The 135,669-nt window shown below is 46.4% G+C and overlaps 19 protein-coding genes, 6 non-coding genes and 1 pseudogene across 30 annotated transcripts; 12 read left to right on the top strand and 14 right to left on the bottom strand.

Moving 5' to 3' along the window:
- Positions 1-18,310: 18,310 nt before the first annotated feature.
- Positions 18,311-19,777, bottom strand: LOC122616388 (zinc finger and BTB domain-containing protein 17). Its single transcript, XM_043791828.1, has one exon. It carries the CDS (start codon positions 19,775-19,777, stop codon positions 18,311-18,313), a length of 1,467 nt encoding a protein of 488 aa, XP_043647763.1.
- Positions 19,778-25,721: 5,944 nt separating this feature from the next.
- Positions 25,722-26,689, bottom strand: LOC122617424. Its single transcript, XM_043793275.1, has one exon. The coding sequence runs from the start codon at positions 26,653-26,655 to the stop codon at positions 25,939-25,941; it is 717 nt and encodes a 238-aa protein (XP_043649210.1). The 5' UTR covers positions 26,656-26,689; the 3' UTR covers positions 25,722-25,938.
- Positions 26,690-30,962: 4,273 nt separating this feature from the next.
- Positions 30,963-32,133, bottom strand: LOC122617538 (glycoprotein-N-acetylgalactosamine 3-beta-galactosyltransferase 1). Of its 2 annotated transcripts, none has more exons than XM_043793435.1 (3): positions 31,682-32,133; positions 31,256-31,625; positions 30,963-31,199 (listed from the first exon to the last, which is right to left on the bottom strand). In XM_043793435.1, the coding sequence occupies exons 1-3, from the start codon at positions 32,125-32,127 to the stop codon at positions 30,996-30,998; spliced, it is 1,020 nt and encodes a 339-aa protein (XP_043649370.1). In that variant the 5' UTR covers positions 32,128-32,133; the 3' UTR covers positions 30,963-30,995. The 2 variants fall into 2 exon arrangements, with proteins under 2 accessions (XP_043649370.1, XP_043649369.1); XM_043793434.1 differs by having other exon boundaries at positions 31,061-31,194; positions 31,682-32,116.
- A 148-nt stretch (positions 32,134-32,281) lies between these two features.
- LOC122617931 (glycoprotein-N-acetylgalactosamine 3-beta-galactosyltransferase 1) lies at positions 32,282-33,741 on the bottom strand. Its single transcript, XM_043793993.1, has 3 exons — positions 33,118-33,741; positions 32,696-33,062; positions 32,282-32,636 (listed from the first exon to the last, which is right to left on the bottom strand). The coding sequence occupies exons 1-3, from the start codon at positions 33,555-33,557 to the stop codon at positions 32,415-32,417; spliced, it is 1,029 nt and encodes a 342-aa protein (XP_043649928.1). The 5' UTR covers positions 33,558-33,741; the 3' UTR covers positions 32,282-32,414.
- Positions 33,742-34,487: 746 nt separating this feature from the next.
- On the bottom strand, positions 34,488-58,134 carry LOC122617929 (trithorax group protein osa). Of its 3 annotated transcripts, none has more exons than XM_043793988.1 (10): positions 57,773-58,134; positions 56,133-56,694; positions 55,125-56,018; positions 54,792-55,059; positions 39,846-41,778; positions 39,195-39,450; positions 39,051-39,134; positions 38,825-38,992; positions 38,124-38,352; positions 34,488-38,065 (listed from the first exon to the last, which is right to left on the bottom strand). In XM_043793988.1, exons 2-10 carry the CDS (start codon positions 56,580-56,582, stop codon positions 37,725-37,727), a joined length of 4,623 nt encoding a protein of 1,540 aa, XP_043649923.1. In that variant the 5' UTR covers positions 56,583-56,694; positions 57,773-58,134; the 3' UTR covers positions 34,488-37,724. The 3 variants fall into 3 exon arrangements, with proteins under 3 accessions (XP_043649923.1, XP_043649926.1, XP_043649925.1); XM_043793991.1 differs by having other exon boundaries at positions 54,792-55,056; XM_043793990.1 differs by lacking the exon at positions 57,773-58,134 and adding an exon at positions 56,983-57,104.
- LOC122617930 (monocarboxylate transporter 4) lies at positions 48,154-52,179 on the top strand. Its single transcript, XM_043793992.1, has one exon. It carries the CDS (start codon positions 49,193-49,195, stop codon positions 51,641-51,643), a length of 2,451 nt encoding a protein of 816 aa, XP_043649927.1. The 5' UTR covers positions 48,154-49,192; the 3' UTR covers positions 51,644-52,179.
- A 202-nt stretch (positions 58,135-58,336) lies between the features above and the next one.
- Positions 58,337-63,436, bottom strand: LOC122617352 (dendritic arbor reduction protein 1). The gene is made up of 6 exons (XM_043793190.1): positions 63,327-63,436; positions 61,555-62,100; positions 61,287-61,476; positions 60,443-61,102; positions 60,177-60,380; positions 58,337-60,050 (listed from the first exon to the last, which is right to left on the bottom strand). The coding sequence occupies exons 2-6, from the start codon at positions 62,045-62,047 to the stop codon at positions 59,381-59,383; spliced, it is 2,217 nt and encodes a 738-aa protein (XP_043649125.1). The 5' UTR covers positions 62,048-62,100; positions 63,327-63,436; the 3' UTR covers positions 58,337-59,380.
- A 1,086-nt stretch (positions 63,437-64,522) lies between these two features.
- LOC122617355 lies at positions 64,523-68,960 on the top strand. The gene is made up of 7 exons (XM_043793192.1): positions 64,523-65,451; positions 66,862-67,318; positions 67,372-67,486; positions 67,620-67,857; positions 67,927-68,104; positions 68,167-68,303; positions 68,367-68,960. Exons 1-7 carry the CDS (start codon positions 65,124-65,126, stop codon positions 68,489-68,491), a joined length of 1,578 nt encoding a protein of 525 aa, XP_043649127.1. The 5' UTR covers positions 64,523-65,123; the 3' UTR covers positions 68,492-68,960.
- A 154-nt stretch (positions 68,961-69,114) lies between these two features.
- LOC122617310 (enoyl-CoA delta isomerase 2) lies at positions 69,115-70,330 on the bottom strand. Its single transcript, XM_043793133.1, has 3 exons — positions 69,975-70,330; positions 69,797-69,916; positions 69,115-69,738 (listed from the first exon to the last, which is right to left on the bottom strand). Exons 1-3 carry the CDS (start codon positions 70,245-70,247, stop codon positions 69,343-69,345), a joined length of 789 nt encoding a protein of 262 aa, XP_043649068.1. The 5' UTR covers positions 70,248-70,330; the 3' UTR covers positions 69,115-69,342.
- A 266-nt stretch (positions 70,331-70,596) lies between these two features.
- LOC122616175 (centrosomal protein cep290) lies at positions 70,597-77,484 on the bottom strand. The gene is made up of 14 exons (XM_043791526.1): positions 77,042-77,484; positions 76,818-76,991; positions 76,349-76,756; positions 75,704-76,290; positions 75,412-75,650; positions 74,425-75,359; positions 74,234-74,366; positions 74,019-74,172; positions 73,255-73,959; positions 72,543-73,199; positions 72,359-72,491; positions 71,313-72,301; positions 70,921-71,251; positions 70,597-70,861 (listed from the first exon to the last, which is right to left on the bottom strand). The coding sequence occupies exons 1-14, from the start codon at positions 77,375-77,377 to the stop codon at positions 70,670-70,672; spliced, it is 5,973 nt and encodes a 1,990-aa protein (XP_043647461.1). The 5' UTR covers positions 77,378-77,484; the 3' UTR covers positions 70,597-70,669.
- Positions 77,485-78,420: 936 nt separating this feature from the next.
- On the bottom strand, positions 78,421-79,210 carry LOC122616386 (gustatory receptor for sugar taste 61a). Its single transcript, XM_043791826.1, has 4 exons — positions 79,142-79,210; positions 78,930-79,084; positions 78,558-78,810; positions 78,421-78,501 (listed from the first exon to the last, which is right to left on the bottom strand). The coding sequence occupies exons 1-4, from the start codon at positions 79,208-79,210 to the stop codon at positions 78,421-78,423; spliced, it is 558 nt and encodes a 185-aa protein (XP_043647761.1).
- Positions 79,190-80,361, bottom strand: LOC122617492 (gustatory receptor for sugar taste 61a). The gene is made up of 5 exons (XM_043793374.1): positions 80,045-80,361; positions 79,787-79,978; positions 79,538-79,728; positions 79,315-79,481; positions 79,190-79,264 (listed from the first exon to the last, which is right to left on the bottom strand). Exons 1-5 carry the CDS (start codon positions 80,238-80,240, stop codon positions 79,258-79,260), a joined length of 753 nt encoding a protein of 250 aa, XP_043649309.1. The 5' UTR covers positions 80,241-80,361; the 3' UTR covers positions 79,190-79,257.
- Positions 80,362-80,597: 236 nt separating this feature from the next.
- Positions 80,598-82,057, top strand: LOC122616147 (bifunctional peptidase and arginyl-hydroxylase JMJD5). The gene is made up of 2 exons (XM_043791478.1): positions 80,598-80,913; positions 80,965-82,057. The coding sequence occupies exons 1-2, from the start codon at positions 80,641-80,643 to the stop codon at positions 81,895-81,897; spliced, it is 1,206 nt and encodes a 401-aa protein (XP_043647413.1). The 5' UTR covers positions 80,598-80,640; the 3' UTR covers positions 81,898-82,057.
- A 194-nt stretch (positions 82,058-82,251) lies between these two features.
- On the bottom strand, positions 82,252-84,210 carry LOC122616144 (B-cell receptor-associated protein 31). Its single transcript, XM_043791475.1, has 3 exons — positions 84,076-84,210; positions 83,407-83,972; positions 82,252-82,750 (listed from the first exon to the last, which is right to left on the bottom strand). Exons 2-3 carry the CDS (start codon positions 83,908-83,910, stop codon positions 82,568-82,570), a joined length of 687 nt encoding a protein of 228 aa, XP_043647410.1. The 5' UTR covers positions 83,911-83,972; positions 84,076-84,210; the 3' UTR covers positions 82,252-82,567.
- Positions 84,211-84,514: 304 nt separating this feature from the next.
- LOC122616145 (protein DPCD) lies at positions 84,515-85,337 on the top strand. The gene has a single exon (XM_043791476.1). It carries the CDS (start codon positions 84,665-84,667, stop codon positions 85,331-85,333), a length of 669 nt encoding a protein of 222 aa, XP_043647411.1. The 5' UTR covers positions 84,515-84,664; the 3' UTR covers positions 85,334-85,337.
- A 247-nt stretch (positions 85,338-85,584) lies between these two features.
- On the bottom strand, positions 85,585-86,484 carry LOC122616146. The gene is made up of 2 exons (XM_043791477.1): positions 86,275-86,484; positions 85,585-86,210 (listed from the first exon to the last, which is right to left on the bottom strand). Exons 1-2 carry the CDS (start codon positions 86,296-86,298, stop codon positions 85,596-85,598), a joined length of 639 nt encoding a protein of 212 aa, XP_043647412.1. The 5' UTR covers positions 86,299-86,484; the 3' UTR covers positions 85,585-85,595.
- Positions 86,485-86,611: 127 nt separating this feature from the next.
- On the bottom strand, positions 86,612-88,101 carry LOC122616143 (UPF0415 protein C7orf25 homolog). Its single transcript, XM_043791473.1, has 4 exons — positions 87,845-88,101; positions 87,464-87,790; positions 86,852-87,403; positions 86,612-86,793 (listed from the first exon to the last, which is right to left on the bottom strand). The coding sequence occupies exons 1-4, from the start codon at positions 88,001-88,003 to the stop codon at positions 86,716-86,718; spliced, it is 1,116 nt and encodes a 371-aa protein (XP_043647408.1). The 5' UTR covers positions 88,004-88,101; the 3' UTR covers positions 86,612-86,715.
- Positions 88,102-88,917: 816 nt separating this feature from the next.
- On the top strand, positions 88,918-96,096 carry LOC122617224 (splicing factor 3B subunit 3). Of its 3 annotated transcripts, XM_043792977.1 has the most exons (14): positions 88,918-89,056; positions 89,338-89,598; positions 89,894-90,259; positions 90,517-90,991; positions 91,055-91,389; positions 91,971-92,278; positions 92,464-94,438; positions 94,626-94,678; positions 94,862-94,914; positions 95,098-95,150; positions 95,343-95,390; positions 95,588-95,636; positions 95,815-95,867; positions 95,928-96,096. In XM_043792977.1, exons 2-7 carry the CDS (start codon positions 89,373-89,375, stop codon positions 94,435-94,437), a joined length of 3,684 nt encoding a protein of 1,227 aa, XP_043648912.1. In that variant the 5' UTR covers positions 88,918-89,056; positions 89,338-89,372; the 3' UTR covers position 94,438; positions 94,626-94,678; positions 94,862-94,914; positions 95,098-95,150; positions 95,343-95,390; positions 95,588-95,636; positions 95,815-95,867; positions 95,928-96,096. The 3 variants fall into 3 exon arrangements, with proteins under 3 accessions (XP_043648912.1, XP_043648913.1, XP_043648914.1); XM_043792978.1 differs by lacking the exon at positions 94,862-94,914; XM_043792979.1 differs by lacking the exons at positions 92,464-94,438; positions 94,626-94,678; positions 94,862-94,914; ... (3 more) ...; positions 95,815-95,867; positions 95,928-96,096 and adding an exon at positions 91,574-91,680 and having other exon boundaries at positions 91,971-92,110.
- Positions 94,476-94,558, top strand: LOC122618666. The gene has a single exon (XR_006326037.1). It is a non-coding gene; the product is annotated as a small nucleolar RNA Me28S-Gm3113 (small nucleolar RNA).
- On the top strand, positions 94,710-94,792 carry LOC122618668. Its single transcript, XR_006326039.1, has one exon. It is a non-coding gene; the product is annotated as a small nucleolar RNA Me28S-Gm3113 (small nucleolar RNA).
- Positions 94,946-95,028, top strand: LOC122618667. The gene has a single exon (XR_006326038.1). It is a non-coding gene; the product is annotated as a small nucleolar RNA Me28S-Gm3113 (small nucleolar RNA).
- Positions 95,189-95,273, top strand: LOC122618665. Its single transcript, XR_006326036.1, has one exon. It is a non-coding gene; the product is annotated as a small nucleolar RNA Me28S-Gm3113 (small nucleolar RNA).
- Positions 95,429-95,502, top strand: LOC122618680. Its single transcript, XR_006326050.1, has one exon. It is a non-coding gene; the product is annotated as a small nucleolar RNA Me28S-Cm788 (small nucleolar RNA).
- Positions 95,672-95,746, top strand: LOC122618681. Its single transcript, XR_006326051.1, has one exon. It is a non-coding gene; the product is annotated as a small nucleolar RNA Me28S-Cm788 (small nucleolar RNA).
- A 23,781-nt stretch (positions 96,097-119,877) lies between the features above and the next one.
- LOC122617676 (calmodulin-2/4) lies at positions 119,878-120,541 on the top strand. Its single transcript, XM_043793620.1, has one exon. It carries the CDS (start codon positions 119,998-120,000, stop codon positions 120,451-120,453), a length of 456 nt encoding a protein of 151 aa, XP_043649555.1. The 5' UTR covers positions 119,878-119,997; the 3' UTR covers positions 120,454-120,541.
- Positions 120,542-126,293: 5,752 nt separating this feature from the next.
- LOC122618208 lies at positions 126,294-126,802 on the bottom strand (annotated as a pseudogene).
- Between the last annotated feature and the right edge of the window lie 8,867 nt (positions 126,803-135,669).

Genomic DNA, 135,669 nt, shown 5'->3' with positions numbered 1-135,669 from the left:
CTCCCCCTGTTCTCAGGCTTCCCATTTCTCCATCTTTTCCCGAGAAAAGCTGTCAGAGTTGCTCCCAGGTTGTCAGTCAAGTGGCATCGTCGGCGTCCTCGTCGTCGTCTGCTCGTTAGCACACACCTCATGGGCCTGGGCCACCGCAAGGATTCCAGGACCTCCTCCGCCCACCACCCACCGCCCACTTTCTCAGCCGCCCGCTTGGTATTCACCCCCACCCCGCACTCCCCTCGAGTCTGCAGCTGTCTGTCATTTCTATAACTACTTTTGCTACTTCTAGTTAACCGCGTCTTCTTCGCACAAACTCTCACATACACACATTTATACATAGGCAAATGTTGTCAGGCACCGAAAAAAATATATATTTAATTCTAAAATATGCTATGGGAATCCAAAAATATTCAATCTACGCCATTCGATGGAAAAATCAAGAAAAGTAAGCTCATCAGTCAAAAGAAGTACGAAAGTCACACATACATATACATATCAACTGTAAAGTAAGCTTCCCACTAGTATTTCTTTTCAGTGTACAGCTTGCACTCTCCCTCCCCCTCCACTCCTCCCCTCCCCACACCCACGTAAACTACACTCTTGCACAATTACATACAATTTTGAGTGCGTTCGTGCCTGGCTCCTTTTGCCAGCTGTCTAACTGTTGTATTCATAACTACTTTATGCCACGCCCCCTCCCACTCACACACACACACATCGACACACACTCACGGAAAGAAGAGTAGAAGAAGCAGATTTTGAGGGGGAGATGCTGGGCTGTACTGGCTGCCTTTATTAAAGTTTTATCGCATTACAAATTTCCGCCACCCCTCGCCGCCCCGCTTTTCCTGGGAAAAACACCATTTTTCGTGGGCCGAAAACGCAGTTACCGAAAATGTGGGCGGGGTGGCAAAGGAGGGCGCAAAAGGGGGCGGGGCAGAGACAATGATGTCGTTTCATGTACACCTGTTCCGAGAGTCGTTTCATTGTTGTTGCTGCTGCATATTTGAATACACTTTTGCGTTTGGTCGCTTAACTTTAAATCCCTTCTCGTTGAAAGTTTGCCACTCGGACAAGCAAATGACAGTTTTGTCAATAAGTTTTCAGCCAGCTCCCATATCCCTTTATCCCCTTATCCCCATATCGCCACCCAGCCACACCCACACACACGAGCTCACTTAAAATGCAGCCTAATGCAGCAAAAGTTTTTATTGTTTTACCCGAAAAGCAAAACAAAAGAAAAGAAACGAAAAAAAATACGAGAGGCAGCAGACAGAGGGAGAAATAATAATGAAAAAGTCTTGCACATATGAATATAATATTTGTCTGAAAGGGCTTTTGGCTTTGTGAAGTTTGCAATTCATAAAATATGAAGAGTAGACAGAGTAGAAGGCGGGCAAATGCAGTTTGTATGCGCCCAGCATTCATTAAATTTAGTTTTCAGATCCCCTTTGGAACCCCGAAAACTTTTTGCACTTGCCTCGCATTTAAGTAGCAAATTTTGTGCTTTTTCAAATATTTGTGCAACGCTTCAGTCCAGTCTGTCAATCGGACTGTTTGTCCGTCTGTCAGTCTGTCAATCTGCCAGTTTGTCAGTCTGTCAGTTGGCCAGTTTGCCAGTCACTCATTCGGCCATTCAGGTGCTCCTCGGCCCTCCGATAAGGACGCAAGCGAACTTGTTAGTTGGCAGCTATCTTGCTGACCACCGCCACCGCCCTTTTTTGGCCCACTCTACAACAATTTCAATTTGAAGAGCCCTCGCCGAACAATTTCACAAAAATTTCTCTGCCTGCCAAAGATACGCAAAAATGGCAGAAAATGCTCGGCGTACACACGGAGAAATGCCGATCGCTATCAGTTTGAGTGGCACTGATTGAAAAGTATGCGAAACATAAATTGAGGAAGTGAATCCATCAGCAAAACCACAATTGATGTTGGTATATTACCACAAATATCTAGCTTCTATATACTCTGAATCCTGCGAAGTTCTAAACTGTGCCACCAAAAAAGGACATCCATCAAATGTAGCATTTATTTTCTGTGTGTGCACCTCTGTTTTTCTATATTTCTCATTTATTCTGATGCAAGCTGAATATATGGCCCACTCAGTGGCCCTCTTTGCGTTTTACCTTTTTCGTGTGGCGCGTACAAAAAGCGCAACATTTATGCAATTAAAGCCAAATTAGCAATGAATGCAAGTCGAGTGCTTTGGCTCTACAAAAGTTGCCATCAAACTTTTGGCCTTTTGTAAAGTTTTCGCCTTTCAGCTTGCAGGCAGGCGGGCGGCTGCCCTTTTTGCAGTTTTTCAGCTGGGCTGCTGTTTTGTGCATAGTTTTGCAGCTACAGCTTCCAATTAATTTAATGCCAGGCCGTCTAATGAGCGTTTAAGCTTCGGCTTCAGCGCCCCATTAAGCGCAGCCAAAGTTGTGGCCATGAGTGAAAATCGTGTCACCCGGATTCGGGATTCGGGATTCTGGCAGCAGGATTCAGAAGAACTGAGGACGCAGGACTCTAGACTCCAGACTGCAGACTACAGACCACAGACTCCGGACAATGGGCCACCTGGCCAACAATGCAGTCCGGCTAATAAGCTGCTAAGACCCTTGACTTGGCCACTTGGCCCCCATGGCTACATAATCAGCTGCTGCGATTAAAGCACTTGTCCCATTGTTGATTATTACAATATTAGCCCAGCTTTTGTTGCCGCACAAGCGTTCTGCCAACTTGACTCGTCGCCCCCCATTGTTTGCCCCACATCAAAGGCGCTCTCCCTCCGCCTTTGTGCTGCACTCTGGAGGTCTGGTGGACTGAAGGACCTCAGATCCATCTACGATCCGGATTCAGATGCGGATGCGGATACGGATACGGATCGTTCATCAATAATCACATGCCCGAGGACTCAAAGTGAGGCCACAAAAATGCGGCGCACGCCCCTGCTTCGTCCTCGTGCTTTGCGAAACTAATTTATGCCAGACTAATGACACTTTACAAACGGGCTAAGAGGGGGGTGGCCAAAAGGGGAAATTGGCAAGGCAAAGTTTTCGGTTCGCTTTTGGAGCTTTTGGGCTGTCAGGCCGCGGAATGCGGAATGCGGAACTCGAGCGGGAAATGATAAATACGCTTAGACCTAATTAACTGGCGACTTTAATTAATTTTTAATGAAAAAGTTAATGAGCCGCGAACATATTAAAGCAACTAACGCGACCTGCGCGTTGCTAATTCAACTTGGCAGATTTCAGGCACTTTTAAAACTTTTTCTTACTTTTATAGGTATTTATTAGTTTACATTTACTTCAATAAACTGAACCCTTTGCTTGTTTTTGAAAGCCAAACCAATTAACTTTGACTTTTCATCTTCGCGTTCCGTTACTCGCATCACAAGCAATTACGACGAAACATTTGTGGACCGAACACCTTTTATTTTGGCCACGAGTGCCGCGAGTATGAAGGATATGCAATATGAAATTTTGACAAAGGATATTTCAGCTCGAAGACTTTTCCATCTTTCCGCTCGGCTAAGCTAAACAATCTCCGCTTTATTACACATACATGCATCGTCGAGCGTCTGACATTCAATCAGGGTGAGTCCTGATCCCAGTGTTCCCTATATCCTGCCATCCCTGCCATCCCACTGCTCCTGCCACGCCCACCAGCGACAGGGGCTTTAATTGGATTTTCGTTACTGCGGCCGCAGAACAAAAAGAAGAAATGGCTGGAAAAAATCGGGTGGGAAAACGCGAATAAAAGAAGCCGCGAAAGGAGAATTGCAATTTTCGACAGGCGTCTGTCGCTTTGGTTTCGATTCGCATTTTGCTGCCCTTCCTCGACATTTCCCATTTTCCGTGCCATCCCCAGCAGAACCGAGAACTGAGAATTGAGAACTGAGAGCTGAGCTGCTATTGCTCGGTAACAAAGTTTACATTTCACACATTCATCACTCCTGGCAGCTGCAACTAATAGTGTGCAATGCTGGCTCAAATGGGCGGCCCCATTTAAGAAGCCGAATCTGAAAAGGGGGCGATGTGCCATGGCATAGTACTATAGTATACTATATGGTATATGGCAAAGCCTGCCCGCTTTTATTGCACTTTTTGCCAGCGGACGCTGCCAACTTGGGGACCCGGGCACTTGCCAAAAACGGATTAGTGTCTTACCAATCAATGTTCGCACTTAAAGCCTTAACGGCGGGCTTGCCAGTTATCCTCTGCCCGTGGCACTTTTAAAATAAAATGGCCGAGTGAAACTGCAGATTTATGGAGACTGTGAAGTGGATATGCGCCATAAAACGCTTCAATTTAATTTATACACATAATAGTTCATTTAGTGTTTTACATACACAAGTTCAAGTGCGTGTGAAAGAAATACTTCAAATACTTCTGATAATTTCAAGACACCTCGTCACCTGCAATTGCCCACTTTTCCTCTTTCCCAGTGGAATCAACACACTCCATCCGACACTTTGTTGCCTCCTCGCAATTGGATGGTTGAAGACCTAGAGTACTCCTCCTTCCCGCACTGGTGCCCATGCCCATCTGGGTGCTCGATTGCGTCCTCGATACGTGCCTTCAATCTCCTCGAATCGCCGGTCATTGATCATCGGCGGCGAGACGATGGATACTGATTTATGGAGCTGGCATCGAGATTGAGTTTCTCATCGCCGCCTTGGGAGCAGACTCATAACTCATAGCTCATCTTAATTTTAATTTGCAAGTGATGGAGTGGCTGCCACTGCAGTCAACTCATCCGCCCCGTTGAACTTGTAGTAGTTTGTAGTGGTTCCCGCTTCCCATCTAAGCGGCAGCTTCATTATCTTAATCCACTCCTTTTTTCGAGGAGCCACAAAAGTTTGCCCAGGCCAAACAGAGGTTGGGAATTTGCGCCCAATTGCACTTTGGGTCCAGTTTAATCTGCGGAATTGCCAGCAATTTCCGCAAATTGCTTACATTACGTAAATGAAGAGGCGAATGCAGCCGTATCCATTGTCCTGCCAGGCTCCTCCTGTCTCCTTGTTCCGCCTTTCTATCGCCGCGTGTCATCAAGGCGCTAGAATATTACGTATACGCAGCGCTGTCCCATGCAAAACTTATTGCAGAGGCGGGGAAATCAGGGGTGGTAGTTGGGCGGCATGAATACCCTGGCAAATTGCAGTACAATTAATTTATGACACTCTAGCATGATAATGCCGCCAGAGTCACGTTTTGTCTCGCTGCCAGTGTGCGAAATTTTAATTAAAATAAAATATTAAATCAATGCCAAATTACGGTTGCACTGTTTAGTTTCAGCGCGTCCAGACTGGTCGTGGCACTGGTTGTGGTCGTGATTCTGGTCCTGGGAATTGGGAACAGGGACACATAATTCATTTGGCAGCGAGAAGAAAGAAGAAAGGGCCGGCGACAAAGTCGCTTAATTACCAAACGCCGTCGCTGTCGACGTCGCATTAACCCATTAATTAAGGTGACGTCAAAGGCAGCACAGCGCAGCGCAGCGCCAAAAGGCGATAAAGGCAAGTGAAATGCGAATGGAGAAAGGAGAAAGCCAAAAGCCGAAGGAGGCAGCCACACACTGAAGCCTTCGAGCAGAAGAAAGCAGAGAGGCGATGCTTTCTCCGCTGCCAGTCGCATATTTATGGCCATTTCTCCACAGGCTGCAGCTGGAAACGCAGCATATGGGGCGCAATAAGCCATTCAATGCGATACGATCTTCAAATCAAGCAAAGGCATTAAGAACTCAGTGGAAACTTAATCTAAATGCCGGAATCATGGGCCAACTGAAATGTATTTTGTATAATTTATAAATGCATATACCTATTTATTCATGATGTAGGGTAAAAATAAGGAACTGCAGTGGCATATCCTTGCATATGCTGCTACCAAATGTGTCACTCTATTTGCGCACATTTCTTGCCATACTTTTTCGCACTTTCAACTCTCTGATTTAGTGCATATTAAATAGTAACCATTTTGGAACTCCAATGGAAACTGCATCGGGGAGTGCAATCAGAGCCCACTTAGTGGACCACATCTGTGCGCCGTTTTACTTCCCGTCCGCTGCATTATTAACTGCTTTGTTAGTTGGCTGCCATTAAGGCCAAAAATTGGATGTCAGCGGACAAAGTTTTCTGACCACTTAATGGGCTCCCACGCCCCCTTTCACCGCCCCCTCTCACCACCCCTCTCACCGCCCCCTCTCACCGCCCCCTCTCACCGCCCCCTCTCACCGCCCCACGTCGATGAGCAGTCAGCGCTCAATGCCAAATAATTCAAAATTAGTTTTAGCCTTGCGCTTTCAAAATTAAATCGGCTAAAAAATCAATGCAGCGGAGGACAGTGGCAATCGCATTTTTCAGTTCACTTCAGTTGAGTTTGGTTTAGGTTCCGATTTCGCCAGTTGCCCAGTTTGCCAGTTGCCCAGTTTGCCAGTTGGCCAGTTGTCGTTTTTGCCGTTTTGTGCATTTTGACCAGTTGGTCGCGTTCTCATGGCGTTTGGCGTGTGTCAGGCCAAACTGGCAGTTCAATAATGAATAATAACCGGCCGAGTTAAAAACTTCTGCCCCTCGTTTTCGGCTCTCTGTTTTTAGTTTTCAGTTTGCAGTTCTCGGTTCGCCAGTGGCCCGCTGTGCTGTCACAACAACAAACAACAGCGAATGGCAAAAAAACTTTGGCAATATATTTGCAACGCATTACGTGGCATGTCAAGCATTTTATCGCGCGTATTTTTCAATTTTGCTGCAAAGTGCAGACGTGGGGGTGGGGGGTGCAGCCGTAGGGGGTCTGCCAATGACAACGCCAGGATGCAGGATGCAGGACGCAGGACTCGGGATGCCGAGGATGCAGAGGGTGCAGCGAAGGAAGCAGGATGCAGGCAATATGCTAGCTGCAAAAATTAAAAGGGGGCAAAAAGCAAAGCAGTATAAACACTGGATAGTTGACGCCGCTTTCTGTGACACCTCCTTCACCTCGCACGTCTGCTCATTTCATATTTTGCACCCACATTTCTCAGCTGTACACAGAGAGAAATGACGCCCAACTTCAATAGAAGAAGAATACCTTAGTCTAAATATATTTTAGTTCGAAAATAGCCAATATTTGATTCATATTTCATGCCAGGAATACAGTTATTGGTGCAATTACTTGACCCACTGGTTTTACGCACATACGAGTAGAGGCACACTCAGTCGCAATTTTTCCCAGTGCACCCGTTTTTTCTAATGCCCTGGTGCCTGGTCATATATTTCTTGGTCGACGCAAAGATAAGAGGACAGCCAGCAAGTCGAGTGCTCCTTCGTGGCAAACGAATGCAACCTTGCCGAAAAAAACAAAATATGGAAAAAATTCATAGGGAGAGCGGGGAGGGGATATAGGGGAGATCTGGGGCCAGGAACACCCATTGAAACACATTTCCGATGGACGCCTCATATCCGGTGGTGTGTGAGCGTTGAGCACAAACAGGAAACACATTATAGCAGCTGGTAGACAGACTTATGTGTGGCACTGTTTGAGAAATTGTTACACACGCTGCTTGCTGTCAGTGACACAGTTGTTGTTGTTGCTGCTGCTGCTGCTGTAGTTGTTGTTGCCAGGATTGAGGATCCCGGATTGTTGCTTGTTTTGCTGGCTCTGCCGCCTGTTGTTATTGCACCATTTTTTACTAGAATTTTGTACATTTTTGGGTAAATAAGTAAACAGTGAGCAATGTGAGTTATGCCAAAAGAACCGCACCAACACAGACACACCAACAGACACAGACACGGGGCAGATAAACGAGGCAGCGCATGTGTGTGGGGGGGGTATGTGTTGCATAATGGCCGCCAGGACTCATCTATCAAAATGCGCGACTGGCGAAGTGCAAAAAGTGTTGCATACTTTGCAGCGCAACGAGCTTGAGTCTGAAAAACGGTTGTGTTCTGTCCTTTCGAACCCAGAGCCCAAAAAATATGGGAGCTACCTCCCCCTATAAAAACCTTTTGACAATTCGAGATGATGGCGGAGAAAAACAGCGACAACCGCAAAAAGTGTCGACTGCCCACTGAGGAATTGGTAATTCGCAAGGATAACACGACCAGCAGGATTCGGACAGCAGTTAGACACTAGACACAAATCGAACTGGGTCGACTGGGCTTAATTACTCTAATGCCATTAGATAGGCATACTAGCTGGCAGCAATATTCATAATTTTATGAGCTAAGGACACACATAACAGTTTGCTTAAATCTGCGAAATTGAAGACATTATTGGGCAATTCAGATGCAATATGTATGCTTCTAAAATTCCGCATTTTACTGAAAATTACTGGCCACTTATTAATACCAATCAATTTGTTGATGTTTCGGAATCAATGGCTATCAATTCCGAGCGAAAATATTTACTGTTTATGGGTAACTTCTTTGCAAACACAAAATACCCTTGCCATCCAAACGAACGAACGAAGTGGGCATACAATTTCAGGCTGAAGAATGCTAAATTTAGCACAGGCTGGCAAAGAAAATGGCCCCCGGTAAATTGCTCATTTATTTGCAGCTGTCAATATCAATAACAAATGGTTGTTCTGCCTCGAACAAGCACACATGGAAATGGAAGTGGTAGTGGTAGTGGATGTGGTAGTGGCAGTGGATGTGGGCGGGGAAAAAACCGAGAAAAACCGACACATTCACACGGGTTGGCTTACTAATTTCGTTCCCGGAAAATGGGCCACTATCCAGTATTCAGTATGCAGTATCCACTACCAAGTCTGCCGCACTTGACGGGAGCAGTAATAAAATAAATGAGCCGCCATTCTTTTAAATTGAGTTTAATAAACGTCACACTCCATCGACAAGAGCACTAAGGACACTAAGGACCCCGAAACACAATCTGCAACCCAAAAACACGCTTGACTGGACTGACCCATTGGTCATTGGCGAAAGGAGGCTGCCCAAATGAACTATGAAAACGCTGGGACAACATGCATATTTTTTTTGCTGGCCTCTTCTATTCTATTTTTTGGCACAAAGGCCGCACACCCGAGCACATACTTATTTATTATTCCCCCAGCATTTGACCAACAACTAACCCCGGACACAAAAAATAACACGAAACTTACTTTTGGGCCAAGCGGAGGACGAGCCGCATTCAAATGCCGTCTAATTTAGTTGCCTGCTGCATTGTGCGGTCCGTCCTGCCGCCACCTATGGCCACTATGTACGAGTATATATGGCTATAACCATATCTACATATCCATATCTGGCCAAAAGTACCAAAAGTAGCAAAAGCAGCCCAGCTTTATGACCTCTGAGTTGTGCAACAGCATCGCGCGGCTCGCTTACATGAGATTGTAATTACGATAAGCGAGCCGAACAGCAGCTCGGAGATGTTCTTGCCCATAAACAGCCAAATGAGCCAAATAAATGTTATTTATAAAATCCAGGCAACTGCAGAGGGAGCAGCGGCCATAGTCTGCATACCTGATACCCATCACTGGCAGCAAAATAAGTGCATTTTTGTTTCTGTAAACATATTTCACAGCCATATACCCAAAGTGATTCCCAACCAGATGGCCCAGAAGTTGGAATACCTCATAGCCTTTGCATTAGAGGGTACACAACATTTGATAAGTTCACGCGAAAGGCTGAGCTCGCCAATCGCTTGAGCTTTGTTCGCAAGCCAATTGCGATTTATGTTTATATTTATACTCCCTTCCACATAAAACTCATGCGATATCAAATCATGCTCGCATATAGGTAACTAAAAATGCCACACACACACACATGCAGACGGATGGCGACCATTCAGGCATTCGACTTTTGGTTTTGGCTTACAGCCTTTGTGCCACGGCGTTATGTAAACATTCAGGGCATCGGATCGCTTGCCAGCAATGAGCAGGCATGCCATGCATAGATATATGTATCTATATATCTATCTATCCATATAAGGGGAGGGGGCAGGGGGCGTGGCCGGCGCCGCTTGCCGCGCTTAAGCGATTGAGATATATTTATTAAGCGCTCATTCGCAGAAACTCGGTAAGGAAGGCTTGTTTATGGCCAAAAGCAAATCTCAGCAGCTTTTTAGGGGGCGGAAAGCATACAAACCTCTAGGTAAGAAAAGTTCAAAACACATAAATAAAGAGACAAATTGAACGGATCCTGGAAGCAAACATGCAATATTTATGAATGGTCAAGGCGAACGGGAAGTGCAGGAGTCACATTCAAAACAAAAGTGAGTAAAGTTAACTTAAGTTATATGCAAGCAATAGGTTTAAACATAAAAGCTAGCAAATAAATACGAAACCGAGACCCCTTGACTAGCGCTCGTTGATTGCAGTTGACCTCGCTGATCAGGACACTGGGTCCTTTGATTGGTGGCTAATTAAAACGACAAATCAAAGGACTGGGCCGAGAGCAAATGTTGACGCAGCACAGTCACAATGGAGAGCCCTGTTGGCGGGGGCGCTGTTTTGGGGCCGCTCAAAGCGGCATTAATAGAGCGTGAATTTTAGCGCAAACACACACACACACGCAGCGCAAACACACCCACAAGCACACACACTGGGGGGCGTTGTGTGTGCGCATTTATAGCCCGCAATGTTTTGCCAATCAAAACCCCAAAGTCATTTCATTATTGGCTTTGCGTAATCGTCGTCAAAGCGTCCCCGACCAAAAGTCAATAGCGGCGTAAAGGAGACCCGATCCGCGAAGGATATTCCAGGACCTGGCTATATCCGAGGGCGTGGAGCCGCCTGCAGCGTTTTTCGATGGAACTTCGGAACGCCGGGACGTGCATGCAGTCAAGCGAATGGAAGGCAAATATTTTTACTTTGACACGGCGACCCAGGGATTGGGAATTGCCGCTCCACCTCGTCCTCGTCCACGTCCTCGTCCTGCAACCCGCATCGCCGCCACTCGTCTTTATTGTCAAAAAGTGTAAATGACACAGTTCGTTAAACGCGACATCGAGACGCTAGATACAAAGATACAGAGATACAGAGATACATCTCGAAATAGGCTGCGACAGATGGCAGAAGCGAGTTCTCGGCACAGATCCCAGGATTATGCATGCTGGGGCGTGGCTCAAAGCGGCGGCCAAAAAGGATTGCAGGCAAACATTAATGGAGGGCACAGGCCCATTTGCCCCGGCGATTTTCGTGAAGAATGTATGACAAATATTTTATGCGCCCATCATAAAGGAACCGCAAAAGGGTTTCCAAAATGGGGCTCCAAGAGCGGATAACTGCAGAAGATGGCGAGTATCTCGCAGATAGCCAGATACAAATCGCAGGACCCAAACGAACACACAGCCAAATGGAGGAGAGGGCTGGGCAAAGGCAAGGGCATAAAAGTCCACAACGAAGGCACTAAATAACAACAAAAGGGAGGCCTGCACCGAGAGAAAATATGAAATACTTTGCCATTAGTGAATATAAAATAAGATTAATGATGTAAATCAAAATATTTTAAATAAATAAATCAGTAGAAATGTAAGTGCATTTAACAGTAATGACTGACTTATGCATTGTATTACTATTATAATTTTTCGCGGTGCAAGTGAAGCTTTGATGTTTCTGGGAAACCCCCGAAAAGGAGAGTGCGAAAGGTAAGAAAAAAGGATGGCAAAGGATAGCGAACAACAGAGGCGAAAGGTGCAAATAATGCCAGGCCCCAAAAAGTGTGCTACACATGTTGACATTGCCCGTGCGTGCGTGTGTTTGAGTGTGCGTTGGCCGCCTCTTTCGCTGCCTGTGTGTGTGCGTGTGAGTGTGTTTGCGATTTGCTTTATGTGTGTGTTGACGTGAGAATTTGCACGTTCTTGTTATGCACGCGTGTAAATGTTTCGCTGGATCCAGATTCAGTTTCCGATGCTGATTCCATTTTCGAAACCGAAAGAAAGAATTGAAAAACTAAACAAACTTTGCCTGCGCGCAAATGTTTTATTTGTCTGCCGCACACAAACAAACAGCCACACACACACACACATGCGAAGATGTCAGGACGGTAGCCCCATATGCACTGCGATTCCTGTTCCAAATTCGTTTCGATGGCAAAGGGTTTTCCACGGTTTTCCCCCGGCCTTTTTTTCTGTGTGCACACAAACTTTGCGGCCTCCTTTAGTTGTTATAATATAACGAAAAAATATATGTATAAACAGGACGAAGTGAGTGTGTGTTTGAGGTCGAGTTGATTGCTTAAGCAAACGCAGTGGGGCAGGCAAAAGAAATTGTTCTTGGCCAAGTTGATGCGCTGAAGTTTGCTGGCTGGCTGAGAAAATTGCTCGCTGGCTTTTCTTTTACATCGGGTCAATTTCGGACGCCCAGTGATTTTTGCTTATTTTTATTAATAGACTTTTTTGTGAAACGCCAAACCATATTTTCAGCCATCGAAAGTGTGTGCACTTCAAATTATGCTACATGCTTCGGAGAACCCTTTTCGCAGGACCAGCGGCTGTTTATAAAGGATACAGTTGCTGTATGTAGGCAAGGATGCCTAATCCGCAAATGGACATTTTGGCAGGGGAATGGGATGGGGGAGATGGGGCTGGGAAGTTCACAACTTTTTATTCTCGCTGATTGCTGATTGAAAACCGAACGGAGACCCAAACTCGGGTTGATTTTCGGTCCGGAGCGATGGTCCTGGAAAGTGAGTAATTAATTCTTGTGTTTAGCTTTCGGGGGGCTGAAATGCTGAAATGAGGTCTATATTTATTTCTGTATGTGGATTCATTTAGACAACTTCTGATCCAGCTCTCTTACTCTTTCAATGGGTAATTAGAAAAACGCAAATAAACAGGGCATCAATGAAATATAACAGATTAAAGTAAAGTTAGGAAATGGCTAAGAAATTCGAAATTTGAAATAAGGCTGTATCTCAACTATGTACCAATTAATGTTAATAAATAGTCATAATCTTTATTAATAATTTATATACCAATACATTTTGTTTATGAATGAACTAATACGAAATGCAAAGAAATCAGAGGTTATTCTCGACGTCTAACTATTTTGTTGCACTCCCGATTCAGAGCAGCAAACGCCAGCTATTTTCCCAGCCATTTTCCCAGCTAGTTTTCCCCACAGCTTTCCCCAATCTTAATATAAACAGACAGTCGGTTGACTCACCTTTTTTCCAGGCGGCGGAGACTCCTTCTCGGTTTAGCTCGCTCGATTCGGCAGCCAATTGGGCACACACATCAATCAAGTACTTCAACAAGTTTTTCTCTATTTTGTTTGGTCTCTGGCTTGGTTTAGTTTCGGATTTGAGTTGAGCTTAGTTTAGTTTGCTTTAGAACGAACTGCAGTTGGCATAGTTATTGTTGAGGCATTTATTAGTATTATTGCAAATGGAGTGGAGTAATTCTTAGCACATTGCCAGCTTGTCAGCTTGCCAGCCAATTAATGGGTTAACTTTCGAGCTGGAAATTAACACAGTGGGTATGCGGGAATTCGCAGGCGAATGGGCCAAAGGAATGCTAAAGGCAGCACAAGGGACAAAAGGACGCACATGTGGCAGGATTCTCTCTGCTCTGCGGCATTTGCGACCATGTCTGATGTCTGGGTGAGCATTTAAGACCGAGAGACAGAAGACAGAACAGACAGATAGGTTATGTCAGAAGGTTATGGTGTTAATGTCGCTTTTATTTAAAACGGATATTGGGCGAAGAACAAAGGCGGGCCAGAGCAATAAAAAATAAATTAAATGGAAAATGCACGGAGAGTCCTTGCGGAAAATGGGCAAGAAAGAGAGAGAGAGAGAGAGAGAGATAGAGAGCGCGAAGGCGCGAATGTGTCACGGATTTCATTGCTCATTGAATACGCATTCATTTCACAAAGGAAAAAGGAGCACAGGACCTGCCAGCCATTCAGGCAGCCGCCTCAATCGAGTCACTCAGTCTGCGTACGTAAGCAGCGAAGGACATTCACACAGATACAACCACACACACACACACTCACACAGAGGACTCTGAGAGCCACACGCACGCACACACACACAGACACACACACACATAGACAAACCAATACAGACAGAGAGTAAGCCACAGAGCCCGCAGAGAAAATCAAAACTACGCGCACACACTGCCCAAATTTCTGTTCTGACAAATTTCCATGTGTATGTGCGCGTTTTGTTGTAATTTGCCATTTTGGCAATTGCAATCCTTTGCATTTTATTGAATTTTACAAGCACAAAGGAGCCACACGCAGACACACAAGCACACGCACACGTTCAAAAGCAGGCCACACACTCAAACAATAACAACACTTTTTGTCATAATATTTTCATCTATTATCCTGCGTGCCTTGCGCCTTTCGCCTTTCATTTTCCACATTAATTTCCAGTTCTGTGCGGCAAATATTTGCCAAAATCATTTCGTTTTAGTTAAGCTTGTGTGTTAATTTGCTTGGGGTAAACGGAATTTTCATACGCGTTCGAGTTGAGTGTGCTTAAATCGCAGGATTCGCTGCCACTTGCGGAACCGCCCTAAAACAGTCGGGAGAAAAACTGAAAATGAAAATTGCTGAAAAATTCACCCAAGGCAAGCAGCACTGGCAGCCGTGGCAGCGGGAAAACGGACAAAAGCTTTTCCGCGCTCCCCAAGCAAAAGTACCCGTATTTTGGCACAGGCTCTCTGTGAGCGCGAAAAGCTCAATCAATAACTCGAGCTGCTCTCTTGGACAGGACATCCCCATCCAGAGCCCAAGTCACCCACCCACCCAGTCACCACCCCCTGGGGCCATAGCACATGCTGCGACTTTGAACGCACAGTTTTCGCTGTGCTTTTCCAATTTTCATCGAAACCAACACCTCATCTCGCCTCGCAAGCCACCATTTCAAGTCACTATTTACCGGATAAAGTTCGGAGACGCGACCCGTAAACCGCAAACGTAAACCGTATACCGTTCACGGACAGCGAATCTGCTTGAGACCTTTCCTCCACCTTGCACTTGGGCTTCGGCTCTGGGTTTTCCGGACTTGCGATCCACACGTCTGACTGCCAGAATGGCCACAACATGAATGTCAGGTGTGCGATTCCGGCTGAGACTCCGTCTCGGCACTCCAAGTCCTTCTCCACGTAGGCGTCTCTCCGCCGGAGAGCATTTCCCGATAACCGTTATTTCCTCGGACAATCGAAGCTGCCAACTTAACGCCGGGCTGCATCTCGATTGCTGCCAGGACCTGCGACATCGCAGTGTTGCATGTGGGCGCTTTTGCAATCAGCTTTCGAAGCTTTTGGGGTGTTATAAGCAGCTTAACCATTTTAAAACAAGAAAGAGCCTTTCCACAAATGTTTATATTTAAGTAAATGAAGAAGTTTAAGAAGATTCTACAGATAAGTTGTTTAAATAAAAAAAGCTTACTTTAAAATGACATACCTTTGAAGTAGTTACTAAACGGTTTTCATTTATAAATGATTTTTTATGACTTCAAGTGCCTTGATCAAATAGGTTTCACAGATCGAAAACAATTACCCAGCATGTTAGTGCGAATATGTCCTTTCTTATCATGTGCAGGATCTGCAACTGTAGCTGCTACACATATAATCTCAATTTGCATACTGCAAAACCCCTTGGGCGGGCAACTCCAAGTGGTCTGCATATGATGATGGTAATCAAATGGATTACTCGAGTGGTCGGCCCTTCAAATCTGCCAATCGGGCTCATCAATCTGTCAACTCCTTGAAGGAGTGCCATTAGAACACATGGCCACTTTGGCGAACAAAGGACCTGCATAAGGTAGACTCTAACGGATTTCGGAACAACCTCTCAAGGTGCAAATTAGCAGAGCAGCAGGATGAGAGCCCAGCGGATCTGAAAGGTAGTAAGATCCTGCGAGCAGCTGCCTGCGACCCGCAGAAATGGGAACTTGTTGGGCATCCAGGCACCTAATGCGGGTACCACAGTGCCACAGTGCAGGAATGCCCCGTGCCAAGGTGCAAACTGCAAAACGTATCGGTTTCCGAGATCGTTTTATTAGGATTTTATGTTTTTTGTTTACTACAGACCTTCGGCACAGATGTCGCTGACTTACGGCTGCTGCATCACCCCCTTGAAAAACATCGACAGGGTAGTTTTGCGGCATGATTTTACACAATTTTCGAAGTGCGAGGGGCAGGACATCCACATCTTGTGACGCTTTAAATTGATTCACACCGCGCACGCAACTGCCACCCCCGCATCCTTTGGTTTTATAGCGCTGCACCCTCGCATCCCGGACTAGCCTCGCATATCCTGGCATATCCTGTTCGGCTTTTTTCCGTGCTGTCATGCATTTGTATTTGATTAAACATTTTTTACGCGTTTCCGTTGAGGGCATCATTAGTTTGCCCCGTTTAGAGTTACACTATGGACCAGAGCCTGAAACTGAGTGGAAAACACCCCGCGATTCCACCCCATCGTCATCAAGTTTCCTCGTCCTTTTGCCCAGTGCTCAGTGCCCAAATGCATCTGTCCGATTCGATAGTTCACTTCCGCTTTTCCGCCTTGGCGGTAAGTGTGTTTTGGTATTTGTTTTAGTCGGTCCCAGATCGATGGACCATGTCAATGGCCCTTAATGGCATTTCATTACTGCAGTTCGGCGCTATTTGGGCATGATTATGAGGAATCACCCAAGGAACACTCATCATTATTGTTTGCCAGCCTTGCAACCCCCGCATGTAATGATATATGAGTATTTGAGCACCTCGCCACAATTATAATGCAATCATTGGGGGTTTGTTTTCCCTGACAACCCGAAGAACAAGAAGTTTCCATTTTCAGTTTTGCGTTTTTATTCAAGAGCTTTTATAATTTACAATTTTTATGGATTTTCCAAGATTTGTGTTTTGTATAAAAATATATATATGTCGATTACATCTTAGACTTCATATAATTAAAAATGTTTGCTTTTTGTATAAAAATACATGATGTATACTCTTATTACGTATAAAAAATACTTGGTTCAAAGATCTGTTTCCTCTTAGCTTATTGTTAATGCACAAATGAGCACAACGATTCTCTTGTAAACTTGAAGTATGTAAACTTAGTATGTAGTATCACAAAATCTCAACCGATATGGTTCCATATGATATAGCTTACAGTTACTTAGATCCTAGATTGAGCGAAAGTTTCCCTTTTCGTTGTACTCTGCGGTTACAACCAATTTACACAAACAGATGCTAAGGAACAATAGCGCTGTGATATTGTCCCGATATCGGGGGGGATTACTAATGCTATTGCTTTAAGTACACAACCGCCGGTTCTGAAGCCTGGGGCCCTTATAGCTAGGTTGTACTGTTCAATACTTTGACTGGTAGTGAGACGCTGGTCCAATGTCCGTTTCTATGCCTAACTAAACTAACTAAACTAAACTAAACTAAACGTAACTAAACTAAACTGAGAAGCTAACAAGCTGACTCCCACTGGTATCTTAGGTGGCTAAAATGACTAGAGCTCACACTCGACTTTGGTTGACCAACACTGGGCTTGGTTTTGCTTTAAACTAGGATTTGGTTTGCTTTTTGGTTTGAATCGAACTTAAGAACTATTACTGCACAATTTTGCCTGAATTTTGGTTTCGGTATATAACCTGAATATGACTAAAGCTGTATCCGAAATTGAAGAACGATATATGTTTGTACAAACTTAGTAGACCGAACTGAAGCTGACTTATAGCGATAATCTACCCTAAGTGACTAGAAGGAATGCAAGAACTTGTGACTAGAATGACGAGAAATTTCCAGTGTGGAATGTTGGCAAAGGGTTGAAAAGGTGGGAAAGTGATTTGCGAAAATGACAAAGATGATAGAGGATGAGTGATGAGTCTTGAGGAAATTGTTATGAAAGTGTGAAGTATGGAAAGTTATAGGATGATTAGTAATAGGAAGGATGAAGGATGAGTTATGAATTGATGATGTAGGTATAAATATTAGTTGTAAATCTTTGGTTGGTTTCTTTGGCTTTCGTTGTAGGTTCATTGCACTCCCAAAAGTTCCTAAACTATCTAAACCTGGAGACTGGTAGAAATGCCTTCCTGGTACACAAGAGACACCCTTTTCGAGATCGTATTGAAGCTGACTAGTGCCAAGATTCTTTGGTGTCACTGACTAGAAATAAGGTTACAACTAAATTGCCTGTGGAATGCGGGCCGAAGTACGGATACAAACTAGAGTCTGACTAGAACTGAACTCATGTTGCGAACGAAACTGAATCGGTTTAAGAACTAAACTTTATGGCTAACTAAGAATACGAAGTGGAAACCGAAATCTCCTTTTGAATATAACTAATTCTTTGGTCTGTTTCAGCTGCATTGGGTTTGGTGTTCTGGAACAACTAGAAACTAAACTTAACATTAAACATTAAACATAAATCTCACTCGATTTCAGTGGGCCATGGTGGTGTGCTGGATGACGGAGGCGCAGTTCCTCAAGTTGGTCAGAGCCGCGGCAGCAATGCTCTCCTCCTCCGTGAGCCCATGCTCCACAATCTGGAGCCGACCGTATCCCGCCGATGAGGCGGAGGAGCTGGAGTCCGAGAGGTAGTCGTTGTCGTTGTCGTAGTCGTAGTTCTCCTTGGCATTGGACCCCACCACGTAGACGCCCTCGTCGGAGTGCGAGCTGCTGGCGGAGGAGGAGCTGGTGGACGCCGCCTGGTTGAAGTGGAAACTGCCCGTGATTGTGGTGGTGGTAGTGGTGGGCTTTATTTCCAACTGCTTCTCCACGGGCTTTTCCTTCTTCTGGTGGGTCAGTTGGTGCTTCCTCAGGTAGGCGGCCCTCTTGAACTTCTTGCCGCACTCCTGGCAATCGAAGGCCAGTTCCTCCTCCGACTTCTTCTCCACCTGCTGCTGCTGCTTCTCCGGCTGGTTGGTGGTGTTGCGATTCTCCTTCTTGGACGCCTCCTTGCGCGGCTTGTGCCAGCGGCGATGGGAGGCCAGGTTGGCAGGACAATTGAACTGCTTGCCGCACTCGGGACACCGGTACTCCAGCAGGACGATGCAGGCGCACCTGTGCCGGGCCAGCCCGAAGGCGTCCTCGAACTTGATCTTGCACAGGCGGCACACGTAGTCGCCAATCACGTTCTTGATGGCGGCCAGTTCCGCCTTGGTCTCCTCCGTGATCTCGACTATGTTGTACTTGGGGTCAATGTCGCCGTTGCTGTACTGCATCGATCCATCGGTGATGTCCTCGAGCGGTCGAATGATGGTGCCCGAGACGGGGGAACTGGTCTCCTCGTCGAACTTCAGCTTGCGGGTGGCTTTGTTGCGGGAGGGCTTCGCCGACGAGGTGGAGGCCTTGTTGGTTTTAGGCGCTGCATCCGCCACTTTGACGGGTTTCGCTGGTGTGGCTTCCACTGTTTCCACCGACTGCTCCTGCTCCTTTTTGGCCACTTTAGCCGGCTGCTCGTCGTCATAGCTCTCGCGGCTCAATTTGCGCTTCCCTGCTGGACTCTGCGGTGGCGTTGGCGGTTTCACCGGTGGCGGCAGCTCCTCCACTCTGGACACCGCCACCTGTGCCAGCTGTGCTACCTGCGCCTCGCTGGAACTCGCACCCGTATTCTCGCTGTAGACCTCGGCGAATGTGGCGGCCATGGGCACATCGCTGCTGGGCAGCGGTGAGGGCAGCTTCAGCGTTAGATCCAGTGGAATTTCGCACCTGGTTTTCAGGTTCAGGTAACGACTGCGGTACTTGGGGGGCAGCGAGGCCACGGTGGTCAGCAGGCCGAGGCCATGGGGCATGCCCTTGTGCTGCAACTGGATGCCAATGCTGTGCGGGTGGCTGAGCTTTTGGGTGGGCTCCGCGGTGGCTGGCATCGGCATCGGTATCGGTGTCTGTATCTGTATCTGGGCCATGGCATCGATGGGACTTTCAACTTAAAACTTCAACTTGGCAAAAACGCAACGAAAACGTAGTAGAACGGAGAACGGAGAACGGGGAACGTAGAACGGGGAACGTGGAACGTAGAACGTAGAACGGGAACTAAGCAAACTTAACAACAAACTGATAACGCTGATCCTCGCGGACTGGGACTCTATGCAGAAGACCTCCAGTCGGCTCGACGTTTGTGCTGCGAATGACGTTCGGTGGACGCGGCGGCGGCTATTTATGTCTATCGCAGGCCAAAGGAAAGCGAAACCGAAACTCGAAATCATTGTTTGTGCCGGCGTCCTGGAAATTCATTTCAACCCCCTTTTCGGCCGAAGTCGTTGTCCTTTTTCGACGCCGGCAGAGCCGCAAAAGCCGGAATCTTTTGTTAGCAATCACACACACATTAGTCACCCTTTTTTCCACACACACACACACACACATACACAAGCGGAGTGAAAGTCCTACGCACACACAGACGCACACTCTGTCGTTTTGCGGCCAGGACAATGCACTCGGAGAAATCAATGTGCGACAGCTGTTGTTTCGGGGGACCCCGAAATTGCCACGCACCAAAATCGCAGCACCTTCCTAGGCAAATGTGTGTATTCAGCGGAAATCTGAGCAGCGCATTGTCCTCAGTTTTGCCAAAAACAGCTGACACCCCTGAAGTCGTTAATTAAGCATGTAACCATAAGGTCAGCGGCAAGGAGTCCTTCATACATCGGGAAATAGATCCTTGGGCCAAAAGGTGAATTGTTTCTTTGTTGCCATTTGCTGCAAAACAGCTGTTGGCCATTGCCCGCAAGCTGGTTGCAAAAGTAAACAATGTAACAAGTAAGACAGCTTGGGCATAGTTTGGGTTTCTATATGTTATACATTCCTATCTACTAAGTGTTTCGCGAGGTGTACTTCGCCGCACTGCATTTATCAGCCTCAGACGACTAAGCTCGTCAAGTTCGCTTTTGGTGGGGTAGGTAACAGACTAGCAGACTCGCAGACACAACTTGGGTTCGAACTTCGAACTTCACCACCGCGGAGCACGGAGCACGGCGCACAATCGCTTGTATCCTTGTATCCCCGTATCCTTGTAGCTGTAGCTGTAACTGTGGCTGTGTCTGTGTGCGAGTATCCTGGACACTCGTCCGTGTGAGTGCTTTGCATTAATGTAATCGAAATGCGAAGCCGACTGAGCCGACTGAGTCGACAGTGGTTGCCATGAAAGGAATGCACTTTCGATTCCCGTCGAGGGCTTTCGTCGCAGGACGCGCAGGATTCGCAGGACTCTCGCTCTTGGAAAATATGGCATATTATGTTGAACACGACGCCATTGTTGTTGTTCTTGTATTACGGTAGGCACGTGCATGGCAACGATTGCCACCCCAAAACGGGCTGACAATTTGCGCACTAAAAGAAAACAGCACCCAATTGCATAGTTCATCTAAGATTTTTATTTAAATTTGTCCACTGTAGTTATTAACTCAGCTGGAAGGCTTATAATATCGATTGTAGAGTCAGTATAATGTGCTTGCCATGTTGATTTTCTCGCAGTGCACGGGGGAAAGTGCAGAGAGTATTCCCAAGGCGATCCTGCCGCAGCAGGGTGGCCTTTTTGCCGGGGGAATCGATGTTTGCCGTGCAGCTTAGAATTAAAATAGCGCACGCATCCGAGGCCAAATCCTGGCGCAAACTTCGGATCGAGTGAATCGCCGGCGAAGGCAACAAAAGTCTCAGAAGTGCGCCAGCCACGCGAGCATTGTCCTAAAGGTCCTGGAGGTCCCGTCGTCCTTGCGGTCCTGAAAGGTCCTGAAAGGCAGCGCAGATACACTGATTCAAAGTCCATCCCCGTGCCGGGTGGTGAAAGTCCTCCCCTCATTCTCCTGCGGGGCGATGCCTTGCCAACTTATTCCTGTCAGTCACAAATGCCGCCTTATTTGCGATTCGCTAAAGTGAGAGAAAAAGGAAGCGGGAAATCAAGCCATCAAAAAGGACGAAGGTTGATTAAGCTGAGACAAGCTCATTGAAACGGATTAGTGCGTGTTGGTTAGCGGCTTCTCTTCGGTTATCATCATCCATCAGATCGGAGTGCACTTTTATTATTTCCCATGTATACGATCTCTGCACTTGTTTCTATGGGGGAACTCAGTAAATCTCTAGAACTTTCCCAATAGAAATATGAATAGAATGCTCTGGAAAGCGTTTTAATGTTGTTTCGATGAAAGCTGCTTTCAAGTCACTTACCTTTCACCCTCAATTGATGACGATTTTCTCTGCGTGCACCCTTCATAATCCAGCTCTGACTGCTCTGATTTCTGCGCTCCAAGGCGTTCTTGGCACAAATTTGCACTCGACAAACACCCACGACAGCCCGTGGAGAAGAGCCCCGCCCACTGGGATATGTTTGCTATATCCTACCTCCTCGTCGAATCGCCCACGTGAGGGGTACGCATTCTGTTTGTTGTTCGGTACATTGCTAACCCTTAAGTGCATCTTTTTATGGTAATTTCAAGGGCTCGGCCCCACCTCGGATCTGTCTGCGTGTCCTGGCCGGGATCCTTGCTCCCTCTGGCCCGCTGGCGGCTCCTTGGCAATAATTAATGTTCGAAAATGCATCGTTTATGCGGCATAATGCACTTTCATTTCCATTCTCGTCTTCTCTCGTTCAGCTGGCTGTGTGTGTCTCAAAAGGCTTTTTAGCCTTTCAGCTCTTCAGCTTTTGAGGCTGCAAGCCGCGTGCACTTTTGCTTGGGCAGCTCCTCAAGGATCCACTCCACTTGTAGCACATGTTGCCCATTGTGGCGACGAGGCTGCCTTTTCGGGGTTCGCTCCTGTCAATCCTTTCCACTGCCACAGTCACTGCCACAGCCACTGCCACTGCCACTGAGCTGTAATTAAATTTTTCGCTTTCATAATTTCATGCAATTTCTGCTGCTCGAACAGGAAAGCGATTTGGTGTGCAGGACGCGAAGGTTTTTAATTGCATTTCACTTTTGCCGGCCGAGGGGAAGTCCTGAAATCTGTTACCAATTTGCATTACTCCATTGGGTATTAAAATGGAAAGCTCCAAATTTGCTGTATCCCCGCAAGATTCAGCAGCCAATAAGCCAGGCTCAGCATGTGAGGCTTAATAGTAAATACCCCATTGAGCTCAGGGCTTAGGGGGTTTTGGTAGGCTAATCTGCAGTGAATGGAAAACAAGTTGCCATAAGATGCAATCATCATGCTCTTGCCTAAATCCGATTATATTTATATTCATATAGGAAAATTAAGTATCAAAAGGTAAGTTTTTGGTACAACGATAGATTGAAATTCCGCTAAGGAAGCACACAAAGTTCTCCCCCGAAATACGAATTTTTATAATAATCCTTCAGCTGTGCGTCATGCTCAAATTTGAATAAAAACAATTATAATTTTTAGCTGCCATAAGCATATGCAATTTGCAAATGCAGCCCGGTGTGTTCGAGGGGTGTGAATATTCATAATTGCATTTCTGCCGAGTGATGACGGGCTAGGCACCCCATCAGTGCGTTAGCAACTAACTTCTAACTTTATTTAGCAGCGTCTTAAATTGAAAACCCAATAAGCCAATTGCAACATGTGTGTGTGTGTGCAAAGACAGTCGACCGTCCATCGAACTGGGCTTAAGGAATTTGCCCGCAAATCCCACTTTGCAGCAAACAAAACTCCCCGGAAAATGGCAAGTGACTAACCCCGGGAAACCCCGGCATAATTATGGTCGAGCTCTCGTATTCCTCCAGTTGTGCAGCTTGCTTAAAAATAAATACACACAATAAATATGCGCCGCAGGACACAGAAACCCACAGAGCGAGTGAGACGGCGAACTGGCAATTCGCAGAGGGTTCGAAGCAACAACAACAACAATACAAAAAAACAGTGAAAAACAATCACAATTCACAATTCTGTCGGGTGTCGAAGTGCTTCGGGCACGCGACCGGCGACCAACGCTCATTTGCCACTGCCGCTAATGTCCTGCGCCAAGGATTCCGAGCTGCGAATTGGTCCGCTGCACATTCGAACGAATGTGTATAGTATTCATACGGCGGCATGTGCGGCGAGGAAATCACAATGCAACCACCAGAGTCCTCGCTCGATTCGAAATCCCAGTTCCTAGTTCCATGTTTCCAGTTCCCAGTTCTGGATTCCCTCCCCAAAAGTCAAAGGCTGGCAATCGAAGCCGAAAATTTGGCCAGGTGCATTTTCAAACACCAAACACAACACACGAGCCACATAGCGGCACCACTATGGAAAGCATGAAAGTATGAAAAGTGCGACAGGGGTCGACAGTGAGCACTGGCTATGCTGCACGCTGGTTATAACATATGTAACATTACATTCCAAGACTTGTTTAAAGAATATTCAGAATAGATATATAGATATTATGAGATATATAGATACTACTATCAGTTGGCTATGGATGTTCAAACACAGTTTATTCAGAACCTTTGTACAATACGAGTATCATATATTATTTATGAATCAGTACTATGTTAGATCACTCATTGTGAAGTAATCGTGTTCACCCATCCATGTCTCACTGTAAACGCTACAAAGCAGAGCTCAAGCGTGGCGCGATTTGGAAACCATTTGGAAACCGCTGAAGTCTGAGGCTGTTGCTGATTTGGAATAGGGTTTTTTAAAGCGCTGCGCCCTCAGGGGTGGCAAATGCACCCAGATTGGAAGGAGGGCTGCTCCGCTCGCATATCCGCATCCGCATTCGCACTCGCATCCGCATGTCAGTCACAGTGCACGGGCGTCTAGGGAGGGTTTTAGGGTTTTAGCAGCGGCGACGGCGGCGGTGGCGGCGAAATATAAAATATTTCATTTTTACCCCTTGGCTCACTTATCAGACTATGCATATAAAATTCCAATTGGACGCGTTCACCGCAGAAGGACGAGGGAAACGGTGGGGTGGGGCGGAAAACTCCCTTCGCGTTTTATGCCTAAGCCTGCCAAGATCCTGTGCAGGATTCCCCTTCAAGCTGATGCTCCACTGCGAGAAATAGTTCAAGTTTTCAGCTGTAATGTTAGGCTTACGCAACATAAAAATGGGTCAACTTGTTATATAAGAAATACACTTTGAAATTTATTGCAATTATCAGCAGAAACTTCCGACTGAGCTACATATTCAAGCTCGAATAAAATACCGCTGCCAGTTTCTCTCAGTGTCCTTCCGCTGCTGTGCGAAAATTGCACGACTTGCGCTTCTGCTTTTGACAATGGCCTCACATTAACTAGTTTCCGCTGCACTCGCAGTCGCAATCCCAGCTCCGAATCCCATCCCCATTCCAATGCCAATCCCAGTGCCAGTGCCAATACCAATGCCGGTTCCACTTTTAATGAGTGACTGAGCGAAATGGGAACTTCATTACAAAAGCACCCCATTCGCAGGACCCCCTCCACCTTCCAGCGCCGCTTCCTGTTTGGTTTGTTTCAATTAAATCGCATGTGCGACCCACGAACAGGCGCAGGACACCAAACAGCCAGGCGGCATTGAAACAGAGGGCCAGGACACCAGGACTCCATTCGGCAGGACACATTGCAGGACACATGGCTCATCTGTTACTTAATCATGGCATTGCCATGGATACGCGTACCTCGCATTGCGAGGGTGCCGCCTTTGAGTCCGACCTTTGAGCAGCCGAGCAGCCAGTACGGATATTTATTGTTATTGCCCGGGGGGAACGAGAGATTTCTCCGTCCGTTTGGAGAGCAGGAACACGGGCTTAAAGCACTGGCCAAATTCGGATTTGGTGGTATTTGCCAGGTCTTCAATGTGCCATTCAAATGGAAATGGCTCTGTGATTGACTTACAGTTGCTTGTGACAGATGGGGAATGAAGATTTTTAACAGGCGGGAATAGGATATCAAATGCTTCTAAATTAATAATTTGAATACTCTAAAACAATTGGATTATGTTCTCAATCAGGCATGTATTTTAAATAGATATACAGTTGCTAAGTAAGGCTAAATATTTTTGACCAGAACTGCCACCAATTACAATAAATATAAAGAATCTACTCATTTTAAACATTAGTAACTTATAGAAGCAACGCTGTTAATACTTGAAAGGTAATTATTGTTCGTCCACAAGGTGCACAACCTTCGTACCCAGTTCCATGTGGAATCTCTAGTACAGGTAATCCGTGTAATCGTAGCTGGGAAAGGTGGCGTTGCTCCAACCGAACTGGTACCGGATGAGGGCATCCACACCACCCACATCCACGCCCAGCCTCTGGAGCTCAGCGGTGATGACCTTGCCGGGCGGAGTGGCCAAAACCCGGTCGTAAACTGGGCGCAAGGCCACCAGGCGACGCCAGAGCTCCGACAGCTGAGGACTGGCTTGGGTGGCACTGGGTTCCAGAAGGGATCGAATCAGTTGCACTGGGTAGATCTGCACGAACTCGGTCTGGAAGCCCTGGATGCCACTCACGATCTGCGACCAGTAGGGATACTTGTTGAAGATCTTGATCTCCAGTTCCAGGGAATCGAAGATCTTGGGTCCACCACCCGAGAGGATCAGCTGCTGCGTGATCCACTGCTGCAGTAGTCGCACCTCGGGCTGGTTGACCAACTGCCGATAGAATCGATAGGCGGGCAGGGAGTTGATGGCCCTGATCAGGCCCTGGAACTCGATGTCGTTGAGGAGGTACTTCTGCACCAGCTTCTCGATGATGTCGACCGGTATCTGCCGGATCACTGCCTTCAGCTCCAAGGCAAAGTTGTTCTGCACAGCGAGGGTTCCATTCTGAGCATATGGCCGAATGGGAGCCAACAGAGTGGGCGTGACAGTGGGAAAAGCCACCAGGCAGCAGAAAGCCAAGAAAGCACAACCGATGAACCGCATCCTGATCTGTGGTCACTCCAAGAACTAGTCGACTTTACCTATTCCCTCGCCGCTTTTATAGCGAAATGCGATCTTCGTTATCTGACTTTATGTTTGTGACTTAGCTTCCAGAGTGAACACTCTTATCGGAGGCAGTTTGCTTTACAATCTGACGTGGTCCACGCAGGTGGGAAACGGGAAGATCTGCCAAGATTAAGGGAGTCTATTTACAACCCTTAGTCACTAAGGTTTACCTAGCAAGCGACTATTTTCTTCTAAAAGAAAGGTCTCTAAGAAAAAATGTTCATTCATATATCTGGAGAGCTGACAGCTATTAAACAAATCGGTCAGATTTGCATTTAAAAACATGTTCTATTTGATTAAGGTAAGCGTCTAATTTAATATTTCTCCGACTTTCGGACACGTACTTGAGATAACAACTAGCAAATATCTAACTATTCAAGGCAGACGACCTCACAGTCCATAAATCGAGGCTGTCTGGCTGGGAAAGAATTCGGTCAAGTCAGACAAGATTTTATGTAGCATTTCCGACACACGAATAATATAAAAATAATGATGTCACTTTTAATTAAATAAGCCCGTATTATCATCATGATATACATTTTCTAAAGTAGCTACAGCAAAGAGTTTCCAGCTGGCTGGTGAATAGATCAAAGCTCAATTGTGGTCGTAATCTCCAGCCGAGATCTCCAAAAGGACTCCCTTTGATCAAGTGCAGTCCTTGGGATTCTGTTAGAAAATGTGCATGTAAATCGACAGATGTGAGTGCGTAATTAGTTAGTTAGTTGCCTTCAGCCGATCGCATATCCGGTCCAGGCGACATTAGTTCCACTCGAGGGGAGTCCTTTCGGCATGTTCCATGCTCGACAATTAGCCTTGGCCAGGACACGCCTACTCCACGGAGCCACAAAACAAAGGAGAAAATTCCAATCGAGCAGGAAACCGACAGATTTGCTGTATAATTTGGAAATTATAAAACTTTGACAGAGTCTGCAGCGCTGCAGAATCCAGCGAGATGCAGGACGAAGCCACCCCATTGGAAAAAAGGACAAGAGCTGGGCGGCTAGGGAGATTTAGGGTGATACCGGGTGATTTCGGCTAGGGGGTTGGTTTGAGTCCGCCCGAGCATAAGTATTTCTGTTGGCCAGGGGCGATCGCATGTTTGGTTATCGGAATTGTAAGGGGAGTTGGGCTGGCTGGCAGCTGCGAAATAAATACTAAGTATATACATACGTACAACAAAAACCCCTTGCAGTGCTTGATAAATCATGTGTAAAGGTATTTGTGCAAAGTTTTTCGGGTTTTATTTTCTATCTGGCTATCCGTTCGATTGGCGGCAGCTGCAGCTGGAGCTAAAAAAGGTGAAAATGTGGAAATGTGGAAAATAGGAAAAGCCTGTGTTGCCATGGAAAGCATTTACAAAAAATGAACGGCTTGCCGACAGGCAAAAGAAAATATTTCGTTTTTAATTGATTTGGCATGCTTCAATTTAACGCTTCGCTGCCACTTCCTCCTTTCCGCTTTTGCATGCGAGTCCTGCACGTGTCCTTTTTAGTTTTCTATAAGTTTCAATATTTTTTACAAGCATATACATATGCATATATGTGAAATGCACTTCCGCCGCCTGACATGCCAATGAGTGAGTCAGAGGCCTGCAAGGAATCCGAGCCGAAGGTCCTTTACTTTCCTAGCTACAGGTATGTTATGTCTTGGGGTTAGTCCTTCGCCTCAACACCCCCTCCCCCCGTTTGGCACGCGTCAAAAAGGCGAGCGGGGTGAGAAGGGCGAGAAGTCAGTGAATTATTCTTAGGGGTTGCTCATTGGGTTTTTCTTATAAGAAGCATTCCTCAGCCGGAAGGAGCAAAGCAACACGTTCAAGACATTGTTGAGTCACCACTGAAATTATTATTATTACCCCCGGAGTTCCGCCCTTCGTCCTCACTTTACCCCAGTGTGGTGGCATTTATATCCCTCAAAGCAGCAAAGGAGCAAAGGAGAACCGCGAACCTCTAAGGATCAGCGTTCTTATCGAAGGCGCCTCCTTCGGGGCTTGTCCTTTTAGGGTCCTTTCATTCAGCAATCCATTCATTCATTCCCTCGTCACCTAATTGAGATATGGCGCAGTGCAAAGGAGGACGACAAACCAGAACGAGCCCATAAAAGGGCCAATTCCTTTTGCCATCCAAGTGCCAATTGTAGGTTTCACTTTAGGCTACAAATTGAAACGCCCCTTGCCAGGACTTCTTTCCTCCTTCTTCCGTCCTTCCTCGTTCTTCGCCCCTTGTTTACCTTTTCTCGGTCTGCTCCGGCTTCTCCCTCGAGGAGAAGCCATTAAATTGATTATAAGACATTGTTGAAATGTGTAAACTGTTCCGTCTCAGACATTCGGTCGCCGAGGGAAGTCCCCTTTTTATCTCCCTTTCTCTGTCTCGGTCTGAGTCTCACTTTCGCAGTTTCTCAGTTTCTCCCTCTTAGTGTTTGGGTATTCTTCGAGGGCGTGGCATCGCTGAGTGAAGTCGAAGCTGAGGAATCCAACTAATTAGAGGGGAAGAGCCAGAGTCGCTCACAATGAAATAGGTGTTGAGGGACCATTTCGGTTGGTAATGGGTTCACCTCAAGGGGTTAGCGAAGGTAACGGAGTCTTTGCTGTTTTATTGAGTTAAAAAAGGTGTGTCTGAGGTGGTTGCCAAGGAGTTTCCCCCCCGAGAAGTCAGCTGAAACCACAGCTTATAAGGCATTGTTCTCGGGGTTAATGCTCGGCAATGACTGAAGGTGTCAACAAAGATCGTTGCAGGGGATTTTGGTAATAAAGCTAATGGGTTAAGAAGTAAATAAAGGGACGAAGCTGTTCGACTTGGAACGGTGTTTGAAATACATTTATGTGTAGGAAGAATAGGTAAAACAGATGAGCTGGGACTTACTTATGTTCCTTGTATAAGAATTTTTCTTTAGGAACTCTTCTTTCTTAGAAAATGGTTTACTAATTTACTTATAAAGCACTCAGTACTCAAACAGTATATATCCAAACAAAATCAAGTTAAATTTGAATGGAAATTTCATATGTCGGTTGAATGACTTTCCCCGCCCCTAAATCCTGTTTAGCTGTAAAAGTCAGCAGCTGCCGCAGCCGAGCCTTTATCGCAATCACCGATAGGAGTTACGACCCAGAAATCTGTAGGGAGCCCGCTTTACGGCCCGTTAACCAGGACACGTGTGTAGTTGCATTAGCATATATACATATGCAGGAATTACAAAAGGTATAGGAACTCTGTGTCGAAAGCTCCCTCCACAAAAAGCCGAGCAAATGGGCGACCATTAGGGGATAGAAAGCAAACAGCGCAGGCGCAACTGGGGTTCGAAATTCAGATACATATGCTGAAACCGAAACTGAAACTGGGTTGGGCACGTTCCAGAGGTTTTTGGACCAGGACCAGCACCACCCTTGGCTTAGATAACTGCACACAGGCAGTTCGGTTTGGTACGCAGTACCAGCTGCCTTGCCAAAACGAGTTTATCCTTATCCAAAAGCCGAGGACTGAACTCGCGTGCCGTCAGTCCGGTTTTAACTCCCCTCCGAGCTCATTTCGTTGCTCATAAATAACAATGCAATGATCCCCAGGTATTTTTCACGTGTTTGGCACGTTTCGCTCGATTTTCCGGTTCTCGATTCCCTCAATTCCCTCACTAATCTCCCCTCGGAAAACGGGCACGCGTCCTTTTTGATAAATTGTGCTTTAAAGCGCAGGGCTCGGGTTTTGGATTCTGGAGCAAACGCCCTTGACAAATGGCCAAAACAACTCCGGACGACAGGACACTGCCAAGAAGGAGACGATTGTCTGCCTTATTGCTGGAATAAATCTTCATCGTCCTGGTTTATTCATCAAGGTGTAGCAATTACATTAAGTCTGCCATGGTTATTGGACGCAATAACCGGGACCCATATCGCAGCTGGGCATGCATCTTCCGGCAGTCCAAACGTCTGTGGCTCCATCGGGTAGCCAAAACCCTAACGTGATGCAGAAGGAACTCCCAGAGGTCAAAGACACTCCCACTGGCAGGGTGGAAGGTGATCTGGGAACTGGAGCAGCAGGCGGAACTGAAATGCAAGGAATGATACCAATTATGTTTCCAGCTAAGAACATAGCCAGTTTGGCCTGATTTCAGTAGATATCTTTAGCAGTTCCTAGCATGTAACTGAGAAATTTATTTATATATATCGTATATAAATATAATATATAGATATTTATAATAATTTATATTATGTCGTAGATAAAGTATGCAATTCTTGTTGATGTCCTTCCTGATAAAGTCAAGGGCAAAACTAGACCGGATATCCTTGGTTATCCCTTGTTATCCGTGACTTGTTGTGACCACTGCAGCAGACGCTCGTTCATCTGGCGGAATCCCAAGCGCGATGGAAGAGCCCGCGGCGTCCTGTACAATCCAAAGACTCTCAGGTAGTACAGGAAGAACTCGAAAAACGCAAACTCAAAGTCCTTGACATAATGAAAGGATATGGCCGAAGCAGAACAGCAGTCACTTCTCTTGAAAGAGTGAAACATTATTAAAAGGCAGTGTAGTTAAGCATAGAGAATCCTACATTTGGCTTGTGGAAGAAGTAGCCTTCCAGCCAGGAGTCAGTTTGGATGATGGGGAACACAGTAAAGGGGCTGACGGGCAGGAAGCGGTGGTGACCCTGGAAGTCCCGAGTGTCGCCCGCCACGACACCCACATCCTGCAGGCAGTGGCCGATCTGCACATCCTCGGACTCCCCGTTCAACTTGCAGATGGTGGAGCTGTTCAGGGCGAAGAGATTCAGGCGCCGCAAGGCGTCCCTGCTGAGCACGTAGCCTCCGCCACCGGACATGTAGCCCTGGGAAAAGTACGCCTTGAACCGACAGCCAAAGTACACAGACGATTCCGGATCGTAGGGATACAGGAACAGGCGCAGGTTTTCCATTGCAATGTAACTGCAAAGATGTATTTCTTTGACTGTGTGGCCATTATGCCAAATTACTCCACTTACGTGTCATCGTCGGCCTTCAGAAACCAGTCGTACTCGTTCAGGTGATGCTCATGTACGTAGGCCATTCCCTTGCGCACTTTGGCGTAGAGATTCTTCCTCGACTCGGATATGTTTGTCTGGAGTATATTTAGGTGGGGATCTGTTTGGCTGCTCATGAAGATCAGCTTGTTGCACCGGGCTCCCCATGTGCGATTCACCAGCGCCGCCTTTGTGGCGTGCGAAGATGGCATAGTGAGCACCAGGCAGAGTATTCGCACCTCCCGTTCTAGCCAGGTGGCCAGGTGCTCCTCCGAGGCCACTGGATACTTCAGCAGAGCCGCCTTCTCACTCGCCCGCAAGTCGTTGTTCCTCCACAGCTTCAGGTAGCCTATGAAATCGGTGAGTCGAATGCCCAACATAATGCCCAACAAGAGGAAGATGGTGTTCCGCACCATTACCAGGATCATTGTGAACTGTGAGTAGTAGTTTTCGGCGAGAGGAGATCCCATGCTGTGTCTAATTGGCGCAGCAATTTCGTTTATACATCTCGATTAGAGAGTCCGTGAAACAATAAGATTTGTTCGTTGGCAAGCATACATACAGTTCATACAGTCTTGGAAGTATGAAAACAATGGGCATCTATTTAATGATATTCTTAAGAATCTAAAAGCTTGTTCTGTTTGACTATGGGTAAATATAAAATGAGTCTTAAATGTATGTACTCTATGGATACTGTTAAATAGACTCTTATACATTAGTCTTGCTGTAGCCACGCGTTGGAATTCGTGCTGTTCTCCTGAGCCCACTGATTGAGCTGGTTCTGCAGTTCATCGGGTCCCAGTCTGGATGGCAGCGATCTCTGGGATAAGGGAGTTCCGAAAATCCGTAGTCGATAAAGCAGGTATTCGTACATTTCGAACTCATGGATCTTGACGTAGTGAAAGCTAATTCCCGACGTCGAGCCAGTTTCATTCACCTAAAACAAGCAATCAAGTTTATTAGGTATAGTTTTCTTTTTTAATAAATTTAATTTACTGGTTCGTAAAATGCCAGTTTGGGCAGCCAATTGTTGGTGGGGAACGTGGGCAGCATGAACTTGAGAGACAAGGGCAGGAATCGATCCCGACCTTCCTCATCCCGCGAATCGCCAGCCACTACGCCCACATTCTGCAGGCAGAAGCCAATCTGCCGGTCCTCGGACATGTTGTTGATCGGACAGAACTGGCTGTTGTTGAAGGCGAAGAGATTGAGCCGACGCAGTGCATCCCGGCTCATCACATAGCCAGCTCCGCCGGACATGTAGCCCTGCGGAAAGGTGGTGCGGAATCGGTGGCCAAAGTAGAGCGCTGCCTCGGGATCGTAGGGATAGAGCAGGAACCGCAGGTTTTCCATTATCACAAAGCTAAAATTGGGTTAAAATGAATAGGTGACTTAGTGATTTGCATATTTTCACTTACGTGTCATCATCCGCCTTGAGAAACCAGTCGTAGTCCTCGCCGTGGTTCTGGTACACATACTCCAGGGCTTTCCTCATTTTCAGATACAGGTTATTCCGTTCCTCGGGCACGCCCACATCGATGACGCCCAGCTCCCGATCCTCCTGGCTGCTGATGAAGATCAGCTTGTTGCAGCGCCTGCCCCACGTGCCCTTCACCCGCCGCACCCTGGTTTGGTGATTCTTCGGCAGGGTCAGCACCATGCAGAGCACCCGTGTCTCGTTGTGCAGCCAGAGGGCCAGCTCCTCCTCCGTCGCCACCTGGGGCGTGGCCCCCTCTTCCAGCTGCGTGATGGCCGTGCTCGCGAACTGGCTGTCGGTCAGCTGGAAGTACTCCAGGAAATCCGTCAGCTGAATGCCCACGATGAGGCCCAGTGCCAGGCAGAGTATATTGCGGTACATGGCGAGAGTGGCAGCGAGTTCCTGGCTGCAACTAACCAGCTCCGGCTGGCATTTGGCGCTTCCGCTGGGGGGAACTGGAGGGCACTGGAGTGGAGCGCTTACAAAACGAGCCGGGGGCACAGCGAATGCATTTCGCGGTGTCGCTCATCGCCGCCAGCTGATCGTCGACTGCTCGATGGGCTCGCATCGCAAGCAGCTTAAAGAGTCTCCCCCGACAGAGAAAGAGGTTGGTAATTAAAGTCACTGGAAAAAACAATTTCATTTCTTGTTCAACAAAAATATATTTAAGTTTAGCATGTAAAAAACTGGTCAGCTTATATGTGCAAACCTATGAATTAGTTGCATTTGAAGACTAAAGAAAACAAAAGAAAGATTAACTGCGATTTCAGTGCATTACCTTTAGTAATTAATAATCTAGCTAATCAAAACATTATTTATGTTCATAGCATCCTTCAGAACTGACAGCAGATTAGATCTATGCATCTAAATAGTCCGAAGGTTGTGCACCAAAACGATTAATCAAGAATTTCAATAGATTAGCAGTATAGAAGCCAACTTGCTGGTTAAGGTTTTGTTTCAAGTGCACCTCTCTCAGCCGGGCCAAAACGAGTTTTCAGCTAAGGCTTGTGATTGGCATTTGTAATGAGTCACACGTGGTGCGTTCGTCTTCGCCGCTGTCGTCGCTCGTCTTTTTCAGCAAATCTTTCGATAGTCAACAGCAATAGGAAACCAAAACAAGACCCACGTTGCTCCAAAGCGGATGCCAATTATCCGAAGCCGAATGGTTTCCCTTTCCCTTTCGCTGGCCAAGAGAATCCAGAGCATCTATTTTTGGGGCCAACCGGTTTGGAAGAGGAGCCTCCTCTTGACCCACTACGGCGTAAATTAGCGCCTCTCGCCCACCGTGATTTAGTCCGTGAACCGCTTTGCTTGTGGCAATGAAATCACTCGTTTATTTTATTGCTAGATAATGTTTCATTTCATTTCGATTGTTTATGATTTAGCTTTCCATGGTACATATCCGCTTGTTAAGTTTACTTAGTTTAACTGAATTCGTTTTAGTTTGTAGATTTACTTTAGCATGGTTTCTTTCTTTAGACTAAATGTGGACTAATTATTTCACTTCAGATTGTGTTTGTTAATCATTTCGCATTGTTAAACATCTAGTGTCTTGTTATTCTTTGCTGTTTGGCCATCGCCTTCCACACACTCAGCCATCCACTCATCGTCTGGCCTTAGAAAACTTTCGTTTACAAAACTCGTAATATTAGTTTGTCAGCTGGCTAAGCGTACTTAGAGCAGCTCGATTAATCCGACTTCCTCCCCGATTACATGCTAATCCTCGTTATACGTTTAGTAAGTGCACTTGCCAATTTCTGTTTATCTGTTTATCGGAGGAGCCTCTGGCCAGAGGCCGCAAAAAGTAGGAAAAGGTTGCGAAATCGAAATAAACAAAAATTGTCCGGCAAACTTAATTACAACAATCGGGGCAAAGATCCCTCTCCATGCCTGGCCAAACGCCAAATGGATTATTACTTATGTTAGTTAGTTACACAGCCTTAGAAACTACTTAAAACTAAAACATACATAAATCGGGGACAACAGAATGTCAAAAGGATATTACAAAATTCATCAAAAGATACAAAGAAAATCGTGTTTTGGTTATAATAGCAAAAAATAGGACACAGAACGGTGCGTTTCAAGACCATCAGGCAGTTGGAGACTTACGAAAAAAAAAGGATACTTGGTTAAATATGATATAAATTCAGATATCGATTCCATTTCCACAACGGCTTTAAAACACACTTTTCAGCTTGGACATAACAATAAGTGCTGGTAGATAATTAAAAAAATACAATCATTTTTGGAGTATTCCATAAATTACATAACAATACAAAAAAAAATAATATTTTTAAATAAGCGAAAACTTTACAATTTTACGGCTTTAGTTCTATGCTACGTGTTTCATTCGTTTATGTTTGACATTCTAATTTCGCTTGCAAAAATATATAAATGGTAATTCAACTTCATTCAATCTTTTCATTTTTCTTTGCTTTGCGTGGTTTTTGTATAAATTGGATTTATAAATTTATATGTATTGTTTGTTTGTTTCCAGTTAAATGTTACTGTTTATGGTTTTAGCTTGGCTTTAAACTACATGTATCAGTAATAATATTATTGTTTTTCAATATTCCTTTGCTTTTACATTTCTTTCCGTTTTGTGGTTGTATCATCTTTTTTTTTGTTTTTGCGTATAGTTTTAGGAACCTATTTGTAACTAGCGAAACGCAGACGCGTACAAGTTTCTATAAAAATCCTATAATTTCGCTTAAAATTAGTTCATATATGTATAACATCAAAATATATATATATATATATGTAGATTTATATTTATGGTTTCGCTTTTGAGTCCTATTCATAATATATGCGAAATATGCCAATGCATTCCACTATTATATGATTACCCCAAGATTATTTGAAGACTTCAGCTTATTCCCTCACCAATAAAGACCGGGTTCTTAGGTGCATTGCAGAATAACAATCCATTTGAGAACGATTACTCATCGGTTAAATCAGCACGCACTTCAGTAATCTTTAAATATTTTTAAACGATCATTTAAAAGCCTGCAATGATTTCTTTCTTTTTTGCTTTTATGGTGTTTGAAAATTGTAGTCATCAAACAAATGATAAGAAGTTATTATTCGTTAATTAATTGTATTATTCCCTTTTTGTTTAGCCACTGACAAGCTTTGACAAGTTATAATGTCTTCTTACTCGAATTAACTTTTTTTTTGGTTTTTGAAAATTTTTAGATGTTTTAACATTGGCACGATATCTATAAATAATATATACGCGTTTAGATTATATAGCTTAAGAAAATATATATGGGTGTATACGTTTGTAAGACATCTATTAACTAGTATGGTTGATTAGCTTTAGTTCGTACCCGATTACAAATAATTATTATTTCCTTTTAAATCTTTCGTTACAATCCCAACACATTTCTCTAACATGATGTACAAACTAAATGCTCTAGGTCTGAGGAAAGAAAGTTAAGAACTCGAATATCATGAAGGCAAACACATCGCATCCAAGCCGGGGACAATCCCCAAAAAAGTTTCTCTAACTATGAATAACAAGTTTCGTATATGTAATATGTATGAATCTGCTTGCCTAACTGATTACTGATTACGTATAAAACTAAACAACATATAAAATAAATTACAAAATGAACGCGATGTTAACTTATTTTGCTGCCTATATGCAATGCAATGTGCAGTAGTGGTCTAGTAAGTGGCCGTGAAGATAATGTGTTCAGCTCGTTACTTTCATGTTCAAACTTCCATCTACCTGAGCAAAAATCGTTAGTAAAGGAAGAAACTATTTGATTTGGTCTTCGAGACCATAACCAAAGTAATCCAATTTGGCTTGCAGATGCTGAGATGCTTGCGGCCATTGCTCTGACCACCACTGCCTGTATTTACTCTTTGTGTGGAAAACACCTTGGTTCTAAATGTATATTTTTCTTTAAAGCATATTCAAAGCATTCGATATATATATTGTTGCTGGGTTGGTTTGTTTAAATGCATGGTGCATGCCGCGAAACTGATCAACTACAATATATGATTATTTGTGTATATATACAGCTCAAAGCGTTTGTCATAACATATCGCCAAAATTTCAGGGGAACGTAAGGGCATTTCTAACATCCACTACTTCTAACATCTGGGAGAGCTTTTGTGCCACAGATATTGGGGGGTTTCGCTACGCTGAAGGATTTTGTAAATTTAGCACTAAGTTATATGTTAATTTACTCGCTGTTTAGTTTACAGAGTTCTTTCGTTTCTCTTTGTACAAAGTTTTCGTTCCAACGAGTTTCTTTTGCTGCCTATTTCTCTACTCTATCTTAATTCTAGTCTAGCTTAGAGCTAATGTTCTTTCTCACACAATCGTACTCTAACACACGGTCATGCGCTTTGGACTTTGGGCTTAAATATATACCGCGCGAATATATCTAATTGTTAATTTGTTAATTTGTATATGTATATGCATATAAAACCAAACTCGCATTCTCGCTCACACGCACGGACACAAAAATATATGTAGTATATCGCTAGCACTTAAAGTTCTGATGTATTTTTACAACGCTCCGTTGTCGTTCCTCTTCACTTGTTATCCCCGGCATTCGATGACGAGGAGCTGCTGCCCACGACTCCACCTGATCCCCCGCCATTCTGCTGCTGGCTTTGCTGCTGCTGCGGTGGCAGGGTGTCTGAACGGCGGTAGTACAGCAGGTAGGGCACACGAGGCGTGTGCGGCTGGAGAACGTGCTTCTCGCTGACCGGCTTCACCGAGCTGTCGTCGTAGCGCAGCCAGCTGCTGTAGCCCGTGTGGAACACGTCCGTGATGTAGTGGCCCTTCGACGCCTCCTTGCCGTCGTGGTAGACGACTGCAAACAGGCGATAGGCGCGCTGCTTCTGCGAGGTCTTCTTTGAGCCGAGGATTTCTGAAATGAAATGATAAATTAACATCGGCACGGTACTGGCGATTGCATTGCAACATACTGGCATCGATCTTCAGTTCCACAGGGAACTCCACCTTCTTCAAAATCTTTGTGCACCCATCAGAGCGGTAGTCGAAGTACTTTAAATGCAATATCAGGACGACGGGCAGCTTCTCCAGCGTCATCTGCTGCCAGGCCACCACCTCCTGCTTGGTTTTGCTGCCTGTGACTCCCTCCAGCTGATCGCGACCCACTAGAATCTCCAGTGCCTCCTTCACAGATGCAGCTTTCTGTAAACAGATATAAACATTTAAGAATTAAAAAAGCTGATAAGGGCAAGATATTCTATGTAATATAATATATTAATTGTTTGTGTCCAATGTTGAAGAAAAACCGTATTAAACATGATTATCTCTATTAGAAAGAGGAGCACGTGCATCAACCTCAACGTCTGGTGACTGTCGCCAGAACGGAGACAATCACCCAACGCAAACGAGGCTGAGCGTTTCATCTTCCACGAACGTAACACAGACGCCGGCTGGGAAATGGTGCCGAAGTGTCTGTTGACTTGTCTGTGGTGATTTAATGATTTAATACCAATAAAGCCACGAAGAAGCCATAAAACATACAACTAGTAGTAGTACTTGTAAGTTTTAAGGATCTTAAACAGATGACTTATGTAGACTCAGAAAATTTATAGAAATAAATTATAAATCTAAGCTTTTAAGGTTACTTAAAAGGGTATCAATATTGAAAACTCACTTCGATGTTCAGTTGAAGCGTAAAGAAAGGCTGAATCACATCCGTGGAGTGTTCTCCTTCACGCTGCAGCCGGGAACGCAGTTCTCCCCGGAAGATATCGCTTACGGGAGTGCGTCCAAAGTCGGTCTGGCGGGTCACACTGCCCTTGTTACGATTGTTGCAAATCATCTGGGGAGGTAAACAATCAATTAACTGAAATGACATCATAAAAATGCAATTAACTTACCTGCCAAACATCGCCGCCATCCTCTGGTTCCGCGGGTTCCTGGCCATTTTGCTGGGGTGTGGGCTTATCAATCAGCTTAATCACCTGCAACCCACCAAACAAGACAATGAGAAATATTCAAACACATTATTTGTAGGTACCCACCTCCAGCATCTCGTCGTTCAGCTTGTTAAGAACATAGCCCAAGAATTCTTCGGCGTCCTCCTGACGACCTTCCACGTGCTCCTCGCGGCTGTCGTTCCACAGCTTGTAGATCTCTGTGGGTTCAAAGGCCATGTCGCATTGCAAGTCTGAGCCCACAAACTCGTCCTTGCCCTTGCTCTGGGATCCCTTGTTGAGGTTGTTCAGGCGCAAGCGAAGACCGCTGGGCAGCGAGGAAAAGTTGGTCATAAAAGACATCCTGTCGGCAATAAAAAACAGTACATTATTAAAAGGTAAACGACAGTGTACTTTGATGTAACAGAAGATAGGAAAATAATAATGTTTGTGCCGCACTTGGCGAGGGATTCCAATAAAAGTGAGATCCCCTGCGCAAAAGCGGAGCACGTGCATCAGCCCCAACGCTCAGCAGCTACCGCCAAAACGGAGGCAACCAAAGAACGTCGACGGGGCCGGTGGCATTTCATCTTCCACAAGCGTAACACAGACGCCGGCTGGCAATTGGTGCCGAAGTGTCTGTTGACTTGCCTGTGGCATGGCTTCGAATGATTTGATTGAGCTAAATATACGTTCAATTCTAGTTGCCTAACTGAACTGAAGATCTGATCCCAGTTACTATAGGTACTATAAACTTACATGGCGTTCACAGTGGGCGTTTTGACCTCGCTCAGGACAGCCGCCTGCTTGGGAATGGAGCGCAGCAGGTTGTAGAACGGCGAGCAGCCGAGCAGGGCCTGCAGGATCGAGTTGATGTAGCAGTAGTTTGACCTGTTGGTCAGTCCTCGCGGACGCAGGCTGATCGGCGCCAAGTTGGTCTTGTGGCGCGTCAGGTACTCGGCGTACTTGTTGGTCCACTCGTCCAGTTGCTGCTGCACCGGACGCGGGGGTTCCGCTTTGAGTGGTTTGATGGATGCCGAGGCGGGGCTGGGAGCAGGAACGGCCTGAGCGGATGCAGCCGAATAGGAGAGTGTTCCTGGTGTGACCAGCGGAGCCGTGGGCGCGGGCACAGGAGCTGGCAACTGTGATTGCTGGTGAGCCGTGGGCAGGGGCACATTTTGGGGAGGCGACGCCAGCTGAGCAACTGGAGCGGCAGCTGCCACTTGAGCGGGCTGCGGAGGAGCCAATTGGAGCACGGGATGGGATGGCTGCTGCTGTTGGGCAATTTTGCTGGCCTCGTAGGGCGCCACCTTCGCCACGGGCTTGTTGCTGGCAAACAGACTGGCCCACGAAAGCTGCGAACTGTCGCTGCTGCTCTGCGAGGCTGGCGGCGCAGGTGGGGCAAGATTAAGCTGCGGCTGCGGGTTGGCTGACGAGCTGGTGGCCACCACGGAGCTCAGGACTACGGGCTCGTAGCTCTGATGCTTTTTGGAGGCATAGCTGCTGTAGGATTTGCTTGGGGCTGCTGCTGCTTGTGCTGCATGTTGCTGTGCTGCAGGCTGCTGTTGCTGCGGGGCAGCTACGGCTGGCGAGGCACCACTGTTGCCGGACTCCGGTTGAAATTGATTCGGGTTAGCTGTAATGCTGGCCGTTGAGGTAGTTGCAGTTGCGATTGCCACGGGTGCTGCAGCTGCAGCTGCTGCTGCTGCGGGTGCCGCCGCTGTCTGTTGGCTGTTCTTGCGCTCCAGCGTTGGCGCTGTGCTTGCCACCGGCGAGGAGGGCACCTTCATGGTGCCATAGTTGCGCACCTGAGGCTGGTTGTTGCTGCTGCTCGAGCTGCTGTTGCTGCTGTTTCCGCCGCTGTTGCTGTTGCTATTGTTGTTGTTGTAGCTGTTCTGAGTGTGGTAGTGTTGCTGCTGGTAATGCTGCTGGTTGGTGAACGTCTTTGTGGTGTGGCTGTAGTTGGTTTTGCCCGCCGGACCACTTGCAGCACCCACTGCCGGTCCATTGTTTACATTGTTGGGAGAAGCGGTGACCGAAACCGACTGCGTGGACTTTTTGTGCTGGGCGGAATTGGTCCAGGACATGGTCTTGGTGGTTTGGATGCCCGTGTCGCTGCTGCCGTGCTGGTGATGATGGTGGTTGTACTCCGAGGAGTACTTGCGACGCACCTGTTGCTGCTGCGATTGATTGTATTGCTGCGAGGGCTTGCGCTGTTGCTGCGGTTGCTGCGATTGCTGCTGCTGCGGCAAATGATGCTGATCATGGTAGCTAGTCTGCTGCGCAGGTTGTTGCTGTTGCTGCTGCTGCTGTTGTTGCTGTGGCGGCACCACCACCGGGGATGTTTGCTGCTGCTGATGTTGCTGCGAAGCTGACTGATGATGCTGCTGCGGTGGTGGCTGTTGCAGCTGCGGTGCCACTGTTGCTACCACCAGGTTTGGCACTTTTGTTGGCGGTTTTTCAGTTTGCTGCTGCTGCTGTAGTTGCTGCGGCTGCTGCTGTTGCTGCTGCTGCTGCTCTTCTACCTGCTGCTGTTGTGGTTGCTGATGATGATGCTGTTGCTGTTGCTGCTGCTGCAGTTGCTCCTGTTGCTGCTGACGGAACTCTAACTCGATTTGCTGCTGCTTCTCGTTGGCCAACTTTTCATCCAAGGCCACCACCTCGTTGTTGTTCTTTGTCAAACTCTTGTCAACTGCAAAGAGCAAGAAAGTTGATTACAATCAATAAAAGCTTTTACATTGACCTTAAATGGCAATTTCCCAGCACCCGCTATTGAAATGTGAGACGAAATTCAATTGCCGCAGGCAAACAAATTTACCAAATCAACATAATTGATGCCAATTGAAGCCAAATGCTTAGAACTTCAACGATCACTGAAGGAATGTTTGGCTGTCTGACTCGTAAGGGAATTTGGGGAATCCATAAACAATTAATGCTTAATTAAACCCCAAATTGATTCGTTGTTATGAGAGGAACTGGCAAATTTAACAAACAATATCCACAGCAAATGCGGATAAGCCTGCTAATCTGTCTGCATATTTGTACACCCAGAGCAGATCCCAATATATCTTTCCCTTTCCGGCTCCACAGGGGTTTGTGGGACCACATATATGGATGGTCCCATAACTGCCGCCAGGCATTGTTGTGCTCATGCCCGCCTTTCTGGTTTATTTGTTCTGATACTGATAAGCGGGCCGGGCCATCGATTGCAGCTATCAGTGCAAATAGAAAACATAACTAATCCATGTCAAACTCAAGTAGGGAAAAAACAGTGCAGAGTGTCGGAGAGTAGACCCCATTTACGGCCATTCGGCGGCCCAAATTGTTATTAAATCACTGGCGGATTGGCCTGTTGCTAGGTGTTTGAACTTCGCACTCGACCCTGATATGGGCCACCAGATAAACGGAGAAACGCCATGGCCAGCCGACTCGATAAGAGCCTTCCACACAGCGGAGCCGGAAAAAGGTTAAGTCAACACTGGCGGATGGCAGTCAACATCCATGTGATCTCCCATCCCATCCCAGATTCAGTTCAAACAGATCGCTCCCTAGTTTACACGAAGCGGATGGGAAAATATTCGAGTCAGGGTAGGGATTAGTAGTGGGAAATGTAAACTACCGATATCGAGAGCTTATCTTTGATATATCTCAATATATGCATGATAAATAAATCAATTCAGTTCGATCTTTTAGCCGCAATAAATCACTCCCCTTGTAAAAACTGTGAGGAAATATCATAATGTTGATGAATTGTACAATGTTTTGATTACTACTGTGACTAGTTTACATACCTTCCCGCTCTTTTCTCGATTACAAATCCCGCATGAACTTTGCCAAACACTAGAAATTTATGCCTCGATTGGATCTTGTTTTCAAAGACAACTTTCCCAGGGCTGCCTGTACTTTTGCTGCTATCATTATTATTTATATCTGCCCATCGGCCATTTCGAACTTGCTAAAATGGGAATTAGCGATTGAGCACTAACCAAGTGCTCTTCAATTCGAAGTTTTGGCCATTGGCAGCCGGTGTTAAGCGCCCATTTATTATTGGAATTATCTCCACCCCCCTTCGATTGGAGGCATCATATGACAATGAGACCAAAGCCCTCCCCCCCTCGGAATTTCGAGTGCGCTAATTAATTTCAATTAGCGAGCAACAAGCCGAGAACTAAGTGTGCGCGCGGTGTTGTTCAATAAATATAAATATAGGTGAAATCGAGCAAATCGAGTGCAAATATTGTATGGAAATGTGTGGAGATTAATGCATTCAAAATAGTTGCAGGGGGTGGTGGGGGGAAAATCTGTGCCAGGGTGTCGGTTTGGGTGCAATAACAAGCGTGTCGCTTTGGAACGTGTTGCCATAACGATGCAGTAGAGAGGGACGCACTGAGTGGGGGGCACAGTGTGAAAGAGAGCGACGATCCGCACTGTCACAAGGTTGGATGGATAATTACAGAGCTGAGTGCACAGGTAAATTGCAATGGGTTGACTGCAACAAAAGCAAACAGGGAAATTGTCAGGCACGAACAATATACAATAATACTACGGCAGTAAGGCGGCGGGACTGTACTCAATTTCCATTTGTTATGCCATGTTCCATGTGCCATGTTCCATGTGATAAATGAAAAATCAACGGGGTCGGGGGTCGGAGCAATGTCAATCCATTAGAATACTGAAATACCCATCCGCTTTCGGTTTCATCTGGGCGCGTATAACAGTTTGTGCCCGCCAAGCTTCATTAGTTCAAATGAATTTGTTTTCCATTCTCAAATTGCACTTGATCAGGTCACATCTATACGGATATTTTGTATGTGGGTAAATATATTTGGAGAAAAGCAATAAGATTTCGTAATTGCTTCCGTTCCCCCCAAACGTCGAACAGAACATAAACATCCAATGAAAATGGGTCAAACTTGGTTAAGTCACTGGCATTCCAGAAAGCCTCCCCCTTTTTCCACAAGCCACAATTGTTGCTGTTATTGAACGCGCGATTTTATTCAATTTTTTATTAGCTAGCAACAGAAATCGGAGGAACCGGTGGCCGAGACCCGCTCTATGAGTAATTTATGCTTATTGAGCTCCGATTCGATCCGAGAGTAACCAATTGTAAACACGATGTGGACGCCTTTTAATTGAGAGAATCGACAACAAAAACATTTTCATATTTTCAGATACAGCAAAGTCGCACCACAAACAAATTATCGAGATATAAATATAAAGTCATTAAGATATTATATTGCCCGCACTTAACAGCAGCTTAATATGAAACGAAATCGAAATTTCAAAGCTTCCCATCTTCAAATATACATACAAAATAATCTGGGCCGTACAATGCAATAGTTAAGTATAAAAAAGAAACAATAACACAATGTAATTCTATCTCCATAAGAAGTTATTCATTGTGTTGATTAGTTCCTTTAATCAGTTGCCTGAGTCACAAACAAAAAGGAAAACAAATCAAAGTGCGTGGCGGCTAAAGTTTATTTTGGAGAACAAAGAAACCAGTATAAAGAATACTGCAGTGTATGCAATTATGGCACATATAGATAGCAAGAAAGTTTCTTTCTTGTGCTTGAATTATACAAACGCGGCACTTCTTGATATTCATGCATTTATACATTCCCACAATATCGAATGTGCATACTTTTTACCTTTACAATTTTGTTTACTTCTTATAAAATGTATACACCAGTTACGTCAGGCACATATAAATTAAATTAAGCTTCCAAAAACATGTAATTTATCTATTTTCCCTTAAAGGAAAAGACAGAGAAGAGGACACTCTTCCATTTTCCAGCCCACGCGTCGTATGCGTAACGTGAGTCGCACGCCCTCAATATGGATTCAACTGACCCGCATGCATTCCCATAATGAAGCGTGTTTCCAGCGCTTTAACTGCCGCTGCCCCATTGAAATTGATAAGTAATCTGCTCAAGCGTTGGATGATGGTCCGTCCGTATCATGACGGACACGGAGCACTGTAGAATACAGTGAAGAATGAGCACAGTTTCCATCGCTTGGCAACAGGGCCAAAAACGAATTGTAGCAGGCAACTCAATTGAATTCATTTGTGTCAATCTACAATAAGTAATAGCCGAAGCGAGGAAGACAGGCGGCTGCCTCAGTGCTTAGAACAATAAGTGAAATTGAATGCGAACGAAAATTGCATAATTCCATGAGCCAAGCGACCTTCGCCGCAGAAGAAAAACAAACAAACTATAAAGTTTTCGGTGCGGATAGAGCAGAGGGGTTAGTCGTGGTGCCGCCACCTTATCGCCAAGTTATTTACAAGCTGTTGACGGTTTATTTCGATGTGGCTTTAAAGCATCAACTGATAGGCATCGATGGTGCGACGACGAGCCACAGAAGTTGAGGTGAACTGACAGCCGTGGAACACAAGGACACGCGCTGAAATGTATCCTGTGCCCGCCGCCCACACACGCCCACATTAACATATAAATGCGAGTAGCAGATTAAGAAGGAGCCCGTACATACAGTAGAACTCTAGACAGAAGACCAAGCACTTCATGAGATGAAGTGAAACTTCCTGACAAAGTGATGTCTTGGCATTGGGAGTGCGGCATATCAAAGTCTCCCTAAGCGAATGCTTTTCCACAAGTCGGATTGAGTATGGCCCAAGTTCGACTGTAGCTGCCAGATAGGCAATGTATCTGACAGATACTGAGGCCAGGCTCATCGGCAAAACGGGCGTTGCATACCAAGCAACGCAACAAGTTGAGCGGGCACAAAAAACAGCAAGGTAAAACAGTCGAAGCAACAAACTGCGTCATATTGAAAACACAATATTCTACAAGCTGTATTTTCGTATCTGTTGCCATGTATCTGTATCTGTATCTGTAGCTGAATCGGGGCAATGGCAGTGGCAAGGAAAGCGTTGTCAGCGTAAAAAAAAACGCTTAGCAGCCAAACAAAGCGAGAAAAGCATTGACTGCACAACACGGCGTATGCGCAATTTTCATTTTCATTAACAAAGAACTGGCATGGGAACTAGGAAGAGAGGGGGTGGTGCTGGTGGACATGAAGGGGTACTCTTAATGGGGTGCTGCGTGGAAGGTGGGGTGGCAATAATTGAAGAGTCATCACTGGTTCATTCAACCTTTTAGCAACGAGGAAATAAAGAACCGAGGAAAGCTCTTGGCCAGCTGGAGAAATCTTTTTGTATTCTTGTCTCTGCAAAGCTCTGTTCGCTCGGCAAAAGATGAATAGTTCAAGGATAGTCTATTCATTACACAAAGTGAACATCTGTGACAGTGGGAAAAACAATTTGCGCTCGTAAAATGGAAAGCAGAATGTCGCTTTTATCAAACTTGTCACTTTTACTCAAGTGATGAAAAGTATTACAGTTTGAACTTATTAAGAACTTTTATCCTATGGTATATCGTCTTAGCTTAACTAGTTTCTCTCAGTGCATTGCCCTATTGCACCCACATTTCTCTCGCTTGCATCTGATTTTTTGGCACAGAATTCTGCTTTAAATGGGGCAGCTAATTTCCCAAAGACACCTGCTGCAAACGGCCACCAAGCCACCCTTCTCATTTTGACCCCTGAAACTTAAAAACTTTGGATATCGGGTGTCCAGTTTTCCAAAGGACTCGAGTACGTTGCATTTTGCGGCACATGCAACTTTAATAGGAGGAAATCTAAGCGCACACATTGCGGTATAACAGTTTTGCTGCGATTACCGCTATTTCGGATTACATTTCAGTTACAGTTAGGTTAAGTGTGATTTGCAGGCACACACTGAGATTGTTGGCCAAGATTGGAGGCGTTGGCCATTTGTGTTCCCACGTAATGCGTTAATAACAGAGCAGCAAATCGAGTTAGCGATTCGGAACACAAATAACACAAGAAGTAATCGTGGGAAGAGCCAAAGTGGCGCCCTCTGGCGTTGACCCACAATATCGGAAGGGTTTCGTTTTCCTTCCATGTGAGCGTGTGTTTGACATGGCATTTTTATGAATGACATTGACCAACCACCCAAGCAGAAGAAGAAGAAGAACGGCACACATCCCCACGAAGGTAAGAGAGAGCCAAAGAGAACGAAAGAACTCTCTTGCGACGCCTAACCGCACCGCAACAACTACGACGAAAAAGTGCTAACCAAGCCGAAAAACTGTTATAAACCAGAAGACGAAAAAGCACATTTTTACGATTTTACGACCTGGCAACAGTCGAAAAAGTTGATAAACAAAATAACTAGAAATATCTCAAAAGGCCTTCTTATCAGCTGCGTGTCGAATGCATTTTATTATTTAGGTGAGCCAACTGTAAAGATAATGCGCGGATTATACAATGGTCGGCGCCTAAAAGGCGGCAGACAAAAGTAACACTTTCGCCCAAACACGCACTTGGAGTGACAGTAGAGCTCCACTAAATGAAACTGACAGTTTGCGAGTTTTACTGTTATTACTAATTATTATTTAATACAAATATCTATACTTTAAAAGTGATTTTTAATGTGGGAGTATCTTCTGTAAATGAAACTCAAAAGTGTCTTTAAGAAAGTTCAATTTCCCTGAAAGGTGTCCTGTAAAAATGAGCGTAGCTTCTGGAAAGTAAAAGTTAACCTTTAACCTAAATCGGCAGTAAAGAGCAACAGTTTCGGCGCTCTTTGTCTAGGAACGTTGTACAGTATAACAGTTCTAACAATTGCTGTGGCCATGTGGCGAAAGGCGGTTACCGGTTTTTCAGGCTTTACCTATTCAAATCAAAATCAAAGAAAAGCAAAGACGATAAAAAAAAAGAGGGGAGAAAGACAAAAAGACAACCCTTGGGCAAACAAAGGGGGGTAGTTTGTCTTGGGTCGCCTCTCTCTCTGTCTGTCTGTCTCTCTCGCTGCGATTTGTTTTTGTTTCAATCAGCTGTTTTTTGGGGGGCGAGAGAGCGCGAGTGGAGCTTGCGCTCTGTGAGCTTGAACTTCAAATGCAACAAAACGGGCGAGAGAGCGCGAAGGAGAGAGGGCGAGTGTTTTTACAGAAACTTAGAATTTGTCTTTGTATATCGTATAACAGTCGCTTTTTGCTGCCGTTACGAGGAATTTTCATTTTCATTTCGCAGCGGACGGCGCAGCAGTTCAGAACAAAACTCGGGGAATTCAAAATCGGAATCGGAGATTGTTATTTTTCGCCAGATTCGCAAAAAGCAAATGAAAATGTCGCCAAAATGCAACTGCAGCTAAAAGTTATCGAGTAGTGTGCGTGTGTGCCGCCGAGTGAGTGTGAGTGTGTGTGTGTGGTGTGCGCTTTTTATCGATCACACTCCGCTCTTCTTCCTTCTCCTTTCTACCTTACCACCCCTCCCCCTCGCTGACACTCTGCCACGCTCTCCAATCAAATTTCAAAGCTGAAAATCGGAAAATTATACAATTGCATTCGCAAATTACGACGCACACACGTACGTACGTACAGCACCCCCCAAAAAAAGCTGAGGAAATCACAGAAACGCAAAATCAAAGTCAAAGAAAAACCAAAGCGAAAAACCAGCGAAAATCGGGCAAATTTAAGGAAAACAAACATTTTCTAGTGACCTCAGCTGCAGCTGCAAGTGCAAGTTAAAAATACACAAACAAAGCGGAAGTAGGCAAAAATAAGGCACAAAAAAACCGCAAGGAAAGCAGTAACGGTTAAACAGAAACCAGCACAAAACAAAGTCAAACAGTCCAACTACTGGAGCTGAAATATTCATGAACCAGGCTAAAAGGCAGTCGTCGTCTAATATTTGCTTAAATACAGGCAGGCAGCCCACGCCTTTTATCGCTAGTGAATTTATAAATTTATCAAACTAAACGAAAACAAAAACTCAATAACAATTGACACACACACACAAACGAAACACAACTGCAGTGGGAGAGCAACAAAAAGAGCGAGCTTGCGAAGAGCGACAGTGAAGAGATAAACTGGGGCTCTCTCCTTCGCATTTGGCATTCGCACGCGGGCAGCGACGCCAAGCGGACGTTCCTTCTCCTCCTCCTTCTGCACCCTTCGCACTTCGCACTTTCTAGTCGCACACTTTCAACTTCAGCAAAACCGCGTGTGTGCCCAGGAGCCCTAACCCTTCCACTTCCACTTCCACACCGTCCCACCAGCATGGTGGATACAAACAGTTCAAATCCCGTCATCGTGGGCGGCAACTCCGCCTCGTCCGCCAGGCTGAGGAGATTCGAGCGGACGGACAGTGAGCTGGCCTGCGAGGAGGCGGCCAGGCTGACGGCGGAACAGAGTCCGGAGGACGAGGACAACCAGGACAACGACGAGGATGAGGACGACGAGGAGAGTGTCTACGACGAACTGCCGCCTCCGCCGGACGGAGGATACGGCTGGGTCATCTGCTTCGCCAGCTTCATGTGCAACATGATCGTGGACGGCATCGCCTACACGTTCGGCATCTTCCTGGAGGAGTTCGTGGCCTACTTCCACGAGGGCAAGGGCACGGTGGCCTGGGTGGGCAGTCTCCTGTCCGGAGTCTACCTCAGCGCCGGACCCATCGTTTCCGCCCTGGCTAACAAGTACGGATGCCGAGCTGTCTGCATAGCCGGCAGCATAATCGCCTGCATAGCCTTCGTCCTGAGTACGTTCAGTACCAACGTGAGCATGCTGATGGCCACCTACGGCTTCATGGGAGGATTCGGGTTCGGCATGATCTATCTGCCGGCTGTTGTGGCCGTGGGCTACTACTTCGAAACCAAGCGGAGTCTGGCCACCGGAATCGCGGTCTGCGGCTCTGGCTTTGGCACCTTCGCCTTTGCCCCGCTGGCCACCTATCTGCTGGAGGAGTACGGCTGGAAGAACGCCCTGCTCATCTTCGCTGGCCTGATCCTAAACTGCGCCATCTTCGGAGCCATGATGCGGCCCCTGACCTACCCGAAAAAGAAGAAGCAGAAGCCCTTGATGCAGCGGATGTACGAGGAGAAGCAGCTGCAGCTGGAAAGGGGCTCCTTTGCGGGCTCCCACTTCATGGTGCAGCTGCCGGACGGAACCATCGAGCGCAAACTGAAGATGCCGCTCAATGCGGATCCCGGCGTGCATTCCAGCCTGAATCTGGAGCTGCTGGCGCAGCAGGCAGGCGGCGGAGGTCTGCATCCCGTCTCCACCCTGCCCACCATCACGGAGTCCAAAGTGGTGGATGTTCATCGGCAGAACGGCGCACAATCTCCACCAAATGGCGACAGCAACGGCCAGTTATCCGCTCGATCCGCTGCAGGAGCCGTCGGCCGTCGTCCCCACAGGAACTCGGAGTCGGAGAACAGTCCGTATCACTCGCAGGATGCCATGACGCGGAACGCATCGCAGCCTGCCTTCCTGGCCGGAGATCATCAGAGTCTGCCCAAAAACGGATCCGTGCCGGCATTCAACACGCGGGTGAGGAAAACCTCCGCCTCGGAGCGCTTCCAGCCCTCGCTGGCCGCCATCAGGGCCTCTTCTCGCGGAGATTTGGAGGCAGGAGGTGGCGGTGACTTCGCCTCCTCCAAGTTGTCGCTGTCCCAAAGGCAGGGCGGCAGTCAAACTGGCAGCAGCGGCAGAATGGTGCGACCCATGTCCCGCAAGGACATCTTCTACTCGGGATCCGTGACGAATCTGCCGCAATATCAGTCCCAGAAGTCGCTGGCCAACTACAGGAATTCCGTGCTGTCACTGACCAAGTACGAGAAGAGCATGCTGAGTGTGGCCAAACTGGATCCCTTGGCCGAGGCCGAGAAGCACCGCGAGGAGTATGACCTGTGCCCCTGCCTGGGCATTCCCGATTCCGTGAAGTCCGTGGTCAACACCATGTTGGATGTGAGCCTGCTGAAGGATCCTGTCTTCATGCTGATCGGAGTCTCGAATATTTTCGGCATGGCCGGTCTGTACGTGCCCTTCGTCTACCTGGTCGATGCGGCCAAGGAGCACGACATAGCCAAGAACGATGCCGCCATGCTGCTGTCCATCATTGGCATCACCAACACCGTGGGCCGTGTCTTCTGCGGATGGGTGGCGGACCTGCCGCAAGTGAACTCGCTGCTGCTCAACAACTGCTGCCTCCTGGTGTCCACCATAGCCGTGACTTTGACCCCATTGTGCTACAGCTACACGGCCTACATAACCATGTCCATATTCTTCGGACTGGCCATCTCGGGCTACATCTCGCTGACGTCAATTATCCTGGTCGACCTGCTCGGCCTGGACAAGCTAACAAATGCCTTCGGACTGCTGATCCTGTTCAGAGGATTTGCCGCCTTGATCGGAACGCCCTTGGCGGGTGCCATCTACGACATGACGAAAACCTACGACCTGCCCTTTTACATGGCCGGTGCCCTGTTCGGCATCTCCACGATAACCAGTTTCCTGGCGCCCTGCTTGAAGAGGTGCAGTCCGTCCGAGGAGACGCCCGTGCATGTGGAGACGCTCACGCCCATCGACGAGGAGCAGGGCGAGGATGCCGAGGACGACGAGGATCAGCCCATCACCATAGTGCCCAAGATCATCAAGACACTGGCGAGTCCGCAGCAGGAGGAGGGACATCCACAGTTCCCCCAGAAGACGAGCGAATCGAAGCTCTAAGGCTCAGAAGCGATTCGATCGGTTGGAAACGAGAGGGAGAAGTGAATTTACAGGGGGCAGTGGCAGTGCGGAGCTCAAAAGGATCCGGTGAGATATTTTTCTATTTACTTATACAGCAGAGGAGAAGGAGAAGGAGGAGGAGATCAGAGATCGAGCACACCTATATACAAAGTGGAGAGGACGGATGGATATATATAGCCGGTCCCACAACACATATATATATATATATACCTTTAAGCCAACAGCAACAGCGGAGGAGGATGGATGACGTGCGGAAAATGCACTTTTCCAACGGGAGAACTCAGCTTAGCTTGCGATAAGATATAGAGAAACCTTCGGCTATATATATAAAGTTATACTACGCTCATAAATTACCGATCGAAAACTGATACCGATCGCTGGTAGATTGCAACTGTTATACAGCAACCACAAAATATTGTAAAGTAAATTCTATTATTATTATTTGTTTGTTAAACCCTACGATTACTATAATTACCATTATGATTACTATTAAAGATTATTGTGTACTTCTAATAGTTGTTGGCCAGGCGTTATAAATGTGTCATACCGTAGCGAAATAGCGATATAGCCATATAGCGATATATAGCATGTGTGTAAACTAAAGTGTAGCTAAGTGTAGAGGTGGCCCGATTAACTTAAGCGATTAAGCGGCAGCAGCAACTATTTCGGGAAATAATAAATTGTATATTTTTTAAGGAAGAGCGCTACACGGCAGAACTCAAAGGCGAGAACACAAAAGGAACCGCAATAAGAACTAAAATTGTTTTCAATTTTACACTAATCGTTTAGGTGGCAAACTCAAATACAAATTTACGGCTCATTTTTGTAAGTTACTAACTACTACCAGTAAACTAAAGTCCAGCAACAGAAAAAAACCAAGAGCAAATGATGATTTTTAAGGCTTGTGTGTGTCCGTTGTTTTTAACTATCCAAACAAACATATAGCCTAGTAGCTACGAACCATAAGCAATACGGCAAGTGCAGTTCTATACAAACGAAATTGTTCACGCGGCTAAAACCAATTAAACCAACTAACAGTATAATATGTACCACAAACAATATTCTAAATCTGTTTTACGCATAAGAACGGGGCAACAAACAAGCGGTGAGCGAGTGGGAAACACATCAATGTAACATTTAGAACAATAAGTGTTGAAGGAATGAGAAAAGCAGCCAGAAGAATAGTAATAAAAGATATTGCCATACATTTTAAAAACCGTCGAAACCAAAGCGTTTTTGTATCTCTTAATATGGCTATCTGGGTATCTCGGGGATATGGATTGTGGTTCTCTGAACACAACAAACACGGAGTCCGTGGACTGCGCTCTATGTGAACAAGTGTAAGTTGCCTTGGACTCAAACTAAGGCGTTTATCAGGGAATGTTAAATGTGAAACCCCCTTCGATGTCGCGCAAAATCAGATCACGACGAGCTTACTCGTAAAACCCTCGCCCCAAATGATTAGCCTAATCAATTTGCCACGCAGAGTTATGGCTGCAGGGGAATAGTGCTATTGTGTTTATCATTCTAGTCAGTGGACAAACACTTGGCGATATCGCCATACGAAAGCCGTCTGCAGCGCCAAGTGCTTCGAAAACAGCCGTAAAGGAAACCTCTCGACTAGACGGAGCTCGTTGAACCAACGTAGATACAGATACGGCGATGGACACAACTGGAACCCAATCAGTTGGCAAGACCTTCTCCACTTCGTGTGCGATTCTCATGTGCATTCAAACACGAGAGGTAATAAAAAAAAACCAATTAAATAACGCTAAAATAACCATAAATCAATCAAATCTCGCAATCTGCTGTGTTGATAATCAATTAGGTAATCCTTGCACCTATCTGCGACTCTGTTTCCACTTCAGGCCAAGATAGCAATTATGAACATATCGATCAAGTTCTATACAACTCTTCAACTGGAATGAATCCAAGTCTGCAGTGGTCAAATAGAACCGTATAAATTACCCAACATCTACTCTGTCCACTTGGCCTTTTCTTCAGCAATTAGGCTTTACACCAGGCAAATAGAAGACGCCGTGTCAACAGGCTTAGATGAATCCCCTGCATGGGCACCCGAAACACTCAATTACGATTAGAATGCGAGTGGCGAGTGGGAGGCGTCCACCCGGCATTTTCACTCGGAATCCTCCGCCCATTCGATTGATAAGCGTGAACAATGCACACAACAAGCGGGCAAACAAAATAATAACAAAGAACTGGACGGAAGCGACTTGTGCTGCTGATTAGAGAGTGGGTTGCTGGGTGATTCAGTGGGCGAGTGTGTGGTCAACAAGCTCTCACCTGTTGGTAGATAAATACCAAGCCCCAACCCAAAGCAAAAGAGCAGCCGTAAACAATGGAAGGCCTGGCAACAAGCAGTCCGAATAATTAAGGCCCAGAAACTGTGACAAAATGTGCTCACATCGTATATGTCATTTGACACCTCCGAAGAGGGTGAGCCAAGTGGAGAGAATATAGTAAATGGAAGCGTGGAAGCGGCAAAGCAAGCAAAAACTGCATAGGAACACGGAACACGAATTCCAAATACAACATAGAAAATGCCATTAAATAGGCGCACAGTAACACGAACCCCAGATACTCTGTGCAAAAGTCGGGTTAAAAGTCCACCAAATGCTCTCGCTGCCTTAATCGCTGAGCTTGCTTCAAAACAATAACAAGATAAATGCAGACTTATTCTATAATTCTGATTATATGTGGTACTGTTGTAAATTGTGGGCTTTTGTACCCAGAAGAAGAGAGGAAAACACAGCACACTTCTGAATCAGTCATAATTAAGAATTAGTTGACAACAAAAACACATAACAATAAGTTACTAAAGTCGCAATGAGAACAGTGAGGAGTGGGAAAAGTCATTGACCGACAACGAGGAGATAATTCAAATAGCTATGACTCAGCTAATGTACAATATACATTTTTCAACTGCTGTGCAAGGTCTTAGTTTTCATTCAATGATTAATTATTCGCTATCAACCAACATCGGATGAAACAAGATTACGAACGTTCGCAATGGAAAATTGGGAATTAGACAAAGTGCAACTCAGCTCGCATTATGAATTCCAATTCCCAAATGAATCACTAATCATTATTGAGCACTAGCACTTACCCGCTTGCTCCTGATGTGGTTGTTGCTGCTGCTGCTGTTGCTGCTGTTGCTGTTGCGGAGTGGGTGTTGGTGGCTGTGGAGGTTGGGCCTGAATCAACTGGGCTGGCTGTTCGATTAGCATGGGCGATGTTTGCTGCAAAATGTGATGCGGCGGCGGCAGCAGTGCAGGCTGGACTCCATCCGGTGGCAGGGGCATGGCAGCAGTCCAGGCCACAGGAATAGCGCCTGGTGGCGGAGCTCCGCATTCGGCGAGCTCATCCTCGTACTGCTAACGAAAATAAATGTTTAATGTGGCGATTGTCTACAGCTCCTCCTTATGCCAGGCCCACTTACCTGTGGCAGCGGACCAGCTCCTGGATGGATGGGCTGCAGAGCGGCCATCTGACCATCGTCGTAGATCTGCATCACGCCCATTTGATGCTGCATCTCGTGCATCTGGGGATCGTAGATGGGGTAGTTCGGACTGAGCATGCTCGACGTCTCCGAGGAGGGCAGGGATGAGCTGTTGTGGTTGAGCTCATCGGCTACACTGACGGCACCTCCGTTGGGATGTACAGCCACCTGTTGCTGCTGCTGCTGAAGCACTTCGAAGTCCTCTGCGTACATGGGGCCCTGGTGCCAGATCTGGGTCATTCCGCCGTCCGGCTGAGCGCCACGTTCATCCACTCCCGGCTGGCCAGCGTCTTCGGGCACATATTGGTACTCGGCCGGATGCATCATGGGGTAGATGTACCCACCGTGATTGAACCACGCAGGATTATACATAACCGGTCCCGAGATGAAGAGCGGCGTCCCGGTGGCCTGCTGGGCAGCAGTGGCATTGGGGGGAGGCTGCAGATTGGCGTGCTGCGGTGTGAAGTAGGGAGAGGGATACGGCCCGTAGGCGTAGGTAGGCGGCGCAGCGGCGTAGTACTGCTGTAGGTGCTGCATATGCGCCTCTGGCGGCGCCAACTGCTGACCCATCTGATCCGGCTGAAGTTGCAGCCCGGGATTGGCTCCGTCCGGCGGTGGCATTTGCTGCTGGGGCGGAAGGGTGATCAGTTGCTGCTGCTGCTGCTGGAGGTGACGTGGCCCATGGTAGTCATTGCGTCGCGGTCCGCCTCCACGGGGACGACCGCGTTCTCGCGTGCGTCCACCACCCATTCTAGGGACGTGGGGATTCGGAGAGCCGCCCTGGGGCGCCAAATTGATGGGCACAGGCTGCAGGTGCGGCATCACCGTGTTGCCCTGCATGAAATAACAAGTTAGGATGTCAGTAGTGTAGAATATACGAGTAATATGGCTTAGTGATTAGCGAAATTATAGAACAAAGGAATATAGATCCTGTTCTGCTGCACCCACCTGCTCCTGGGGCATGTCGCCGTGTCCAATGTAGTGATGCTGACCTCCAGGCGGAATATAAGCCGGAACCCCGTGCGGCCAGCCATGCAGGTTCACATTGGCAGTGACGTTGTTCACGTAGACGTGGTTGCTGGGCATCGGAGCGGGTATCATGGCCGGGTAATGGGCTCCGGCGTGGGGGTGTCCACCGTGGGCGGACATGTAGACGGGTGGATTGTACACTGGCTGTCCGGTCGGAGTGAATGCCTGGACGGGGGTCATCAAATTGTTGTTCCCGGATGGTGAGACCAGGTTGTTGTTATTGTTGTTGTTGTTGACGTTACTGCTGGGTCCGCTGCTCACGCCCGACGGCTGGGGCGTCGAGGGCGTGGAGATGGGCGTGGCTGCTCCTCCGCCTGCCGCGCCGGAGGATCCCGCCGTCGTGGAAGCCGACGTCGACGTGGACGCCATGGCTTTGAAGCCAAAAGTGAGAAACTTGGCTCAGATCCCGATTGGATGTACTTGCGGATGTAGACGAGTCTCAAGAGTCGCAGCAGGCGCCAAACATTGAAATTTGTGTTTGCTGTGCGGGAAGAAAGCGCATACGAATTGATTAGTATTACATTCGGGAAGATAATTATATAAGACTGGGCAATCAATATTCATTAAGCACGGATCCGAGAGAATAAAGCAGCTATTAGTGCCGCCTAGTTAAATATATTAATAAAAAGTATGAGGGCATGAGGGTAAAAATTCAAAACAATTTCCATTGACGAGACCAACTGTTGATCACTAGGGGTGATTTTACAAAATGCAAACTGTAGGATTAGCTATAACAGATCAATAGAGAAACTTGAATTATAACACTAACGTGTGTAGCCAATGCGCACAACTTCATTCTATTTTTCGCGACACAGGTTAAATTCTAATTAAATGCGATTTTCAATTCACGCCACTCCGCGTGCCGCAGCCAGAAAAGCGATCTGGCAACGCCGCACAGCTGTCGGTGTAATAGGAAAATCAAATAAACAAAGCGAGGGAGACGCATTATCCCAATTGGGCGTAAAGGGGGATTATTGAACAAGTAGGCGCATTAAAAAACCATGTTTATCAAACAAAACTAACTGCAGGCAATTAAAGTTCCCATTTGCTGGACAATTTTGTGGTGCCACACGCCGCCCGCTAGAGATGAGTAATTGCAACGATTCGCCGGCTCACGTAAATATCGGTCACGAATGTAACAGGTTCAAAGGGCTTTTTTAATGTGTTTTTCTGGCTTAAAAGTTGGTCATGGAAAGTGAAATGACTTGGGCACAGCAACTGGCCGTTCATCTTAGCAATTGCGTAGCACTTTTAAGCATTTAACAGGCATTCTTACTGTTCCTGGGCAGTACAAAAATTACTCATCTCTGCCGAACACAACACACACCAGCACGCACGCACTCACACACACGCACACATGCACACACGGAGAGGCAGGGCAAATGGAAGAAATTGGAAAATAACGTTTGCTGGAAGCGAAAAGTCCATAAATCCCTAGAACCTGCCAGTTTTACTGCGAGACTTTGCGCTTTAAGGTTTATGTAAATGGAGTTTGCCGGGTCTTTGCTGGTATTTTCGGGCTAGTTTCAGGGGCGGTGAGGCGGGTGTATCGAACGTACCTTTTGTTGAGTGGCCAATTGAGATCAATTTTGCAATTTGATCATATTTTATGCGTGCGGCAGTCTCTCTCTTCTGCTCGCTCCGCTCGCTCTCTCCTGCTCTCTCTCTTTCTCCGCGGTGCCACGATAATTCCGCAACTTTTTACACGCTGCTGCTCCAAATTTTGCTGCTTTTGCTGCCACAAATTAACACTGAAGCGGGCCGTTGCGCGGGGTCACAGGTCACGGGGCACGGGCGAGAGGTCACCGGTTAACACGGCACTCGGCGATCCCTTTTTTGCTGCGGGCCACAAACGTTTTATTGTTCTTTATTTTTCGGCCGAAAAACCTTCCTGCTGCCAGGGTTGTCGCACATCGATGACAGTGCGATAATCGACGGCGCGTGCTATCGATGGCCAGGGTGGCCACCCGCGGCGCCATGAAGTACAGACTATGGCAACGCTGTAGAAAAGAAGCGGGCGAATTTGAATTCATAACGATTTTATTGAAACCGAAATGGACGTTTTTAAATCGCGCTTTCGATGATATAAAAGCAAGACCATATATTAGACACACATTGTTTGCTTTTATTTATGCAATATTAAACATGCAATGAACAATTATACAAAAATTCGCTGCACATCAACAGAGATTCGTGTTCGGCCTTCCATTTGAACCAACTCGGGCTTTTGATTTTTGGGGTTTCTGTGGGATTTTCAACATCTATGGAACGAGAAACACTGTAATTGCATGGATTACAAATAAACACTCAGATATATAATCGTATAGGTACATATAATGTTGTTTTGTGGGGATTAACACTGAGAGCGTCGTACAACTAATTATATATGTGTATCGAACTTAATCCGTGTTCCGATTGCTTTTCATTGACATGTTTTCCATTCGCCGTTGACCAATTTCGTAAATCAATTTGCCTAATCAGTCTTTACTATAAGCTGATTGTACTTTTTACAGGGTATGCACAAGTCTGGCATTATTTTGGCCTCGCCATCGTATTTAGATCGTTGTGAGTACACATCCTCGTAGAGATTAGCATTAACAGTAACCGATAGTAATAGTATTGATAACAACGGTACACCCACAAGATATGGGATCGTAATAACGTGATATATCTCATATTCTAACAATAGGAAGACTAGTGCCGACAGCTGCGATCAAAATAATATCTCAGGGTGTTTTTTTTTATCAAGCTGCACTCAAGTTGCCAAGAGGTTGTTTAATTTTGATTCACAAGGTTTGATTCTTTAGCTCTTTGAAAATTTAAACATATAAATAGGTACTCAGTTGGAAAATATTAAGCGCGAGACAAGTTTCATGCTAACACCTGTAATTATTTCGATCGCAACTGAAGTTATTTGTTGAATAACATCAGTTTATCAAGTTAATAGACGTCGTTGAAGATTCGTTAGTCGATTGCTTAGGCCCGAGGCAACACAGAGATAATTGCTGGTATATATATATAACACTTATCTAGGTACGATCTAGGGGTTATAAAAATAAACGACACGCACACGCACAAAAATACATATACAAACATCAATCGAGTTGCTAAAGTAATTGTCGATGGCTGCTGGTTAAACGCTATGAAGTGAGTGTATCCATTCGATCCTAGGGATCCTGATCCTGGATTGATTCAGTTGCTTGTGGATTGCCCGGTGGTGGTGGCGGAGGAGGTGGGGGTGGAGAAGGCGGGGTACTGGGATGCAGCTCATCCGCATCTATTTCGATCTCAATAGAGTTCTCCCGCTCCGTGATCTCCGGCATTTTGAGGGAGAAGCTGCTCAACTTGCGCTCCGCAGATCCCAAGGAGCTCTGGGAGTCGGCTTTCAGCAAAGTGGTCCGCCGCTCGTTTATGACCCTCAGTGAATCGTACATCTGCTCATCCGCACTGCCACCCCCACCGTTTCCAGCCAATCCCCTTTCCATGGACCGTATGTAGAAAACGGAATCATCACGCTCGTTGGGCACCCCCTTTTTGGGTCTGTAGAACTGGCGGGAACTATTGCTCCTGTACAGCGGATTGGCCACTGGCCTCTCGTCCTCCTCCTGCTCGCTGCGGGCGAGGGGCAGGAATCCCGGACGTGCCTTCTTCGGCGGCAAGCTGCTCGTGTGGTGCTGCAGTTCGGTGATCTCCTCGTAGGACGCCTTGGGCTGCGTGGTCTCCTCCTGCTCCTCCGACTGATCCAGACTCTCCTCGGGAAGGGCTGGCTCCATGCTGGATTGGCCCGACAGCTGGCGCACCGGTGGTGGTGGCTCCGAGCATACAGATAACTGACTCCTACAAGGGAACCCGAGGTAGAATCAATCACAAATACTTCATTGAAATTGTACACAATAGGTTCGGACTTTGCCGGCAAAAGCTCGTCGTATTTGGGATCTTTAAAGGGGTACAACAAGGACTTACCGAAACTCCTTCTCCACGGAGGGCGTGGCCGATGGACCGGAGCTGTAGCGCTTGGGCGAACGGAGAATGGATTTGGGCATCACCTCGGGACTATGAAGATCCACTTGAATGCGCCGAGACTCGATACTTGATGTTCGACTGGCGACGGAAGCACAGCGTGCCGTCCAGCGGCCGCTGTACGAGGAGTCCGACATTGTAGAGTTCCTGTAAATAATGGTATATGATATTAGCTAGGGAGCCATGTCTCCTGGATCAAATGAACTCACCGTCTGTGTCCTAGTGGGCTGCGACTGTGATCCCGCGCCTCCTCCTGCTCGATGGGTCGTTGCCGGGAGAGGACGTGCCGCTTGGCGGTGTCCGACCGCTTGTTCCGCTCACTGCGCTTCTCCGCGCTGGAACTCATGCCCAATCCGGGCGGAGGATTGCTGCCGCCGTCAAAGGAGGAGGCCTGCCAGTAGACACGACTGGCAGCTGGCGGCTGGAGCAGGGAGCACTCCCTGGTGGCCCTCTGGATCAGGCTGGAGGAATTGCTGATGATCCGTGCCGACGAAGAGGAGCCTGCTCCTCCACCTCCTCCTCTTCCTTCTCCGGAGTGTTGCGATCCCGCTCCCAGGCCCGAACGCACTTGGCGCACTCGACGCACACTGCTGCTTGAGGATTTGTGGTGGTGGTGGTGGTGCGAGTGGCGGTGATGGTGACGACGGTGGCGGCGGTGCGAGCAATACAGTTCCCAATCCAGCGGCGACAATCGATTCAGTGAGAGCAAATTGTAGTAATTAGTGGGGACTGTGGTGGTTGGGTTTTGGTGGTTTGTGGCATTGGTGGAGTTGGTGGTGGTATTAGCATGAGCATGGGATCCGGACAAATCCGGAGCGGAACCAGCCCCCGAAAGGCGGCGCCACTGCGGACTAAAGCGATTGGATGCACTGATGGTTGGCGGAAGCGGGATGCGGATGCGGATTTCAGATTTCAGTTTTCAGATTTCGGAAAGCGAAAAGCGGGCGGTAAGAGCGAGAAACAGCCAATCGTATAAGTGAATTTCGATATATACATATAATTTAGTTTCTGTTCCCAATGAGGTGATCTTCCCCAAAATGCCCATAACTGTACCTGAGTGACCTGGAGAACTGGACCAGTTCGGCGGTGAGTGCCTCGCGATCGAAGGGCTGCTGCGGATGTGAGTGCTGATGCGGATGTGTGGTGGAGATGCCGGCGGTCTGCGGCTGCTGGTGAGGATCGCCTGGCGAGGAGCGGAACACGCCGAAGTGCTGATCCCAGCGACTCGACTGGTACTGCGCACCTAGAGAACATCAAAGTTTCCAATATATCAGAACCAGTATAATATATATTTGAATACTACTTTCTGTGAAGTACTTACCCATCCCGCGACGCTGTGACGCCGAGCTTCCCTGGTTGCTCCGCGAGGGATTCTTGCTGCTGCCCCCTCCTCCAGCTCTCAGCCGTGCTGGAACGACCTTAGCGGCGGAGTCCCGTGCCTCGAAGGTCATCACGCAGGAGGCCACCACGATGAAGCCGCCGAAACCCATGACAATGGGGCCCACGTACGCGAAGTTGTTCAGGTGGAAGCCCTTCAGGTCGTTCTTCACCCGCACCGTCACATTGCCCCGCAACTCCGAACCCATCGACAGATGATCCGCATAGTAGCCCAAAGTGGCCATTCCGGCGCCGAGGAGCATCAGGGTGAGACCCAGGATCAGGGCGCGACAGGCGTGCCACAGGCACTTCGAGGACATCTTGCCGCGCACCACCTGCACGTTCCAGGTGGCGCCGGAGGCAGGATGAGCCCGTCGCAGGTTGCCCAGCGAGTGCTTCCTCTTGGTGGTGCCACCACCACCGCGACGGGAGGGCATCGCTGCTGCTGTTCAAATCCTTTGGCCCGAATCGGCTGTCATCAATTTGGGTTCTGGAAAGGAGTATTTTCGGCATTTTCATTTCGTTGTGAGTAAAGCAGATATCTAGCAGGGAGTCATCAATGCAAAAGTTCATAAATCTCCTTTGGAGTCTCCATACATGGCGCCCCAGAAGAAGTCGAGATGTGGGAGAGTATGCACTCCCACTGCCCCACCTGTTGCCCGTGGAAGGTCACAATGCATTCTCTATGCGGTGCTCACGGCGGTTTGCAGAAGGGGTGGTGGCTTCCTGCGGAGGTGGCATCCTGGGGAGGTGGCTTCCACCACCGGTGCAGCCTGCGAGTGCCGAACAATTAAAATCCGAGGCACAATGCCAGCGACGAGAATAGCTGAAGCGGCTGACAGCCGCGTGACGGGGCTCAAGGAATGGCCAGAAGAATGGCCGACGCTCCTTGAAGGGCCCAGAGTCGACTAAGCCGCAATTAAAGCCAAACAAAACGCAGAAAAGCCCGATAACAAGGTCCACAATGCCCCATGTCCCCTGTGTTTCACCACGAGTGCCGTGCTTGACACGCCTGGCCCGAGAATCTGCTTAAATTTAGACATTTGTATATGCCTCACTCATCACCAGTCACTTTAGTTCTTTAAGGGAATACATGCATATATCTGGGAATAAGTAATAGTTTTATACCATAATGCACCTTTATTAAAAGCGAAAGCTTACGAATTCCGTGACATTTTTGGGTCCCAAAACGGAAGAGTTTTGAACTGGCAGCAAACCGCTCTCAACAACTCAGAGTGCAAGGATAAGAACGCTTTTTCAAAATGAAATATGCATGCAAGCCAAGTGCATTTCATGTATATTTCATTTTCTGAAGCATTTATTTTGCCGTGAATTCTGCTGGCTGACGTTTGCTTTTTGTTGCCTGAGTTTTTTATGGCAAGTGTATTTAATGTGAATTTAAATGGAGTTGGCTTAAAAGAGGCTATAAAGTTTATGCGATTTATATCGATTGGATGTGCCACAGAGACTGAAATCATTTTGAAGTATGGAACACAATATTTAAAAAATTCAGAACCGTTTTATCTTTCAACTTTCACTGAAACCCTTTCCTTACAAACTTTTTAATGCAACCACTTGAAAGGCAAATTAGTGCGTAATTCGAATCTAAGTGCCTATAAGGTTTCTGGCCTCTAGTTTCCCTGAAGTCTTTGAAGTCTATGAAGTCCAGGAAAACCAGGAAAACAAAGGTTTCTAGGACGGCTCTTGGTGGCTTACTTGTTGGTTCGTTCTTGGAACGCCGTGGTCCTCGCTCCTGTTGATGCTGCTGCTGCTGCTGCTGCTGCTGCTGCTGCTGCGAGAGCCTTTTGTGTGACCTAAAAGCAGATTTGCCTGCGCTCCGTCTGTATGTATCCTGTGTGCTGGCTAGTGCATATATTTTCGACTCTGCGACGTTGAGTGTGAAAAGCCCACTTGTCATCGTCCTGGCTGCCGTTTGAACTTGGATGCCAGCATTGTGGCCGCCGTCGCACCTGTCACTGCACTCCGGCGATTGCTAATTGGGAATGGGATTAATTTTCACAGGTGAAAGCACAGGTTCCCGCAGGCAGTGGCTGCCTTTTCCCGATCAACAACTCTGGGCTGTGGCAGCTGGGCGAGACGTCTGCTCACGAGCAGCTTCCGCGCGCGTCTGATAAGACGAGGTCCATCTGAAACTGAAGTCCGAGTTACCAGCGCCACAACAGAGGCCAAGCATCCCCCGTGTTATCCACTACAAGGAATTGGTCTAAAACGACAGTGAACCCCCACTGTAGCAAACTTGTTATCAGAAATTGCTAGGAGTTTGAACATGGTATATCGCACTGCATGGGGAAATGAAACTAAGGGAGGTTTCACAGTGCTCTAAATAAGTGGCGCCCCCTGGTGTAGCACAGCACATTTATGGAAAGTATGTTATACTGCACTGCTTGCTTAACCATAAAGATTGCTGCTATACAAATAACAGAACAGAACAAGCCACTGCTTTATAGCAGTGCGTTAAAATTTATAGAAAAATAATTGTTTCCATACTGTGCGAATTCCAAGTAGAGAATCCTTCAATGGAGGACATTCCAAAGTATCCGTATATCAGTCAAAAATTTTTTATAAAGAAATGGGTTCTTAGCAAAACAATAAATGATTTTTGATACCTGAAAAGGGAAAAAGGATTTCTTTCTAATGGCACACCTTAGCAATAGACTGCCTTAAACTGCTTGTTCCGAAACGAAATCCCCCACGCAAGCTCCCCTCGCAAACTCCGAAAGGTGAGTCCTTGTGAAAGTCCTGGAATCACCACAGAGGGGGAAAAACTCAACGAAACAAGGACATGCGCAGATGGCACAAGAGAGAGCATCCCGTGGTGAAGCCGAGCACAGGACGAGCAGGACATTAACAACAATTGGGACCCAGTTGCTTAAGCAGTCATTGGCAAAGCCTTCAATCGCGTAGACGTTCTTCGCAAAGAACCGGATGCCGAGAATTGCGTACTCCCGATTTCGACCAAGTCGGTGTCGTCTATTTTGTGCGTGATGCCGTTCGCGTTCGAGCCGTCCCTGCGACCTGCCTTCGTTTTTCGTTGCATCTGAAGAATGCATGAGGATTAGGTCCGCTGCCCAATGCATTTCCTTCAGATCCTGTCCGGATCCAATCCTTGTGTCCTGGTTCCGCTCCGCGTCCCCTGTGCATATTGAAGTCGGGCGTGTGTGTCTATCAGTGAGCCCCGAAAGTGTATGAATCCCGAATGAATAATGTGAAGCATGATTTCAACTGTTGAAATGTGTTGAAGTCGCAACGATCGTTCCTAGAGCACATGTTAAGCTAATCAATAAGGATATCCCTGCTTTATGTGAATTAATCAACTTGATATTTACGTGAAAACCCAAGAACCCAGCCCAAGAAAAGACAAATGGCCAAAGTGCGTGAGACGCCATAGGTGACCCCAAAAAGGTGACCCACAAAAAAAGCAGGGGAATGAGTCGGCGATAAAGAAATCGAGTCCAATGCAGTTTGTTAGAGCCGACTACGCCAGATTGCAAAATGCGTTTGAATGAACCAACGGCAAGAACGCGACCCAGAACTAAATCAACGCCAGAAGCCACCAAGCTCTCATCATCCCGGGGTGACCTTCACCTCGCATGCTCCGTGCCCAACCGGATCAGGCTGCTCCTCCTCCTCATCACAACGATCATGGGCGGCGGACTCGTCCAGGCCAAGACCATTTACGACTCCGTGAACAGCATCCAGGCGCTGGATGCCCTGGTGGAGCCCAGGGAAACGTCCAAGGCTCCACTGCACACCACGCCTGCCACGCCCACTGCCCACACACACGCCCACATCCAGGTGTCCACGCTACGGAGTAGTTACGGTAGGCAAATTGCGAAATTGCTACTTGCTAGCTGGCTAGCTGTGCAGTGCGGTTAATGCATAATTATATAATTGGTTTTCAATTATCCCGCTGACTCAATTGTTTCGCAGCCATTGTACTGGCAATCGTCGTGTCCAAAATACCTTCTAGAATTCCAAATACCCTTTAACCACTTGAAAGGACACTTCTTCTGGAAACTGAGAGTTATGGTTTCCAAAAGGAGGTCAGCATAACCAGGGTTATTCAAATGAAAGCAAAGCAATAATTATATTGCAAGTAAAAGTTTGTAACTTATAAAGTTAAAGTGATGCTCCTGTTTTGGGTTTAAAAGCCGCACCAATTTTAAATTTTTTAAGAGCGTGAAAATATATAAAAAACTACCTTCCTTCATATCATTAATAAATTTGTTAGTTTGAAAGTATTGTTTCAATTATTTCGTTATAAATTTAACAACAGTTTGCAGCCCAAGTTGCAGTTTCACAATTTTGCAGTTCTCCTTTTCTTCGGATAAAAATGCTTTTACGTGGAAAATACCTATTTTCCTTTGTATTTTCATACATATTTTATAAAGAGACAGGAAAACACATTTGTAAAGTAGTTGTATCTGATATATTCATGATTACACGTTTTGCTAATTCATGAGAAGGAAGTTCTTAAAGATATATATTTCTAAGTTTTGAAGCATTTAATGGTTTTCAAACTTTCCAATGACCCAACAACTTTCAAGTTCAAGCCTTTTATTTTCAAAATCAAACCATCGGAAGTTTAAACCCGTAAATTCGATTTCCTAGAGCGAGTATTAAACTTAGCTAAATATCAATATATGCGATGACAGCGAAATTTATTTGTTTAACTTTGGGGAAGCAAACTAAACATTTGTGTTGTGCCAGTGTATTCGCAGCGAACAAACAAACTCCCCCACACACAGCGGCCAACTTGGCATTAGCATATAGACAAAAAGCTATGCACACAGCAGGGGCCAAAATACTAGGTGTGATTACTGTACTGCAACTAAATGCAACTAATTGGGAGTTTCGAGTTCGAGCTTGTCATGGGTTAATTAACACCAATTTGCATAGAGAGTTTAAGGGGGTTAAAACATAAGTACAACTATAATTGAAATGTATGTATGTATATACAACGATAAAAGCAAAAGTGGTATTCTTTTACCTTTCTAAAGACTAGAAAGATATATAATTTGTTTAAAGAAATATCAAAACTAACTCATATCTGGCATAGGGCCAGATCGTATGATTTAATAAGTATAGATAAAATGCTATTTTTGTGAACACAGCTGTTCGCACACTCGAGTGGTTGAGCAATGTCATCAATTCTCCCGCCCACGTCTCACATGTCCTCCCCCGCAAAACCAAAACATAGATTCGACTGAAATCAATAACTCCCTTGCAGAGGATTCGGATGATGGCGTGGATGGCGATTATGTCATCCCAGAGAGCCAGACCTCTGCGGTGGCGATCCTGGATCAGGAATCCCCACAAAAGAGCCAGGACATGGAGTCGCTATCCCTGCAGGCAGGATCGGGCACAGTTGCGCCAAAGAGCAGCGCCGATTCCTCCGGACACAAGAAGAACGCCTCCTTCCAGCAGATTGGCAGCCAGAATGTAAACGCCTTAGTGCCGGCCACAGTGGCCACCACTTCATCCGGCATCCCGTCGAGCAGCAACGCCTCCCTGGCCACGCCCACGGAGCCGGCGAGGAACCGGAGCACCGGCCTCGTCCGCAACTCCGCCGTCAAGGTGGACAGCAAGCATCCGCTGTCCAAGGGCCAGAAGACGGACGCGCCCATGCTGAACTACATCTTCGACACGTTCTCGTCGGCCAACAAGCACCACCACCACGATCAGAGGTGAGTTGGCTTGCATGATATCATAAGGATATCATAACATCGTGTCTGTGCAGGTATGGCCCCCACTTCGAGGATGTGCAGCGGATTGGCCAGGCCACCAATCTCACCGTGCAGGCGGGCTCCAGCATCCACCTGAACTGCAGGATCTCGCTGCTGCAGGATAAGACTGTAAGTTTGGACTACGAGATGTGCAGCATCGCCTTGGGATGCTTTCTTTGAGGTCCCCATTTAAGTTCAACTCCTTTTTAGTTGGTAATCCCCACTGAAAACTGAAATTGTATCCTCTCAACTTTGAACGTAGGTCTCTTGGGTGCGGCACAACACGCAGGACGAGGGCAAGGACACTGGCAACGCCCTCGATCTGCTGACAGTGGGCATGCACACGTACACGGGTGATAAGCGCTACAAGATGGAGTTCCAGTACCCCAACAACTGGCGACTGAAGATAACCAATGTGAAGAAGGACGACGAGGCCATCTACGAGTGCCAGATCTCAACGCATCCGCCCCGCGTCATTCAAATCAACCTGCATGTGAATGGTGGGTATCCAACTCCCTCTATCTCTCTAATAGATTCCAAGAAAAGGATATAGAAATGATTTAACGCAGCTCCGAAAGTGATGATAGTGGACGAGGTGGGAGATCCGCTGCAGGAGAAGTACTACGAGATCGACTCCACGCTGCAGCTGTCCTGCGTGGTGCGGAACGTGGCCATGACCAGTTCCGTGGTCTTCTGGAAGCACATGGACAGCATCCTCAACTACGACGTAACTCGCGGGGGAGTGAGGTGAGTGGGCGGCCTGATCTTGGCCAGGAGCACACCATATAAGCATAACTTCTCTCTCTCAGCGTCAAAACGGAACTGATGGAGGATGGAGCCAACTCGACGCTCTCGATAGCGAAGATCAGCAAAACGGACTCCGGCAACTACACGTGCTCCATCAGCGAGTTCCAGAACTTCACCATCGTGGTGCACATTCTGAACGGTGAGTTGGCTCCAGCCTAATAACCAAACCCATGTCATCCGCCATCCTTCCTGATCCTTACAGGCGAGAGCTTCGCCGAACTGCATCTTGGTGGAGCGGCTGGGATGCGGAGCACGTGGTGGACGCTGGTGATGCTGCATGCAGTGGCACTCCTTGTGCTAAGTAGTCTAAGGGGGGAGTTTAGCTAAGGTAGCTAAGGTAACTAGGACTAGATAAGTGAGAGAACGTCGTTTTCCCGTAGCTCTTTTTGTTGATTAATTGTAAAGATTCCGAATTGGATGGATGGAGGAGGGGGGGCAGTTATTGGAAATAACTTAAAACGCAGCCTAAGTTGAACTGGCTATTATAGATATGTTTCTACGTCTATCATCAATTTGTACATGAGCAGGCACGCCTAGGATTAAGCTAGCATTAAGGACTAAGCTCGAGTGTATTTGAAATGCGGAGAGAGGCCAACGAATTTCCCTAGCAGAATCTCACTAAGTCGCAGAGTCACAGGTCAGAGTTGATGGTCTGGAATAGATCTAAATCTAGTTGATACAGGAATGTAAAGCGTAGTGTAGTCTAAGTCACCAGCAGTTCATTATCACAGCTTTTGCGGCAAGGATCTGAACTCCTGTGGGAACTACTCAATGTTGAACTAATATAAAGTGCAATACGGTCATATACATATTATATACATACACACTCGCGGCAGAAGCATCAAATGATATGTTAATAAACGAATACTCGTATGTATGCAATAATAAAGTGAACTATACAAGAATCCAGCTGCGACTTGAATTTCCAACGGGCGGGAACTTCGAGGAACTGTGTGGTTCATTCACAAACATTAATTTCTTTTTAATCAGCACTTCCAAATTATATTGCTAAATATGTACATACACAGCTAGTTTAAGAGATTAACCTATGGGCTTGGTGCAAAAAGCAACTATAATCTTATCACTAAGAGTTCCATTTGTTTTGATGTTTTGTGGCATACGAATTACCACCATTCTCTTGTGTTCCAGAATCTTAGAGATAGAAACTTGAAGCATATTTACAATTTCGCGTTGTTTTTACGGCTGGCAAAGTCCATGATGGCCTGGAAGAACTCGGGATGCTGGAACTGCAGGAGCAGCTGCTTGCACTCCGTCTCGTTGGCCTTGATGAGATTCTCCACGAAGCCCTCCTGGATGAGGCGCTTGCCTTGCAGAAGGGAGTTCGTGGGCAGCTCGGAGTACTGACGCAGTTTGGGCCAAATCAGCGACTCCAGTTCGCTGGCCTTGTAGATCCGCGACACAAAGTTGAACTGATAGGCCTCCTGGGCGCTGAGGCGTTCGTTCAGCAGCAGGACTTCCGACGCCTTGGAGCGCCCCAGGATCAGGGGCAGCATGTAGGAGGAGCCGCCCTCGGGCACCAGGCCCAGCTTGGTGAACGGCGTGTAGAAGTAGCTCTAGGATGGTATCTACTAGTCAAGTCATGGTGCCATAGCAAGTCGATGTAATACTCACCGTTTCGGAGCACCAGGCCACATCACACAGGCCCACAATGGTGGTTCCAATGCCGATGGCAGGTCCATTGACCAGGGCAATCACTATCTTCCTGCAGTTGACGAAGCTCAGAACCATGGCCTTCAAGTAGAGATTATACTTTATATAAGGTAGGATGGGGGATATACAGAAATCCAACCTTGAAGGTCGCATTGGACTGCTTGAGGAAGGCGTCGACGTCGTCGGACTTGGAGGATTGGGACAGGTCGTTGCCGGCCGTGAAGATGTCGCCCACGCCGGTGAACACCACAATGGTCACGCTATCGTCGTCGTTCACCTCGGTGAGGACGCGGGCCATCTCCTGGTAGGCGAGCATGTTGATGCAGTTCTTCCTCTGCGGATTGTTGAACTTGGCCACCAGCAGCTTGCCCTGCTGCTCCACCAGCAGCTCCTTGTAGCCTTGGTACGACATCTTGGTGCCAGTGCTGTGCGCGGAATGGGCGACAAAGTCCAATTAGTGGATCATTTTACTCTGATTGCCGGTTGCTATTGTTGTTAAATTATCCGATTACTCCGCATCAGGGGTATTCCCGCGCCATAAAGTTGATAGGTTGATAGTTGGTGAACCAGTCACTGTTTCAGTAAAATGTTAAATCCCATAAAAGCTACTTTATTTCGAAGTATTAATACGCTTTTATTTCATATAATTTAACCTGTGGAACAGAAATCAGTGGCATTCCATATCTTCCACTCCCCTAACTATTTTAGCCCACCGCGATCTGGCAACTCCGCACTGGGCGCCACATTCAAAAGAGCGACAGTGAAAAAAAACTTTAGTTTTATTCCGCTTTTCCTGTACAACATTCATCTTATGACCTTAAGAATACTGGTTGGTTATTCGCTAATTTCATCGATCACGGGCACGTTCTGCAGTTCGGAGCACTTTCGCTTCCACAAGGCCAGTTGCTCCCGCAGCACCTTTTCCTTGGCGGCAGCGCGCGTCAAAAGGACTTTCGCCTTCTGCAGGAGCTGCGTCTTCTTCACCAGCTGCTCCTTGATGAACTTCAGCTCCTCGTTGGCGGCGTCCTTTTTGAAATGCCAAACACAGTTAATGTGGAACGTGTGCTTTTTCGGAGGGTACCTACCTTACTGCGTCCGCCGCATTGGCTGCACTTCGTCCGCTTTTGCAGCTCCTGCTGCAGAGCGCTAATCTTCTCCAGCGCCTCTGCATGCTGCTGCTGCAGGCGCGTCGACTCTGCGGGCGTGGAGTCCGTGGAGCTCCGGGACTCTGTGGAGCGCCGGCCATCCTTGAGGAACTTGTTCTCCGATCGCAGCTTCTCCACGAGATTGCGCAGCGACAGGATCGTCTGCTCCGCCGATTGGCCCTGATTGGTGTTCACTTTGAGGCCGCTGCACTTGCACAACTCTCGCCGGGATTCGTTGCGAGCCATCTCCTCCTTCAGCGCGATGATGTAGCTGCAAAAGGTAGTGTATAAGTCTGGACTCATATGTAAGGGAAAGCGTGATTTCCACTTACTCCTCCAAGTGCTTGATCCTCTTCTGCAGCCGGTCGCTGCTGTCGTTCTGCCTCAAGAGATCCGAGTCCAGCTGCAGCTGCAGGTTCCTGGCCTCCAGTCGGATGTTCTGCGCCTCGATGGCCTGGCAGCGCTCCTGCAGCTTTTCCAGCTCCGTGGTCAGGGCATTGCTGCCCCTGCCCTCCAGTTCCATGGCGATGATCTTGCGCTGCTGCAGCTCAATGCGCGCCTTCAGCGCCTCTATGAGGTCCACCTGGTTCTGATCGAAGATCTGGCCGTGGTGATGCGCCGGAGAGCTGCACTCGCTGCTGGGACCAGTGTAGGTCTCCGGACTCTCCGACGGCGAGGGAGCAAACTTGCTGACGCCCACATGCTGGAGATTCGGACAGGATGGAGTGCGGCAGCACTTGAGGGTATTGCCAGCGGAGCTGTTGCTCGAGGGGCCGTTCCTGCCCAGCTTGGACTCGAGCACCTGCTTGTCCTTCTCCAGTCGGGCAATGGTGGTGCGGGCTCCCTGGAGCAGGGCTCGGGTCTTGTCCAGCGCCAGCTCGGTCTCCTCCAGCCGGGCCTTGGTCTTCTCCGCCTGCTGCTGGTACCTCTTCTGCTTCTCCCAGAGCTGCACCTCGTTGGCACTCCTGGTGCGCTTGGCCTCCAGCAGCGTCTGCTGCCGCTGCAGCTGGCCACGTGCCTCGTCCAGGTCCAGCTCCAGCTGCTGGATTCTCTTCTGCTGGTTCTCGTTCTTCACGCGGGCATTCAGCTCGGTTTTTATGGAGACCACTGGGCGCTTGAGTAGCTGCTGGCGTAGCGACTGGCTGAGATCCCTGGCTTGCTTCTCGCGCTGGGTGACGTTGGCCAGCTGGCGGCGCAGTGCCTCCATTTGGGTGTGATAGATCTTGTTGGTGGCCTCGGTGCGGTTGAGATCGGCGGCCAGCTTGGCTATCTGGTCCTCCGAGAAGTTCGAGGTGTCCTTGATATAGCGCTGCTGGTCGTCCTGCGGGTTACAAGTTTGTATAATCGAGATGTAAGTAGTGGTAATGCTATGCGTTACGTGGAAGTTCTTGAGCGTGTCCATCAGATCCTTGATGTGCTTGTCCTTCTCATCCAGGAAGATGCGCAGCTGGTCCAGCTCGGGACTCACGCTGCTCTCCACCGACTTCTCCCGCTCCTGGCACAGCTTCAACCTGGCATTCAAGGTATTAGTATGAAGTATAACTTTATACTTTACAACTCACTTCTCCTTTAGTATGTCCACTTCCTCCTCCCTGGTCTTGAGGCTCCTTTCGCTGTACTCCAGCTTGTCCTTGAGCTCCTTGACTTGCTTGTGCAGCGTCGGCACTTCCTTCAGCTCCTCCGTGTCCTGCTTTTCCTCCTCGCCCTCGGGCTCTTCGGTAACCATGCCTTCTGGAACTGCACCCACAGGAACCTCCGCCTCTTCCTGGGGTCTGTCCACTGAGCTGCTCTCGAAGAGCTCCTCGATCTTCTCATCCGTCAGCTCGTGGACCGAGCTCTCGGAACTGGAACTAGAACTCGACTCCGTCGACGGGTTGCGCTCCACAGGTGGCTGGGGCTTCTGTTTCAGCTGCTCCTTGAGGACCTGAATCTCTGCATCCTTCGTTTTGATGTTGAAGTTCAGGTTGTTCACGGTGGCCCTGAGGGACTCGTTTTCAGCCACCTGCTTGCCAAGTGCCTGCTGACTGTGATCTCGCTCGGTCTGCAGCAGGTCCTGGTACTTCTGAATGGACTGGTCCTTCTCCAGCAGCAGGGTGTGGAACGAGAGAATGGTCTTCTCCACCACTCCGCCGCGTGGGCTCTCGGAGCCGCGACTCTCCGATCGGGAAGCCTCCAGCTGCTTGCCAAGCACCTCGATGCGCTGATTGGCTTCTTGGAGTCTGTTGGGGATCACCATCTATAGTTACTATGTTTTTTGACTCTATGGGAACTTACGTTTCTTGCATTTTCTGTAGCTCCGCGCGGGAGTCCCTCCTGCTGTCCTCCACTGCGACCGCTGCCTGCACTGCCTCCGCTGTCTGAACGGCTTGATGCTGCTGGCCGAGAATGCCATTGGTTTGGACCGCCGTCTCCGAGAACTTCACTGGCGGCTCCAGCGTTTGGGTGGCCGTATCCAGGTGTGGATGTCTTCGCAGCGGAGAGCCAATGGGCGAGGATTCCCTGTCTATCAGCTGGACGGCCCTTCTCATGGCCGGAATGGGAGCCACCGCGTCCGTGTTGGTCTCCGCATCCACGGTGGATTGGCTTCTCTGCTCTCCTGCACCAAACAAGGCTTGAATGGTGCTCCAGTGCTCGGTGTCGCTGGCCTGGCTCATCCTCAGCTCTCCCAATTGCCGAAGCAGCTCCTCCTGCTTGGCCTGCAGGATCTCGCAGCGCTGTTCCAGGAGTCGCGTCTGTGTCTCGGACTTTATGAGCTTGACCAACTGCTGGGAACTCTCCTCGTTGAGACCCATCTTGGCCTGGACCACTGCGGTCACTTCATCAACCAGGGCGGTGTGATCCCGGTGTCCCTGCTGCACTTGCTCCTCCTCCAGGCGGCGCTGGAACTTTTGGTAGGCGAACACGAAGTTGGTGAGGAAGACCAGTGGCGTGAATTTGGCATATTTGTCTTTGAGCATAAACAATGAATGCTGGAGGAATCTGTAGGATAGCATAGGTTATAGAAAGTTAAATCTGATTTATCCATTACTGGCTCTTACTTGTGCTTAATGTCGCTATTGGTGCGCTCCTGCTGGAAGTCCTGGTGTGCCTGCTGCAAGGATGACTCGCTGGCCTCCAGCTGCGATTGCAGGGAGTCCGCCTTCAGCTGCAGTTTTTCCCGCTCTGTTTCCAAGCGGGAGCACTCAGCTTTCACTGAAGGAAGGAGGAGGCTTATGCAATGGCTAATCCTTTCTTAGAATAGAATTCTGCTTACCACTGTCCAAGTCCCGCTGGACCTTGGCCAGCATCAGCTTCTCGTCGGAGCTGCTCTGCAGATCGGCCACCAGGTGACGCAGGCTGATGTGGTTATCCGTGACCTCGTTGAGCAGCCTTTGCTGGGAGTGAATCTGGAAAGAGGATGGGAATTAGACCTTTCATGGGTAGCTATTGAGGAGCAACTGCAACCTGTTCGTTGGCCACTTGGAGCAGCCCCTCCAACTGCCTGGTCTCCCGCTGCAGCTCCGCCTGCTTGGTCTTCCAGGTGAGCAGCTCCTGCTGCTGCTCCTCGAAGTCGCCGGCTGTGATGTAATCCAGCTGATAGTTCTCCTTGATGATACCATACTCCGCGCATATTTCCGTGGGCTTCAGCTCGCCCAGCAGCTGCTCCACCGCCTGAGCCAGTTGCATGCTCAAAATGGCGTTCCGGTGCTGCAGTTTTTGCTGCTCCTCTGCGGAGTAGGGGTTCCTGCGATGCACTTGCTCCAATTGCTCTCTGGCTGCCAGTAGTTCACACTTGCTCCGCTCCAGCTGCCTGGCCAGAGATGCCTGGTCGTCTATGAAGCGCAACTCCTGTTTCCTGCTCTCCGAAAGCAGTTCATCGTAATCCTTGCGCATGTAGCTGTAGGACATTCGCTGCTGCTCCAGCTGCAGCTCCAAAGCCACCAGTTGATCGTGCAGCTGCTGGTTCTGGTTCAGCAGATCGCTGCCGTCGGCGGACATGTGAAGACGCAGTTCGTCGTAGTGCTTGCGCAGAATGGCGAGCTCGGCCATCGCCTCGTTCCCGGGTTTCTCTTCGGGATCTGGCACTGTGGGCCGGCGTAATCCCTCCGTGGCTTCAGTGGGAGAACTTGGCCTGGTAGCCGTGTTCAGCACAGCTTCCTCCTCGACAGGCTGTTCCTCGGCGATCTCAGGAACCTCACATAGACTGTGCACGGAGGACAGTTCGCCCGTCTCGGAGTCGCTGTAGTTCTGCTGCTGGAGCAGCTGACGCAGTGCCTCCTCGCGCGCCTTCAGCTCCAGGAGCTGACCCTGCAGTCGCTGCGGAGTGGACGTTCCGCCGGGAAGCGCTTCGATTAGGCGGCGCAGGAGATCGGAGTCGATGGTTATGTGCTCCGAGGTGGCTGCATGGATATATTTTCTTATAATATAATTCATTAACAAGTGTTATCTCACCATCGTATTCCCGCAACTTCTCCAGAATCTCGTACATGCCGGAGCGCAGTGTTTCATTCTCGGCCAGGACCTCGTCGTAGCGGTTCTGCATCTCGGAGCTGGCTGCTCCGTCGCCTTGGCCACGTCTGGGCGAATGCTCCAGCGGCACACTGTGGGGCACTTCACCCACCTCGCTGGGCGCCTGCAGGGATTCATTCAAGGGCTGCGGGTCATCCTGCTGCAGCTCCATGAGCTTCCGCCTAGGAATACAACTTGTAGAGTGTTCTAAAGAGTGAGAGACTTTCGAACCCACCTCAGTTCACTCTTCTCCAGCTTCAGCTGCAGACGCAGCTCCTCGGAGGTCCGCAGCTTGAGGGTCAGTCGCTCGATCTGCTTGTCCTTGTTGCGCTGCTTGGAATGCACGTTCTTGGCCAGGATGACCACATCGTCGGGGATGTGCAGCTGTCGCCGCAGCATCTCGTTCTCCTGCACCACCTCGTGCAGGGAGTTCAGCTCCTGGATGTGTGCCCTCAGCTGCTTCTCGCGCGATGCCAGCTTCTGCTCCAATCCCGAGCAGCGGCGCAGAGCGGGAATCAGGCCATCTTCGTCGCGCTTGTAGGACTCCAGGGCACTCAAGGCGTGCAGCGCCTGCTTGGACTTGAGCACGTTGTCCTGCTCGGCGGCCTCCAGCATCTCCGAGAGCTGCTGACTCCGCGCACTGGCCGCCCGCAGGCGCTCCTCGATCAACTGGCAGCACGCACGCGGCTGGTCGGGATCGTGGGCACGCTCCTTCTCCTGGCACAACTGGTTCATCAGCCTCGTGGAGCTGGCCATCTCCTCCGCCATGGACTTGATCTTCGCCTCCAGCTGCTCGATGCGCTGCTCCCGGGACTCTAGGAGCTGCCAAGGATGAACCATTAGAAAACACTCTAGATCTGGATATGATATATTGCCTTACATGTCTTAGTTTGATGTGCTCCTCCTCCTGCTGACTCTGACTATTGGAAGAGTTGGTTTGGGCCGAGCTGATGCTTTTGCCCTCGAGTTGTTTCTTGAGGCGCTCCAGCTCCTTGTCCCGATCCTCGAGAGCCTGTCGCCAGCCCAGGGACTTGGCCTCGTACTTGTCCAGGAACTGGCGCATTTCCAGCTCCTGCTTCTCGCGCTCCACCTCCAGGAAGGTAACATTTCCCTCCAGGCGGCTGATTTCCAGTGCCTGCTGCTGCTCCCTTTGCTTTAGGGACTTGCGCTCCTGCTCCACCTTGGTGATGTCCTGGCTGAGCTGGCCGAGATTAGCCTTGATGTTCTGCAGCTCTCGTTCGTGCAGGACTATGGTCTTCGATTGGGCTATGTTTTGGTTTTGAAGTGTCTGAAGGACAATAAAATGAAGTAATTCTAATAATTACCTGGTAAGTTTTCAAGTGACTCACCTCGATTTCCTTGAGCAGCCGCTTGATGTGCTTGTTCTTGGAGTCGATGTTCTGCAGCAGCTGCTCCTGTTTGTCCAGCTCGGACAGCGGATCCGATGAGTCCTTGTCGCTGATCTCCGCCTGCTGGGCCGCCTCCCTGAAGCGCAGTTCCAACTGCCGGATCTCCTCCCCTAACTAATGCAGCTGTGAGTTTGGGTACTTTACATAAGCTATAAGCTGCTCACCTCCTTGGCTTTGCCCTTGAGGCCATCGCGTTCGTCCTCCAGCTTCTGGAGCATTCGCTTCAGCTTCTCATTCTCGTCCTGCAGTCTTCGGTCGGAGGAGAGTCCTCCGCTTCCCGCCTCCTGCAGCCGCTGCACCTGCTCGCCCTTGTACTCCAAGACGGCGAGCGTGAGCTCCAAGGTCCTTCGCAGCGACTTCTTGGGCAGCTCGTCGATAGACTCGGCCAGCTCGAGGAGCGTCTCGTAGAGCTCCTGCTTCTGGCGCGCCGAGAAGTCGCGGAACTTGCGCAGGGATACGGTTTCCGGTATGTCCATGTCCATGCTCATGCTCATGCTCATCCTGGTGGCTCATGGCCTCGCTCCTCGGCGGTCAGTCGCGTTCTGCGTGAAAATACGAGTAGTCCTCCGATTTGCCCGACTAGCAACTCTCCAGTTTTCCGTCCCGTTTTCCAATTTCCGAGCGGTTGCCATGACACTTGGGCCAAAACAAACTGCGACCGAAAACCCGCTCAGGGGTTGGATGTCCGGAAACGAGGGTGCCGCCGGCTCCTTTTCAAGTCACCTGGCTGCGCGTTTTGTTTTTGCTGGCATTCTGTTTTGCTACCTGCTTCGGATGCGTAAAAACTTTCCTGACAGGATAATTGCCTCCTGGAGCGACTCCACCGGGAGGGGCGGGGAAGGATTGGCGGTAGGAGCAGCCGGTGGCCCACCACAAACAAAAATGGAAAATCGGTAACCAGGAAAGTGTTAATTGGCAAAGTGTCAAAGGCCGCGTTCCGAAATTGAAAAGCCATTTCTGCGCAGAGCGACTTTTTCTCCGCCTCCGCGTGTTTCTGTTAACTTTGACTACACTCGAAGAAATAATTTACTTCTAGCTACCTAGTGACTTAATCGCTTAATTAGTCCAGTTTTTGATCTAGCACGCAAAACAGCTTATAAAGCTGTTCAAAAGTAGGCAGTAATAAGAAAGGACAATAGATTTTGGTCCAAAGTATATTGTCACATACTTCTAAGCTGAATATTTATTTCTACTTTTCGAACCAGTTTCCTGTTTTCAGTGGCCTTACAAACTCAAACTCATTCCCCCTTCAAAACTCATCGAGCTGCCATCAACATTACGTTTGCCTACATGTGTAGGAATAATTGAAGCTAATGGCAAACGACTTTGGTTGCCCTCACATTTGTGGATGTGACTGACAGCTGGCCAAAAATTGAAATTGAAATGACACTTGGAATGGCCAATTATCCTGGCAGCTTGTTGGCCATTTAAAAGCCACCCGAATCGAATTGGAAGGACGAACTCACACTATTCAACCCTTTTTAGACGCAGTTTTCGCCTCTGATTACTATTTTATTCAGCATTCAGTTAACTTAAGTTCCAGTTACACGCAGCGTAGTCCCTTGGGGTTCTTTGCATCCATTTGCAGCAGCATGAGTTCGTAGGTCACCAGGGTGGCTAGCATCTGGAGAGGATTTACCAGGATCAATATGGGAATCTTGAAAATGTTCATTCACCCACTCCGAAAAGACTCTTTCTGGTCAAGCAGAAGAGACGATAGCCAGACAAGCCGACAAACTCGCTGGTCAGCTGGTAGGCGAATCTCTGCACCTCCTGAGTCCAGCCATTGCTGGGCACCAGGTACAAGGATCGCAGGGGCAGAAGCGAGGCATCGTGGATCTTGGAGGCCGTCATGAACACCAGACTGGTCCTGGCCAGCAGGAAGAGCAGCGAGTACCAGAAGTAGATGTAGTTTATGGGATGGCGCAGTTTGCTAAATGGGTTTTTAAAAAAAGAGAAGTTTACCAGAGCTACAAAAACTATTAGGGTATCTATGGAGTATCTAAAGTAGTTATATACTTGAGACACCTTAATCCAAAATAGATGGCTCACGTGAAAATAGCCAACGCCTGGTTGCAGATCACATACACGTTATTCGCACAGGACACAAACACTATACAGGACATGCTCTCCTCCACCAAACTGGCCAGCTCGCAAAGGCGAATGTGATCCCTGCGGATATCGTACCAAAGAGCCTCGGGAACTTGCTGAATAGGAAAATGGATTTAATCAGAAATATTAGGGAACAGTTTGGATTGCATTACCCGACCCTCCAAGGCGCCAACTCGAGCGGCAAACTGCTGGAACCTCTGCGCCAATCCAATGCTGGTCATGACAATGAAGAAGTCCAGGAAGTTCCACAAAAAGGTAAAGGCTCCATTTATCCACTGAGAGAAAGATCGTTACCTAAGCATTATTTACAGCAGTAGTCACTTACAAAAGCGTAGCAAATGGTGAAGATGTTGCAGGGCATGATGAACATGATGTCGTTGAACTCCTTCTCCAAATAAAGTGCAAAGCTGATCCGCGAGTGGTTCGTGTGGCACTGCAGGATGTGCGTGCTGTAGCTGCAGTAGCCAGAGGCATAGTACAGCATGTGGTCGCCTGGAAGGGAGCTCTGCTGAAAACCATCGAGAGGATACTCCGAACAGCTCACCTACTGCCAGGACACCCACGCACATGGCAATGAAGTTGACCTTTGACCGAAGGCTTCGCCGGCAGCGTTTGTACGGCGGAAAGAGCATCAGAATGTCCAGGGAACTCCAGGGCAGCATTATGTGCGACCAGGAGCGAGCGAAGCCCACGAAGTTCAGCCAGTTGACCAGGCCCACGATGAGGAAGACCAGCCCAACTACGGTGCTTTCAGTTGCGTTTGGGATTACACCCTACCATTACCATCTACAACTCACCCATATTCTTGGCATTCAGACCCGCTGTGAAGAGTATATTGGCACCCACCAAGGTCTTGAGTCCACCCAGTAGCAGGAAGAGACCGGTGACTGCCAGGCCAATGCTGCGCACCTTGAACTTCACATCCTGGGGATCGCGACTCCGTATATTCGCCAAGGGCATGATGCCAAAGAACTGCGCCACACAGAGATCTATAGTCGTTTGTTTCGTTGCATACTTTAGGGTTATATATATAGGAGTTTGAAAAGTGGCCTTACATGGCCTGATGGCTGCGTAGAAGGTGTCCAGCTGCTCGAACTCCAATCCTCCCTGGGCGCAGCGCCATCTCGTGGCCAAAATGGCCCTCTGCTTCTGGCGCCGCACTTTCAGCTGCCTCCGGATGTCCTCCGAAGTGCTCGACATGCTCCTGAGCTCTGACCTCCGGTAATCCCACTTCCCGGGGCCCGGTCTCATAATTGTTGTTTACACACCGCAGCCAGCTTAGTCTAAAACCCCTAATTAGTGGCACTTCGGGGCACACAATGCCATTCTAGGGACAAAACTCCGCCCACGCAAAGCTTTGCAACAATTTCAATTCCATGCCAGTGCAAAATACATCTGCTCCATGGAAAGACCCACTCGGCAAGCTTTGAAAACGGAGCTACTGCTTGTAAATTACTTAGAAAAGTGTCTAAAAGTGATTTACCTCTAAGTATTTTACCTATTAAACAACTAATATATTTTTAAATGCATTTTGTATTTACCCGCTAAGAAGAAACCGTTTGCCTATCGATATATTTAAAACTTGCAAATAAAGTCTGGCAACGCTTAATGTAAGCAAAGAAGTAAACAAATAAAATTTTTCAAGCATTCTATGGAAACTGGGTTCCTGGAGCTGACGAAGCTGCTCCCCCGCTGGGTGGATCTTGAAAATGTGGTCCAGAATGACGTCGAGGCGCGCTATATACTTAAAAGATCCGCCGATCACTTGGCGAACTTTCATTCTAAAGGAGATTCCGGCGAGGAGGAAACCGGATATCTAGTTGGTGCACTGGTGGACAGGAACTGGGAACGCATTCACACAGGGCACTTCAGCCAGGTGCCCTTGGCCACAAGGAAGATATATGCCATAGCCTGCTGCTTCAAGGTGGGATTTAGATGTAAACCAAATCACCTAAACTATTAAAACATTTTTTAGATTTTTTTCCTTCTGCTGGAGAGCACTAGTCCTGCACAGAAGGATGCATGCAGCGAGATCCTGGATGAGGCGCAACTTTTGGGCTGCATGGAGGACTGGAGTGAACTGAAAGCCGCCCTAATGGATTATCTGGACAAGGGTGGAGCCGCAGCACCGTGTGCCGAAAAACTTCCAACTCTAGAGCCATTGAAACGAGTATCCTCTACCTGTGATATACCCCAACTGGATGCTCCCAGTCTGGAAGAGTTCCAGACAAAGTGCTTCAAGGCAGGACAACCCACACTCCTCCTAAACACCATCCAGCATTGGCCTGCACTTCACAAGTGGCTGGATCTCAATTACCTTCTCCAAGTGGCCGGGAACCGCACGGTGCCCATTGAAATAGGTTCCAACTATGCCAGCGATGAGTGGTCCCAGCAGCTGGTGAAGATCCGCGACTTTCTAAGCAGGCAGTTCGGAAAGGATAATAGCCAGGCTGACCAAAATATTGAGTATCTCGCCCAGCACGAGCTCTTCTCCCAGATATCCGCCCTCAAAGAGGATATATCCATTCCCGATTACTGTACCATTAGCGACGGCGACGCCCCAGAAGCTGTGGACATCAAAGCCTGGCTTGGACCAGCTGGAACCGTTTCGCCCATGCACTACGATCCCAAGCACAACTTACTGTGCCAGGTATTCGGTTCCAAGCGGATCATCCTAGCTGCGCCCGAAGACACAGCCAACCTGTATCCCCACGAAAGTGAGTTCCTAGCCAACACAGCCCGCATAGATGCTGCTAACCTGGATCCGGAAACTTATCCCTTGGTGGCAAAGGTGAAGTTCTACCAGCTGCTCCTTCAACCCGGTGATTGCTTGTACATGCCCCCCAAATGGTGGCACTACGTGAGATCTGAAGCTCCTAGCTTTTCTGTAAGCTTCTGGTGGGAGTAGGCATACTAGTGAAATAAGATTGTAAGATCTATGTTTTAGTTAAGGTTGAAGTCTAGAGATTGCCAAAGTTGTCTATGTGGATTACCACATCAAACAAAGACTACATTTGATTACTCAATAATTAAACTATAAACGCTTGTTATCATCATGTTAATACGAATTAGCTGGTATTTCTGGGTAATTATCAGCGAAACATATGAAACACACGAGTAATGCAATGCCAGCGATTTCTAAGCGCCGATTGACCTCCAAGTAAACAAGCAGGTTGCGTCTGACGTCATTGCCGTGTACTATCAGCCATGATGTGGACTAAGCGGCTGCAGATGAATCATCGAATCGATCACAACTGGAGGGTACTTTTTGGTTGTTCTTTTAATAGCCACGACGCTTTTGGGTGTGTTACTGTGGCAAACAAAACTTAACACATACGAATTAAATACAAAACTTCAGGCGAAACGAACATAAAGGGGGAACCATTATCAATAAACCCCATTATCACTATCAAATGGTAGAGTTGTGTGAATGAGGACTAACATTAAGATGTGTGTGCTGTTTATCGATTTGAAATCGTTATAATCTTTTTAAATGTGCCTGCTTTCGCTGCCCCACCGCCATGCTTATAAGTCTTATCGTTATTTAAATGTTGGACTTGGATCCAGAGAGTTTGAGCTTAATCATCCTTGTTTCCGCCTCCGCCGATGGTTATCTTCTTCTGCAGCTTGCTGTACTCCTCGGTGAGTCTGTCGTACTCGCGGTTGATGCTCTCCGCCTGCGACTTAACCGCCTCCTTGTCCTTCTTCTCGCGGTTCAAGTCGGAGGTCAGCTCCTGGACGCGCTCGCGCAGCTTGTTGAGCTGCAAGTATCGGATTTCGTTTGAGTTTCGTTTGGGTTTGTGTTCGGTTTGGGTGGTTTGGGAATGGATATGAGGTGGGGGCTCTAGGTGGGGGGATACTTAGGACACTCGGGCGGTGAGTCCTTGCACACGTCTCCGCAGTCTTGACAGCTGTTTAAAGAGTTAACAAGAGGTTTAAACTTTCGAGTAGTGGCTTCTGTTTATCAAGGCCCAACATTTGTGTGGGTGTTTGGGTGTGGTTTCAAAACGTTCAGCTGCGGTCAAAACAAAAGCAGTAAGCCTATGACAAATGTGGCGATCTCCAAACTGATTTAAGTTTAGATAAGAGCACGGAAATAATCATATTAATCATTTCATGGTATTTGCATATCTTCTTTAAAGTTCCATATCGTAAATGGAAAACATTTAAAGCCTTTTCATGTCTCTAGTTCATTTAAAATGGAGAGAATGTACCAGAAAGTGGAATGCTTTGTAGATATTTCAAGTTATACGTTAATTTATCGCATTATCTCGCTACATTTTGACCACACCTTCTATATGCATTGCCATATCTTTACAGCTGGTAGTAGCCAATGGAACTCCAAAGTCTTAGGTGTTAGCTCTCTAGACATGCCATTCCTGGGGATCGGATGCAGGTGTTTGGGACGTGGACTCACCTCGATGAGAGTGGTATCCTCGCCGGCTTCCTTGGCCTTCTCGGTCTTCTTGTCCTCCATCAGGGAGCGCGCGGCTGCAGTGGCGCTCTGTGCCTGCTTCATGGAGGCCTCGCTCTGAGCCAGGAGATTGGCCTGGTTGCAGATCAGGTTCACCAATCGCCGGATGACCAGGGCCAGGAAAATGGCGAATCCGGAGATGTAGAAGTTGCGCTGGGCACGGAACATCTTCATGCTGTGCTGCATCTCCACGTTCAGGTGCACCTCGTTGGACTCCTGCAGCCCCGAGTACTTCCTCATCTCGCGTATGGACTCCAGCAGGAAAATGACCAGCATTCCCAGGATCAGCAGAAAGTATATGTGCGCCTGCTGTCCCAGCATCGCTAAGAATTTGGACTTAAAGAACCGGTTCCACCGGTAGGGACTGGCCACTGGCAAGACCAGCAGGAGCACCAGTGCGATTTCCGCATAGAGAAATCCGGCGATCAAAGTCCACACCAAACTCATTTTTAGTGTTTAATTAATTTCCTTTATTCGTTTCTTCGATTTTCACCTTTTTCGTCTGTCGCCTGCAAGCAAAAAATGCGTCCCAATTAGCAGCTAGTTGTACGGATTCCGGACGGACGATCTAGTGGCTATTTATAAACTACGGCCGGAGTGACCGCTGCTTACTTTAAATAGCAATAATTAAATCGCTGCCGTGATGAAATATGCGAATATTTTATGTAGTCACTGCGCCGGCCACGTCAACTCTGTTTTTTGTGTACGAGCGGGGCTGCCAACTCGCGCACCGGAATCAACTGTAAACAGGGTAGCCAGAAAAAAGCTGAATTCATGGAATATATTCCAATTTAAAAGTTAAATTATAAGTAAGTAAATAAGAAATGACGAAATTATATACGTAATTTGCATACAAATTAAGCATGTACTCCAAAGCTTAGAAGGCAGTTCGATTATAAGGTATTGTGTATAATGTTTTGAAGTGATTTTTAAAACTTTTGTTAATTCCGTACTTCAAAGGCTTATCAACACATGGGATTATAGTTATTGTTATTACTTATCGTATGAATTACAATTCAACGGGCTGGCAACCCTGACTGCGATGTAAACAAACTGACAGCTGGGTTGCCAGGTTTCCATCGCAATGTGCTTCGCAACAAATTTTCAACTTTGCGCCATCGATCAAATTTTCTGCTCCACTCAGTTGTTATTTTCGAATCCCCCGGAGACGTGTGCATAGGTACTGCCCCAAGCCCCAGAAATGTCCTACCAGAACTGGCTGAACTACCTGCAGTCGGCGGAGAAGAACTCGATGATCAGCGGGCGCGCGCGCAAGGTGCTCTACAAATTCCCGGACGGAAGGCAGATGGCCGAGGAGTACAACATGGACACGGGCATCGTGCAGCGGAGGGCGTGGAAGTCCAAGAGCAACAAGATCATGGGCGAGTCGGACTGGGAAATCGAGCTGGGCGAGGAGCCCCGTCAGCTGAACTGGTCGGGTAACAAGCCACCAGGATCTGGAGAGGAAGCAGACCCCCTAGCCGGCGGAGACTTCACACTGCGGGAGAGCAACACCGCTCCACTGCTGACCAAGCGGATTACCAAGAAGAACATCGAGTGGCGCATCCGCAACATGCCCTACTCCCTGGACACCTACAACGTAACCGCCGATCCCGAGAAGCGGGCCATAATCGTGCGCACCTCGAACAAGAAGTACTACAAGGTCATCCCGGTTCCGGAACTGGACCGCTGTGGGGTCAAGCCCGCGCAGGAGAGCCTCTCGGTGCACCACCAGTTCAACACGCTGATTATAACCTACCAGAAACCAGCGATCCTCTGCGAGATGGAGGCGCAGGTCTTGCTTCTACTCAAAAATGTCGAGACCGAAACCGACATGGATGATCTGTTGAAGGGTCTGATGGCCAAATAAACTACTTAGATTGTAATACACAAAGTTGTGGGTTATATTTAGTGTAGAAGTGTGATTTCTTCCGTTTACATACATAGTTCAGTAGTATATCAAAGTATTATTGCACACTTTCATGTAAATATGCTTTGCAAGGGATCTGCATACAAGGTTAAAATGAAGAACATGCTTAAAATTATTCCTAATCACGACTTAAAGGGCACTGTATTACAACGAGATCTCTCCAGTTAATTGAAGTTGTACAAATGGATCTTAGTTTCTATTCCTATTTCTGGAAGCTCTCAGCCATGCCGGCATAGCTGGCCAGCGAAGGAGCCGAGGAGCTGGTGAACAAGCTGTAGTCGAAGGAAGGCAGCTCCAAGGGAGCCAGGGAGGGCAAGTCCAGGTCACCGCTGCCGCCCAGCCGTTGATCATAGGGATCGCGTTCGTGCTCCTCCTTGGCAGAATCGCTCTGCCTCAGCGTCTCCATTTGGGGCTCCGAGTTGGCCAGTGTGTTGGAGGCCTTTGCCACCAGAGTAGAGGTAAACTTGGCATCGAAGTCCTGCACTGTTTTGTCGATTGCCTTGGCCACGGATTGGGCCGATCCTCCTGCTCCACTTGCTCCGGCTTCCGGACGCAGGGGCAACATGGGACTGGTTTCCTTCAAGGGAGCATAGTCCTTCAACTTGTTCAGGCCGTGCTGCGTTTTTCGCATCTCGATTTGACGCAGTTTGCGCTGAAAATCGATGGTTAATGTGTCCAGAACTTCCTTGGATTTGGGCAGAGCCACCCGTTTTTGGGCATCCTGCATGTAGATTAGGGATGTTTCCAGCGCCTTAATGGCCTCCTCATAGCGGTGATTGCGAATAAAGCGCTCCGACCTTCGCTCGTGAAAATGGGCCTTTGATTTAAGCAAGTAATTTCATTTAAAACCATTGAAATTCCAGTTTTCTTTGGGTTCTTACCAAGTTCAGTGGTGCGCAGTCCATGTTTATGGCTGTTTTCTCGTCCTAATTCAAATTTATATGCTTGCTTTTGTAATGGTAAAATTCCCAGGCACTTTAATTTCAATTATTATATTCCCAATTGCATTGTTTATTCTCTTTTGCAAGCAAAATGTCTATTTTTTTTCAAGAACGCAGTTCCCAAAATTTCACTTTTGTTTACATATGTTTTATGCGCAAGATATGGCAGCTCTGTCTGCTGAACAATCGATAAATCGCAGGTATCGTTTCCAATCTTGAAAATCAATCGAATTCAAATTGGTTTTTAAATGGTTTCATTTGTTTGGAAAACTATACATTAATAAAGGAGGCTTTTTATTTAATAATTATAACATCTTTGTGTAGAGCAGTTTTTGAAAAAATCACATGAAATATATTTAAGTAGTCAACGCCTTTTAGCTTTTAAAGCGGTCTTCCTGTGGCCTGTTTACCTTCGGTAAGCGCAACTGAGGCATGGACAAATACAGGCACATTGATACCCTGTAAAACAAAGGCATTAAAGTCAAATTCAAATCACATATTATTAATTAATACATACCTGCATTTTAGCTGATCTCACAAAGGCCTTGTTCGAAGTCACAGTAAAAATTTGTCTGGCCATGCCGAAACTAAAGATTTTCAGACTTCGCTCGTTTACGTTGGCAGTGAATCGAATGTGCGAGAATTCTTCGGGTATAGTTTCCACATCCGGATAAACGGTGACCCGTTTCATCAGTTCCTCGGCTCGTTTCCGTTCACCTTCGCCTCCGACAATATCCAAAATGCTCTGGAAGGCTTCGTAGGCCAGCTGGCAGCAGACCAAGGTTTTTCCCTCTAGGATTTTCTCAAGGAGCGGTTTCAGCGGAGACGCTCTTTCCCTTTCTGCCTGTTCGGTGAGCAGCGGCTCCTTGTAAACCCAATTGGCGGATCCGTTGGTCAGGGCACTCACGTAGGCCAGTAAAGTGGTCACATCTAGATTCAGTTCATTCGAGGTGGTGGCGTACAGATCCAAGTCGGTATCTGGTGAGTCCAAGGAGGCAGTTTGCACTCCCATGTCCATGAGCTCTTCGTGCAGGGAATCCTCGATTTTGTTGGAGAAGTAAAACACTATCTAAAAGGTAGTACAAAAGGTGGTTAATGGTGGTTAGGACAGCACATTAGAAGATATTACCTTGGGCCTCTGGAACATGCAGAAACTCAGTTCGCTGGCCTCCAGATAATCCTCCGCCTGGTCAATGACACTGCGGGCTCCGATGCTCACACATCCCCTGGCCGCGTCCTCGACGGACTTGGAGTTCCTGGCTATCACCTTCACCCACTTGAGGCCATTGTTAGCCACAATGTCCACTCTTAGGGGATTATCCCTAGACTCCAGGCGGAAGACGGCGTTGATGTCGACTACTCCTTGTTGCAATCGCAGTGTTTTAATGAGAAAATCGTAGTAAACAAAGTTGCTGCTCGTTATGTGATGTTCCTTCACGGACTTGGTAGTTATCACCTTGAAGGATAATAATAATAATTTAAAGTTTTAACGGGAAAAGATCAACCAAACCTTATTTAGAAACTTGAGCTCTTGCTGAATTTTCCGCTGTACTTTGCTGACGCCGGGAAGGTCTTCAAAGTCCTTCAGCGCCTTCTTCAGTTCCTCGCCCAGTTTCACTTTCCTGTGGGCTTCTCCGTAGAGCTTTTCTTGATCCTCTGGCTCCTCCATATTAAATTGTTTGCAATATTTACAAAAATCTTGAAATATTTGTTTTCAACTGTCAGCTGTTTCAGGAAGCAATGATGGCAGCGAAATTTTCGGTCTTACAACACTGATTCCATAACTAGAGATGTCAGGAATCTTACGTCGGTATATCGATAGTCAGTAAATCTAGTTACTCAAGTAATAATTATTAATTTTAATAATAAGTTCTATTAGTCTACTAGCATGAACTAACGCCATTTAAAAAAAAAAACTCAATTAAGCCCGAACAAGCAGACAAAAAACTAGTTGGATCTAGTCTTGTTAATTTGTTAAAGATCTTTGAAGTTTTCCACTTTTTCAAACCATTTACATATTATTTCTCTAGCTTTCATCAATTATTTTGGCCTTGTTAATACATTATTAAATGAGCGGAAAAAACTTGTTGGGGACTAATCTAGTTAATTTTTTACAGATCCTTGAAGTTTTCTACTTTTTCACACAATATTGCATTTTGCTTTTTGTCTTAGCTTTGAGTTCCATTTTTATTCGTGCTCTTATTTTAATTTTTGCCTATGCTTATTCTGCTATTAACTACTATTTGTGGACGACTGATCTAGTTTATTTTTTACAGATCTTTAAAATTTTCCATGATTTCACACAAAATTATATTACATTTTTCTAGCTTTGAGCCACATTCTGGTACGTGTTACTGGGATTGGCCCTTGCCAAATACCAAATAATTGAATGAGAAATATTTTATGGAGGATAAAATTGATATAATTGACCAAGACTTCGTGAAAAAACAAGTTTTAGGCGGTACAATATTCCCACAGAAAAATATATTAAAATTAAACTCAGTCTGAACAGGGCCAACATCGATAGCAAAATCGATGGACGCGCACTATCGATAAGTCAAGCCACTTTTACTGCACCACCATTTTTACTTTTATAATTCTTTTACTTTTTGTCGGCGAACGGAGCAGTTGTGAAAATGAAGAGCTCCGAGTGATTAAGAAAATTCTAATCCAAAGGCATCGCTGGTGAAATGTGTTAATTCACCCATTTAACCAGCAGAAGGTAAACAATTACACGTGCTAGCACTGGTATTTCATATTATTTAAGCGCTTTCCGCACGAAGTATCTCCAGAAATCAGAAATGTCTGTGCTTTGGTCGCATTTGAAGCGTGCTAAACTAAGAAATAAATGCTGCTTACTAGCATCGTTAGGCGACACGACTTTCCATACTGTGGCCATGGTTTTCAAAGTAGTACAATTTCACTCAAACAAATATGACATTCACGTGACTTGTGTTTTGTCGGCAACTGTACCTAACCTCAACTGTACCTTATCTCTTGCAGTTGTGGACAAAAGTGAAAGAGTATAGTGCCCCACCATGTATCTGTACAACCTGACCCTGCAGAAGGGAACCGGGGTGACCCACGCGGTCCACGGCAACTTCTCCGGCGGCAAGCAGCAGGAGGTGCTCCTCTCGCGTGGCAAGTCGCTGGAGCTACTGCGTCCGGATTCCAACACCGGCAAGGTGCACACCCTGCTCTCCACGGAGATATTCGGCTGCATTCGCGCGCTGATGGCCTTTCGCCTCACGGGCGGCACTAAAGGTGAGTTTTTCAAATGCAATCTAGTCTAAGTAAGTCCAGGGTGCTCCCAGGTAATCTATTCAAGTCGCACAAATTCCTATTGAGGCAACAGCCTGCTAGTTGACCCCAGTAAGACCTTTGAACACGTCTACGTGCGAGAGAAACCGAAAGACTTGGCGTCGCATTTGCCATAAACCAACTCAACGGAATGGCGAATTGAAACTTCGAGTTACAAAGTCAATATAATGGCACTAAAGTCATTGGAAAATGTTTATTACATGCGCCTAATCCCGAATATCGTTCCTTTGCTTTGCAGATTACATAGTTGTGGGCTCCGACTCGGGTCGCATTGTGATCCTCGAGTACAATGCCTCCAAGAATGCCCTCGAAAAAGTGCACCAGGAGACGTTCGGCAAGTCGGGCTGTCGCCGGATTGTGCCTGGGCAGTACTTTGCCATCGATCCCAAGGGCAGAGCCGTGATGATTGGCGCCGTGGAGAAGCAAAAGCTGGCCTACATCATGAACCGGGACACTCAGGCACGCCTCACGATCTCCTCGCCGCTGGAGGCCCACAAATCCAATACCCTGACTTACCACATGGTCGGCGTGGATGTGGGCTTCGATAATCCCATGTTCGCCTGCCTGGAGATCGACTACGAGGAGGCCGACATGGATCCATCGGGTAAGCATCAACCATGTGGCGTGTAGATCGTAGAAGGCGCTTTAATTCACAGGTTTAGTGGATCCACACCACGAACACTGATTGTACTTAGTGCCAGATAAATCGTGATCACTGAACCATTGGTGTTGCTGTAACTGCCTAGCCACACTTCACTGATTTGTGACCCACACTCCAAAATCTCCCCAGTCATCTTGTTGTTTTAAGAACACCTTCCCCGTAATCTTGTAGCTAATCAGTGTCTCATCTCTTGGTTCCAGGTGACGCCGCCCAGCGCACTCAGCAAACGCTGACCTTCTACGAGTTGGATCTCGGCTTGAACCACGTGGTTCGCAAGTACTCTGAGCCCTTGGAAGAGCACGCCAACTTCTTGGTGTCCGTGCCTGGCGGCAACGATGGTCCCTCGGGGGTGCTCATCTGCTCGGAGAACTACCTCACGTACAAGAATCTCGGCGACCAACACGACATCCGCTGTCCCATTCCGCGCAGGAGAAACGATCTGGATGATCCCGAGCGGGGCATGATCTTCATCTGCTCCGCCACGCATCGCACCAAGAGCATGTACTTCTTCCTGCTGCAGACCGAGCAGGGAGACATCTTCAAGATCACCCTGGAAACGGACGACGATGTGGTGTCCGAGATCAAGCTGAAGTACTTCGACACAGTGCCTCCGGCAACTGCCATGTGCGTGCTGAAGACGGGCTTCCTGTTCGTGGCCAGCGAGTTTGGCAACCAGTAAGTAAATATATTACAAGAGACATAAATGGATACTAATTGAAGTGTTTGTGTAACTTGTAGCTACCTGTACCAAATCGCACACCTGGGCGACGACGATGACGAGCCGGAGTTCAGTTCGGCCATGCCTTTGGAGGAGGGTGAAACCTTCTTCTTTGCGCCACGCGCCCTCAAGAACCTGGTGCTGGTAGATGAACTGCCCTCCTTCGCGCCGATCGTCACCTCGCAGGTGGCTGATCTGGCCAACGAGGATACGCCGCAATTGTACGTCCTTTGCGGCCGAGGACCTCGTTCCACACTGCGGGTGCTTCGCCACGGCCTGGAGGTTTCCGAGATGGCCGTCTCCGAGCTGCCCGGTAATCCCAATGCGGTGTGGACTGTGAAGAAACGAGCTGATGGTGAGTGTCTACATGCTACGTGCATTAATCATGATTGCTAGGCTAAGATTAGACTAAGACTGAAACGTGGCTAATAACTCAACTGGTGCATTGATACAGATCGAGATATAGATTACACCTAGTCTTACACACGATTCCAAACAAGTCCCACAAGTTATCAACCACCAGTTCTCTCTTATTTCAGGCGCTTAAACACAGACGGCAATGTGTGTGAACTATCGAAAAAGACAAGCGATTATAGAGAATTTCTCTCGTTTGTGTAAATTTAGATTGTCTTTTGTGAAGCGATAGGTAAGGCAACATTTACTGCAGCTCATAAGTCAAACAGATACTACTACTACTACTACCAATACTACTGCTACTAAAGCAGTGAAAACAGAACAAAGCGAACTATATTTAAGCCAGTCGGACATTGAACATGATGCGATATTTATCAACCGTGTTTCAGCTGAATTATCCATTGATTACAACTTGATAAACTGATTATTCAATGTCCCATGCAATACGCAAATCTTCTCTACCACCTTAATTCATATGCAAGTACTCACTTTCCAAGTATTGGTTTGTTCCCCTACTTTTAGACGAGTTCGATGCCTACATCATCGTGTCCTTCGTGAACGCCACCCTGGTCCTGAGCATTGGCGAAACCGTCGAGGAAGTCACGGACAGTGGCTTCCTGGGCACCACGCCCACACTCTGTTGTGCCGCCCTGGGCGACGATGCACTCGTGCAGGTGTATCCCGATGGCATTCGGCACATCCGATCCGACAAGCGTGTGAACGAGTGGAAGGCGCCGGGCAAGAAGTCCATTACCAAGTGTGCCGTGAATCAGCGCCAGGTGGTCATCACCTTGTCTGGCAGGGAGTTGGTCTACTTCGAAATGGATCCGGTAAGCATTCCATCCCACATTCAACTCTGTTGTTGACTGACTTCTTGCTCTGATGACAAAAACACGAAAAGAACAATCATGTTGAGACACTATGTGTCCTGCAGTGCTGAGCTTCTCCATCAGCCAAGAGCATTATCCATTGCTTAGCCCAACGAAACTAATGAGTACATTCTTTATTCTTGCAGACTGGCGAGTTGAACGAGTACACAGAACGCTCCGAGATGCCTGCCGAGATTATGTGCATGGCCCTAGGAACCGTTCCAGAGGGCGAGCAGAGATCCTGGTTCCTGGCCGTTGGCCTGGCGGATAACACCGTGCGTATCCTGTCGCTGGATCCCAACAACTGCCTCACTCCCTGCTCCATGCAAGCGCTGCCTTCGCCGGCCGAGTCTCTTTGCCTGGTCGAGATGGGTCACACCGAGAGCACCACTCAGGGAGCTCTGGACGACGATGCTCCCGCTCCGCGCAGTGGCAACAACAAGGGAACCATCTACCTGAACATTGGCTTGAGCAACGGTGTGCTGCTAAGAACAGTGCTCGATCCTGTGTCGGGAGATTTGGCAGACACCCGAACGAGATATCTGGGCTCCCGACCCGTGAAGCTGTTCCGCATCAAGATGCAGGGAGCCGAGGCGGTGCTGGCCATGTCCAGTCGCACCTGGCTGTCGTACTACCATCAGAATCGATTCCATTTGACGCCCCTGTCCTACGAAACCCTGGAGTACGCTTCCGGCTTCTCCAGCGAACAGTGCAGCGAAGGTATTGTGGCTATATCCACCAACACCTTGAGGATCTTGGCCCTGGAGAAACTGGGAGCCGTCTTCAATCAAGTGGCGTTCCCCCTGCAGTACACGCCACGCACCTTCGTCATCCATCCGGACACGGGTCGCATGTTGATTGCGGAGACCGATCACAACGCCTACACTGAGGATACGAAGAGCGCGCGCAAGGAGCAGATGGCGGAGGAGATGCGCAGTGCGGCGGGCGACGAGGAGAGGGAGTTGGCCCGCGAAATGGCCAATGCTTTCATCAACGAAGTCCTGCCCGAGGACGTGTTTTCGTCGCCCAAAGCAGGACTGGGTCTTTGGGCCTCGCAAATCCGCTGCCTGGACGCCATGCATGGCCAGACGATGTTCAATGTGCCGCTCACCCAGAACGAGGCCATTATGTCGATGGCCATGCTGAAGTTCTCCATAGCAGCGGATGGCCGCTATTACCTGGCCGTGGGCATCGCCAAGGACCTGCAGCTGAATCCCAGGATTTCGCAAGGCGGCTGCATAGATATCTACAAAATAGACCCCACCTGCTCTAGTCTGGAGTTCATGCACCGCACGGAGATCGACGAGATTCCCGGAGCTCTGTGTGGCTTCCAGGGTCGTCTACTGGCTGGCTGCGGTCGAATGTTGCGAATCTACGACTTCGGCAAGAAGAAAATGCTGCGCAAGTGCGAGAACAAGCACATTCCGTATCAGATTGTCAACATCCAGGCCATGGGCCATCGTGTTTACGTGTCGGATGTTCAGGAATCTGTGTTTTTCATACGCTACCGTCGCGCGGAGAACCAGCTGATTATATTTGCCGACGACACCCATCCCCGTTGGGTGACGGCCACCACTCTGCTGGACTACGACACCATAGCCATCGCCGATAAATTTGGAAACCTGAGCATTCAGCGATTGCCGCACTCGGTGACCGACGACGTGGATGAGGATCCAACGGGCACCAAGTCGCTGTGGGATCGAGGCCTGTTGTCAGGCGCCTCGCAGAAGTCGGAGAACATTTGCTCCTTCCACGTGGGCGAGATCATCATGTCGCTGCAGAAGGCTACGCTGATTCCCGGAGGATCGGAAGCCCTCATATACGCCACACTGAGTGGCACTGTGGGCGCCTTTGTTCCGTTCACCAGTCGCGAGGACTACGACTTCTTCCAGCACCTGGAGATGCACATGCGCAACGAGAATCCACCACTTTGTGGTCGCGACCATCTCAGCTACCGCAGCTCGTACTATCCCGTCAAGAACGTGCTGGATGGCGATCTCTGCGAGCAGTATCTGTCCATTGAGGCAGCCAAGCAGAAGAGCATCGCCGGGGACATGTTCCGCACTCCGAACCAGATCTGCAAGAAACTGGAGGACATTCGCACGCGATACGCCTTCTAAGGTGAGTGGCAATCTATGGGACATCAGTCAGTCAGTTGGGTTTTTGTGATGACACGGCAACATTACCTTGGGACACCTATGATATACCTTGATTAGTGTAAATTTTCAATTTCTGATAAATCACTATGAACTCAGTTTTCTCTGCTTTTTGAACATTAAACTAACCAAGAATTGTTTTTATTTTGCAGATACCAGCAGAGGAACACGTCAAACTCATTGCAAACTCTTCTTTTTTGACTAGGTAAGTTGGTTTCTATTAATTGTGAAATTCATGTTTTTGTGATGACACGGCAACATTACCTTGGGACACCTATGATATTCCTTGATTAGTGTAAATTTTCAATTTCTGATAAATCACTCAATGAACTCGGTTTTCTCAGCTCTTTGAACATTAAACTAACTAAGAATTGTTTTTATTTTGCAGATACTAGCAGAGGGACACGTCAAACTCATTGCAAACTCTTCTTTTTTGACTAGGTAAGTTGGTTTCTATTAATTGTGAAATTCATGTTTTTGTGATGACACGGCAACATTACCTTGGGACACCTATGATATTCCTTGATTAGTGTAAATTTTCAATTTCTGATAAATCACTCAATGAACTCGGTTTTCTCAGCTCTTTGAACATTAAACTAACTAAGAATTGTTTTTATTTTGCAGATACTAGCAGAGGGACACGTCAAACTCATTGCAAGCTCTTCTTTTTTGACTAGGTAAGTTGGTTTCTATTGCTAAATTGTCGAATTCATGTTTGTTTTCAATGATGATTTTCGTTTTTACCTTGGGACACCTATGAAATGCCTTGATTAGTGTAAATTTATGTTTTTCTGATAACAAACTGAAACGCCTATTTGTTTAATAATCGAAAGATCATAATTAAATATGTATCCTTCTTTTTCTTGCAGTTTCTATGGGCAAACCCAACAAACGCAGCAAACCAAAACGTTTTGAAGGTAAGAAACTAAATCGATTAAAGCCACATTTCATTTGATTTAAACAATGATGTTATTTTACATATGTTAGACTAATGAAATGATTTGATTGTAAATTAGTAACTGAGAAGTATTTTAAATTTTAAATTTGAATGTGGAGTACAATTATGTTTAATTATTACTGGATCGTTTAATAATTATATATGTTCTCTTTGCAGTTAAATCGGAAAAATTCCAATGACACCATACATAAGGAAAGTTTTCAAGGTGCGTTATAAAACTTTAGACGAAATAAATTAAAACCAAGCTCAATGATGTTATTTTACATATGTTAGACTAATGAAATGATTTGATTGTAAATTAGTAACTGAGCTTATACCAAAATTAAATTGTGTCTAGAATGTTTATGCCAAATTAATATCTTATTTCCTTCGTTCACTTGCAGATCTTCTCACGTTGGGGTATGTGGCGCTTAATTTTAACTAAATTATACATTAGGTGAGTTGCTAAAAGATCAGTACACTTACAATGGTAGCTAACTTGCGTTTTCTTTTGCAGATCGTACATCTATACTAACTGCACATTGAATCACCGATCAACCACTAATCGACTGCCGCATATTTAAACTAGCATAAGTCGGTGCAAATTCGACAATTTGCACAGCCACAACCTACATATAAACCACTAGGTCTAAGCAATTTTTAAATAAAACGTATCTGAAAACGAAGCCAGCCAAGAATGCGATGTGATTTGTTGTTGTCGGGTTCTTGCGGAGACGACACGCCTTGCATAATGCCACTTGAAGTTGGAAGTTGGCCTGTCTTGTTGCGGCCTTATTATGGCCATTACCATGCGTCTTGGCCATTACATCTCGGCCTTGTTTGCACTGCTCTTCATTTTCCCGGCAAGGAGGAGAGTCGAGAGTCCCGTTATGGGACGGCAGATATTTGCTAAACGCCTCGCTTTCCATCCGCCTGGTATGTGTATGTACGCAAAATCGTTGTAATTTGTTATGTTTGCGGCATAAGCACGGTAGTTATGCAAATTGTCTGTCGGCCCGGTGGTCGATCACTTGCCAAACGGGCCAAGTGGAGCCAGTAGTGGTCGCTTGGGCTTTTACTAGCCAAGTGTTGGGGAAAAACTGAGTTTTCTGGTCTGGAAGTCTCAAGAATTGTATGTTTTTCAAGGTATACTACTTGATTAATTGCTTTAGGCAAATCAACTTCCTGAAGTTCCAAAAGAAAACATCTGAAACTTGTCAATATATTAACTCAAACTAGCGGAAAACAGCTTATTTAAGTTATTTCTTCTTCAAACCTACTTTTTTTAGTAGACAAGAGTCGTACATCTCTGTCATTCTGGTCGATCTTGAAAATCCACAGAAGCAGCCTGCTTTGCGAACTCTAAAAGAGCTGTGCCATCTGGCTAAACGATTTATTAACTTCATTTCTAGATCATTAGATCGCATAACACGGACATTCATCACTTGGCACTGGTTTTCCTCGGCTCTTTTCCTCTTTTTCCTGCTTTTTTTTATTTTCCCCCGCCTGGCACGCAAGTGCAGTTCGCAATCTCTAGGCAGCATCTACGCATGCGATTCGCGCCGCCTTTTCTGTTCGACTCCTCCGGCTCCGCTGGCTTCTCTGGCCAGGCGATCGGTGCCTCCGATAAGGACAATCAGCGCTTGGCGCAAACACTTGGCACCCCCAGACAAAGAAGAGCGATTGGGGGGATACACAGCCAGTCAGCCAGCCCTGCAACACCTGCCACGCCCCTTCTGCGGCGCCTTGCAGCAGTTGTCGTTCCTGGGATTTCTGGAGGAGATGAACAGATGAGGGGATAGGGGCTTTGCGAGGAGATGAGCAGATGCCCAGCTGGAGATAAGACAAAGGCGTCCCCAGTCTGCGAACTTCGCAGTGCTGGCAGGCTGACTATTTACACGTTCAAATGGGATATCAGTACTAGCTAAAATTAAGCTCTCTAATATAGTTATATGAATGATTATAAATACATACTGTTCTTAAACACTTTCTGCAAAACGAAGTGGGGCAAAAACCTAAGAAATATTTGTAGAGCGATATGTGTAGTTTCAGCCTGAGTATTTCAATCGTAAGTAAGTTTCAATCCTGAACTTCTGGAAATAGCTAGTGATTATGGCCCACCTCATCACTGATCCTTTGTTGTCGGGCGTGAGCTTGATATCAGAGCCTGGGCATCGCAATCTGTTTGCCAGATCGCGGACTCGGAGTTCCATTCGCCGAGATGCTTATCAACCCGAATGCCTTGCGTGATAAAATTTCGCACGAAATGCCCCACGATCTGCGCACTTTTGCGGCCAATGGGTGTTAACGCAGCCACTTTTCAGCTGTCCGCCGCTTGCGTGTAAGAATTTTCTGCGAAATCCTGCCGGACACGCCGAGATTTTAATCAGATGTCTGGCTGGGAAGCCCGGAGTCGGAGTCTGGATGGCTGATACCGCATAGAACAGACTGGCAGCCAGCTAGATCGACACTTTCGCTGTGTGCGAATGCGAATTAAATGCCCGTTTGCGAGTCACGTCTTTTCACAGTTAGCAACTTTATTAAAACTAACGGGCATGGCAAATAATTAAAACGCAGCGCAAAATTGCAAATTGCCTGCCGTGTAATAAATAGAATCATCAGAGTGGCTGGCTGGCTACGAGGCTCCCAAGGGGAGGAGTTCCTGGGTTCCCGGCCTCATCAGCATCGCCAGCCACATCTTCATCTTCATCTGCAACTTGCTCATCATCATCAACATCATCTTCATCAGCGAAAGGCAGCGAAAAGCAGCGGCAGCATTATTTTAATTCACTTAGCCTCGCTGACGTTGGTTTTGGATGCACGCGGAGAAAATGGTGGATAATTAGTAGGCAAAAGTAAGCTGAGAAATCAAAACGCGAGTTCTTTAGCAACTGTGAAAGAATCAATCTTAGAGATGATAGAAGTGGCAAAGCAACTTGAACTACAGAAACGGACATCAAATTAGGAATTCTTTAGAACTTGACTCTGCCTAACGATCTTTCTGGGTGGAACAACATAATGTGCAATTATAACACTATTTCTCGCAGTGCCTGTCTTGGCCCGGCTTCTCCTCTCTTGGCCTTGCACAGACATGTGAGCTTGAGCCGCGCTCCGCTGACTGAATGTGAAGCCGAGACTACGGCTTATGTGGCCGGTTGCCTGGCAGCTGGACAAACCAATTATAAAGCGTGGAGTTTGATGTGCACGTGTTGGATGCTGGGAGAGATGGCGATTGGGAGATCGCGATCTCTAACCCGCGGCGGGCATATCCAATACAAATGTCGGCCAGCGGCCAATTAACGTGCGATAAGCGCTGAGCAGGCGAATTAGCTGCTATCCGAGATCGGCGGGGAAAAGTAGGTGAAAGATGGCGAGTGTGGCGATAAAGGTAAGTGGATCACAAGTCATTTCAGAAGCGGCATTCTCGAGCTTCAAATTAAAGTTCAATTACTATCATAGTGTTAGCCAAAGTACAATGATTGCAATTCTGATCCCCTCTGTTTAAACTATACTTCCCCGTGGTAGTGTGCTTATCTAGTCGGATATGGGCACCTGATCGCTTGCATCACCTAAACTGCTGACTGCCAAAGGGGGGAAATGGGCTGAGTGACACTCACATGCGGCAGAGCCCCAAGTCCACAGGTCCACGAGCACTGTTGATTGCTGTCAGCAATCTTTCGCCATGATTCCAACTCGTCGTCGTCGTCGTCGAGTTGCTTTTGCGGCTTTTATTTTGTGGTTCTTGGGAGCTGACCCCATTCAATGTCATTAACTCGGCCCAAGGTCTGTTTGCTTTTCAGCTAGCCCCGCAGACTCGGGCAATTTCGCATAATTGGCTGAAAATTATGAAATGCTACGAGGCACCAATCGCTGCCCCATCCTCCTCCTCCTCCTCCTCCTCGTTGCGGTGGCATCTTCATTTCAGTTGTTGCCCGTTGAACTCCGATGAACTCGCTGCTGCAGCCTGCACTTGGCGAAAATCCCTTCCTAATTACTTTGCTCAGATCTACAAGGTTTATGTTTCCATCTACCCATTTTATATTCCTTTTCTTAATGGTGTTGTATACAGTGAATTTTTGTCAGTGTGCGTTCTTTGGCCCGCCTGTCAGCGAGTCCAACTGTTCGCCCCCGGGCCGAAAAAAAACATCTTCCATGTTCATGGGTTCCATGGGTTCGGGCTGCTCGACTTCCTTTCACCGGCGATCTCAACTGTAAACGTTCCAGTCACTTAGTCAACAATCTGTTGCATCTAATTGTCTCTGCAACAAATTACTCAATTCCAGTTGAATGCTGAAAGCAGATCGGGCCTCAGCAGCAGCATCATCATCAGCATCAGAATCAGAATCCGATCTCCAGATGGACAACGAGAATAAGATCCCAACGAGGAGCGACGGCTGGTCGGTCAACAGGTTTGACATAATTTTCACTTTAGTTTGTTTTTAAAAGCACACATTTGCACGCAGCCGAGGGATCCCCAACCGATCTCCATTCCATCTGCAAGCGATCCTCAAGAGCGGATCACTGCGAGGACGATAATGATAATGATGATGACGCTGCGCCGAGTAACTCAATCGCAGAATCCCACATGGTCACCCAGCTCCCAGCTCCCAGCTCCAGATCCATCTTGGCGATGAGTCAAACGTGCACTTTAGTGGGCGTGGCGCACTTCCGCAAGTGATTTGCTGCGGTTCTGGGGAGGATCGGGGTGGTGGTCTTATAATGGAACATTTTAATGCTGAAACCGATGCTTAAAATCAAAGCCATAAAAGCGAAGTGGGCAAAAAGTGTGGCACAGTGGATGGGGTAACCATTTATGCCACACAAACTGTTTATATATCTTTTATCATATAAAAACCAGACATGTGGCCTAATTGAGATGAAATTCCTTAACCCTTTGAGTCCCGAAAAAGATTAAAATTAGACAGCTTTTGTGCGCTTTCGGTGCCATCGTGCAGCGATGATGATGGGGACAATAATGGTGCTGTCGAGAGTGCAGTTGCCACAGTCGCAAGATAAATACTCGAGGCAACTTGATCAGCGGCACACGGAGATCATCAGCACAGCACACGAAACATGGCCCAGATGGAAACGATGGATGTGATGCTGCCTGGTTAATGGAGGAGGGTAAAAACTTGCCAACGGAGACACGTCAACAATGAGGCATAAAAACGGGAGCACAGTCGCATGCAACATAATTGAAAGCAATTTGTGGTCCTGAATCGCAGTCTCTGCTCCCCAGATCTCTGGGATACCGGGCCACAGATCGTCGGCATAAACATTACATTGATTGCCATTGCCCCACACTCGCTGCTCACTTCGCCCAATCCCCATTCTCCACTCCCCATCCATTCCCCACCCATCCAGCCATCCGTTCATTCATTCATTCATTCACTCACTTGCCCAGCCAGTCACTCACTCACTCGCTCACTCCATCAGTCACACGTGTTGTTTGTCAATCTGGAGCAAGAGGATCGCACACTGGGGCACTGAAAAAAATATTATCTCATCTATGTATCAACTTCTGAGTTGCGACACGAACCAATAATTACTTTTGTATAGAGCTTCTTCGTGTGGCAAAGGATATCTTCAGTACACATTAAGTTCTTTTAGGTTTCCATCTGCATCCCCAGTTTTTCTCAGTGCACAGCTGCATGAAATCACCAGAAGGTGAACGGCTGCTCGAGTGGAGCGGAAGTCGCTCAGTTCCGGCGCGCGGCAGTCCATCTTCACTTTCCTGCCACCTGAAACGCTCTATTCTCTATTCTCGGCTCCAGAAGCGCAGATCTTGGGTGCCACAGTTAGATGGGGTAGATGTGGTAGATGGGGTAGATGGGGTTGTGTCGGCTGTTACGCAACTGTGGCAATGTCTTTGATTTGTATCTGTGACGTGGCGGTGGCCGCCACTTCCAAAAAAGTAATTGCAAACAGCTGAGCAGCATGTGCGGCCAGTTGGTTTTCCGTTTTGGAATTGCCTTTCCCAAAATTCCTGAATTGTGCAACTTTTGATTGTGAGTGCTCTATTTGCGCGCTGCCACCCATGTGATTAAAAATTTTGCGGCGAACTAGCAGATTTCTTAAGTTTAAGATTAAAACACCCAACTATCCGATTTCTTAAGTTTAGGACTAAAACTCCCATTTCAAGTAGCGATACTACTGTATTTGCCGCTGAATTAAGTGTAATTTGCAAATCATTTGACCGCGACAAACGGCAATCTGTGAACCATTAAATTCAGGGTTGAGTCCGTGACGAATTCACTCCTTTTCGCTGTTTGCCATCGCATTCGGCATTTTGGGGTCATTTCGCTCCAGATAAGCTCCGTTGAGCAATCAACTCAGGGAATGGGAATGGGGCTTTTGGATATGTGTACTTACGAGCACTGTATACACTCATTTCATGTGCGATACATGCAGTAGCCACTTCCTACAGATGTCGGGGTTTTATCATTGCGATGTTTTCATTGTTGCCCGCCAGACAATGAATGAAATGAGGTTCTTGCCTCAGAAGGCAACTCTGAAGTGCTCAAACTGCACAGTTGGATGATCGCACATATGCATATCGCATATACACATGTTGAAGTTAACTTACAGAACTTGACTTTTGATTAAAGTTTAATTTTAGTTCTTTTGTAAGCTTTTTTCTCTGCCCAAGTACTTTCTATAGCAAAGACTATTTCCCAATTGGCCACCGTTTTGCCTCAGTGCACTTTGAATGTCATCTGCACGCATTTTCGCCCACTTAGCATTTAAGTTGCGGACTTGCACGCACAAGGCGAACTGCAGCATATAATATAACAAAATCCAGGTGGTGCAACTTGTGAGCTGTGTGCTGTGTGATCTCTGGCTTGGATCGCTCGAACGAACAGCTGTTGCGCATGTTGAAGCTAATGCCAAATCACGCATACGCCTCGTTGTGCGGCCAAGCGTTGCAAATCGCCTGTGTGTGCTTAGGTGGCCCCCGCGATTGGCCCAGCTGCCCCAGCAGCAATTCAAGTGCAGTGCCCATCAATAAAGTGAAATTTGTTGGATGGGGAGCTTCTGCTGCTGCTGCTTCTGCGGCTGCCACTGGTGGCAATGGTGGCACTGAGTCCACATGAATGCGGCACGGTATCCACATACTTGTATTTATTTTCATCAGCAGCAGCTGAGCCGCAGCAACCGGACGCACGTGTTCATTTTCATTTGGCGCAGAGAACCCAACAATGATAAACAGCCGCAGCCGTGCACTGGCAGAAAAATCGTAATAGAATAGGGAGGAAATAAACTGTATACTTATTTTTATTAAAATAAAATCCCTAAAGCGCTTCATATCCTAGTAACAAGTTCCATGCAACCTCATTGATAGGAAATCAGTTTAAATTCATGACGCATTTAATTGCATAGGTAATATTTTTTTGAGTGCTGGCAGAATCTTTGTAGACGGGGGCCCAGCGGAAGACAAGCGGCAACTGCGGAAATTATTCATTCAAACTGCTTGACTGCGTCGGCCGAGTCTGTTTTTTATTTTTTTTTCATACAAAGCTGTGGTTTTTTCATATTCAATGCTGAAGAAATTTGAAATTCATACAAATTGCAGGGCGCAGCAACAAAGGCTTTGGATCGAGGGATCGGTGGCAAGGGAGCCACCCATGCAGCTCCACGATGTCCGGCAGTTACTGCTACGATAGTTACTACTACTACTACTACAATACAATACTCGTAAAAAGCAACTGCGGCAACTGTCCGTCAAAAAGTCAGCGAAGCGCGGAGGAGCAAAAAACGTGAAGCTTTTGTTTGGCTTTGGCCCCTAATAATTATTGCTGCCCCCTTTTTTTCGTTTCTATGTTAACAATTGCATAACACAAAGGCCCAGATGAAAGCCCCAGCTTTCTCCTTCACTCCACTCCAATCCAATCCACTGCAATCCAAACCAAACCAATCCATCAAGATCGGTCTTTTTTTGGGAGTAAAACAAAAGCGAGCGAACTTGGCGCGTCTTTCACACAGGTGTGCTCAATCAATCAACATGAGATCACATTAAACCGCAGGGCAACAATGGCCACGATAATCACACTCAGCTGGGCCGAGTCCGAGTCCAAGTCCCCCCTGCTACAGTAGAACCCCGCTAAGGCGGGCATAACGAGGTCACACGGCGCCAAAAATGCTCACCTGATCGAAACAAGAGCTCAGTTAAGTTCGCATTAGCCGAGCTTGACTGTAGTTTTGGAGCTACGCACCCGCAACGCGTTCCATGCTCCACGCACATGTGTGTGGAACGCCTTTGTTGCCTTTTTATATAATGTAACTGCTTGGCTGGGGGGGGCCTCATTAAGACCCTCACATTCAATGACCATTTGTGGCCACCTCGCGGGATTTGGGGGGCCAGAGGGGGTCGTCGCCTGAATGGACCAAGCTGATTGCTGTAACATTCCACACTTAATTAGCGGCGCTTGAAAGAGTTGCACGCTGGCACAGAGATTTTCGACTTTGTTTTCTTTATGGCCAAAAGTGTACGAAACTGGGGAGAAAAGTGGTCATTAACGTGGCTCGTATTGCCAGCAGGAAGTGCGATTTCTAGGCCCCAAGAATAACTACATGAATGCAGTACGCAGTTTAGAATGGAACATGTTTAAAAGTTATGCAAAGGGAATCTTATTTGGGAATATAATAAGTAAGAAAATGTGGAGCAGAGGACCTATAGATCTTAATCCCAATTGGCCGCCTGTCAGTCGCTTTCCATATGAAAGTAATCATCCGCTTTCCCCCCCCTCCAAGGGAGTGCCATCCACATGAAAGAGCCGAAAAGCCGAAATGCCGAAAAGCCGCATGTCAATATTTGTCGCCATGAGCTGAGCAATTTTAATTGGATATTTTTCGTGGCCCCTCTGCCAAAGCCACAAGTCTGAAAAGGCGACAAGTGCGCCGGACTGTCCATATTCTGTGTGTGCTAGCGCTGAGCCAAATTAGCATATGAATAAACTTTCGGTTGGACTTGGTTTCTGGCTCGGCTCGGCTCGGGTGTCCCACTGTAGCAGGCGGTACTTTGGCAGCCGGCGGTACATCAAAGCGGCCGGCGGACCACACCGAATCGCGGGCGGTGAAGGGGCAGGGGCAGGGGCAGGGGTACGGGGTGGCAGCATGTGCACTTTAACGCACATGAAACTGATCCCAAATTGGAGGTCACGTAGTCGTCCGCGGCAATGGCCAGTGCAGCACACTCGCAGAAAAGATATGCCCAAAGCTACGAATAAATAATTAAATAAGCTGAAAAGTAGATATTCATAGCTTGGGTACTTTAAGTAGAAGTACAAATTGTGGAAAAGATCTTCCGGGTTAATGGTTGTAATTGCTTTATATGTAGTAATCTTAAAAAAGGGGAAGAACAGAGATCTCATTCCATTTTAGTAATGATCACATATGTAAGTTTTAATCCTAAAATATATATAAAATATAGAGCAACTTGAATCATACTGGTATTATTATTACAATTCATGCAACTGATGCTGGTTTAATAGTGCGTCAAGTTAGGGGGACTTTTCGCTGAGTGTCGATCGGCGAACGCCTTCGTTTTGGCCCGGCTCATATAAATTACACAATGCAGCCGCCGAGTCGCAACAACAAATCGAATGGCAGCGGACCGCAACCGGCGATGGAGGCAAGTGAAACCCTGTAAATGCAATGAAATGGTTTTTAACTTGTGCAATTTTTCAAAAGCCCCAACCGAATGGCAAAAGCGGCCGAAGACGAAATTGAAGATCGCCACTCGGCCAAAAACAGCGGCGGCGGTGGCGGCATACCAATGATATGGTTTTTGATGTTTCAACAAGGTCAGAGCAGCTGCCACTCCCCCTGACCCCCTGACTCCCTGACCCCCGGAACGCCTCCACAATCGCAGAGCAAACAAAGGCCATAAACATAATGCGCCGCTTCACGCAATTTGTCGAGCCAAGGATCGATACACTGAGCAAAATCTCACTGCCTTATAATGTAAATAAGTATCTTAGTATGAATGCCAATTGTGGGACAAGAAATGTAGTTAAATAATTATTTCTATATAGTTTATCTATTTATTGACAACACATTTCTATATTTTAAAGTTATTGCCATGATTCCCATTTGGCTTAGTTCCAGTTCGAAGGTTTTGGCCTGACCAGCGAATTGGACTTGGCCCTGTCTCGGTTCGTCTTGGTTAACTCAAGTTAAGTTCGCTTCGCTGGTTCGGGTTCAAAACCGAGTCTTTCTCTTTGAACCCAAAGCGCCGGTCTCGTCGATTTGGGATTGGGTTTTGGGTTTGGGATCGGGATCGGGATCGGGAAATGGGGTCTTGGGGCTTGGGACCTCTGATTGGCAGTCTTTTGGCCCATCTGGGGATCGATTTGGCATGCTTGGGGATTTGCATCGGATGCAGATCGTGAAATCCCAAGGGTCACAGGCAGTTTAAAAGCTATTAGTGGTAATGGCTAGCGATTTAAAGCAAGGGATTGGGCGGATTCCAAAATGGGACCGTCAAATTGCCAGCTTTAAAATCAGCAATGTATTTAAATTATTATTTCATTTTCTTTTATAATAAAAGCGAAAGATTTTTACTTTGCAACACATACGAATTTATATTATATGTACATATTTCTAGTTTACATATTTACATATGTAACATTCGCGAATTTTACGTTACAGTCCTCTCTTTTCCAGTAGTTTCCATTATCACAGCGAAAGAGAGCAAAGTTCCGTTAGATCCTCGCTTATTCCTTTATCTAAGTCAGCCGCCATTTGCCATTTCTTAGCTGCGCTTTTCTCCGACGGTCGCGTTTTCGCAGCACGTGTTTTAATAAGTTTTATTAAGCTAAAAGTGTTCGGAAAAGTTAAAACTGGTGTTAATACTAATAATCTTTGCATAGGCAACCTCTCTATTTCGATTTTGAGTAATTAAAACACCTGCAAGAAGTAAAAAACCTGCAAAAACCGCGTGCTTCGGTGCACGTGTGTGTGTGTGTGTGTGTGAGCGTCAAAAAGTTGCAGTGGCCAATTTTATGTTAATTAGACATTGAAAGGGCGTTATTCTACTTAAAATGAATGTACTGTCGGTTAGTTAGTATGTCAGTAATAACGTGCGAATTCAAAATGCAATAAATAATTCGAATTTACGGTTTTTAATTCATGCATTCAACGGGTGACGCGCGATTTTATGTATGTGTGTGTGTGGGTGTTCGCGATGCGTTAATTTCGCCGTGTTTTAATTGCGCCGTGCTCCTACTTCGCCGTTCAAAAATGCAAGTGCGTTGGCAATGATGTTAAATTCGCCGCAAATAGTGTTTATGATCTGTGGCGAGTTTTGATACCCCGTTTTTTATTCCTTTTTTTCTGTTCCATTTTTTTGGGTGGTATTTTATTGTGCATTAATTAATTAAAGGTGTGCAATTCATAGTTGGAGGAAAATTTCCCATTGTAGTGTTCTTTTTTGTTTTATATTTTAATGTGTTCATGATGTGAAAAGAATAAATTTTCATCGTAAAATGTTAATTTTTGTTTTTTATTTAATGTGTTCAAAAATTTCATATTGTGTTCGCTTTGTTTTAATGTGTTCAAAAAGTGAAGAGGTAAAAATTCCATTTTAAAGTGTTTATTTTTGTTTTTTATATTTAAGTGTTTAAAAAGTGAAAAATAACATTTCCTATTGTATAAAGTTCATTTTTGTTTTTTATTTTAAAGTGGTAAAAAGGTGAAAATACATATATATATTCTTGTGCAGCAGAAACGATGATCTACAAACAAAGATATGCCAATTTCGGTAAGTTTTAATGTATAATTCTTAAATTTTTTGTAAACATGTTTTCTGAAAAGTCTTAGAACGTTAAGTTTTTATTATTATAATATTCTAGGTTTCAGGGTTATTTTTATTCTTCCATTTGCAATTCCATCAAGTTGGCAACCGAAATTAAATTTCGAGTACCTGTACCCCAATGATTTTCCACCTAACGCAATCAATAAAACGGAAAACCCACTCCTGCCAGGGAAAAATTGATCAAAGGCCCGTGGTCGGGCTGTTTGTATACGAATAAGTATCAAAATGTATATGTTTTATTGACTGCGGATGCAGTTCATAAACAATGCCATTGGTGGGCAACCCGTACTCGCAGTCGTATTCTGCTATCCGGAGTCCGGGGTCCGTTGTCCGTTGTCCGGAGTCCAAAAACAGTCCGTGATCCGTAGCCGCAATATGGCGCGCATCTGTTACATGTTACCATATTTTTCCCAGCCGCCGGTTCGTGGAGAATATCGTGTATTTATGAAATCAAACATAAGGTAGCCAGTCGATTGGTTCTATATCTTTTCCCCTTTGCAGCTGCACATTTGGCACACATGACAGCGGAAATTTTCAGAAAAAAAGGGGGGCGGCTGGGGCGGAAAACCACACACATGGCCCCGGCAGCCAAAAAAGGGAAGATTTTTATGCATTTCCAGTTAAATCGGAAGTGGAAATCAAGATCCCACATCCAGAACGAAGGCAGATGAGCGTGCCGCGATTATCACGCTATTTCTGGAAGATCGGGGTTGCCCGAATGGTACCCACATGTCACTCTGCTTCCTCTTTCCCCACCCCGAGAGGGGGCGGAATGTGGGCGGGGTGCTTTTCCCGACGAGCTGCTAATGATGCCAACGGGTTAAATTGCGTGTTGTCATCTATTTTGGGGCAGACACAACTCTTGTTCATACACTCACCTGAATGGGTTCGTTGAATATTTGATTACAGCGAAATGTGAAAAATATATATATTTGAGTTTCCTCAGGCTTAAAAGCTATTAAATTGAGTTTTCTACCTATTCAATATTAGTATAAAAGTGTTAGAGAGTACCTCAAGTTCCCAAGTCCCCTGGGAAAAATGAAAATCTGCCTATATACTCTTAAATTGTTTGTTATAGTCCACCTACTGTTGCCCAATATTTTAGCGTTCTTTATGGCTTCTTGATATAACCAGCGTGTCATATTTTACGATCAGCCATAGTCCACGAAATGGGCGTGCTCTTGGGAACACTTTTCTCGGTGTTATGAGCTTTAAATTTAAACTGGCAGCGCGATTTGGAGGCCTCGAAAGCCGTGCGGTGTGTCAGATGATTTCTTCGACAATTTCGGCCGCGGCAGTATTCGGGCATTCAAAATGCGTTTTGACACAAAATTGACATTTAACAAACTTGTTGGCCATGTTGAGGCAACTGTTTAGTGCAACGAGCCGCGACAAGTGCATAAAACACGCCCCAAAACGACGACAAGTGCGTTGTCAATGTCTGTGGATGCCGCGGAAAATGCAAAAAAGGCAAAATAAGCAACGACGCCAAAATGGTCAGCACTGGGCGAACAGTTGGCCACGTTTCGATTCGATCCGATCCGAACCGATCCGACCTGCCACCGCCATATAAAGCGGCATATGGCGGCGCTGCCTCTGGCTCTATATGGCCATTCGACCGATATTTCAAATATATACTATGTTGGCTCTTTCGTTTTGCCGGCCTGCGTATTTGGCGAATTATTTCAGCCAGCTGCCGCAATGCGAGTCCATAAAGTCATATAATCCTGCAGCTGGTGTTGGAGGCCTTACACCTTTCACAATCTGACATAAGCTTTCATAGCCAGATACTTGGAAGAGATACTTTCGTTTTTAGGGCATGGAAAACGAACAGGTAACTTATGTGGCATAAACGGTGATGTAAACTATAAAACTCTGAGTCTACGACTTTGGCTATTAAACCAACAAATAGAAGTCAACATATTTTTCAATTAGGCCTCAAGCTAGTGGAAATTGAAAACCCCAATTAGAATCCTGTTTATGGGCTGTGATTAATCCCAGAACGGCATCCGCATCCTCTCGCATCCTGCAATCTCAGTCCTAAACATTTGCAGCGCATTAAGCTGATTAATTGAAGTCATCATGGACTGTGGCAGGCTGTGAGCAAGAAATTGGAGGCCGGAGACGCCACCAGATTGCCACATAAATTCACTTAAGATTGCAACAAGCTCCGCCGATGGCAATTTGTAGACAGTGCCATCTACTGTGACTCTCTGCCGAGTCTCTCTTCGAGTCTAACATTGGATTCAACTCCAACTGGGGGACACTCGAGTTCTACACTCAGCGAAAAGGGCAAAGTTTCGAAGCATTTGGATTTGTACATATCAGTGCTAATAGCATATTTAGCTATAATTCAATGTTGCTGTTGTTCTACTCATGCCTTGTTTTGCTGTGTGTAAGCCAGCACCCGGAAAGCAGCTGTGACAGACTTGCAGGGGAAATGATTAAGCGAACATTTAGTGGCTGCTAATGAATGTGGTGCAGCACAGCAGCATCAGCAGCCAAGTTGCAGTTGCAATTGCAATTGCAGGGGCAGCAAATGTCACACGCGATGTTCGGGGTCGCGAACTGCTGCGAACGACAAACGGAGGCGTCTTCGCAGCCAATCAAGAATCAAGAATCCAACGGAGCTGGAGCTGGAGATGTGGAAATGTGGAGAAGCCACAAGCCTGCACAGAAGAACTCATCGTCAGCTGCGCTCGGCTGCAGACAAACTGCAATTGACTTGAGCACTGCCATCGCCATCGCCCCTCCTTGAGTGCCGGCGCGTCATAATCCCACATGGTGTGGGTATGGGTACGGGTCTGGGTCTGGGTCTGGGTCTGGCTTTGGATCCAGCCATAGTATCTGCATCCATGGTTTCCAGGCCGCATCTGAGTCTGCGGCGGTGTCTGCCGCTTGCCGTTGACTCGTCTGGAATGCAGATGTGTGCAGTTGCAGTCGGACGGCCACTCATGTGGTGAACACTGCGGAAAATTGAGATCTATTACAAATTGGGAGCATACGTAAAGTATATGGTGACAAAGCACAGCCAAATTCCATTTGTATTTATTCCTTCGAGCCGGATTTGATAGCATAGTTTTGTTAGTTTACTTTGCCCATAGTTTTCTTGAATTTAAAGATTTTGGTGTTCGTTTCGACGCATGGTTTGTTGCCAGTGTTCAACCCACTTGCTGCTCTACAGTTTTAAATCAACAACGCTAGGCATTCAGTCAAGGAGTCGTCATCGGAGCAGTCGTCCCCATTCCATTCCCATTGCAATCTTATTCCCATTCCACAATTTCACTTCCCACTTCCTTGGATGCAGATGATGCAGCTGCGAAATTCACCAGATTGTACAAATATTACTTCTACACTTGAAGACTAATTAAATTTGAATTTTCGCATTAAACGAGCGGGAGAGAGTGGGATGATGATGATGAAGTGGCGGCGACTCAGGGGAGGCTGACTTATAGAGGACCACTCGAGCTCCAAACGGTGACGCAGCTGCAGATGTTATGCGAGATCCTAATAAAAGACACACTTGCAGAGGCGTTTTGCCTGCAGACAACTTGGACCTGGCTCCCTGCGTTGCTGTTTTTCCATTCGATTTGGCTACACATTCAGCCGTACAGCCATGCAGGCCCGATCCCCTTTCCCCCGCATCCTGTATCCCCGAGCTGCCGACTTGCCACTTGGCTGGTGGTCCAAGGCGTCTAAATTTATGGCTTAATTTGGCGCTCTTGTTAAATGCGTGTGTTTGTTTGTTTGTTTGTGGGGGGCGGCTGTGTAGGAGGGCGGTACTGTCAAAAATTTTGACATTTTAAGTGTGTTGTTCTGGCGAGTGGGCAAATGTTTTAACAGCAAAGTGCAGTTGCTTAATTGCCAAAGATGGAGAGATGCTCCAATAAGACTAGAACTGGAATATGTGTGTAATTGTGGTATTACTATTAAAGAAATGGGATCAGATCAGAAACTCTCTCGTACATATATCGCTAACTTGTATTTAAATGTATTTGAATTTGTATTTACATGTTGAAAGTACCAAAAAAGGAGGTGGAGAAATCTAACCCGAAAAGCAGATACACGTGTGTAAGTACACAAACTTTTACGGCACACTGTAATCGGCTTGTCAGTGGGCTGTGGTAAAAACATTTTCGCATATCGATCGATTTGCATAGAGTTTTAGAGCCAAAGGTAGGGTTCATTTGCCGTCGATTTCTGGTCTGTCTGTCTGGCCAAAGTCGATTGGTAATCGAGGATTGTCCGAGATACTGGTGAATGTCTTAACTGGCCTCCCAAACCGAGCCGCAAACTACAAAATGCGGGGGCGATTGCGGCCGAACCTTTTCTAATTGTCATGCGACAGGGCAGCTCCGGATGTCAACAATGTTCCAGCGATGTTGTGTTTCTCGTGTCGCTGTGCGTGCCTTGTAGTTGGGGTCTGCGATCGGTCTGCTACTTTCTGGAGGGGCTTTGTAGTATTTTTCAGTGTCAGTCGGGTCTGATTTGAATGCGCGTTTGGTCTGGCTTTGGCCATTTTGGTGGGCCCATTTGAGTGCCGCGCTGGGCCGTTAACAAATCGGGCTACAATTAAGCCAAATACAACGGCGACACGACAACGACTTGATGTCTGAGCTTTAAAAATAGCCACGCCTTGTCTGTCTGCCTGTCGATTTTTTACATAATTATAATTAGCCCCAGCCGGAAATCGGTCAGCCACTTGACGGCCTTTTACGGAATTGTCGCATAATTGAAATTTAATTTGGGTTAACAGAAGGCAGGGTCTGAGCTTCTTATGATAATTCACACTATATGGTTTATTTATAAATGTTTTTCCAAGTCTGAAATTGGTTTAATGTAATTTAAATACATTCAGCCGTCCACTTGCCACTAAATTCAAGTGTGTGTGGTGTGTGGGGGGTGTGTGCCAACTAGTTAGTCGTGCCAGAAGGTGCAAAAGTTATGATTTATTCGATTCGAAAATAAAGATAACACCCGTTCGGGGTTCGTGGCAGCAGGGGGCAACAGGGGGCAACATCGTGCCGACGCCAGCAGCTCTAAGTCTGCCACAATGGAGGTGACAAATCTTGGCCAGCCAGTTGGATTAGACACCTGCGGATTGCGACACCGGCAGAAGCAGGAAACTAGGATTGCCCAAATGGTCATGGATGAGATGCATCTCAAACATCTCAGTATGGAGTTTGAGCATGGGGCCACAGAAGCTCCACACCATCTTCAGACTACTCTTTCTGAGTCAGCTACATTGGCAAAAGAGATAATCATTCCTAGCAATTTAAGAAATGCTAATGTGATGTATAATATTTGCCTTAGACTTTTCAACTATGCAAATAAATACCAAATGTTATTTATTTCTAGGCCAAGTACTTGAAAAGTTAATCGAGCTATAAACACTTATGCAAACTGCTGATTATTATTTTAATTGATCGCTCATAAGCACTTTAACTACATACAATCGAAAATGATTGAGTACTTGTCTCAACCGTGCTAGTTTAAAGTTATAAGCTGATTATTTGTATATTATAGCCTGGAATACTTGAAATCTAATCAAATAGTAATTGTACAAGAATATGCAAATCCAATTCCATCTTCCCATTCTTTGACTAAGAGAAAGCTGCCAACATTCCGCTTTTCCTTCAATAAATTTTTGTGTTCCCGCATTTAAAGAGAGAATGATGAATTTCCGTCTGCAACATTTTCCAGCTTTCTTATACAAAAACCCCGGGCAACTGAAACTCGGTAGCCTTCGGGCAAATTAGAGACGCTCCTTCTCCACGTTGTTGGCCAATTTGTGCACAATCTCCAAGGGAGCTAACCCAATCAAGCAAATTGATTGCGCCGCTCTTTTCTAGGACACAAATAAGAAGGCGTTCTCTCCCATGACCGTTCAAATCAAACAAATGCGTCAATTAAGTTTGTATAACCAAATTGAGGCGACACACGACCTGGACGTGCGTCAATTAGGGAAAAGGCTGCGCTCGAACATGATGTAGAATGGTGTTCCTATAGTGATGGTGGTTGATCGGATCCCGGCCACACGCCCACTTTCCACGGAAGGTGGCCACGTGGCCGGGAGTTTGTGCACTGAGTCAACAAGGCTTGGGATCGGACCTCATTAGTCAGTGCACTGCGAGAAATCATGGCATACTAAGAGCACAGCTCTTTGCCGAGAGCTTAATACAACCATTATTGAATATCGTTATATTTCAATACATTGAATCATCATAATTCAAGTTATGGCGGTGATCGTATATAAATGAAAACTCTTTTACGTACACATTTTCCTTGATTTACCATACTTAGCTGAGTGTGACCTGTGCGCAGGTAAAAGGGGAACGGAAACTGGGAACTCGCCAGCAGCTGCTTTGAATTCCTGGGGCCACGTGTCAGAAATGCACGTCCACCTCCACCCCCAAAAAAAATATATACACCTTTATGCATAAATGTATGTATAGGGTCTACGCTATAGACATTCCCCCGATTTTTGCACTCCCGGTACTCGTGTTGTTGTTGTGTCGGCGAACAAATGTCGCCAAGCGCTGCTTGACCCAATTGCCATGCTGGGGTCATGATAATTTCAGGAGCTTTGGCTTTTGTGTATTTCGTGATCGTGAGTCGAGTTCAGGCAGCTTTTTGCCCGGGCTATATGGCTATATGAATCTGAAGTCGGAGGCCAAACAGCAAGGCGCTCCTTTTGACGGTTGCAGTTTTGCACGTGGTCCCAAGGCCCGAAGACAACTGCAATTCGAAGACAATTTCTGTCTCGATTCGGTTTCGGGTTCCATTTGCATAAAAATCAAAGTATAGAAATGCAATGTCTCAGCATGGACTTGGATTTATGGCCGGGTGGAAAAGAAGGCAGCGCCAAGGTGGGCGCCACGCGAACGAAAAATCGATAGGAAAATGTCTACACAGCGTTTTCTTGTGGGGCCAAAGTGGTACATTTTGGGGGTTGCATTTTTACTCTCTCGACTTTATATGCAAATCAATTCAAAATGGCCGCCTTCTTGCGCGGTGAGAGCACTCGGAAAATGCACTTTTAGAGAGAAAAAGAGAAAGCAGCATAGACACCTGAGAGAGAGTGGAGAGTCTCCAAAAAGTTTTGTCAGCCGCACAACAATTAGGGGTTGCTGGGCTCCAAGTCTGAGGGGTTGTTCCCTGGGAAAGCTGCGAAATCGATTTATGTGGACACCAGATGCAAGGCATTTCGTTGGCTCAGCTTTAAGTGGCCTGGGTTTGATTGGGTCCAAATGTGGTAAAGGAACTTGTGCTTTAACCACCTCCAGAAGGTGTTGGTGGGAATCACTGGTACTTGGCACCAGATGCAACGCTTTCCGTTGGCTCATGGGTGAATACTCACTTTTGTGTGGGAACACGACGTATCAGTCTGGAATCCTATTGGATTTCTTGGTTATAGATCGAGTTGGCTCAATCAGCGCATAGCCTGCCGCCTCCTTTGGACATCAGATGCAAGGAATTTCGTTGGTTGAATTTTCGATTTTATGCTTACCACCCTGGGAATGTTAGTACTACCACTTCGTTTTGCAGGGTTCTTAGAATAAGGCGCAGTAAATAGCAATTGCATGATAGAATTACCTATAGTTTTTCAAAAAATCCCAATATAATTGCCAGCTGCCATTGATGATATGGAACTTTCCATGTAAAGACCAATCCCAACCACTTGACAGCAAGGACGACGAGAAAAAAAGCTAAAGATAAGGGGCGGACTATGGCACAGCACACGTGACCTTTACAAAAACGACACGAGGCAGCGTTCTGCTCATTAAGAGCGTCTGACAAGCGATTTTCGTGTTCCGATATGATCTTTGCAACATCCCAAATCCCAGCCCTTTTTTAATGGTTCTACACCGCCTGAGATGAAATCTGTTAAGCTGACAAGGCTGCACTGTGGGCTAAATGCGTTAATCGGGGGAAGATTTCCCGCCCCTCAGCTGTTGCCACTGTTTTCCACTCCATTGCCTTTGCTTCCGCATTTTGTTCCGAGTTATGTAAAATGCGATTTTGATTTCATTAAGATTGGGAAACGTGAGAATGACTGATGAGTATATGTATGGGAGTAGAAATGGAATTATGTTCATTAAGTCTTATGTTGCATGAGGATTGTAAAAATGTTGTTTTCTCATTTCTGGTTTTAGCCTTTTAAGTTTCTGCAGTCCCTCGATCATTTGTGCTTTCTTTAAGGCTATTCCCTTGACTAGATCTGCAACATCTGTTCGTGGCACATCCGTATCCTCTGGAGCCCGAGCCACGTAATCATGTTACGACATAAAACTGACATGACATTTTCAGCAAAAGCGATTAATATCGCACACGACTTGGACTTGGAAATTGGACTTGGAAGTTGCAAGTTGCAAGTTGCCCGATTGCGGATTGCAAGTTGCAAGTTGCAAGTCGGGAGTTGGATTTCGTATTCGTATTGTTGTCGGTGCCACTTCAGCAACTCTTGTTGCTCCCGGGGCGACTTGGAAAAGAGTCTTTTAAAATGACTTAATGGGGCACAGCTCATAAATTCACGAATTTGCATAAACCAAGACTATTTGGGCAACATCTGAGGGACAGTTGGAGGGAAGAGCCTTCAGGGCGAAGTGAGTCAGCTCGAAACTTGAAACGACGCTCGAGACCCGAACGACGCAAGAGTCGCATTGTCTGACTCTGTGTGACTGGCAGCCTAATAAACACAATTAACTTCATCATTTTGAACTCAAATTATTTCATTTCAATGCGATAAAATCGCAAATCACGAAGCGAAAGCTGAGCAGACAATAGAGCCAGAGGACCACGACCACGACAAACAGGACGGTCGGTGAAAATTAAGTCAAACTAAGGCCGCAAAACGTTTACCAATCGCAGCGATCGGTACAAGCCAGTTACACAGGGATAAATAGTCAATTATTAGGCAGGAAACAGTATAGGTGAAAAAACCATTTTTAACTAAGTTAAAAGGAACGTAAAAAAGTCCTAGAAATGCAGTTCTATTTGGACTTATTAATTTTCTAAATTATTAATGGATTTTTCGAACGCAAAAAATTTATGATAAATATAATTCACTATTTGTTTATCGTGCTTAAGTGAATATCCCTAATGCATTCTGCTTTGTTTTGAGTGTTGAACCCGGTGGAATTGTCTGTCCAGAGTTGGAGCAGCCGCCCGCGCCACTTTCAATTGGAGTTTGCAGCCTGCTGCAGCTGCAACTTCGGGAATTGGAATGGGATGGGGAATGGGAACTGGGAACTGGGAACTGGAGTCCGGACTGGGACTGGGATTGGGATTGGGGGATCGGGATCGACGGCCTCGAAGGAGCAGAAGGAGAATAATGTTGCATGTCGCGCCAATTGTGTACACGATTTGACTTGGCAGCCTGACAGTGCCTGCTGCCCACTCTTTGGGCCTGTAGCTGCATTGCTGATGTTGCTGCTGCTGCTGCAGTTGCTGTTGCTGTTGCGGAGTTGCTGTTGCTGTGTCAGCTAATCAGACGGCAAGTATCTCATCTTCGAGGACTACTAGCAACTGCCAAAACACAGGCAACACAGACAACAACAGCCAAGAGCCAACAGCAACATGCACACGAAACAAAACTACCAAGTCATGTTCGCTGCCTGCAAATAAATCTCTCGGCTGCTGGTCGGTTCAATTGGGCACCCAAAACCAACAGAAAAACATGAAGAAAACAGAAAAAAAAACAAAAAAAAAAGACAAAAAAGAGGTGGACACAACACAATCAGAGCCAAAAGCTAAGAAAGAGTTTCCTGGAAAGAGTTTCCTGCATTGGTAATATCTATGTTGCCAGTTGCCATTGCCAGTTGGCCGCTTTCAACTGATTTAGATCGCTAAATGTTGGCAGTTGACTTTATGAGGGTCAATCAGGCTAAGCCAAAATGCAATGGCATCCGATGCCGATACACAGGAATGCCATCTGTGCAGCGTATTCCTCCAACTGGAGCAATGATTAAGTGAAAGAATCGGTGGCCAGCTCTCCGATTACTGGTAATAGATGTTCCTTTGTGCGCTTACGTGGGATAAAGACTGCACAGCTTCCAGATCTTTGACCTGGCTGCAAAGATTTCCATTTGCGATAGCTTTATTGGGTAAGAAGTAAATGAGAATGGCTTTATGGACGCTTGGAGCTAAAATTTTGTTTGGGAGCCTTCCTTCTTGGGAAAATGTTTGTTTTATCAGAATTTTTTAATATCGTTGATCATTTCCAAATATTATATATAATTAGTTGAATAATTTACACCTCATTTTAGTTGCACAAATATACAAAATATTCCCACGTACCTAAGACATATTAATGGAGTCTTAATACGCAGCGCTTAACCCACTTCCATGTGAGCCTAGCCCAGTGCAGTTCATTCATCGAATTGATCTCAGGTGCTGACTGGTATTCATATTCATAGATGCATCTATTCCGCTAAGTCCCCCTGTTCCGCGCGCCCCCTGAACCACTCAATGCCCTGTCCATGTCCTCCTGTGCCGGCCACTGATTACACTAAACGACTGCCGAGATAGCCGCCTTGGTTGCCTGGCTCTTTTGGCATTCCAAGCGCTTTCAAATGCCCATAAAAAAGGGGGAGCGTGTGGAGTAGGGGCAGGGGAAGGGGAAGGGGGTCCAGGAAAGGTGGGGCAACCGCTGCGCAGGCGCGCGTGTTTGGAAAGAGTTCAAGTCACAGCTGGAGACTGCACTGCTTTTGGCGCATAACTGGACAAGATCTGCAGTCGGAGTCCAAGACTGAGATTGAGCTAGACTGGATGGCAATGCACGGTGGAAAAATGCGCCTTTGGTTACTTAAAATGGGTTATAGAATATTATCCTGCTCATTAGCGGGGGATTTTATTCACTTTTAAAAATGTTTTAAATTGTTTTAGCTCCCTAAATTATCACAAATATTGCAATAAGGATATATTATAGGCATAGCTTGCAATCTGTACAGTAAATTCTTTCCGTGTATCCAGCTAAAGTGGGAAAAGCGGAAAAGAGGTGGCTTTCGGGGGGTGGCAGAGTTTACCTGCGCTGAGTTTTGAGTTTTCTGCTGTCGCCGCCGTGTTGAATAACAGGCAGCTGAGCTTTGTTGGACAAGGCGGGAGTTGGCCTGGCCATAAAAAATTGGAAAATGTTGCGTTAATGCGACGTTTGTTCGAACACAATTTTCAAACAGATCGACGCCGGCAATTGTTTGGACAGCCTGTGTCCGAGCTTTTGGGCTGAAGTGGGATCGATTCGGTGCTCGAATCTGTGCATGTGAGCCAGACAGATGTAGAAAGTCGCTGGGACAATTGGTCAGGCTTTTTGGTTGGAGTTAGCAATTTAAATGCATATCTGATTAGATTCCATCTACAGATTCGATTTCTTTCCTTTTGTCATACTGCTACATGCCCAGAATTATTCATACGCAGATTATAAGCTTTCCGTATTTTTCAGAAAAGAGGGGAAAGTTAGGGGTGCTAGTTGTGGTGCCGTTTGTTTTTCTTTCATTGAACTCTCCAATAGTATGACTCCCATTTGGAGCTCTCCCAGTTTCTCAGTTGTTCTCTGTGCGTTCATCCTTTGCGCAGCAATGGCGTCTGCTCCACCAGGCGCCACCCACTGAAAAGGGAGGTGGGCAATAGCAGCGGAAAAGGGGGACGGTTTGGGGTCCTTGGCAACAGGATGCGTCTGTCATCGATTTTCCAACGCGATAGGGTTTCACTGCGGCCGAAAACGGCTTCCGGTCGCATTGCCAGAGGAATCCTTTCGATGATAAAGGCGAATCCCAGCACGTGCACCGCATAACGGCAGATTCCGGGGTAAGTCTACGGCGGAACACGTGTCTTGTGATCAATCTGCAGAACGGAACATCCAATTGGGCACGAAGCACAGTGGTTGGACTTATCAAAACTGAGGAACAACATGAATTGCTAGGTTGCAATATGATTACATGCATAGGGCATATGCTAAGTAACACATTTTTTTGGAATTTCCTTTTTCTATTCGGTAAAATACTTATTTTACAATAGTGTAAGTATCTATTAACCATTTTCTAAGGACTCCTCGAATAAGAACCCACTGTACATGGCTGGCGGTCGGAAGTGCATTCGCAGGGGTGGTGATTCGGAGGTTCCCCGTTCTTTGTGATGATGTCAGCAAATGCGGGCACAAAAAAGGACAATCGATTGTTGTGACACGGCTTGTGTGTGCTGTGCACTCCCATTCGCGTATCCATTCCCTTTTCTCTCTCTGGCAATTTATCCAGTTTTCATGAGCGTTCAATTAACGCTGCCCAGTCTCGCAGAACCCATGCCATTCCCATTGCGATTCAGATTCCCATCCCAGAATTTATTCTCCGATCCCACGGCGACGGCGTCTAGCTGCTTGCACGTGCAGCGCAGGACATTTATTGGATTCTCGGCGTGCCTTTATTTGTTTCTATATTTGCCCAAGATTCCAATTAAACGCCAGTTCCCTTGGTTCGTCGTGGATCGCCGTCTGGGTTTCGAAGTCCCATGGAGAACGTTTAATTCCTACGGCTTCTGAGGGAAACAGGGTGCTTGGCTTGGTTGGAAGACCCATGGAAAACTTATAAAGAATATAAATGGCTATTCCTTTACATAGGAAGTAGCTTTTGAAATGAACTTCCATTTGATTGCGCTGACAGTCAGAGCAATATTACAGATACATCAGTTCAACTTCCATATTGAAGCTACAAATAACAGAAAAAGTACATTTTCGGTACAAAAAAAACATTTGAAGCAGTTGTAACACCCAGAGATAAGAATGGAAAGTCCAAACTACACCTTATCGAATGACGATCTTCAAGACATTTGCGAGGCCTTCGCCCTTTGTGATCCTCAGAAGACTGGAAGGATCTGTGCAGACGATTTGGGAACAGTGATGCGCGCTCTCGGCCAGAACCACACCGAGTCTGAAATCTACAGATATTCCGAGGGACTCGAGGGAGACGTCAATGGGTACATAGAACTTACCGATTTTATCGATTTGATGACCAAAATCTACAAACTGATGAGCCACGTTGACTACTTGAAGGCGGCATATAATGCCTTCGATTCCGATAAGGACGGTTTGATATCATATACCGAGCTACGTCATGTTTTTGCCAATGTTGGCGAAAAAATCTCCGACGAAGAGTTCGATGACGTGTTTCGTCAGGCTGATACAGATGGCGACGGCGTTATTAACTTTCGGGACTTTTATAATGCCTATAGATCCTGAATACACATATCCTCAAATTTAAATTGTTATGGCGCGCTGATTATACATATTTATACATTCAATAAAATCATGTTAGTCGGTTGTAAAATAGTTTCTTTAGGACTCTAGGGCTTCGCCAATGCCTCCCCAAACTATTCTGGATTCCCTCCTACAGAAGACTTATTAGTGTCCCACCTTTAGGGAACTAAACGGCTTCCTTGCATTGTTGATGACACCGTGGCACCCTGTATTCAATTAAAGGTCTTCTTGGATATCAGCACTAAAAGCCAATGGCGCAAACAGAAATTGAATGACGGTGTCTTGGCTCTAGTCTGCCCCTCACCCATTTTTGGGAAGTCCTCCCCCCTGCAGCCTCCTGCCATGCCATTAACCCAATAGGACGACGGCACACGCTGAGGATTAGACGTGTAATCAGCATAAAATGTTGCCAAAAGCCGCGCCCGACGCAGTGCGTTGCACAAAGTGGCAAACATGAAATCCAATATTGCGATACAGCGAGCTGAGCAACCGCATGAAATGGTAATGGCAATCGGAGTGTGAGTAAGGGTACAGTGGTAAATCGATTTATTTAACTTTTTCAAATACCTTTTGCTATACGACACAGGAATTTAAATATATATAGGGCGGGAACCGGGAAGAGGTAAATTTATCTAGTGCTGGTTTTCAGAGCATAAATGTGCCAGTGTTCACTGTACTGTGGACGCTACAGGCGGCTCTGACGCCGCTCTGAATGTCGATGGAAACGCGGACGTTGCTCGTACGCATGTCCTTATCCAAATACAAATATGGGAGGGAGAATTCGAGGCGGAGAGAACACGTGCAAAGCCGCGGGGGATTGCACGACTTTGTCCGAAATGGAGTTCAAATTGGGACTGAGACTGGAGATTTTGACGTGGACTGGACTGGGGTATGGGGTATATGGCTTTGGGTTGGTTGGTGTTTGGACTTAGGCTTGTGCTCGAGCTCGAGCTTGGGAATGGAAATGGGAATGGGACGTCGATGTGGGTACGCACCGAAAATCTCCAAGCGCGTTGCCTGTCGCATTTAATAACTGTTTTTAATAAGTGTCCCTCGGGGTTCGCTCCGCTCAGCCTGACCCTCTTTTCAGCCCACTCTGCCCCTTTTTGTGCGTTATTTGCATGAAGGTAGGCACTGAGAAAAAAACGATGCCCTTTGAAACGTCGTACAACACAATGAAGTGAAGTGAAAGCTCATAAAAGAAAGATTGGAGAGTGAATACATATGATACAATATTTTGCATAACTTATTGGCTATGTTTTTTTCTCTGTGTAAGCGTATTCCCCGTTGAACTGCAAACGTTGTACTCTAATTGCACGCCCCGGCGTTGCGTTGTTGTTATTATAGTTGGACGGAGTTTTTGAGTCACGCGGCGACTTCAGGTGCAGTGGGAATGGAAGACCCAAAGGGGGCATCCACGAGAGGGGGAAAGGGGCAGAGGGGAACACCCCGCACTCGTGCAGCATGCAACATGTTGGCCGCAATTTATTAGTGCTGCCATTATCGTTTTTCTTCAGATTTACCTCCAAGTGCCTGGCTGCGTGTCGCCCAGTGTTCGTAGGCCCCTTGGTCCCCGAAAGTATTTATTACTATAATTTTCCATATGTTTTCCTTGTGCGTTCTGCTCGTTGCACTGCATTTTTTCTCGCTTTTTTTGTTGTTTTTCTTTTTTTTTTTGGCAAATTGCGTCTGGAAATTGTGGTCATAATTTGCAGCTTACTAAATATGAAGATCAGCTTTTGGAGCACGATCTGTGTGCCTACAACTCCTCCGAGGGAAACCAGAAGAAACGGGGAAACAAATTTATTAACTTGTGCAAAATTAGTCGCTTACAGTCGTTTAGACATTGCAATTTGATTTTTATGGTCGTTCGCCTGTGTATCTATAAGATACATTCGAGTGTTAACTAGCGGATCCTTTGCCAGCTGCACCGTCTATATGGGTTTTTATTTAGTTTTATGACCCTGAGATTGTTGCACTAATCAGACGACAATTTATGGGGCATTTGTGTTTTGGCCACACTAACTAAAATTTGTGGTCGTGTCTATAAAAATCAGGGAGACACAAAGCCATTACCCTAATGAAAATTAGTTGAAATATGCAAAGTATGCCTCTGATTAGTGGCAATCATAAAAAGAACTTCGACTCGAGTCGCTTTTAATGGCCCTCCGGCGCACTCGGGTACTTTGGGTGGCCCCCAATAGACTTGAGTTTGTACAACCGAGACCCTAGCCCATCGAATCGATCTATAAATCGCACGGACAACTGCCTTCGATGTCGCCTCAAATCGTTATGGGTATTTATAGGATGGGAAAGGTTAAGTTAAAGTGAATTTCAGGTTCTGTTCGATTTTATCTGCGGCCAGAACTAGATGTTTGCTAGAGATCTGTGACAGTTTTATTTCAAGTGCGTGATCTGGTTGATTTAGTGGCCATCACCTGGGGCATAGCATCATTTGTTTGGATGAGGATGCTACATTGAAATTAAGAGGACTGAACAGCGTAAAGATTCCTAAGATATTTTCAATGTAGGAGAATATGCTAGTATTCAAGCGCTTACTAAAATGTTGTTGGCTCAGCTTGTTTCTCGTGGTCAAAGAACTATCCCCATTCTTTAAGCTATTTTGTATTATATCTGCAATTGATCGATGTGGCAGCAATCTTTTCCAACACGATTTCTTTCTATTTCCCGGAGCAGCTGCTTCGGCTGAGCCAAACTGCAACTAAAATCAAAACCGCATTTAGTTATACATAAACTTTCAAATGCCAGCCATAAATCTGTCTAGGCTGGCCCCCCAAACCCCTTGCAGCCCACGATTTACCCACTCCTAAAAGACAGACATTTGAAGAGTCGCCGGTCGTCGGTCGTCGGCTGTTGGCGTCTTCCATTGGCCATCTTCCATCTTGCTGACAAATAATTTACCATAAAATCAACGACAACTGCCAATTTTTCAGTAATTAGCCCCGGCGGAGCACCCCTCCTCGCACATTCCCCGCCCCACCCTTCCAGAGCACTTGAGCGTAATTAATAAAATATATAAGCCTCGAGATCTCTCGAGGCGCATTGTTGGGTTCAGTGATGCTGCCTGCCAGGCATTTGCAGAAAATTAATTGTGCTCCACGCAGATTAACACATGCGTGGCAGGCTACTGAAGAGGGGCACCCAGGGGTTAAGGGAAGGTGCACGGTAAGAACGTTCTTGCACTAAATTTGGAGCTCTAATAGAAACTTAGAGCTACATGGAATTCTTGCACCAATAATAAAATTGCGTGGCAATGACTCTTTTTAAAATAAAAAACATAAAAAGTTTTTAGAAAATACTTTTGAGGACTTCTTACTTTTTGTCCAAAATTGTTCTCTCTGCATCCAGAAGATGCGGCTGCGTTTTGGGAATTTTTAGCGTTTTACAAATTTGAAAATTTCTTGCCGCATTTTTACGACTTCCCCGCTCGATGTCTGCATTTTTATGTCGATCGTGTGTTGTCACTGAAGTTTGCCCGATGCGTCCCCCTTGCAGCACGTTGCATGTGGCACGCGCGTCGCATAATTAATTAAAAACGCATTTAAACGAAGCTTCACGACAGTCAATCGTTCGTGCACATTTGGCCACAGTCTACGTAGCATGTGGTGCTGTCTTGGCGCAGGTTTTATGCATTTTCTAAGAAGCCTTTCGTCGACCGCCATAAATATAAATAAAGAGAATGGAGAACTATATTATTCTCGTTAGAATCGGCTGTCTCCGCCTTTTGTCTTCTGACTCCGAGGCTTTGACTCGACGGCAACATGTGTCTTTTGATGAAATACTGACAAGCCTTTGAGTTTGAGGCAGTTGTTCTTCTGCGGATGCGAGGAGCCACAATTGACGACCTCTTTTGCGGCCCATCGATCCGTTCACTTGAGATTTGCATACGGAGAAGGCAACGCGGAGGTTGGCAATCTTTTGACCTCTGTTTTCGGGGTTTTAGGTCGACTTGGAAAGGTTGAAAGTTGGTTTGGAAGGCAGCAAAAGGCTTGAGAACAAGATAAGACAATCTTATATTAAAGATAGGTTATGTGAGGTCAAATATAAAAATTATAGAAAGTTCGTTAATGTTTCTAATTTATCTTGATCCAGTATATTACTTTTCATATCTTACCGGATGTATAAATTTCCACACCACATTTCAAATCAAATGATTGACTCAACTTCAAATCGAATTCAATTTACTTCCTCAACAGCTGCCAGAATGTTGTAGAATTTCACAGATTGCTCAAAACTTGGCCTGCCAAAACAATCATAATTGCTCAAAGCATAACATCCTCTATGTTATTTACTTGCCCCTAAAAAGCAGAGAACTCATACCCTTGCATACATTTGGATTTTTAGGGGCAAGCGAATCAAGTTCGGAGCGGTAGACGCACATTTATTTATGAAATTCCGCTTCTATATCCCCTTTGCTCTTTTTGGGTGTTCGGGAATTAAATAGCTCACTGAAAGCCACTTAACAGTTGATTTCAGCTGAATTTAATGCAACATTAGCGCTTCTTTATGCCGCTTCCACCGCGAGAGACCCGCAGAGGTGATAGAATCAGATAGAGTCTGCAGACAAGCCATGGGAATCGATGGACGCCCATGTGGCAGGCGCCGTTGATGGGAAACAGCTGACCAGCGAGTACCGAAAATATTTTATTTATGTGCCAGATAAATAAAGCGAAATACCCCGAAAAACTTGGAAAAAATATAAAAAGCTTCGTGGCAACTCTGATTGGCAGGCCACATGTATTGAAATGGTAGGAAGTCGGAGATGTCTGGTGATGGATTGCAGAGTTCCGACGAAAAAGGAGTTTCATTCTGGTAAATTGTTGGTAAACAGAACCTATTTTATTCATAACTACATAACTACCTATATACACAATTATGTTATAATTAAAACCACTCTGGTTTAAATATACTGCCCAAATGATCAACCACTTCACACTTGCTCATTACCTGATTAAGCCAACTAAATAACCCCATGAAACGGTAATAGAATCCTTCAGCCAACAGCAGTTCACTTAGCCCCGCGATCAATTTATAACAGATCGTTGGCCGGGCCAAGAAATCGCTTCATTTAAGCCCACTTTGGACGCGGCCGGGATCCGTCCTCGTTGGCCACACTCGCCAGTACGACACCTCGGAAATGGATGGAGAAGATGGGAAAGATCGAGGGGGAAGCCCATAACGATCATTGTCATGGATGGTCAGCACAGCGGGGCGGCCATAGCTGTTAACTACTGTACTGAATGGGCGCATTTGCACAATTTGCACTCACTTTTTAGGCCGTAATAAATTCGCATAAATTTCGAACAGAGTGGCGTGCCAATAAGCGAGCGATTTGTGAGCCTAATGAAGGCGATTTGTTGCGGCACCAACTGCCACTAAATTAGACATGAGAATTGATGGGACCCAGCAGACCCTCAAGGTGCTATCAATACGCCCCACACACTTTTAACGAGCCGCCACTGAGATTGCCCGCATTCGCTTTATTTGGGAAATCTATGAGGAAATATTTTATTTTATATAGTTCGATCAACTGGTCTGCGGATTGTCTGATCGCCTGATCGTCTGATCGTTTTTAATGTGGCAAACCAACTTCTGGACAGCATCAGAGTCGGGCTGTCCAGAGATGGCCTGTTATCACCCCATTTGGTGAGAAGTGTTTGTTTCTTTTCCATTTTTTTCCTTCGAGCTTACGCACTTTTCACACAAACACATTTCCGAACTGGTTCACTAATTTGTTAAAACATAGCATTGAGATATATATGCAAATTATTCAATGCTATTAAGATTACAACATTTTCGAATCACGAATGTATGGCCCTAAGCCAGTTGGATTGTAAAAAATGTTTACAGCTGGTCGAAATGGATGATGAAAACACCTGCAAATTGCAAAACATTTAGTGGAATTCGTCGGGGAGGAGGACTCTTTGGCCGAGGCACATCCTCCCACATGACCGCGAGGCAATAAGTCAGAAGGGAAAGTCGGGTAGGAAAGGCACAGGCAACCCTCGCAGCTGGCAGGAAGCCAAATCCTCGAGAGGGGGAGGATTTTGGCAGGGGGCTGGGGCTCCCCCATGCGACACCTCCCACATAGAAGCCAGCTGGCTGGTAAGATCCGGCTCATGAATACATTTGAACTCGTTAACTCCGACACACCCCAACATTTGCTTTTGGGGGTTGTTCCGCCCGGGAACTCACTCATCCATCTCGACCGCCTCGTCCTCCGGCAGTCGTCCATGTCCTGGCTTTGCACGTGCACAATTTCGAGTTCATCAAAAGGAATTTGCTTTTGGGGAGCGTCCTCGTCTGACATTTATTAGAATTCTTTGCTTTCCGCTCGTTTCATGGAGCCTGAGGGGAAAAATAGCTGAGCGAAGGGGGCGTAGAAAATTTAGCTTTGAAAGCTTTCAGCCAGGAATAAGTTTTTCATGCTCCAAGCACTGCGGAAAAATGCCTGGTGTATCCAGAAAATATTCTATATTGGCTTGGCTTTTACTTGCTATAACCAAGTTTAACCGGGAACTTGAAATAATATTTCTTTCACTGGATTCAGTCACTTCGTTTCGGTTTGTTGATTGTAATGTTGGTTGACTGCCATTAAAGTTTGGTTTGTTCTCGCTTCAGCTGGCTGGGTGCCAGTGGTTGAGGACATGAATCCGTATCTGTGGCGGATTTGGATGCCTTAAAGCTATTTGCAGGGCATTGAAATCGGAGCTGAAACACGCCACGCATTTTGACTCTTGCAGCTGCAAAAACTGGAGAGTGAGTTTTGTGGAATCTCCGTGTGTCTCATGTCGCGGAATTTACCATTGCGAATTGTTTGATGTTGCCCATAGGAAAATCAATAAAAAGACAAGTAGCGAAAGGATTGTGTGCGACCACATTGAATAGCGAAACAATGACAGCGAAGAAAGAACATATACAAATATTCCAAGATTTTTCATTAGGAAGCTAACATTTGTCCCATGTTTATCTAGTTAATTTCGGAACAGATATAAGCTCATAAAGTACCCCTTGTGCTTGTCTACTAATTTCATGTACTATTCCCTCGACAAATTTCGCTCGCAAAACAAATCAAGCAAAGCAAACAAGCCTCGGACATTTTTGTTAGACAATTTCACTTCGGAAGGACAAATTAAAATTACTTATTAACATTTACCAACTGGAGCAAACAAACTTGGGTAAACATACAAGGCAAAGCGACGCTTTGTGTGCCAAGCCCTTCGTCAAAAAATTCGACATTTGTTCGAGCACAAAGACAAACAATCCGTAGCAAGAGGATTAGGACCACCGATTGCGACTGCTGAGCACTTGTTATTCCAATTTAATTAAGTTAATTGCTAGGATTTCGTGTCATTGGGCGATGAAGTCCCGTCCTCGAGGGTTGATTAGTGGATTTTCGATCCCAGAAACACCGAAATCCGAAATCGATGGCACCTTTCAAGGCGCAACCCCCGAACAATGGGAGCGAAATGTGCACAGACTTGCGTGCGAATTATATTGGCAAATGTTCTGAAAAAACAGCTCGAATGAAGAATACTTTTTCGCACATTTGTTTTGTAATTTCCGCATTTCAGCGGCAGGCATTTGTCTCTGCAAATATTTGCCATTTTAATGGGAAATCTGTGCGGATTGCGGTGCCGTTTCTGTTCCTCCGATCGGAATCCCTTAATTTAAGTGGGCGCGACAGTTGGTCGATGGGCAGCGGCAGCTGCATCCGAGTGGGCCCACTAATTGCACTATGCAAATGAGTGATTTTTCACTGTTTTTGCCTCGAAATACCAAACAAACAGATGGCTCTATTTACCACTTGTGCACTTGTGGCATTAACAGCTCATTGTGCGAAGGTGAAATAAATTAGGGATACTCTTAGACATTTGCTAGGTATTGGTAATGCAGTGGCCAGCTCGGAGCAGACATTTGCGGAAAGCCTTGAACGAAAACTCCCCACAGTGAGGTTCATTCCGGTTAAGTGCAAGCTGAGATCCTGGCCACGGGGAATCAGATTTTATAACTTAATCAACGCAGCCGTCGCTAATGGCACATATGGGGATTGCTTTTGTACAGAGATTGGTTTCCCAATATCATCAGACCGCCCCTTTTGCGGCTGCAACTTGCGGCACAAACATTTGACCAGCAAAAAGCGCAAATGTTGCAATCGTTCGGGTTTTTTGGGGTGGCTTTCCACATCTTTTGGGGGTTTGTTCTCCCCGAGAGTTAGTCGGCGTCGAAAGTCAAGCATAAATGCGTTACGGACTATCAATCTTGATTAGTCGTGATTTCTGCTCTTCGAGCACAAGCACAAAGCATTAAAATTAACAGCCGACATCCAGAGGACATCCCATCCCATGAAGTGGATGACAACAAAAGACGGACACGTGCCTGAGAGATATATGAATGGCATTTAGGCTTTGGCTTTTAGGGAAATTTGTTCTGAGCAGATTTAATGACGTCTACGGTTACATGACTCAAGTTGCGCAGCGGAAAAGCCAAACAACTTTGGAAAATGAAAACATAAAAATGTCCGGCTGCAGCGATTTTCTCATTATTTTGCACCGTTTTGTGGCAATTTCAATAAACAATAAATCCCTACCGTGCTCGGCCCCCAAAAGCAGCAAACATTGTTTGACTATATATTTCTGCCCCAGCGCGAAAAGGCTCGATCTGGCCACAATTTATAGCAATTTTCACATGAATTGAATGGACCGCGCAGGCGCCTGCCAACAAGAGCTGGGATCGGATCGGGCTGGAGCTAATTCGGGGTTGGGTCTTACACTCTGCCAAATATTAAGGAAGCCTTTGCTACTTTGATGTTTTTTCATATATTCATCAACTACAAAGTAATCGAAATAGAACGCTTCCTGAAGAATTCCCGTTCTCTGAAGGCAGTTTAAATATAATATTGATTAGTTAAGTAAAAGGAGGGTTCAGAACATTTTCCAGTGCAGTCTGCAAAGAGGGGAAGGGGGGCCAATAGAGAAGGGGCCACAAAGTCTGCTGTCGTCGGGGCGTATGAGTGACGCGACTTTGCTGAATGGAGCTGCAGTTGGCCGGAGTTGGCTGGAATCGATGGAGAAGCCAACTGACTGGCTTACTGGCCATTGCCTGTTGGCCAGCGAACATAATCGTAAACAAATAAAATTATTGCTGCCGATCATGCACACAAATTTATGCACACACGGGAACGGGAACCATCATCTCGCTCTTCTCCTCCCTGCCCCTCCCAATGCCTTTGCCTTTGCCTATTTTGCACTAATTTTCCAGGCGAAAATGGCCAAACTCTTGGCACGAGGTGTTGCCGCAAGCTGTGTGTGTGAAATATGCAACAACAGCGTGAAAAAACATGAAGGCAGTGGTCCAAGACTCGGTTGCCTTTTCATGAAAAGCGGCTCGCACACACAGCGGGAAATGCATTTTCGCGTGCGGCGGCGCTTGGCCAGCAAACAAAAAATGGCCAGCACATCTGGCTGAAACGCTGAATACTTTAAACTAACAGCCAAACGTTGCGAGACCACATAATACAGGTAGTCAGTCAGTCAGCGCCGGTCAGTGATGAGGTGTTAGTTAATGCACCGTGGTCTTAGTACGATGGAATGTGGGTGGAGCATATAACAAATAAGAAATGAGTACATTTTATTCAAAAATTAATGCCTCAGATGAAGGACCTCAGATAAACTGAAAGGGGCTTATAATATTGAAAAATATTCAGATACTCCCTCCCTTCCGTCTAATGCGATTTGGCAGTGTTTAGTCTCCGGCGAAAATATAGGTAGTGCCTTAATTTGAATGCATTTACTATGATCATACAATGTGCTGCGCATTTGAAAAGCCTTAGCATCTGAAAAGCCTTTCCGTGCCAGTTGATTCAAGACATCTTCGTGGCTAATGAAGACTTGAGCATGACGTGCTGATAAAGATCGCACATGAGGTGGGTCTTCTTTCCTTCCTCTATACTGTCATCACGGGCCTTAATATTGGTGTTTCTCGTGGCGCTGGATAAACGATGTACGGCTATAGTTTTTGACCAGAATGGGCTGATAAACGCTTGAGTGGGCGAGGCCCCAAGGCCAAACCCATCATTAGGACAGTTGTTGGTGTCGCTGTAGTCAGATGTTTGCTGATTACAGTCAAAGCTGGCTAAAGTGAACAGACATCTGTCATTAATATGATGTTGAAAGGGATATTATTAGTTTTAAAAAATGATATTAAAAGGTTTAAATAAGTTAAGTTAGGAATATCGTGCTGGTTTTTACTGGTAATTTCATTTAGTCCTTTTTATTGTGACGCGAAAAAGAAAGAACGAAAACATGACAGTAACTGGGGCTTCCTCCTCTATTTCTATGCTCAGGGGTTGGTATTTGCACCCTCTTCAGGATCAACGGCCATATCAATGGCATTTGTTTGACTTGTTTTTGTTGCCTTTGTTGGTGTGCGCCTTTGTTGTTGCTAGCTTTTAGAATAATTAAACGACACATGCCACAAAATGCACTTCTACGGCATTCATATCCTCGTTTCAACAGCGTCATCATCATTCGACACGGCATCCATATGTTCTATTAGTAGCCCGTGTGCCGGCCGACCCATCCCCTTGCCCCAATTTCGTCACTCACAAATTACTCCGTATGGCTGAAAACTCGTAGTGAACATAAGGTTTCATTTCGAGATCCCACACTTTCGGTCTTCGTTTTAATTTAATGCAAATAAGTCCAGCTGATGGATTAGTCCTCTTCACGCCTCGCCTTTGTGGCCTGAACTATTTTCCATGTTGATGGATTGCGGGAAAACTGGGTTCGTGTGCTTTTTTGTAATATTTAATTTAATCATGCAGGTGCAGGGTGGTTGGATGATAATGATAATGATACTATAGGTAATTAACGATGGCCCGGCATGAATAGCATTAGAACCAATATTATTTTATTTCAATATGCCGACACAGAAACACCTGACACATGCATCAAGATAAAGCTGATCTGCCTCGTTGCATTGAGAGATTAATTGCCCAACCCCGACAATGCTACTAACTATAATTGTAGAGGAGAAATTTATGTGTCGATGTGCTGGCCCACAGCCAGAAAACTATCTACAGAACATTCTTTCTGTCTGTTGTTAATTATTTTATTACAAGTGCAAAAGACACAATATGTTGTGAACCACAGCAAGCTGAATGAGAATTCATTGACCATTTCGTTGTTTCAGTGCAAAAGGTTATATCGAAATTCAAATTAAGTTTAATATTATATTTCCAAATTGTTTTTTACATCGCTTTGCCCATTAAAAACATGATTTATAGCCATAGCCACGTGTGGTCCTTCGGCATTTCCAGAAATGCCTTTGCACATTTCACACATATGTAATTATGAAATGCATGCGTGTAAAAATGTGGGCATCCTTAGCACAGTATTTTTGCAATTTTTCGGTCATAGTCGTAAAAATGCAAATTGAAGAGGCCGTTGGGCAAAAAACTTAAGGAAAATGCTGGGAGAAATGCAGAAAAACAATTAAAATATTTGCAAGGCGTGTTACAACGCCGATGGATTTTAATGATGTTTTATTGTCTGTTTCGAGACGACGAGACGAGACGAGAGTCAAGATGTGATCATGATCACACCACGATGATGATCATTTTTTCAACTAAATAATTGAATGCAGCTGGTTGGCGGTTGTCGCATTAAATTTAGGTGTCTTGTCGCCTGGCGTCTGCATTGCATCGCCTCGCAATTGGAGGCTGAGCCAACGACCGCGGCAAGTGACAAACTGACTGAATGGCTGACGGAATGACTGACTGACTGACTGACTGAGCAACTGTCTGAGGAGCCAAGTCGCGACGATAATAAATGAAGCGATTGCAAGTGTAACAGAACAATGACAGCAACAATTGCGGTGTTTGGCATTTGCCAACAGCAGCAGCCACAAAAGCAGCAGTCGCAAGCGCCAGACAAAGGTCTATTAATAATCAGTTTTTGGTTCAATCGGAGCACAGTGGTTGAATCCCCACCAATAATGGTCAGTAGTATATTGTCCTTTGGCTATCAAATAGTTATATTTGGATAAAAACGCTAAATAAAACCATCATAAAACATGTATATTGGATTAGATCTTATGTTTGAATTCTTTATGTTATTTTTGCATATGTATAGAACAGTTTACAATCTGTCACAGCCTGGCGATGTAATTGAAATGTCAGTTTCACAGCACTAGCATCGTGTTTTGACCCACTGTGACCTGATGCCATCGGCGGACAAAAACAGCGACGATGACGACGACGACAACAGCAACAACTGGCAACTAACGATCGACAACTGCAGCGACGACTACCCAACTTTGACTCCGAAACTCCGAGAGGTGCCATGGGGAAATCGGAGGAAAATCGGAGGAAAATCAGAGGCAGACAGGCCGGCAAATGCGTCGCGTTGGCTTTTCCAAAAATAAAAGCCAAACTAATGAGCCGGCAACATGCGATGCAACAACTGCGACGCACGTGCAGCAAATAGCTGAGATCGAAAATCAAGAAAAAATTTCAAATAAAAACAGAGTCAAAAACAAATAATTGATGGCCGGTTGCAATTGTTGCTGCTGCAGCTGATTGACAGCAAATGGCGACAAAAATCAGCATCTGATTGACAACTCACTCAAAATGTGTGTGCGTACGGTATGTGCCGAAAACAATACTTAATTGATTTTCCGAGCATTTCCCGATCTTTTTCCAGCCTCCGGCTCCTTTGGCCTATGATTTATGGCCACAAATGCGCGGAAAACTTTCAAGTCTAAAATAGACGAACATGCGTCCTCAACTTAATTTTCGATTGCCATGCCTCTTTCTCGTGCCTCTTGGCTTAAAAACTCTCATTTGTCATCGCGTATATATATATGTACACATATAAATATATACATCCGAGGATCGATCCGATCGAAAAATGCAGTCGCAGGCGCGTGTCTATTTTGACTGTCAAAATTGTTTTGCGGCTGTTCCCGTTGACATTTTATTATGTTTGACTTTCTGTCTCTATTCATTTGGACTGCTCCAAAGATTTCCGATGTGGATCACGTCTTTGTTTTAATGTGTTCGTAAGGATTTCGATTTAAAACTCGTGTCTCAGTTGGCGGACAAATCGCTCGAATTCAAGCGTTTGACCTCTAAACTGCTGCAGAGGATCATCGGGGGAAATGGTGTGAAATTTGGAGAGTATTCTTGGGAGGGGATTCATATAATCACTACGAAACAGTAAATAAACGTAATCCTTTGCATTTGTATAGTTCGGAATATCAAACTTTGAAACGAACATAGTGGCTGCTACATTGTGTCGAAATTGTTTAACTAACTTATCGTATTCTACTTCAATTATCAACCAACTAAATATTTGAGCTTCGCCCACAAAGCACACACCATTACTTTAATCTTTACTGGCTAAGATCACTTCTATGTCTGGTACATGTTTACCCAAGTCGCTTCGGAAAGCTTTCCTTTTAATGTCAGTCGTTGTACTACATTTTCCAGCACACAGAAACGGCAGCTAAAACAGCGAAGAAACTGCTTCAACATCTTGCCAATAAATATGCATAATTTCTGACAAAACTCTCGCGGTGTAACAAGGTACGAGAAAACATCACCAACCGAGGATGTTGCAAGGCTTTCCCAGTCTTTTCCCCACTAAATGAAATATAAGTGCATGGGCAAACAATAATGGCAACCACAACCGGCGGCAGCAACAACAATCGGTTTGCATACACCTGCAAAATGTTGCCGACATTATCATCCGCCCGCCACCCCTGCGAAAACCCCTCCCCAAATCCGATCGGAGCAGGTGTTTGCCTCCACTTGCCGACTGGCTGGCTGCATAATGAATTCATGGGTCTCCCGGTCTCTCCTATTGAAACCCCCTTCGGTCCATACGATACCATTATGCACCCCACATGCATAAGAGTCTCATTCATCTAGTATGTAGTCCCATCTTTCGTGCACGGCGAAAAATTACTATCCACAATTTGTTTATCTGAATTACGCAGATCGTAATAAAAGCTAAGAAAACTTGCATTAAACTGTGTTAATAAAATACAGGAATGATATATATAGTAAAGTATAATTAAAAAGTTTTACTAAAAACTATTTCTCTGGAAGCTCTTCTTTCCAGTGCACCACCTCTGTTGCACCTTTCCGATTCGCATTGGCATATTCAATCAGCGCCTGGCCAACATCTAAACAGGTGCAATTCTCTTCTGCGATTTCTAATTATTTTTAGTCGAGGGCTTTTATGACTTTTCGCTGGCACTAAGGCGATCCATTTGCCATTCGTTTGCTACCTGCGTTGGCTCATAAATTTCATTACGCTTTTATTGCACAATTTTGCATGTTGTTTATAAACAAATGCATTCATTGCATTTGCCGCTAATGTGATTAAGCGGGTCCAGAAAGCGCCGCAGCAACAATGGCCACGCAAACAAATGAAATTATTGGCAAATGCCATAAAATTCGCCATAGTGCACCTGAAATGCATCAAAGTGCAGTAATACTTATAGTAACAAAACTTGGACTCAAAGTGAGTGCATAAAATTAAAAGCATATTAAATAAATTGGGCGCCATTTATTGGGGGTAGTTACTTCGTATTTTAACAAAGTAAACGCGTTTTTATGCACAGACGATTAGACAAACAAGATTGTTGTGCTTTTACGATACTCGGGTAATAACTATTTGTATACGAATTTGAAATATTTTTTGACGTTTAATGGCCTTAAATTATATTATATTAAATGATTGTGTTTGTTGCTGGAGGAAAAATAAAGTTTGCTTAACAATATTTTTAGTCACTGGTGGACAACTTTCTACATACCTTATTTCAGTTTTAAAATATGTATTTTTCATTATATTTATTTTTACTATCTTTAAGGTTAGTTAGGTTAGTTAAATTTTTTAATTCCTGAATCAATTTCCTTTTTATGGAGCTACAATCTCTCCATTGCCTCTTAATTTCCGGGCATTTTCCAACCAGCGACATGGAGAGCAAACATTTTGCCACTTTAACGTTCGTATTAAGCGACAACATTAATTAACTTGCAATTTAGCATAAATACATCATCGCTCAGTCGAGTGGCAAGTTGCAAGTTGCTGGTTGCTGGCTGCAGGTTGCATGCAGCATGCTGGTGCGGCTGCTGCTGTGCTGCCAGCAGCATTTTCACCTGGAAAA

Source organism: Drosophila teissieri, chromosome 3L, assembly GCF_016746235.2.
Source record: "Drosophila teissieri strain GT53w chromosome 3L, Prin_Dtei_1.1, whole genome shotgun sequence".
NCBI lineage: Eukaryota > Metazoa > Arthropoda > Insecta > Diptera > Drosophilidae > Drosophila > Drosophila teissieri.
The sequence above is the reverse complement of the archived record's forward strand: the minus strand, read 5'-3'. Positions and strand labels throughout refer to the sequence as shown.

Coding starts and splice junctions, on each gene's coding strand:
- LOC122617676 (XM_043793620.1), top strand. CDS start 119,998: ATGGAAAGTCCAAACTACACCTTATCGAATGACGATCTTCAAGACATT.
- LOC122617929 (XM_043793988.1), bottom strand. CDS start 56,582: ATGGCGTCCACGTCGACGTCGGCTTCCACGACGGCGGGATCCTCCGGC. Junction 39,451..39,845: donor ACGCCCACTGTGAACGCCAT/GTAAGTTTATAG, acceptor TATTGCCGACAG/GATGTCTTTTATGACCAACT. Junction 38,993..39,050: donor ATGGCGGCGATGTTTGGCAG/GTAAGTTAATTG, acceptor TTACCTCCCCAG/ATGATTTGCAACAATCGTAA.
- LOC122616386 (XM_043791826.1), bottom strand. CDS start 79,210: ATGACCAGCATTGGATTGGCGCAGAGGTTCCAGCAGTTTGCCGCTCGA. Junction 78,811..78,929: donor CAGGCGTTGGCTATTTTCAC/GTGAGCCATCTA, acceptor AAACCCATTTAG/CAAACTGCGCCATCCCATAA. Junction 78,502..78,557: donor CCAGAAAGAGTCTTTTCGGA/GTGGGTGAATGA, acceptor AATCCTCTCCAG/ATGCTAGCCACCCTGGTGAC.
- LOC122616147 (XM_043791478.1), top strand. CDS start 80,641: ATGGAAACTGGGTTCCTGGAGCTGACGAAGCTGCTCCCCCGCTGGGTG. Junction 80,914..80,964: donor CCATAGCCTGCTGCTTCAAG/GTGGGATTTAGA, acceptor AACATTTTTTAG/ATTTTTTTCCTTCTGCTGGA.
- LOC122617538 (XM_043793435.1), bottom strand. CDS start 32,127: ATGATCCTGGTAATGGTGCGGAACACCATCTTCCTCTTGTTGGGCATT. Junction 31,626..31,681: donor CTGAAGGCCGACGATGACAC/GTAAGTGGAGTA, acceptor ACATCTTTGCAG/TTACATTGCAATGGAAAACC. Junction 31,200..31,255: donor ACTTCTTCCACAAGCCAAAT/GTAGGATTCTCT, acceptor CACTCTTTCAAG/AGAAGTGACTGCTGTTCTGC.
- LOC122617492 (XM_043793374.1), bottom strand. CDS start 80,240: ATGAGACCGGGCCCCGGGAAGTGGGATTACCGGAGGTCAGAGCTCAGG. Junction 79,979..80,044: donor CTACGCAGCCATCAGGCCAT/GTAAGGCCACTT, acceptor AAACGACTATAG/ATCTCTGTGTGGCGCAGTTC. Junction 79,729..79,786: donor TCTGAATGCCAAGAATATGG/GTGAGTTGTAGA, acceptor AAAGCACCGTAG/TTGGGCTGGTCTTCCTCATC.
- LOC122617352 (XM_043793190.1), bottom strand. CDS start 62,047: ATGCCCTCCCGTCGCGGTGGTGGTGGCACCACCAAGAGGAAGCACTCG. Junction 61,103..61,286: donor CAGTTCTCCAGGTCACTCAG/GTACAGTTATGG, acceptor GCCAACCATCAG/TGCATCCAATCGCTTTAGTC. Junction 60,051..60,176: donor TCCGTGGAGAAGGAGTTTCG/GTAAGTCCTTGT, acceptor GTTCCCTTGTAG/GAGTCAGTTATCTGTATGCT.
- LOC122616388 (XM_043791828.1), bottom strand. CDS start 19,777: ATGGCCCAGATACAGATACAGACACCGATACCGATGCCGATGCCAGCC.
- LOC122617310 (XM_043793133.1), bottom strand. CDS start 70,247: ATGTCGTACCAAGGCTACAAGGAGCTGCTGGTGGAGCAGCAGGGCAAG. Junction 69,917..69,974: donor AGTCCAATGCGACCTTCAAG/GTTGGATTTCTG, acceptor CTCTACTTGAAG/GCCATGGTTCTGAGCTTCGT. Junction 69,739..69,796: donor TGGCCTGGTGCTCCGAAACG/GTGAGTATTACA, acceptor ATACCATCCTAG/AGCTACTTCTACACGCCGTT.
- LOC122616146 (XM_043791477.1), bottom strand. CDS start 86,298: ATGGACTGCGCACCACTGAACTTG. Junction 86,211..86,274: donor ACTGCGCACCACTGAACTTG/GTAAGAACCCAA, acceptor CTTAAATCAAAG/GCCCATTTTCACGAGCGAAG.
- LOC122617931 (XM_043793993.1), bottom strand. CDS start 33,557: ATGTACCGCAATATACTCTGCCTGGCACTGGGCCTCATCGTGGGCATT. Junction 33,063..33,117: donor CTCAAGGCGGATGATGACAC/GTAAGTGAAAAT, acceptor ACCCAATTTTAG/CTTTGTGATAATGGAAAACC. Junction 32,637..32,695: donor AACTGGCATTTTACGAACCA/GTAAATTAAATT, acceptor TGCTTGTTTTAG/GTGAATGAAACTGGCTCGAC.
- LOC122617930 (XM_043793992.1), top strand. CDS start 49,193: ATGGTGGATACAAACAGTTCAAATCCCGTCATCGTGGGCGGCAACTCC.
- LOC122616175 (XM_043791526.1), bottom strand. CDS start 77,377: ATGAGCATGAGCATGAGCATGGACATGGACATACCGGAAACCGTATCC. Junction 76,757..76,817: donor GGCTGCTCAAGGAAATCGAG/GTGAGTCACTTG, acceptor ATTGTCCTTCAG/ACACTTCAAAACCAAAACAT. Junction 72,492..72,542: donor GTGGACATACTAAAGGAGAA/GTGAGTTGTAAA, acceptor CTTGAATGCCAG/GTTGAAGCTGTGCCAGGAGC.
- LOC122617424 (XM_043793275.1), bottom strand. CDS start 26,655: ATGCGGTTCATCGGTTGTGCTTTCTTGGCTTTCTGCTGCCTGGTGGCT.
- LOC122616145 (XM_043791476.1), top strand. CDS start 84,665: ATGTCCTACCAGAACTGGCTGAACTACCTGCAGTCGGCGGAGAAGAAC.
- LOC122616144 (XM_043791475.1), bottom strand. CDS start 83,910: ATGAGTTTGGTGTGGACTTTGATCGCCGGATTTCTCTATGCGGAAATC. Junction 82,751..83,406: donor AGGATACCACTCTCATCGAG/GTGAGTCCACGT, acceptor CGATACTTGCAG/CTCAACAAGCTGCGCGAGCG.
- LOC122617355 (XM_043793192.1), top strand. CDS start 65,124: ATGCGTTTGAATGAACCAACGGCAAGAACGCGACCCAGAACTAAATCA. Junction 67,487..67,619: donor CGCTGCTGCAGGATAAGACT/GTAAGTTTGGAC, acceptor CTTTGAACGTAG/GTCTCTTGGGTGCGGCACAA. Junction 68,304..68,366: donor CGTGGTGCACATTCTGAACG/GTGAGTTGGCTC, acceptor TGATCCTTACAG/GCGAGAGCTTCGCCGAACTG.
- LOC122617224 (XM_043792978.1), top strand. CDS start 89,373: ATGTATCTGTACAACCTGACCCTGCAGAAGGGAACCGGGGTGACCCAC. Junction 90,992..91,054: donor GCCAGCGAGTTTGGCAACCA/GTAAGTAAATAT, acceptor TGTAACTTGTAG/CTACCTGTACCAAATCGCAC. Junction 92,279..92,463: donor TCTACTTCGAAATGGATCCG/GTAAGCATTCCA, acceptor TTATTCTTGCAG/ACTGGCGAGTTGAACGAGTA.
- LOC122616143 (XM_043791473.1), bottom strand. CDS start 88,003: ATGGAGGAGCCAGAGGATCAAGAAAAGCTCTACGGAGAAGCCCACAGG. Junction 87,404..87,463: donor GCATGTTCCAGAGGCCCAAG/GTAATATCTTCT, acceptor ACTACCTTTTAG/ATAGTGTTTTACTTCTCCAA. Junction 86,794..86,851: donor TGAGATCAGCTAAAATGCAG/GTATGTATTAAT, acceptor TTTGTTTTACAG/GGTATCAATGTGCCTGTATT.